The sequence below is a fragment of the Eulemur rufifrons genome, chromosome 8, assembly GCF_041146395.1.
Source record: "Eulemur rufifrons isolate Redbay chromosome 8, OSU_ERuf_1, whole genome shotgun sequence".
In the NCBI taxonomy this organism is placed as follows: domain Eukaryota; kingdom Metazoa; phylum Chordata; class Mammalia; order Primates; family Lemuridae; genus Eulemur; species Eulemur rufifrons.
The window spans coordinates 43,615,865-43,760,043 of NC_090990.1; the positions used below are offsets into that span (position 1 = coordinate 43,615,865).

At 41.3% G+C, this 144,179-nt stretch overlaps 2 protein-coding genes across 4 annotated transcripts; both read right to left on the bottom strand.

The window, feature by feature from the left end:
* Nucleotides 1-54,044: 54,044 nt before the first annotated feature.
* Nucleotides 54,045-105,969, bottom strand: OMA1 (OMA1 zinc metallopeptidase). 3 transcript variants are annotated; one of them, XM_069477996.1, is made up of 9 exons: nt 105,931-105,969; nt 97,240-97,752; nt 94,979-95,207; nt 92,654-92,827; nt 92,449-92,556; nt 89,785-89,913; nt 86,747-86,821; nt 67,609-67,758; nt 54,045-54,503 (listed from the first exon to the last, which is right to left on the bottom strand). In XM_069477996.1, the coding sequence occupies exons 2-9, from the start codon at nt 97,734-97,736 to the stop codon at nt 54,291-54,293; spliced, it is 1,575 nt and encodes a 524-aa protein (XP_069334097.1). In that variant the 5' UTR covers nt 97,737-97,752; nt 105,931-105,969; the 3' UTR covers nt 54,045-54,290. The 3 variants fall into 3 exon arrangements, with proteins under 3 accessions (XP_069334097.1, XP_069334098.1, XP_069334099.1); XM_069477997.1 differs by having other exon boundaries at nt 105,944-105,958; XM_069477998.1 differs by lacking the exon at nt 105,931-105,969 and adding an exon at nt 105,836-105,868.
* Nucleotides 105,970-130,970: 25,001 nt separating this feature from the next.
* On the bottom strand, nt 130,971-132,773 carry TACSTD2 (tumor associated calcium signal transducer 2). Its single transcript, XM_069478000.1, has one exon. The coding sequence runs from the start codon at nt 132,662-132,664 to the stop codon at nt 131,705-131,707; it is 960 nt and encodes a 319-aa protein (XP_069334101.1). The 5' UTR covers nt 132,665-132,773; the 3' UTR covers nt 130,971-131,704.
* Nucleotides 132,774-144,179: the final 11,406 nt, after the last annotated feature.

Genomic DNA, 144,179 nt, shown 5'->3' on the forward strand with positions numbered 1-144,179 from the left:
ACATATTCATTAGGAACAGGCACGAGCAACATGACATTAATACTGCTAATAATACCTAATTGGGCTTAATTACAATGTGATGCCTAATATATTGTGATGAATTTATTCTCAAAGTATTTACATATTTGTAGTTAAGTAATTAGCATTCTGCCCATAAATAACTCCTCAAAAGTCCACTCCAGCTCTGGAGCAGAGAGAGATTGAACACACCCTCCTACTTGGAATGGCCTGACACAAACGCTCTTAATTTGTGCGGAAATAGAGATGTCACGTTTTCCTTAGAGGCAAAATGAAGGGGTCCCACAGGGAAGACATTTGGGGGAAGATGGTAGGAGGCGAGAGATTTGTTCCTCTCCCCCTTGAGAGTCTGATGGAGAATAAGTGCTTTCCTGCTGGGGGTTCTGCTCTGCCTGTCAGACCACACAGAGAGTGCTGTGGTCTGTCCTGGGTGACATGCAGGAAGAGGGACATGCACAAACCAGGGGAGGGTGACCCAGTGCAGAGAGGACTCAGAGGTGCCCCTGAAAGCACTCAGTGTGCTTAATTTGCAGAAGAGAAGTGGCCGAGGTAAGAGAGCTGTCTTCCCAAATTTGAAGGGCTGTCGTGGGGCTGTAGGAGCAGACTGTGAAGTGGGCCATAGCATGGATTTTTCAAGTCAAGGAGACACATTTGAATCCCAGCGTGGCCACTTACTGTCCATGTGACCTTGTGCCAAATACACAGTGTCTCTAGGCCTCTGTTTTCTCTTTGGGTTGTATTAATTAGATTAAAAAAAAAAAAAAGGATATGATGTCTGAGATCCTCAGCCTACCGGCCTCAAGGAACAAGGGTTAAATAATCCAGGCACTAGAACCACTGCATTTCATGCCTATTCCCACCATTTAAAATCTAGTGATGTCGGGCAAGTTACTGAATCTCTGTGGACCTGAGAGTTCTCACTTATAATGTGAGGATTAATATCACACCTAACTTACAGAGTTGTCGTGAGAATTGAATGAAGAAATAATTCATGGAAAGTGCTTGGAGCAGCCGGCACACGGAGAGCACTTAACATTAGCTAGTATTATTATTGCTCTGGCCACCTCTTTTGTTCAAGGTCCAGCTGCAGAGGAAAATATCCTCCCTAGCTGGCTGAGGCAGAGATGGAATTTATTACAGTGATTAAATGGACAAAAGGGTTACTGAGTGCTGAAAACAAGTTCAAGGTTGGATTTTCAGGAAAAAAGTCCCAAAGCCATGCCATAGACCCCAATAGAGACACTACCTCCTCTACCATCTGGAAACCACCAGCTCCAAATCCTTCTTCATGGCCATAGTCAGGAAGCTACTGTGACCAGGAAACTGCCACTGTCAGGAGGCTACTATTAATACTACTGCTGCCGGCGGCTCAGCCACATCGTGCCTATTACGATTTGCACCAGCTGACTTGCTGCCCGACATCTTGCATCCCAACATGATGCTGGTTCGTGGACAGCGCAGCCTCTGCTAATGCTGCTACGGAAAACAAAAACAAAAACCAAAGCCAAGTCTCTTCAACCACGGTTTCCAGCAGAAGTAGTGGAAGCAAGGCTTCTCTCACTTCTAAATCTAACACGAGCAATTCTGAGTGGCCAAACTCCAAAGACAGCTAGAACCCCAACTGCAAGGGAACCTAGGAAAGGTAAGTTCTACCTTTTGAGATGCTGCAGTACAGAAAAACACACTAGAAGGGAGGGAGAGTGGTTGTTGAGTTCTAATTCACCTTCTCTGTCATGCCACCTCTGCCCTGGTCCCATGTGAGTAGATGCCTCCTAGGAAAGCATGCTGTCTATTCCTAGGTTTTTAGCACTGAGCCTTATCTGATTGTCCATATAAAGCCTAAAAACCTCTTTTGCTTCTTCAGTTTAAGGACCAGACGTGAATTTGGGCAAATAAACTGCCCCTTGGGCCGTTCCCTCGACTGCGTCCCAATCTTAAACCTCTAGATCCCATCATTTCCACAGCAGGAAGAACCTTGCAAAATCCAACAGCCCTATAAGAGAGAGCACTTCTCCCTCCGGCACAGAGCTGATCACCGAAGCAGAATGTCACTTCCTCCTTCCCTGATCCTGTGTGTGATCTGAGAGGGGACAAGCGGGAGGGAAGCGCCATCTGGAGCAGACTAAGGCTTGCCTCGCAGCCCCAGGTTCTTCTCTTCTCACCAGCTGCACCACCCAGATCCCCAGGTGCAGCATCACCAGGGCTCCCTGCACTCCAGCTCCTGGCTGGGTGAGGACAATGGCACTGGCAGAAGATCTCCAGCAAGAGGAGAGAGACGGGTGTATTTCTGCCTTACTTTCTCCAGATGTCAGCACTGAAGCTCCGGCAGTGTCTGCATCCCTCTGTAGCTCTAGCTCCTGCCAGGTGGCCCTTCATCCTGGGCTCTAGTGACGCCATCACTTTCCCTTTCACTGGACGGCCAGGGAAGCAATGGCTTCCCACCGTTGCTGACCTCCGAGGGCATCTCCTGTTGGCTTGTTTAATCCTGCCCACAGCTCTGTTCAATTCCATTACTGAATAACTCTCTTCAGTTAAACACTATTTCCTGCGGAACTGCTGACTAATTCCAGCCCCAAAGGAAGGATATCTAAGAGAATTTCCCCTTTTCTCAGGACTTATTTTGATTATATTCCCTTTACTCCTCCCACTGAACTCTCCAGTCCCTCCTGAAGGAGCTCTGCCGTGTTCTCAGGCCGTGTCAGAGGTCTTCTCTCTCAGCAGAGAGGCGAAGGAGCAGGGGAGAGGCCTTAGCTTCCCTTGGAAGTTAGAGGGCACAGGCAACAAATGGTTAGGAGAATAAAATAAGACAACATTTGCAGCATCCTTGCAGAGCACTGGCACACGGTAAGTGCCCAATGCATGATGGCTCCCCGCCCCGTTTTGTTCCTCTCTTGTCCCTCAGTCCAGAAATCAGACAGTGAGAGGCAGAATGGCCCAGTGACTGAACTCTGCAAGTAACCTCAGTCCATATCTAGTTCTAGTCTGTGATATTGGGCAAGTCACTTAAGACTTCTGTGCCTCAGTTTCCCCATCTGAAAACAATCGTGATGAATCATAATATCTACCTCATAAGATTATTGTAATTATTAAATGACTAAACGTGCTCAAAGTATTTACAACAGTGCTTGTCGTGTAGTAAGTGCTCAATAAATTTTGGCCATTTTAATTTGAACACATTGCATAAGACAGAAAATGACATTTTAAAGCCATATTCTGGGAAAATGAAGGATACTTATCAGGTTTGCACTCTAGGTGCAATTTTGTCTTTAATAGACAGACAGGGTCCACTCAGTCCAGGAATTGAATATAGAGCAGGAATTGATCATAGGCTTATTTAACCCAGAACTTTTAAAAGATGGTATAAGGATGAGTTGAGAAACAAATAAACCCCCATTCTGCAATGAAAATTGTAGACCTGTGTGTATAAAGGTATACAGTGGACACCAACATCTGTCTGCACACCGTCGTCCATAAGGAAATGGTAAAACATGACCTAGGATTAAACCTCACTCTGCCACTTGGTAGCCACTGACCCTAGGCAACTCACACAACTACCTAGAACCTCAGTTTTCTCGTTCTAAAAACAAAAAACTTTGAGGTATATTCCATCTATTCCTATTTTGTTAGGAGTTCTTATCACAAAATGCTATTGGATTTTGTCAAATGCTTTTCCCGCACCTATTGAAATGATCATATGGTCTTTGTTTTTGCTTCTGTTTATGTGGTGAGTCACATTTATAGATTTATATATGTTGAACCATCCTTGCATCCCTGGAATGAAGCTTACTTGGTTGTGGAGGATTATTATTTTTTTTTTTTTGAAATGCTGCTGAATTCAGTTTGCTAGAATTTTATTGAGAATTTTTGCATCTCAATATTCATAAGGGATATTGGTCTATTGTTTTCTTTTTTTGTTGTGTCCTTTCCTGGCTTTGATATCAAGGTGACACTCACTTCATAGAATGAGTTGGGGAGGACTCTTTCCTTCTCCATGTTATGAAATAATTTCTACAGTATGAGGATCAGTTCTTATTTGTAGGTCTGTTAAAACTGAGCTGTGAAATCATCTGGTCTGGGGCTATTTTTTGGTGGAAGGTTTTTAATTGCTGCTTCAATTTCATTGCTCATTATTGGTCTGTTCAGGAGTTCTATTTCTTCCTAATTGAGCCTTGGGAGGTTATGGGTTTCCAAAAATTTGTCCATTTCCTCAACATTTTCAAGTTTATGTGGATAGACATTTTTGTACTATTAAGCAGTAATTGGAGCTTTTAAGGCAAAGAGCTTGCCAAGGACAATAGTCTAGAATGAAAAGAGAAGGAGCCAGAGACAGAATTTGGAGAATCCCCAATATTTTATGGATAAGCAGAAAAGAAACCCAGGAAGAAGAGTGAGAAGGAGTTTTTAAAAATTGAAGAAGAATAAAGGGAGTGTGATCATTGAAATAAAGGGAAAGAGAATTTCTCAAAGGACTGGTCAACAGGGTCAAACATGGAAGAGATAGACACTGAAGAGAATCCATTAGATGTGATCAAGCAATTGGCGGGAGCAGAAGCCTTCTTGCCTCAAGTCTAAGGAGGAGTAGGAGGTGAGGAATAAGATGCAGGAGGTGAGAAGGGGTATAGAATAATAGTCATGGTGGTGGGATGTGGGGTTAGCACAGAACTTTAAAACAAAGAGGTCTGGAGTTTGCCTGCATGCTGATGGAAGGTAAGAAGGGGAGAGTCCGTATGGAGAGTGGGGAGGGTCTAAAGCACAGGGGTAGAGATTAAAGTTTGCAAAGCACATCCACACATCTTTTCTCTTTCCCTCGATATGCTTGTCAAGTAGGTCCTGGGGAGGTTATTATCATTTCATTTTGCAGTGATAAAACTGAGGCTTAGAGAGGTTAAGTGAAATACTCAAGGTCCCACAGTCAATGGTAGACCTCAGACTGAGAGAGGTCTTTGGATTTCATGTCCAGTGCTCTTTCTCCTACACCACATGTTTCCTACTGCTCAGGCGAGGGTTGGCCTCTGCCCTGGATTTAGACAGAGGATATTAGGAGGCAGGTAGAAGAGAACTAACCCAGGTAGAGCACATCTGCCATGTGCTAGACACCGTGCTGTGCCCTGAGAGCCATTCAGCACATGTTCATTAGGTACCTACTACATGCCAGGCATAGGAGCGCGGAATACAGCAGGAAACCAAACAGACAACCCCCTGCCCTTGTGGGGTTTACATTCTACCAGGGATACACAGAAAAACAAGACACCTTCTTATATTCCTACATTCAGCAAACTTACGCTGAGTGCATACTGTGTGCCAGACTCTCTTTAGTATCTACACATATGGCAGTGAACAAAATTCAAAATAAATATAAAATAAAAAATAAATGAGTGAAATCTATACTCTGTCACATGGTGATAAGTGCTATGGAGAAAAGTAAGGGAGGAATCAGGATTGCTGGAGTGGGAGGGTAACAATTTTAAAAAGGGTAGTTAGAAAAGGCCTCATTGATTTAAAAAAAAAAAAAAAAAGGTTTGAGCAAGACTCTGAAAGAGGTGAGGGAGTAGCCCTTGAGCATATTTGTGGGAAGCGGAAATAGCACGTGCAAAGGCCCTGAGGTGAGCACGTACCAGGAGTAGTCAAGGAACAGGAGGGAGGCCAGTCTTGGTGGGGTGGGGTGGAGTTGGGGGAGGTGGGGTAGGAAGGGTGGGGTGGTGCACAGTGGAGAAGATCTGGGTGAGATGGGAAGGGGTGGAGTGGAGTGAGGAGGGTTTGGGTGGTGGTGAGGTGGGGTACACAAGGCCGGGGTAGTGGGGTTGTGTGGATCTGGATAGGACATAGGGGCCATCTAGACACTGAAGACTTTGGCATTTGCTCCCAATGAGATGGGGAACCCTTGGCAGTGTTGATCTGAATAGTGGCATGACCTGACTTACATTTGAGCAGCACCACCGAGGCTGTTTATTGAGAATAGACTGTAGAGAGAAAGGGTGATATCAAGGAGAACAGTTAGGAGATTATGAATTTCATTCAGGGGAGAGGTACCGGAGGCTTGGACCAGCGTGGCAGCAGTGGAGCTGATAAAAATGGTCAAAATGATTTGATTGTGAATATATTCTGAAAATAGAGCCAGCAGTTTGAGCTGGATCCTAGGTGTAAAAGAAAAAGGAGAGCTAAGGATAACTCCAAGATTCTGGTCTGAGTAACTGAAAGATGAAGTTGCCATTGAATAAGATCAGGAAGTCTGCAGGGCAAGGAATTTGGAGACCCAGTGTTTGACCTGGTGAATGTTAAGCTTGAGATGCCTTATCTAAAGTTTTAGAGAAGGAGTGGGTTATGTGAGTATGGAGTTCAGGGGACAGGCCCGAAATAAAGATAAAAATATAAGGGTCATCAGCTCAACAGCAGGAAGAGGCTCCCACCAGCCAAAGATGGGACAGTTCATGCAAGAATACTAACTGCAGAGCTTTGACACACATAGAATATATCTAGAAATCCAAGCATTCATCACAGTGCTAAAAAAATATCATTGGTCCCTTTGAGGATGCCAAAGAACAAGCTCATTATTCAAAAGCTGGTAAATAAGAGAAAATAATTAAGCATTCTAACTGCCTTTCCTTTATGAATTGCACTTCCAGGTAATCACATGGTTGATGAAGGAAAATTTCTCTTTACAGAAGTATTCTAATAAATTAAGAAGGAATAATAGGCTCACACCTGTAATCCTAGCACTTTGGGAGGCCAAGGTGAGAGGATTACTTAAAGCCGGGAGTTCGAGACCAGCCTGAGCGAGAGTGAGACCCTGTCTGTAGAAAAAATAGAAAAATTAGCCAGACGTGGTGGCGCATGCCTGTAGTCCCAGCTACTCAGGAGGCTGAGGCAGGAGGATCGCTTGAGTTCAGGAGTTTGAGGTTGCAATGAGCTATGATGATGCCACTGCACTCTAGCCCGGGCACCAAAGCTAGACCCTGTCTCAAAAAAAAAAAAAAGGAATAATAGAATTAGATGATCGCCACATTTTGTAAACCCCTGATGAAATAAATATCTGCCCTAGGTAGAAGTCATCAATAGCATCACAAAGCCACTAGCTAGACCTGATGTGCCTCCTGTCAGACACCAGCTATAAAATATTCTTGCCAAAGATGTAACATGTAATCCATGAATATGTATAATTATTATGTATCAATGAAAAAAAAAAAAAAGAAATGGGAAACCAAAAAAAAAAAAAAAGAAGAAGAAGAAGTCTGAGTTGAAGCCAAGCTAGTAGTACTATATTTGGTCAAAGACAAAAGGCTGTAATAAAGCTTATAGAATTCAAAGAAAAAATATTCTTTCCAAAATGTGGAAACTGGCTCCAATCAAGCCACCAGATCTATTTAGTAGCTTATAGGAAATACAGGAGACAGAGGGACATATTTAAAGATACTAAGTGGATACAATCAGCAAAATCCAGAATGTAAGAAGCTTACAGCACTGGTTTCTTCAACAAATAAATTGTAATAAAATAAAGGAAGACAGACGTATCCATGCATTAAGAGACCAAAGAACTATGTCAACTAAATACTATATATGAACATCATTTGGATCCCAATTCAGACACACCACGGACCAGATATTTGATACTATTAAGAAGCTGTTGTCATTTTGGGGTGTGATAATGGTGTGTGACTATGTTTAAGGGAAAGAATCCTAATCTTTTAGAAATATATGTTAAAATATTTACAGTTCACAGTGTGGTGTCTGAGATTTGCTTCTAAATAGTCTATTGGAAAGAGAGGAAGGCAGATAGGACTAGAGGGCTGGAGCTTGTGCCTTTATTGTACCATTCTTTTTACTTTTGTGTGTGTTTGAAATTATCCATAATTTTTAAAAAGACATTTAATAAAACAGTTATCAGCATAATGAGTGATATGTTTGAAATTTTCTATTATAAACCAGACACAAAAGGAATGTATACAAGAAATTCAAGAACAGGCAAAACTCATCTACTGTAAAGGGGTCCTCTAGGGTGGAAGTGCTGTTGACCACAAGGGAACACAAAGGAACTTTCTGAAGTGATGGAAACATTTTATATCTTCATCTGGGTAAAGGTTGCATATGTTTTGTAATCATATAGTATAAAGAATTACAATATTTGCACATTTTACTGTATATAAAATTATATCTCCATTTGTTAAAAGAGAGGGAAAAAGAGTCCTCAGAAGGTGAATGGCATCTGAAGTTAGGAGACTGGATGTGATCATCAAGAGAGCAGGTGGGGACAGGAAAGAGGAGCGAGGACCATGTTTGGGGGCACTTCAACCTCCAGGATCCCAGGAGTTGAGGAGAAGCCAGCAAAGGACACGGAGAAGGACAATCAGTGTGGTGGAAGGACAGCTGACAGGGAGGTGTCCTGGAAGCCAGCTGAGGACTAGCTTGTACTATGTCAGAGGCTGCTGGTCAGCCAGGTCAGATGAGGACTGAGACATGCTCTTGAGTACACCCCTCCAGGAGCTCCCCGAACAGTGAGGGAGGCAGCCAAAGACAGAGCTTGTTGTGGAGGCAATTTGTAGATGCTAAGCACAGAGACAGCATGGAGGAGTGGAAAGGGCCTGGCAGTGCTAGATGGTTCAATCCTGGCATCTCCACTTAAGAACCTGTGGCCAGGGGCAAGCAACCCCACTCCCTGAGAATTGCTTTCTTTGGCTGTAAAGCAGGTATAGTAATGACATCTGTCTTAGTCTGTTCAGCTGGCTATAACAAAATGTTATAAATTAGATAGATTATAAACAATAGAAATTTATTTTGCACAGTCTGGGGTCTGGAAGTCCAAGATCAAGGTACCAGCATATAGTGAGGGTTCGTTTTCCACTTCATGGTCCCACGGGGGATCCCTGAGGTCTTTTCCCTGTCATCTCACATGGCAGATGGGAGTGTGGGGGGGTCTCTCTATGGCCTTTTATAAGAGAACTAATCCCGTTCACGAGGGCTCCACCCCATGACCTCACTCCCAAAGGCCCCACCTAATACTCTCACCATGGGGATTAGAATTTCAGGATACGGATTTGGGATGGGAACACAAAGCCAGTGCACGCCCAGCTTCAGACCGCAGCAATGTCCAGCTTGTAGGTGGTTGTGAGGACAAAATAAGGTAACCGATGTGAAAAGTCTAGCACAGTGCGTTGTTACTCAATAAGCCATCTGGACTGAGGGTACAAACTGCAAGTCTGAATGGACGATTTCAACCAGAGACGAGATGGCATTTGATTGGGTCTGGATGGAGGATGGGTTGCATTCAAAACTGGGTGAACTAGAGGCAAGAACTGAAATAAATAAAGTAGGAGATTAGGTCAGGTTAAAAAAAAAAAAAAAAAAAAGAAGAAGAAGAATGGAGAAAGCTAATTTTTAGGAACCCTCTGGCTCCAGAGGAAGAGTTTGAAGAAGCAGTCTGCCAGCTACACTCAGGCTGCAGCCGTGACCTTGCTGGGCCCTGAGAGTGACAAGAACGGAGCCCATAATTATTAACCTTGCCACTTGTTTCTGTAGTTTATTGTGACAAGACAATGCAATAAGGAGGGAGGTAATCAAAAAGCAATTTTGTAGCAGTAAGCTTAAAGTGACAAACCTCGCTTTTCCTAAATAAATCACCATTATTCCCATATGGCTCAGGACTGACAACTTGGGTTTCCTTAGTAACCAACTACTTAGCTACACCCGTGGCCCAGCGAGAGCTGCAGCTGGAGAGAGGAGCGAGTTGCCAAGTCTTTCCCCCCCTCGCACCTTACAGGTGCGCGCGGCCGCCATTAACATTCCTGGCTCTAAAGTTGCCCGCTTGCACTATTCTCTGGGGATCCTGAGATCTGTGACACATAGTAATTTGTCATTCTGCAGCATCATTAATTTGGTTTTTGAGAACCATTTGCTTTGCTAGTGAGCGGGTTTGGGAGCACCAGCATCCCTCAGCGTGGCTTTTGCGGTTTGCAAGGTAATGTTCATGAAGTGATTCCTAAAAAGGCACCCAAACTGGTTTCCTTGTGACTCACGGTCCTAAAAAAAGAAAGCCAAGAGCTAATGCTGGTGCTGAAAGGGAAGAAAAAGTAATGAAGACTAGGAAAGAATTGGCTCTTAGAGAGGAAAAGCTCTGTTTCAAAAATAATGTATTTTGGATTGCTATTTTTGAGTACCTAGATTTATGAAGGTTTCTGAATATACCCTGTGCCAGTGTTAGCTATCTATCTATCTATCTATCTGTTGTTCAGAAATTAGCTCCTTCCCTCCTCCCTTCCCTTCCTTCCTTTCTTCTTTGGACACATGTGCTGAGCACCTACCTGGCCTACGCCGCGGGCTCTGCACACAGAGGCACGACAGCCCGGCTGGGGAGACAGACCCGTGAACGGATGAGTTACAACTCCAGGCTGGGAGCTGCCAGGATGGTGTGACCATCCCGACCTGCAGGCTTTAGGGAAGGTTCCTGAAGGGGGTGACAGCCCTGAAGGATGAGTGGGATTTGAGATGTAGCACTATGGGCCAAGGGCCTGAGGACTGGTGTGAAGTTGAGCAGGGCTTGAGCATGGATTTCTCAGAGGCTCTGGATGAGTAGGTTTGGAACAGATGTGGAAGGGCCTGGACTCCACACACAGAACCACGTCATGCCAAGAGCACCCTGTCCAGGCTGCCCTTCCTCTTCCTTGGTTCCTCAGGCCCCTCCTGCCTCCGGGGCTCTGCCCGGGATGCCCTCCAGCCCCCATGCTCTGCACAGCTGCCTCCTTGGCACCCTGCAGCTCTTGCTGTGAACCTCCCTTTCTTGGGATGGGAGAAACCCTCTCCTAGACACTCCACCTAAAGTTCCTACTATTGTTCTTCATGGCCTCTAACAGAAACAAATTTTAATTTTACATTTTTTTGTTTACTTATTTATCTGTCTTCTCTCTTAGACTCTAAGTCCTCAAAATCAGAGAAAACGTTTTTTGACTCATGATGCATCCCAGCATCTGACACAATGCCTGCTCACACATGGCTGATTCTCCAAACACTGGTTGAATGAATGAGCACAAACACAGCTCAGAAGCTACCTCTTCCACCAGGGCTTCCCTCCAGGTCTGGAGCAGGGGTACCTTGGCTGTGTGTGTTTCTGGGGTGCCTGTGCTTACCTTGTCATAGCACTTATCTCCTTGTCTGCTCTCACGCCTCCCCCTGCCCTAACCAAGAGCTCCCCAAAGCCCAGGACCACCTGAGTCTCCCCATCCAGCAGTCGGCACAAATGTGTGCTGAACTGACACTTTGCTGCAGTAACAGGGGTGTTCTCCTGGAGGTGGGGGGGGGCACTTTCTGTGAGCTCTAAGCCCCCCTCCCCCATGCACAGGCAGAGGGCCTGTATGAACTGGACTTCCTCAGGGCGCCAGGGCTGGGTTCCTGCTCTGTGCCCCCTCCCCCAGCACCCTCCATGTGATGACATCATGGAAGGAGGGCCGGCCCCTCCTGCTGGCTGGCAGCTCTTCCTCAGCATCCTGTGTGCCTCCCAGGCGTTCCTCTTTGCAAGCTGACTCGTGCCCGGAGGCAAGTGCCTGTGCTCCTGCGTGTGGATAATGAGGTTGTAGGCTGTGTGAGAAAGCAGAGCTCGAGCAGCCAAGAGGGGCCCCCTACACCCCGCCTATTTCATTCTCACCCAGGCGCCAGCCAGACTGCAGGGCTTCTCTTACGAAGGTGGCAGGATTGCACATTTGGTGGGCATTTCACATGGGCAGTCTCAGCTGCTCCTCTTAACAAACAGCCCTATGAGTAAATAGGAGGGAGAGTAAGGTGGTCAGACATGTGGGAAAGGGGAAGGGTGGACAGGTTGTGATTCTAAATATGGTGGCCAGGGTAAGCCTCCCTAAGAAGGTGACATTTGAGAAGAGATTTCAGGAAGTGAGGGGTGTCTTAGTGCTGCTACAACTGAATACCACACACTGTGTAATTTATAATGAACAGAATTTTTTTTGACCCATGCTTCTGTCAGCTGGGAAATCCATGAGCATGGCACTGGCATCTGGCAAGGGCCTTAGGGCTACATCATCCTGTGGTGGAAAGTACAGGATGAGAGAACACATGCATGAGAGAGAGAGAGAGAGGTCTGAACTCATCCTCTTATCAGAAACCCATGCCCACAATAACTAACCCATTCTGGCAAGTACAGCATTGATGCCTTATTGAGGACACAGCTCTCATAACCTAAATGGTCTAACCTCTCAATGCTGTTGCATTGGGGATTAATTTTGCAACACGTGAACTTTAGAGGACACATTCAAACCAACCATAGCAAAGGGTGAACCACATGGACATGGAAGAACATTCTAGGCAGAAGAGAGAGTCAGTGTAAAAATCCCCCAGGTGGGAGCTTCCTGGAGTTTTTGAAGAACACAAGGAAGCCGATGAAGTCAAAATGGCATGCAGGCAAGCGTAGTAGGAGGTGATATCAGAGAGGAACATATGGGGGCACAGATCATGTAGACGCTGAAGGACTCTGGCTGACTGAGTGAAATGGGGTCCATGGTAGGGCTTTGAGAAGAGGAGTGATGTAGTCTGGTTTGAATTCCTAAAGGATCATTCTTGCTGCTATGTTGAAAACAGACCTTAGGTGGCAAAGAAAGGTAGAATTAGTGTGGGAAGCTATTGAACTAATTCAAGCAAGGATGATGGTTTGGAGTACAGTAATAGAGGTGGAGACGGTGAGAAGTTGTAGCATTCTGGATATAGACGGTAGAGCCAACAGGATTTCCTGAGGACTTGGGTGTATGATATGAGAGAAGGAGAAAAACCAGGGATTATTCCATGTCAGAACACCAGAGAGGCAGAAAGGATGGAGTTGCTGTCCACTGAGATGAAGGAGGCTGCACATGGAGCAGATTTAGGAGGAAGAACAGTCAAGGGTTCCTTTTTCACTTGTTGAATCTGGGATGTCTATGAGTCTCAGGTTTAGGAAAGAGATGGGAGTGGGAGATATAAATTTGGGATTTATCACCATAGAGATGGTATTTAATGCCATAAGAATGGATGAGGTCACCAATATAGTGAGTGTAGGTGGAGAAAAGAACTAAAGTCCAGCCTGGAACACTCTAACATTAGGAGGTTGCTTTGACACCCAAAAGCTATTAGTAACACTTGGAAAATTAAACGAAGTGCATTCTCTTCATGCTCCAGCTCACTCACTCCCTTCTCAGTCAAACTTCTTGAAAAAGAATCTACTTTCACAGTTTCCACGTTCTCCTCCAACCTGCCCCAGCAATCTAGCTTCAGCTCCAACCACTCTATGGAAACTTCTTCCTCCAAGGTCACCAAAAACTTCCAGTGAAGGAGCCTTAGTCAAATTTGACAGTGGCCCATAAGCACTCCTGCTATGTTCTCTACTCCAATTCCCAGAATATAGGAAGTAACAAATGACCACGAGGACTTGCATCTTTGAGAGCTAGACCCATGGATTGCCTCACGTGGGATGCCTGCTGGTTGACTTCAGGTTGGGTTTATCTAATGGGAGACTGGTAGGCAGGAGGAAAGAGAAGTCAGAGGATTTTTTTCTCTGCTTTCCCTTATTTTCTTTCCCCACATCTGGCAGTGGCCACATTCTTCCTCTTCGGGATTCTGTTCCTCACTGAGCTATGGTACAACTTTGTCTTCTCCTGCTTCTAACTTTTTGTCTCAGCCTCTATAACTGGTTCATCCTTCTCCCGTGTACTAAATGCTGATGTTCCATCCTCACCAATTTTCCCTTTTTTTTTTTTTTTCATGGTACATGCTCTGTATGGCCTTGTTTGATCCCATGGTCTTAGCTGATACTCACACATTATGCATTATTAAAAACCACGGCTAGAGCTCTTTCCCATACCTGAACAGTGAGGTGGTAACCCGTATTTCAGTATTCATCAGACACCTCCCGCAGACACCTCCAAGTCATCATGTCCCCCAGTGACCCAAGCTTCTGCCCCTACAAATCCCCAGGGCCTATTTCCTTGGTTTTGTCGTTCCCTGTTCCTAGACTTCCCTCCCACTTAGCCCCCTTCTCACCCACTTCTCTCCTCCCTGTCAGCCTCCTCCTAAGGGAGGCAGATGGTCCCATTTTCTGTCACTATTCCTGTGTTTCTGCTGCCTCCAGCCTTGTGTCTTGTCACTGGGTGGAGAGTCTGTGTTATTTATGCCTCAGGCCTAACTCAGTTAATCTGTTCCATAATTTATAAGACAGCTAACCTTAGCATGTCTGAGTTATTGAACAAATATCGGAGAGCATTTAGACTTGGTTGCCAATGAGCAGAGGACCTGCAATCTAGGCAGGGATCAGACTGCTGCTTCAGCTTCTCAAACTAGTCTCGGTCTTCCTCCCTGGAAGAGAAGCCACCCCAATGCCAGCCTGCTTAACTGAGGTCCTGACAACCTGCCCAACCCTCACCTGCCCAGTGGTGAAAAATATATAAACTTTAGAATCCAACTGCCCAAGACTTGAAGCCAGATCTTCATCTTGGCTGTGTGATCTCAAGAAAGTAAGTTCACTTCTCTGAATGTGTAGTATGAGACCAATATTATCTGCTCAGCTCCTTCATTGAGGAAATGCATGGATTATACAAAGAGCCAAGCATTTCACATGTATTATCTCATATAATTCTCACCAAATTATTAGCTAGCTTTCGGGAACACATCCACTGGAATTTTGGGGGAGAGTGAGGGGAGATATGGGAATATCCCTTATCCTATAGGATTCCGTACAGGTGTGAGGGAATGGGAACAACAGAGCAGCCAACTTCACCCAAGACTCCCATTTGGAACAACCAGAAGTTCTGCCACCATATTTTCAATCTGTTGAGTCTCTTAGCTCTTCAGTATCATTCTCCATCTCTCACTGTACACCACAGACATGAAGCTGGCTGCTTATTAATGGTCTCCCCTTGGCAAATGAATCACTACTGTCAGAAATAGAAAGACAAGCAGTTAATACCAACCCCTTCCTGGTAAAGGTCCAGAAGCTCAAAAAAGAAGACACACTAGGAAGAGGAAGAAGAAATGAAACTATTAAGGATTTTTTTATTCATCTGCTGAATGTCATCAAATGATATCATTGTAATACCTGACTCTAAAATCATTCCTTGGATGTAGAGTATTTAAAGGAAGAAATGCCATGTCAGGGATGATCCACAGCTTTGGGTGATGGTATCACTACCCACAAGCACCCTAGTCAGAGCACAGGGAGCCTTTGAACCCCTCTTCTTCCCCTTGACACCCAGTCACCTATTAATTCCTACCGACCTGCCACCTGAATAGTCCGTGCTGTTCCAACATCTCCGGCTACGTGTTCTCTCTCTGTCTCTGGGCTTCCAGCCCACTCTCCATGTAGCCTTCAGAGCTGTCTTTCTAAAACACAAATGAGACCAACTTTCTTCCATATTGAAAGCCTGTCTTCTCTCTATTGCCTCAGATAGTAGTTTTCAAACCTGAATATGTCTAGGAGTCACCTGGACAGCTGGTTAATAATAGATTCTTGGTACTCACCCCAGAGAGTTGGAATCTGCAGGTCTGGGGAGAAGCGTGGGAACCGGCAGTTTTTGACAAGTATCCTGTCCCTGCTGTACTATGGTCTAAAGACTACATTGTAGCAAATACTGCAAAGGAAGGGAGGGAGGAAGGGAGGGAAGAAGGAGGGAGGGAGGACGGGAGGCAAGGAGGGAGAAGGTGGGCTGAGGACTCAGTTCTAGTCCCTCAGGACAGCACAGAAGAGCCTCACCATCCTGCACCTGCCACACCACCTTCCAAGGTGCCATCTCTGACCATCCTGTAGCACACAGTGTCCCCTTAACAGCCCTTGTCTCCTGTACTCTGCTTTGTTTTTCTCTAGAGCACTATCACCACCTGACATTTTTTATTAACATGCTTATTTGCTGTCTTCCCCCATTACAGTGAAAGCTCTAATGTAAGCAGGGACTTACGGTTTGTTTGTTTTCATGTCCCTTATTACCTAGCATAGTGGCTGATGCAGACTAGGTAATATCTGTAAGTATTTGTGGGGGATACAGCATTGACAAAGACAGAAGTATGTGCCCAGCCCCTCCCTTGCACTCCCTTTAAGAAGTAGCACCACCCCTTCAGGTCAGGTGACTCTGGAGGCCCTATGAATGGCAGTGCTGAGCTGGACAAGCACATGACCAAGGCCCAGCCAATCACCGTAGCCCATCTCACTGTACTCTTCAACATTTCTCAAACTGTCTTTTCACCACCCATTTATCATCTTTGGCCAAGGATATTTCCTCTGCCTGGAAAGCCCTCTCCCACCTTCTCTACTCAGTTAACTCTGATGTATCCCACAAGGCTCACTTCAAGTATTGCCTCCTCCAGGAAGTCTTTCCTGACTGCCACTGGTTACTGCCCAGACCAGGACTGGGCTAGACGCTGCTTCTCTATCCTCCCAGCATCTTTATCTTAGTTTTATCATTCATTTCCCTTCAATAAGTGAACATTTATTATGGGAACAAGCTCAAACTTTTTATTGTAGATGGCGTAAGTAATCAAAAGAATTTAGTGACCTTAACTCTAGCCTTAGTCCACTCTTTACTCCTTTAAGTTTTATTCAATGTCTAGTGAAAACCAGCAATTACCTACTTGCCTACTAGATGGTAGACCACTGTCCCAAGCACTTCACACACTATTTATTTATGACAATCCAGTGAGGAAGGTAGGTGTTATCCCCATTTTACAAATAACACTGAGGCACAGAGAGACTAAATAATTTTCCCAGGATCACACAGCTAGTAAGTGACAGAGCAAGATTCAAATTCCAGCAATGCTGACTTCAGAACCTGGATTCTTAGGTAAACTGAGGCCAATCCACAGCGCAGGCACACGGAAGAGCTGGGGGTGATTATAATTATCACTCTCATTAGAAGATACTCACATTTCCAGCCTCATTGGCCCACTTTTTGTCTCCTACCTGATTTTTCTCATATTTCTTAACAGTTCTTGGAAGCTTCTGCCACTGCAGCATGAATTCACGGTGGAGAAGTGAAGTGATTACATTCATGCTTACCTCTAAGAAATAACCTGGAAGAGCCTTGTCTTCCTGAGAAGATTTTAGGGAGGGCTAGACACCTTGATGAAATTTTGGAACCCCCAAGGCTCCTGTCAATCACGTTTACAAATCTCTGCAGTGGGAATGGGAGGAGAAGAATATTTCCTGGGAAGATTTCCAAAATGCTTCCAGTTAAAATCTGAAGACCATGAGACAGACTTTCATGCTGGACTCAGCCCACCTCCCTGGCTTGTTCACTGCTGCTTGGGTTATATTCTTGTTTATTCAGCATTCTTCAGAAGCCTACTATGTGCTGGGCACCAGGCTAGACACTGAGCTTGCGGAGATGCCTAGGTCACAGCCTAAAGGAAAAGTGCAGCACACAGGAGGGCCGTATTCACACACTGGAACAAATGCTGTGGCAGGGGTCATGGGAGCACCAGAGGAGGGAACCTTGACCCAGACCAGGAGCACTGAGGAAAACCTTCTGGAAAAGGTAAAAATGAAAGGAACTTTGAAGGTGGATCTGTGTTTGGATCTTGATGTTATTCCTTATTATACTGCATGACTTTGGAAAAATTATTTAACCTCTCTGAACTTGGATGATCTTATGGGAGTAATCGTGTGTACAGCATGGACTTCATGAGATAAGTATTTATCAGACACATAGCTAATATTTGCTGAATTCTAAGAGTCAGGCATTGTTCTTTGCATTTTGGGCCCATTTAACCCTAACAACAATTCTTTGGTACAGAAACTTTCATTATCACCATTTTATAGATGAAAGAACTGAGATATCGTCTTACGTTAGATTAGGCAACCAGAGGCAGGTCCTGAGGCGAGAACCTGAGTGCAAATAGTTTATGGAGAGGTGCAAAGAGCACAGGTAACATCAGGAAAGGGGAAGGCAGCCAATAACTGTATTATTAAGCCAGCTACTATGGCGGGTAACTAGTGCTTAATCTTGCAGGGGAACTCTGGAAAATGGTGCAAAACACAAGCCTTGGAATTATCTCAGTCAAGCAGGGAGGGAGCTGGGACATTTATACCCCTCACCTATCAGTTTTTGGTTAAAAGATGCCCCCAGGAGACTCTGGGCCTGCAATGCATGATGACAAGGTGGCTTCTAGAGGTCCAAGAGCAGCCTTCCAACAAAGATGCCAGTGCTGGCCATAGACAGTTGGGCTGGATCAGATGCAAACACTAAGGAGATCTGAAGTAGGTGCCAAGCACTGACATTGTCTCCTACAGGTCCCAGAGTTTAAGGAACTTGCCCTCTGGTCACACAGCTATTAAGTGGCAGAACCGGGATTTGCACCCAGGCAGCCTGGCTCCAGAGCCCACTCTATTCATTCCACACTGTACTGTCTCTCCTACAGTGCTGGCCCCATAAAGTATAGCGCTTGTTGTGGATGTCATTGTCATCATGACTACTGTTTTCTGGTCCCACCTGTAGAGATTAAACCCAAGGGCAGGTAGTCAAGCCATTCATCCTACCTCGTGTGGTGCTGGAGAGAGTTGGGAATCAGGGCTTGTTAGTTCAAGTCCCAACCCTGCCCTGCCTGGCTAGACAGATCACTTTCCCTCTCTGGCCCTGATTTCTTCATTTATAAAAGAGGTGTCAGATGGGAGGGTCTCTAAGGAAGTTTCTCTGGCTGACATTCTTTGCTTCTCTCATGTGGTTTTTCCACTAAGGTGCAGGGCGCCCTCCTGGGAGGCCCGGGGCAGTGGGTGTCTCTGGCTTGACCGCCTCCGCCTCTTCAGATGGCCAGTTCCTGATTAACCAGGACTGGTGGTAATTTACGTACTTATGAAATCCTCCTAGTTGGGAACAAGAGGAAATTAAATTGCTCACTGGAGTCAGAACAGATGGTTGGCTCCATCTTCTTTCTGACTGGGACCCCCCCAGAGAGAGTAATTGAGGGCATCCTGTCACACGAAAAGGGATGGAGGGGGTGAGGGAGGCTGAAGGATGGTCGGGAGTCCTTCCTTTGGCACATAAGTCACTCTGATGTCTCCCCAATTCTCAGTGAAGGAGAAAATCAAATAAAACCCGGAAGGAACTAAAGCAGTTTGTAAATAGGGCACGCTGGGGTGCCTCTAACTTTTTTATTCTACTTTATTTATTTTGTTTTGGTGTGTATGTGTGAATCTCCAAAGCCAAGTTGGAGGTTTCCCAAGCATCTGGTCTAGGAAACTCAACTTGGCCAATCCCAAGGGAACCCCTGGACAGATCTGGAGGCTGCCTGGGCCCTGCTTATTCACACAAATGCTGGCCCCTCTCCAAAACCTCGAAAATGCTGGTTTTACCCAAGATTCCTTATTATTGCTCAACTAAGGGAAAGAGGGAGGAGAGATTGAAATCTCTACTTCAGGCAAATGGTTCACTCCCAACAAACCTATGAACAAATATCCACACACAAAACTCCACTGTGCCTCCCCAAATCGTCTTGCTTTTATTCCCTCCCTAGGCATCCCTTCAGGCCCCTTAGCCAAATGCCCCGCAGAATGTTAAAGCCTCCCTTTGATGTGTCAAATTCCAAAGAGACTTTTTTTGAGATGTCAAAGGATTACAATTTGGGGCATAAAAGAACAATAGAGTCAGAAAAGCTGGGTTTTAATCCTTGCTGTGCCACTGACAAGCTGTGTGTTCTTGGGCAAGTCACTCAGCTGCTCTGATCTCTCTTTCTCTTTTGATCTTTAAAAGGGAATTATGGACACCTTAGTTTGAGGATTCCAGGAGACAGCATGAGTCAGGCAGCCAGCAGAGGACCTGGCACACTATAGATACTTAATAAATGTTTGCTCTAAGAATCACAGAAGCTCAAATTTGGAAAAAAAAAAAAAAATCTTTGAAGTCACTTCTGGATTTACCAACCACTGGATTATATTCCCACAAGGCAGAATTTAGGTACGTCCAGCCCCTGCCTCTTCCTGTTCTCCCCTCAGTGACAATGGTGGGGAGGGCCTCACTTCCTCCCCTCGGCATACACACACACATGCATGCTTCTCCCTCACTCGCTGAGGCCCACAGATAACTTAAGGACCAGTCCACAACATCATTTGAGTTGGACAGTGCCAGCCTCTCACAGTACAGGAGCCTTTCTATAGTAGCCTTTCCCCAGTAGTTCATGTCACAAGAGTGTTAAAGTTTTGAACATAAGGGAAAATATCACCTATAATTATACCACCTGAATATCACATTATTTAATTAGCAAACAAACTTTTACATTATCATCTAGGCTTTTTTTCCACTTAAAATTCGGTAGCCCCTGGACTGGATCCTGGAATAGACAAAGGACATTAATGAAAAAAGTGGTGAAATTTGAGTAAAGTCTGGAGTTCAGCTAATAGTAATTTCTAAATTAATTTCTTAGTTTTGACAAATGTACCATGGTAATGTAAGACATTAACATTGGGAGAAGCTGTGCTGTTAGCACCCCACCCCTCACAGTAGTGGAGGTACAGGGAGTGTGCCAGCCAGCCGAAAGGACCTGGGAGAGGCTCCGCAGTATCCACCGAGAGGAAGATGGAGCGTTGCTCCCTGGGTCTTATGCGTTTCTGCCCTGAAGTGATGCACATCTCTTTCATTCATGTTTCAGTGGTCAAAACAAGTCACCTGGTCATGCCTGACATCAAAGGTTCTTGGCACAGAAGGAAGAAAACTACCAATACTGTTGAGTAGTGCTAATGTCAGATGAGCATTATTAATGGAAAATGGTTTGAAATGGGAGTTGATCTAAATATGAGTATTACTATACTCATAATATGATGTATCTTGTATATACATAAGTATATAATATGCAATACTACTTAATGCTATATATCTCAATAATAATTGTTGGTTGTGCTTTTATTAACCATTTTAACAAATACTCTTCTACCTCAGATATGTATCAGCTCTGCCACTTGCTAATTGTGTGATTTTCTGCTGACCAACTATCCCAGGTTTCCTGGGGCTAAGGAATTGGCCAGAATGTGAGACTTTCAGTCCTGGGCAAACCAGGACAGTTGGTCATCCTACCCTGGCCAGTCTTTTACCCTCTGTAAGCCCCATTTTTTCCATTTGTAAGACGGAAGGTAGTCAAATCCATTTTTTGTGGTGATTTAATGTATATATAAACACATACCATAATTCTTTGTGCATGGTAAATTCATTAAATTCTGGTGATATCATTATTATTCTTAAACTCCCAATAACTGGATGGAATAAGAATTAATATTCCTGCTTTACAGGTGAAGATATTGAAACCCCAGGAGGTAGTAAGACTCCCCGCGGTGTACAAGCCCGCTCTTTGGGGCTGCAGAGCCCAGGCACTGCCCTCCCGCCTCGCCCTGCCCAGGGACCTGCCAGCAGGAAGATGCTTTGGGGCTGAGACCTGGAGAAAGTGCCGACCTGCAGCATCCCGGTTTCTGTTCCGTGATTCACACCTCCCGAGGTGAGCTTGCGCATGCGCTTCTGTTCCTGCATCTGTGGAAAATGCCTCTTGCCGGAGGGTTTAGGAGCTGGATGTGCAGCTAGAGATGCTCTCCGGACAAGCTCTCCTGGAGGAATGGGGACTTTCCATCAGGCAGTAAGGAATTATGGTTCCGCCTAAGCAGCAGGGACTGGTCTCATAGAAGACAATCTTTCCACGGACGGTGTAGGCGGTGGGGAGGGGCAGGGTGGGGGCTGTGGCGTTCTGCGGCCGGGTCCCTAACAGGCCACGGACCAGTGGCAGTCCGGGCCCAGGGGTTGGGGACCGCAGCCCTAGAGGAATATTAATCCCTTGCACTTAGGAAGCGTGTTCCACCTGGCAAAAGTCTTCCATAGTAATCACTCCACTTATTCCCCCAAACCCATGAGAAGGCAAGAGACATCTTTGTCTCCGTTCCCCAGACGGGGAACCTCAGGCTCAGGGAGGGGAAAACAGATCTCCAGCCTAGCAGAGTTCTCTCTGCCGAAAGATCCTCAGATGGCACCTCAGAAATCACTTTCTTTTAGGGAGACCAACCAACCTGATTTGCCTGGGATGGTCTCGATTTTAGAACTGAAAATCACACATCACAGGACACCCTCAGTCCTGGACAAACCAGGACGACTTCTCCGACTGTCCTCAAAACCCCCTTCCTTACCCTATTACTGAAATTTATATGCATTTGTTCTTCTCTTTTGTAGTCCTGACCACAGTAATAATAAAGCAATCAGTTGAGAAATGTGTTATTTGATTTTGTCTTTTCCACTAGACTATAAGCCTCATGCAGGCATTAATCAAATCTGGATCCCTGGCTCCTAATCCCTTACATTATACAGAGTAGTCTTTCTAGACCTTTCTCTAATGAATGAAAGAATAAATGAATGAACTGCTCAGTAAATGTTTGCTGTATAAGAATACCTAGTAACCACCCTTGCTCAGATCAGCCCTTCCCAAAATATCTTCCTTCCAGGAATTAATATATTAGCTGCAAAAAATAAGGGTTTCCTTGGTTAAATAAGCACCAGAACACTGGGTTAAACAAAATCAATCAGGTTTCTTTATTTTGCAAGGACCTGCATGTTTACTGAGCAAAGTACAGTCGGAAGGGCTGGGATGCGGGAGAGGCAGGTAAGTACACACTGTTTTCCAAACATTTTAACCATGGACCCTTTTAGCAGAGTCTTTGGGGGGCTTACGTCTGCAAAACATCAGAGAAATGTTGGACTAGATAACTAAATGTGTATACTTGCTGCCAACTCCATTTCCAGTGTCCTCTGAGCCTGTAGTTATCATTATTGTCACTGATGTCATTGTTATTGTTCCGTCAACGGATATGAGAGAGCTGAGGCTAAGCTCTGCCTCTCGAAACTTGCCTTCCCCTCCAAGGCAAACTAATGCTTCACAGAAATAAATCACCATGGTTCACTGGCTTGTTTCCAGAATACTCCTGCTGGATGCCAAGTTGTTCTAGTTTGTTCTTCCCAAAGTCCCCATATCACCTTCCATTCATGAGCCCCAAGGTCTCTCCTGAGCAGTGGAAGACAACTCTTTGGACATCCCACAGGATGGTGTGGGCGGCAAACCTGCCCTCATTTCATTAGCTAGGAGCCGAGTGCTCAGCGGTGAGGTGGCCAGATTCCTACATGGTTCAGCCACTTCCCTGGTCATTATTCACAAGTAATGACTGATCGGTCACCTGGAGCCTGCAGAGGAAGAAAAATCAAAGAAGGGGTTTACTTAGCCGTCATGAATGCTAAAAGAATAGCAGCGAGGGGTGGACGGGAATAGCACCTGTTCCTGAGAGAATGAAATAGTGGTGCATTTCAAAGTAAATTTAAAGTTGTTTTGAAATACATCAGCCAATGATTGGGTACAAAGTCATTTGTCAAAATGAAAAAAAGGAGTTGATCAATTTTCAGTCTGGAAAAGGACATGAAGGTAAACTTTCCTGCTACGTGCCAGTTCTTTTCTACATATATTCCTGCATGAGTTCATTCTTTCATTTGACAAATATTGACTGAGAATATATTACATGTTGGGCACTATCCTAGCCACAAAAGACATGTGGTCAGTGAGAGAAATACCACCTGCCTTCAGGGAGCTTATAGATTAGTGAGGAGGAGTTTGGATTATCAGGTAAACAAACTCTGACAAGTGCTATGAAAGAAATGAGGGAAAGATACAGGATGCTAATGATACATGACAGGACAGTGTGACCTCAGATGAGCAATCAGGGAAGGCTTTCTTGAGGAGGTGACACTTGGGCTGAGATCTAAAGGATGAGCAGACATTCTCTCATTTGAACATTGTGAGATGGGCATTCTAATACCACATGTCAGGATGTTTGGGGCTGTGAGTCACATTAACTCAACCCAAAGTGACTTAAACGAAAGAAAATTGATCTTGTGCAATAAGAAGACTAGAGGAGGCACAGTTTCCAGCTTGGTTAAGTGGCTTAGCAATGCTATTCAGGACTAGGTTTCACCGTCTTTCTACCCTGCCATCCTCCTTGGGGTGTGGGCTTGTCCTTTTGGTCTGCCTCGTGCCGCCTCATGCAATGGCTGCCACATCTCCAGGTCGTGGTAACATTTTCTTCAGGGAACAACATTCTGGCGCAGAAAAGTAAGTGTTTCCTCCCCTGAGGCTCCTTTTCCTGTTGAAGAAATTCTTTCCCAAAGTCTACCAGCAGACATCCACCTCACGTGCCCCCAGCCAGAATTCATCCTGTGCCCATTCCTAAGCCAATCGCCAGCAAGACGGGAGGAATGACCACTATCCACTTAGATCAAGATTAAGCCATTGAGCACTTCAAACCCCTCCCAACACATTTGGGATTCCGTAATATCTGAACAAAAACAGGGTTTTGTTGTAAGCAAGGTAGAAGACAGGAATTTTGCCCACCATCAATTTTACAACTAGAAAACTGAGATCAGAGAGTTGTACAACTTGATCCCACAACTTTGAATTCGAGAACAGATGAATCTGACCCCAAATTCATGCTTTTCTTCTCCATCCTGAAGCCTACAATGAGGACTGGACCAGATCCAGGGGGGTGATCGATTCTGTACCCCAAGATGTGGGGCTGGCCCTGGTACCGAGTCTGCAGTTGAAGGAGGCCCGATTGTGGGAGGAGGCCAGAGGCTGGGAGCAGGGAGGTTCTAACTTACTTTCAAGAGGGAAATTTGAGGACAGGGAACATGAGCGGAAGCAATGACTGTAACTAAAGATCTCATTAATGTCTCAGAAATGAGAAAAAACTTCCAGCTACTGGAATTGAAGCTCTAGCAGCCAGGCTAAGTGACTGAGTAAAACCCTGGTATCCCTGCTCCATCTCAGCACTCAACTGCACACCTGCCTCGGCTGTGAGGACGAGAGGGCTAGAAGGAGTGAAAGCAGGGCAGATCATGAGAACAGTTCCAAGGTGAGCCATCCACATTTACAGAGTAGAGAAAGAAATAGAATCCATCAGAAGAAACAGGAAGGAATGGTTAGAAAGGTAAAAAAAAAAAAAGGAAAGAGTGAGAATGCAAAACAAGATTTTCATAGGAAAGGAATAGTCCAACCAAAGTCTGGCATAGAATATGAGTGGACTACACCTGGATGCATCCATGCAGGAACGAATGAATGGGTCAAATATAGACAAAGGCCTAGAGAGGTTGCAAGACCTGTATGTGTCAGGGGAATGAATCTGAGCCCCCAGGGCTTGGGATCCAGGAGAAAAGAGACTGATGAAAGGCTCTGGAAGGTGACTGGTAAATCTCAGGGCTTGGCTCCTCTTGGACCTGAACATTGGTGGGAGCCAGATTAACCCAACTCCTTTCCAGACACAGCTGCAGTGGCAGGCTCTGCTGCCTTCCTGCCCTTCACAGATGATGTGTGAATGCTCTGACAGACTGGCCAGGGTGCTTCGAGCAAAACCTACACTTTTGCAAATAATAGAATACCAGGCAGATGGACTCCCCCAGGATGGGTGAGAATAGGATAGGAGAGATCATCAAATATGAATTTCCTAAACTCCAGCATCATCTTGGAGGAGTCCTTGTGCTCCACTCTAGGATGTTTTCAATTACACCCCTGTCCTCATATCCTACAAATGCCCAGATCAAAGATAAGAGATACCATTTCTTCAAATATGCCCCCTTGATTTCCCAATCCAGTGGTTTGGGGCATACTGTTATTTCAAAGTGAAATGGCTGCTTACCCCAAATTGACTTGTCCCCCAAAGAAACAACTTCCTAAAGCACAGGTGCCTTCTTCTTATAGATCCCCTCATTTAAGGCAGTATTATAGCACTCATTCCACTTTATTTATATTTATCTGATAATTCATCTGTTTTCCTTCTAGCCCAAGAATTTTTTGAGATAGGAACCGTATTTCGTGTCTGTATCTGCAGAGACTAGCATAACACCTGATTTATAGTAAGTGCTCAAATCAGGTTTATCGATTGACATGTATATGATTTATGAGCAGGTAAACAATAATGAATAAAAGAATGAGGGATAAGTGAGTGAGTGCATGGGAACAAGGGAAGGAATTAGTGAATAAAAAATTAACAAGGGGTTTCTGGTTCCAGTCAAGATGGAATGAATATGCACTCTCCACTCTGTCTTGCCCCCACTAAAAGCATCTAAAAACCCTGGAAAGAAAGCATGGAGCAGCCATCTAAGGACTCTGAAAAGCAAATGGTAGATGATGAATTTGTGAAGGAAAAAATTTCAAGTAACAGCAAACTGGTGGTAAGTTTTCTGTTAGTTTTCCCTCCAGTGCCTCACAGCCTGAACTCAAAGGCAGCCTGAAATCTACAACCAAGAGCACCAGGTGAAAGTAGAAGAAGCTCTAAGAAAAGTCTTCTAATCCTGTTCCAAGGAGTGGCTTCCCACTCCAGGAGGTAGAGCTTCATTTCTCTTCTCCTGAGTGTGGGCTGGACTTAGTGACTCATTTCCAAAGAACGGAGTAGGGAAAGGAAGAAAAATAGTAGCTTACCAGCGGATAAATCTGACAGACAGTTCTGTAACTAAGTGATCAGGGTTAATGTCAGCAGTGGTAAGTCATGTTGATATCGCATATCCCCTGAAGTGACATAATGAGAAGGACACTTCATCCGTGCAGCCCCAGTCCACCGTGAGAAAGCATCAGACAAGCCCAAATTGAAGGAGATTTTACAAAACACCTGACCAGAACTCATCAAAATTGTCAGGGTTAGGAGAAACAAGGAAAGCCCAAGAAAGTGTTACAAATCAGAGGCAACCAAGGAGACATGATAACTAAATGTAATGCAAAATCCTGAATTCAATCCTAGAACAGGAAAAAAAAAAAAAAAGACATTAGTGGAGAAACTGGTGAATTCAAATAAAGTCTATAATTTAGTTAATAGTTTTTTACTAGTGTTAATGTCTTAGTTTTGACAGATGTACCATGATAATATGAGCTGTTAACATCAGAAGAAGCTGGGTACAGAGTATATGGGAATCTCTGAATATCTAAAATTATTTCAAAATAAAAAATATTTTTTAAAAGTAAAAGGGTAAAAAGATATATCATACAAATATTGATCATAAGAGAACTAGAGGGGCTGGATTAATATAAAAGTTGACATCAGGATAGAAAGAATTACCAGAGATAAAGAGATAGAGACAGTTAATGATAAATAGGGAAACAGAAAAAACTGAAAGAGAATATTTGCAATTCACATATCTAACAAAAGACTTGTATTCAGAATATACAAAATTTCAAATGTCACCAGTAAGAAGCAAGCATCCAGTTTCTAAAAGGGCAAAAAATTGATGAGACACTTCACCAAAGAAGTTATTCAAATGGCATATACGCACATAAAAAGATGTTCAACATTATCAGCTGTTAGGAAAACACAAAACCACAATGAGAGGGATAACTATACTGCTATTAGATTGGCTAAAAAAAAGGAAGACAAAGCCAAGTGTTCACAAGGATTTGGAGCAATTGGAACTTTCATCCATTGCTAGTGGAAATGCAAAATCTTACAGCCACTCTGCAAAAGAGTCTGGCAGTTTCATAGAAAGTTAAACCCGCATTTACTGCATGACTCAGCCAACCCATTCCTATGTATTTAATGCAGAAAAATAAAAACTTTCAGGTTCACACAAAAACCTGTACATAAACGGCATAGCTGATCTCTCATAATTGCCAAACATTGGAAACAATGTGGAGTGGATAAGCAAACTGCAGTTTATTCATACAATGCAATACTACTTAGCAATTAAAAACAGCAAAGACAGGGTGAATTTCAAAGGCATCATGCTGAGGGAAAGGAGACAGTCTCAAACCTTATGTAGTGTATGATTCCATTTATATGCCATTCTAGAACAGGCTAAACTACAGAGACAGAACAGTCAGTGGTTGTCAGGGGTTAGAGGTGGGGGAAGAACAGGGTTACAAAGCAAAGGGGCATAGGGAGTTTTAGGGGTGATGGACTGACTGTTCTGTGTTCTGATTTATAGTGGTGACATAGATGTACAATGTGCACCCAGAGAAAGAAAGTCAATTTGACTGCATGTAAACTTATGTAATAATTATAATCAACACCAGCAATAATGACAATGGTAAACGAATGAAATCCTATTGCAGGTCTTTGCTCACGCTCCTTTCAGTCTATCTGAATCTACAGCAAACTCAGCTAGTTCCTGGAATCCCACCTCTCAACACTGTCGCCTCTCCTTTTGTTGCTCGCTGTCTCTGGTGACTCAAGGCATGCTGCAAAGACTTTGAGAAATGAGCCTCTCTGGAGTCAGCCTCTCTCACGTGCTGGGGGACTCCATCCTCACCTCTGCACGTGCTCTGCTCACCGCCCTCAGGAGCTCCCAGGGGCTGCGGCATGTCCGTGTGCAGCTACCCCGGGCTTCTCTTTCCACCAGGGCTGGACTGTAGGGAGGAAACCCCCCACTGAGCTAGCCTGAGCAGAAGGCATTTGCCACAGGGGGTCTCGGAGATCTCACACACCTGTGGTGGGAAACTGAGGCGAGCCAGGCGTCTGTCACACAGGCCTGCCCCGCTCCCCAGCTCTCCCTCACACCTGCTTGCTTCGGCTTCCACATCGGCTTGTACACGGCCCCCAAATCCTCCAGCTCCTGCTCCACACTAGCGGCGGTCTCTTTTAAGTTTCCAGTTCCAAATCTTGGAGAGAGAAATCAAGTAGCTCAGCCCAACTTTTTAAATCTGCCCCCCAATGCTGGGCTTGGATTAGGTGTCCAGCTCTGGCCCAGTCAGCAATTGGGGGACGTCCAGGATCAAATGTTCTATGAGCCGCTCTGTCGAGGGCTGTGGCAGGGGCAGGCAGTGCAAAATGTGCCTTTGGAATTAAATCATATGTCAGGCTATAGATATACAACTCCCCCTCGGGCACAAAGTCAAGCCCACACCCCCAGCTGCAGGGGTGACTGCAGTTTGGGGGGTAGCCAATGACCATCCAGACTGGCCAGAGCAAGAGGAAGCTCCGGGTGGGCGAGGTCAGGAGGCCTGCAGGAGTCTCCAACCCAAACTCAGAGTTCACCTTGAGCAACACGGAGCAGCTTTGCAGACAGATGTGGGGGCCGGCTGGGGAGGGCGCAGGGGCGTGTCTGTGAAGGGCACCTCGGGGAGAAGCGAGAAAGTGGCATCCCAAGGCCACACCTCCTTGCTTTCCTCCTGCTTCCTGCCACCTGGGGACCCTCCCTCACTCAAGGCTTGATCGAGAGGCTGCTGCCTCGTCACCTCTGCTACAGGCCTCCCTGAGATTCCATCGGTTCCGCCTGCTCCCAGACAAAACAATTCTCTAGACCTAGTTTGTGAGAGTGAAGTGCTTTTCCCCTTGCTGAGGAAAGGAAATATGTGGTCACACACCCTTCCTACCTTCCAATGATGTATTTATTCTGTAAAACTCGAATCCCCCTTTGTCCTACCCCCCAAAGGCAGAGCTAGCCCGACCTGCCCTTGGCTGCCTCCGGGTCACTGCTCAGCAGTGGCTTGGTGCCTCCTGAACACATCTGTGTGTTTCCCTCTCCTGCTCCTTCCTAGAGCGGGAGCTCCCATGCGATAACGTGTCTTTTCTACCTGTTTCCCCACCACCCAGTCCGGTTCTGAAGAAGTGTGTACATTTGGGTTCCTCCAGAAGCCACTCTGAGGTGTGGCCTGAAGGGTAAGTCGTTCCATTGAGAAAGGACCCCAGAGTAGGGGACAGGAGCGTGGGGCGGAGGAAGGCAGCATGCCTTGGATGCATTAAAACCAGCTACCGCTGTGGGCGACTGGAGCTTAGCCCCACCGGGCAAATGCTGGGAATGTAGAATCCGCACTTTGGAGTGGCCCACCATGGCGGCGGGGAGCGGGAGTAAGTGCACGCCAGTGCCTATCAGTCATCGATCGGTCCAGGGCTATTTCTAGGGGGCCTTAATTCCCAGGGGGTTACAGGCCCACTACCCGAATGGGCAAAGTAGGTTTTAGCAGTCAGAGAAGGTCCTCAGCAAAGACACACAGGCGCTGGCCAGTGGAATTTGGCACAATGGAAAATGAAGTGGTCAGGAGTGGGCATGGGCGAGGCAGCACAGTGTTGCAAACGTCTACTGCATTGTGCTCAGCTGACTTCACTCAGAGCTCTTCGGGGATCACCAGTTTATTGTTTGCACCACTATAAAGGGGTATACAAAAGAAGGAATTCATGCGATTATATTTAATTCTTCATGATTTGCTGGCGGGACCTCAGGCTGGTTACCTAAGTGCACTGTTCCCTCCTAACTTCCCTTCCTTTAGAAAACAAAAAGCCACAGATTAACCACTCACTTGATATCTGTCGCCCACTGGACAGTTGATTCAGAAGCTGCAGTAGAGCAAGTGGGTGAGTGTCTCCTTCCTCCCCTCTCCAAGCCTCTAGCATCTCTCCCAAAGCTGTGAAAGTGTCCCCAGAAGGCTGGCCCTTCATGAGTCAGGCGCGCACAGAGCAGGGGCTCTGGAGTCAGCCCAGAGCAGGACCCTGGCTCTACCCTACTCACTGGATGACTGTGGGCAGGTTGAATCACTCTTCTGTGCCTCACTTGTATCATCTACAAAATGGACATATCCATCTCGCTTGGTTTTGTGGGGATAAAATTATATAACTTATGGAAAGTATTCAGCGCTGTGCTCATCAATTCTAATCCCTCAAATTTCTTTCCCTCCCCTAATGCAGAGTAATACCCTAAGATAGGGTCTAATTGGGGGGGGGAACAGCTGATTTCAAGCGAAGGCTGGGCTCTTTGGGATCCTCATTAAACATATGTGGGAACTGAAGCACAGACAGGTTAAGAAAATTATCCAAGGTCACACAGCTAGGAAATGGCTCAGCAGGGATTGGAACCCAGAGTGTGGCAGTGTCCATGCTCATAATCACTGTTTTACTGATTCGTCTGAGAGAGAGCTGTGTTGGGCTGAATACTGGAAGCAGGAAGTGCAGTAATGATGGTCCAAAGCCGAGCAGGTGTGGGTGGAGGTGGGATGGAAGCATGGAAGGCAGAGATAAGACAATGGAGGTGTCTGGGGGAGGGGGCAGGGGAAGGAGAAGGAAGGAAGAACCAATGGTATTTGCATTTCACAGACTGGGGCTGTTTTTGTCATGTGTAATTTAGGGCCAGAAAGCCAGGTTTGGGGGAATATGGTGACAAAAGTGATCTTTAAAATATCCATTGAGTCGTCAAACACTAAGCCCCTGCTATATATGACACCCCCACCCCATTAGGCCTTAAATGTGATTCAGAAGCAACTAAGGAGCTCATTGTTAAAATCCCAGCACTCAGACCTCACTGCAGACAATTAAGTCAATATCTCTGGGGGTGAGGCTGTGGGCACTGGTGTGTCTTAAAAGCACCCCAGGTGACCCTAATATGCCATCAGGGTGGAAACCAATGGAATTCATTGTCTCATTTAATCCTGGCAGCATCCCTATGAGGGTCTCTTGTTATTGTCTCAGAGAGGCTGAGTAACAGCTCAGAAGGAGCAGAGCCAGGGTTTAAACCTTAGTCTATGTAACTGCAAAGCCCATCCTGTCAGCCACTCTGCAAGCTTTGAGCTGAAAGGGGTCTGAAAGGTTGCAGGGTCCATCCCCTCCTGTTCTCCAGAGTAGAAAATTGAAATTCCAAGATGGGAAGTGAATCGTGGGAGGTCACCCACACCAGTAATGTCAGTGTCCAGACTCTGACCTACATCGCCCAGCCCCCTGCCCAGAATTCATTGCTCCTGGGCAGGCTGCATTCTGTTTTAGACTGGAATATCCATCCAGAGAAGAAGTAGTGAAGAAACCACTGGAGAGTCGGACAGTGCTCCTCACTCCCGAGGCTGGAAAGACAAGCGCTGTATTTCAGGGAGGTGGTGAGGAAGAGAGCCCCAGCCGACCACCTCACCCGCCACTTCCTCATGTCTGCACAACAGCTCCAGCTCAGTGACAGCCAACCCCTTATTAAGCGGCCTGTGCCATCCTGCCTCCTGCCCTTGCTGAACTTACACAGCTCATGTTGTAGGGATTAGGGGGAAAAAATCCCTCCACCCCGAGGCAGAGCAATAACAACATGGAAGCCGACGGGGAAACCAGTTCATCGTGTTGGCTTGAAAAATAACGAAGGTGACATTTAGGGGGCTGCTCTGGCCTCCCTGTCACCGAGCCTCATCATTAATTTAACCGTCTCTGTTACAGCCAAACTTTCTAGTCAGTCTGGGAGGGGTGGGAGGTGGGGGCTTCCTGTCCTCTGTGGCCCATTAAAGATGTAGGGGGCTTCTTTTCTTTCCGTCTGTCCCCCTAGTCACCTGAAATCTAGTCCCTGTCCAATTCCTGACACTCAAGTGACATTTCTGCAGGAGAGCATAATTGGCTGTTGTTGACGGGGGAGGGGGGAGGAAAGGCAAGAAGTCTCTGCTGCACATCAATGCCCTGCCCAGCTGAGAGATTCTACTTAGTGAAAGCTCAGTCATTCACACATTCATTCATTCATTCAGTGACTAATTGCAAGTGCCTCCTTTGCGTCAGGTGCTGTACTGAGTGCTGAATGTGCCATCATGAGCCAAACAGGCATGGCCCCTGCCTCTCTGGAGCTTAGAGTCCAGAGCTGCACTGCTCAATATGGTGGTCATGAGACTCATGTAGCTTCTTCAGTTTAAATTGATTTCAATTAAACACAATAAAAAATTCAGCTCCTCATTTCTACTAGCCACATTTCGAGTGCTCAATAGCCACACGTGGCTCGTGGCTACCATATTGGACAGACAGAAAACATTTCCATTGTCGCAGGAAGTTCTATTGGATGGTACCAATCTAGTGGGACAGGCAGACACTTTCTATATATTCTTGCCTCTGTCCCTCATAGAACGTTTTGAGGTGGGTGCTGCTTTCACCATTTTAGAGAGGAGGAAACAGTGATCAGTAGATTGGTTGTAGAGCTAGGGTTTGAACCCAGGTTCATCCTACTCCCAAATCTGTAAGGAAGTATAGTACCAACATCAAAGCTACAGATGGCGAAGTGCCTAAGAGCATATGGTTGGCTGTATGACATACTGAAGCTGAAATATTAATGTAGGCCAATTTTTTTAACCTCTCTGAGTCCTTTCTCATGAGTTTCACTCATTATATGGGGAAAATCATACCTTCACTTCATATTTTGGTAGAGACAAGTGGTACAATAATATACGTGTGCATCATGCCTAGAATGGAGAAAATGCTCCATATATGGTAGCTGTTGTTGTTGTTTTGGATGAGAAAGCTGAGCTCTAAATATGAGAAGTAACAGTAGCAGTTTAGGACCAGAAATAGGAGATGAACCCAAAATTATTTGTTTAGGAAACTCAAGAAGACAAAAATTAAAATCAGTGATGAACAAGGAGAGTGGGCTCAGGATTTTGAGCATTGTATTATCTACTGCTATGTAACAAAATAACCAAAAACTTAGTACCTTAAAACATCAAATGTTGATAATCTCACAGTTTCTGAGGGTCAGGAATCTGAGAGTAGTTAGGCTGGGCTCAGGGTCTCTCATGAGGTGGCAGAGAAGCTGTTGGCTGAGGCTGCACTATCTGAAGCCTTGACTGGGGCAAGAGAGGGAACTTTTAGAAGGACTTAGTGACAAGGCTGTCAGGAGGAGGACTTGGTTTATCTCAGGCTGTCAGCTGGTTGTCTCTGATCCTCAGTTTATGGGCCTACACGAGGCCACTGGAGAGTTCTTGCGACTTGGCAGCTGGCTTCTCCCAGGGCAAGTGACCCAAGGGAGAGAGAAAGAAAAGAGAGGGAACAAAGTGTGAGTGAAGAGAAAGGGATGGGAAGAGAGAGAGAGAGAGAGAGAGAGAGAGAAAATCCACAGTCTTTCTATAATCTCTTCTCAGAAGTGACATACAATCACTTCGGCTGTGTTGTATTTATTAGAAGCAAGTCCCAAAGTTCAGTCTACACTGGACTGAGAGAGGAATTAAGCTCCACATCTTGAAAGGAAGAGTATCAGAGAATTCGGACATATGTTAAATCTACCACAAACATGAACTAGGCTGTGTCCAGAGCTCCCTTTGAGCAGAGTGCATGGGTAAATCAACCAGAGTTGAAGGCGCAAAGTCTAGGCACGTATACACCACTTTACCATCCAGGAGTTGCGGGACAGACCAGGAGGGCAGCCAGAGGCCTGAACCTATCAGATGAAGAAGTCAACACTAGTGGGGCATATCTATGCAGAGAGGCGTCTACGTGGGACTGGGCAAGGCAGGTGGATGCACGGTCTGCATCATAACAGGAGGTGAACTCGGTGTGCACACAGCCCTTCTCCTCACTGGGATATTGTGGTTGGAGAGGGAGGCAGAAACACTTCTACTCAGAAACATTTCCAAAAGTGTATGGTTTTTATTTCTGGCCAGAACATCTGCCCTGAATTTCTGTCTCCCTCCCTTCACTTGACATCAGGTTGAATAGTGAGAAGGAGAAGGAAGGAATTAATAGTTATTGAACACTTACTATGTCATTTTATTTATTTCTCATAGCTATCCTGACAGGTGTCACAGATAATTAGAAACACGGTGCCCTCCCACACATGTGTGTAGCTGTCCGTGGTCCTGAAGCTCATGGTTCTCTGGCTGACTGGGCTGCAAAATGAGGCGGCCCCATCCAGCCAGTGTGCATAATGATTCGCGGGAGCTGTGGGGAAACATACGGGCCCTTCTACTTATATGTTTAAATATAAAGAATATTAAGGTTTACTAAGATGTAATTTTCAGATGGACATCTATGCTCAGTATTTGTCACCTACTCTCTCCGAGAAATCCTGAGGCAAGTGTCAGTGGCCCACAAGGCAGAAGGGCTGCCCACGAAATCCTCACTCTATGTTGGCTTTTAACATTTTGTAGCATGTTATAGTTGACTTATGCTCAGGTAAGTGGAGTTACAGATTATAGTATCAAAAATACAAGAGTTGAGAAGAGATGATGAAAATCTCCTATACCAGATAGAGGTTCACTGGTTATCCCAGGGCTGGATGCTTAAAAGAGTTGTCTGAAATAAAGATGAGAAAGGTAATTGTCTTTCAAAATGACACAGGTTCACAATTTCCTGACCTTTTCTGTGATGAAACTAGCTGTGGGTAGTCTCTTACAGATAAGACAATAATTAAATTCAACCTTTGGTATAAATTGAACTTTGGATTAGACCTTTGAATAACCATTTCAGGAAATGTTAAACCAAGGTCTTCAAAAATGTAGTATTTTAGTGTGAGCAAGGATTTTTGTCTCATTAATAAATCATTTTTAAATAACTGTTTATTTTTATCTCATGCTTTTAAAAAACCTCCATCTTAAAAATCTACATTTGTGTATGTTTTATATATAAAATGTTAGTACAGAATTAACCATGTAATGTGTTAATAAAGAAATAGGCATACATTAGGTACTGGACGCTCAAAATTTTCATTCTCGGTAGAGGCATCTGATCAACAAAGATTGAAGACCACTGTCTTAGAGCCCAGTCATATTTCCTAACCTGGCTGTGACTTGTGCTCATTCTCTCGAAGCAATTAAAGTAAGGAAAAGTCAGGGATGGCTGAGAAAGTAGAGAGCAAGGATGGAGACACTTCAGAGACGAAGGCTTTGGAGAGCCGGAGCTACTCAGGGATTGCCAAGGAGAAAGCAAAAGAGAAACTTGTTTTGAAGTTGTTTTCACATAGTCACAGTAACCAAGGGCAGAAACGCCAGCTAAACCACTAAAAGCTAAAAAAAAAAAAAAAAAAAAAAAGAGAGAGAGTCAGAAAGGTGCACCTCAAGGGATACAGAGCCAGCCACTGTTGAGATGAACAATGGTGGTCTCGCGGGTGCCCCAAAGAGCACCAATGAAGGGACTGAACTCGCTCTGTGGCTGAATTATTTCGAAAGGCTTCTGGATTTTCCTCTGTTTTTATTTTCTATCTTGATGAGAAATGTGCTGATTTTCACCCTGTCTCAGGACAAATAGAACTTTGACATATAGTTCACAATTTATGTAACTGATTTCATACACTTCTGCCAGCTGTATCATGCTCCTGACAATTACAAATATTTCTCTCCTCACTCCGAGGCATTGTGGGGCGTCCACAGTCGCGCTGCCATCCCTTGGCTGCTACAGTTCTGGGTGCTGTTTTTCCATCCGACACTGCAGGTAAACAAACTGAGGCTGAGGGGTAGTGTGATTTGCCCAAGGACATGTAAGGGGTGAATGGCAGAGCCAGGGTCTGGACCCAGGCCGATCTGAGGAGGTGCCTTGACTAGAGCCTCTCCTATACCCAAAGGTCTCCAGCCTGGGTCCCCTCAATCCCAAGGCATCTTAACCAGTAGTAGTTTTTTTAGAGGTTCATTGTACCCCCAAGCTGTTCTCAAAACTTCAAAAAGTCTCATTAAAATGGCACAATATAGATACTTTCTTAATGAATACAGTGTCGAATGAATAGTGTTTGTGCTGTATAAAATCTTTGGAGTCAATGATGTAAGAAAATCATATCTGTGGTCAGCAGTGGTCAGAATATGGGGAGCAATTGCTTTAGATTTTTATCTAGAAGAGAGATACTTTGTATCAAGTCCTTTAACTTCACATGGCCTACAATGTAGCCAGACTGCTTACTAAGTGTGTAACTTCAGGCTGTCAATTTGATCTTATGTGCTTCAGTTTCCTCATGTATAAAACAGGGATGAAGATAGAGACATGCCTCTTAGTGTTATTGTAAGGATTGAAAAAAATTGAAACAGGTACAGCATTTAAAACAGTGTTTGACATGTAATAAGAAGTCAATGACAGCTGTCGTTAGCCTCAGTTTCCTCATCTGTAAAATGGGGATAGTTCACATACTCTCTACTCCATAGGATGTTTGTGAGACTCAAATGAAATGATGTAAAAGTGTTTTATAAGCCGTAACATGTTCTGAAGATGAGCAAGTATGCTGTAATTTTCACTCATGTCTCACATATGAAACAAGTCTAAGAACAGAGTATTCCAGCCAAGAATTAAAAGCTTTGTTCCTTTGGAGTCAGAGTGTGTCCCTGTACAGATTGGCGTTGCTGAAGCAAAAAGAGAGAGATTTAATTACCTCAAGCCTTAGTGCCTTCCCCACTGAGAGCAGAGAGCTCCTGGTGAGAGGAGTGGCTGAGTGTAGAGGGGACAAGTTGTCAGATGGGCACCTAGGGACTCCTAGACATAAGCTCTGGCACCTTCCTAGGGCCAGACAACTTGACAAAGGAAAAGCTGGCCCCAAGGAGAAGGTGTGAATCTGTGTCTTTGAAAGGCCATGAGCTGTGATGCTGTGATGAAATCTGTTGAGTGTGGCACCCTGGGGAGAGGCTACGGCTGCCTTCCTGACCCTTGCACGGCTGTGTGTGTCTTCAGGTACAGGGGATACGGCGTTGGCATTCATTGGTACCCACATTCTAAGGGGTACGTGCACCCACATTCTGAGTCTCATGTGCATAAGATCATATGCACACTTGAGAATCTGTGTGTGGGTCTGGGCATATCCTGCATGCAAAACATGAATGGGTTTGCATGTGGGTGCTGTCTCTGTCCCCACGGGTACAATGCGTGTCTGCGTCTCTGCACCTGGCCCAGTGTACGTGGATCTGGCTGGCCATGTGGACCCACCTCTGTAAGTCATGGCTTCACAGATATACACGAGTCTGTACACACCCCTGCCATGTGTCGCAATAGTGCCTGGGAATCAGACAGAGCAGGCTGTGGGGCTGACTGCTGGGACCATCTGTGGAGCTGGGTCTCAGAGATTGTGGGTGAATGCCCCAAAGCTAGGAAGAGACAGGAAGGTTAGCATGGAGGAAGCTGGGCTCATAGCCCCAAGCAAACGGATCTGGCATCCAACCAGGGGGTCAAGGAAGATTGGATACTACATGACAGCCTGGGCTGTGAGGAGGGGAATTGGAGAAGAGGGGCGAGTACAGTGCAGAAATGCAGAAGCAGAGCATTCTGGCTAACAAAGCCACAGTTGCAAGCAGGCACAGGCAGGATAGATTTTTTTTTTTTTTTTTTTTTAAATCAGAGATGTCTCCTTAAAGGTGTCACACCAGCTGCACCATATGTCTGCGTATCAATGTGTGTATTGTCGTGCATACACGAGTGTCTGTATTTGTACAGGACTTTCCCACGGTTTGACATACGATGTGATTGCATCTCAAGGATTTTCACTACTAGACAGTACTTAGACAGCACCTACTGTGTGCACGAGTTGTTTGGGAGAGACTGGAATGAGGTGGAATCATGTCCCCTGTCCTGAAGGTGCTTATATTCTACATGCAGGCAGAAAACAGAAATAAGCAATGCAGAGAAAAAGTATAAGCAACATAAAAAAGGTGGGTAGGAATTCTGCTGCCTGGATTGGTGTTTAAGCCTAAACTCTGCCTTTTACAAGTTGTGTTGCCTTGGGAAAGTTATTTAACCTCTCTGAGCTCCTTTTCTTTCATTTGTAAGATGTAACACCAACATCACCAGGTTGCTGTGAGAATTAAAGGAAGTGATATGTGTGAAGTCATTAATAAAGTACAGGGCAGATATGACGGATGTGGGCTTAGCCAGGCAGGCTCCTTGGAGGAGGAGGCGGGAACTGCCCAGAGTGATGGGCAAGACTAACTCCAGCCCAGGGAAGGATGTCACCATCCTGAACTCCACCTGGGAGTTCACCCTTGTCCTCACATCTCAGCAGTATCCAAACACCGGGCACCCTCAAATCCTTAAAAGGCAGGGCAGGAGAGGACCTTAGAAACATGAGTCCAACCCTTTGTGTTGCCAAGGCAGAAACAGATTAGAGGTCTCATCTGAAGCCTTTCTAGAAGTTTGTGGAAAGAAGCTGGTGCAGCATAAGGCCTGTACTGGTGTTTTTGCACACATGCTAAGGCCGGCTTATCGGAAGAGCTGCTATAAGCCAACAGAACACCTTTTTCAAATCAGAAAAGGACCGGCCTCTGGACAGGTGCAGCCCATCAGGGCCCAGCATGGTGAGCTGTCAGCAAGGTTGTGTGAATGCAAACTAGAACACCATGTCTCTTTCGGGCAGGACAGCCCCCTGAGCACGCAGCTGGAGCTAGTCTGCAGCCCCTGTGACCCTAGAGAGTGGCCCTGTGCTCAAGCCTGGCTGGGGCAGGGGGGAGCCATCATGCAGGAACTGAAGAGACAACAGGGAATGGGACATTGTCCCCACCCCACAGGAACTCTCAGCTTATTGGAAGAAATGACAACAACAAAACATGCAACCAATCATGAAAGTTCCCTGGGAAAGACAGGCTGCAGGCTCAGAGGAGAACCCCAAACCAAGTCTGGGGGTCAAGGAAGCTTGGGAGCAAGGTGGGTAAAGGAGGGAGGACAGAGCGAGGTGCAGGCATATTGGGCACACGGCGGTGGTGGGGTGCAGTGCAGCCCTGTCAAACTCATGCATTTGAAATGATCCCTAAATCAGAATGGCTCTGTTAAAATATTAACAATAATTCCATGTATTGAGCATTTATCATGTGTTTTAATTAATTTACTCCTGTGATGACCTCATGAGACAGGAACCTTATCTACACCTCCACGGGAGGAAACTGGAAGGTTGAGTGACTTGCCTACAGCACCCAGTGGGTAGGTGGCAGAGCGGGGGCCGGGGTGAAGCTGTGCTCCTAACCACTGCCCTGTGCCGCCTCTGCACACATGGGCTTCCCTTGGCAGAACCCAGGAATACAGGACAAGCAGGAGCCCAGACTTTGGGAACAAACAAATCAAGAGGAAGGCTATGAGCACACCCTTCTCAGATGTCCAACTTCAGGTCAGGGAGTGGGCTGACCAGTGGTCCCAGCAATGGCTCTCTGAAACCCGGAACCAACTGTGCATCACGATCGCTATGGCCACTCTCAGGCTAGGAAGGGCTATTCCTGGAGATTTGGGATGCCTAGCAAGGCCCCCACATGGCCTTGCCCAAGCTTCCCGAGGATTCTGTAAGACGCTTCCAGCCAGCCTTCCCCCTCCCTGGCTCCTTCACGAGGAGTCAGACCCGCATCAGTGACTGGTGGCTTTTCCAACCCCCCCTGCTCACCCCGACCGCTGCCGCCAGCTTCCTCCTCATTTGTCTTCACAGGCATCTACTCTAACAGATTTCTTGCATGTTTAATGGTATCTAGGCTTCTGCTTTCCTGGAGGACCTGGACGAACACAGATGGGATTGGGGGGCCTGAGAAGAAGCAACACGGGAGCCCAGGGGGGTCCCTAGCCCTGAGGACTCCGAGCCTGGAAGCCAGTGAAAGGGACATGCGGGGAGGAGCATGCTCAGGTGGTTCTCACGGAGAGTCCTGCCGCTTTGCTCTCTTATCTTCAGGCCTCGGGGAGGCCGTTTTTCCCTGTAGGGACACTCTCCCTCCTGGCCACACACCCTCCTCTCTTCCCTTCTGCTGCTGTCACCTGGGTCTCCTCTGGAGGCCCCTGACATTCCGCACTGGGTGCTGCTCACAGCTTGGCGCCACCACAGCCCCCTCGACCTGCACCCGTCACAGAACTCGTCCCACCGCTCGCGTAACCCTGTTTGTGCCCCTGAATCCCGCTAGCCGGGGAGCCCTTGAGCGGGGTCTCAGCCTGAGCCATTCCTCACTGCACTCTAGTAGCCAGCGCAGTGGTGCCTGGAACATCGGCGGCAGGGAATACATGAAAGACTTGCCTGGTGGGACACAGACTGAGCCACCTGGATGCGGCGCCTCCTGGTGGACAATGGGGACCAGAGAGCCTCTGGTGCGAACCTGACTCCACTGAGGAGCGGGTGGGGGGCTCTGGCAGCTCTCAAATTTGCTGTAAATAGAGGCGATAATGCCCAACTCTCCAAGTTGTTGTGAAGATAAAAAAACAAACACCATGAAGCATATAACAAAGTGGCTGCCACAGTAACAGGAACTCAAACGTGCCGGGCCCTCTGAGCTGGCCCCCAGCCAGCCCACTGCAGGCCTGTCGCCCCTCTGTAGCGGTGCTCTAACAAAGGCAGGACTTCTGCCTTTCTGGCTATATCGAAAAATAGTCACTTACACTCTGCCGTCTGCGCTACCTGCCATCTCTCTTCCCAGTGCCTCGCTTTCTTGTCTCCTGATTATTAAAAACATAATAAACACATATTGCTCCCCTGCTAGTGTCATAGCCACTGGGGATTCAGAAATAAGGAGATGAGAGCCTTCTTTCGCAGAGCTCGTGGTCCAGTGAGGGTTGAGGAGAGAAAGAGAATAGAAACAAACATAAAAATAAGTAATTGCTACTCAGTGCAGTAAAAGCCACAACAGACTAAGACTCAACCACTGGCATGTAACAACATGTATCAGAAATTTTCCAAAACATACCCCATTTCAAATCATTTTATTACTTTTCACTGGAGACAATTTGTTGGGTATGATTTAATATGTTTTAATTTTTTTATTACAAAACACTTCAGGCATATGAAAAGCATAGGTACAATGAACAACTGTGTGCCCACCACGCAGCTTAAAATCCGCTTGTATTCCTCTTTCCTTCGCTCCCCAGCGGTAACCTCTCTCCTGCATATGGTGAGTATCATTCCCTAGAGTGTTTTATGCATGTACGATCCATGTATGAATCTACAAATGATGTATGACATTGTTTGACAAGTTTTAAAATTTTGTATAAATGTTACAGACTGTGTGCATTGCTCTGCAACTGTTTTGGTTTTGCTCAACATTGTGTTTTTGAGATGTATCCATGTCAATGCCTAATTCTTTCATTTTCACTGCTCTATAGTATTCTGTTGCATGATGGTATCATAGAATTGAGCTGTTTTCTGGACCACAGCCATGTGGGTTGGAGGAAATAGAATCACTACGTCTATCAGCATCCTCCAGGAAGCAGACACCAAGATGGGGTTAGCTGCGCAAGAGACGTATTGGAGAAACTCCCGTGCATGATGAAGGAGGGGAGCAGGAGGAAGCAGGGAGAACCTCCAGACCACAATGTGGGTCTGACACGTGCAGAGGGAGAGTGGGAAGGAAGCAGGAGGAAGTAGGAAGAGCTAACTGCGGTGCAGTTCTCAGAAAGTCTTAGCCAGGCCAACAGGGAGTCTCCAACGAATGGCCATCCATGAGAGGGTCTCTAGAGTTCTGTGTGTGCAGAAATGGCCCAGATCTAGTGCCCCTGCTATGTGCAGTTGCTGTGAATCTGAAGATGCAGCATTTGCTGGCCATTCTGACCCCCACCAGGCTCTCTTAAAGAGTGATCTGAGTGGTGGCCCGCCATGGCTGCCCCACTGTGTGTGGGCAGAGAGGAAGCAGAAAGTTACTCTGCCTGAGGGACATTCATTCATTCATCTGTCTTCTATCTTATGAAGAAGAAGAAAAAAAAAGATCACCACAGGACAGTGTCATTAAAGTGAGGTCCCAAGGAACAGTCTCAGACATCATTGCTGGGACTAGCAGTCACAACAAGCCACTTCCATCTATTTCCTGGTGTCTGTGTTGAACTCTGCTGCCAGAGAGCTACCATCAAAGCTCCAGGAGGCTCCATGGTAAGGTTTTGGAGTCACATAGACTTCATTCTTTCATAGACTTTCATTCTCATCTCAGCCACTTAGCCATTGCGTAACATTGTACAAGATTTTCACTGCTGTAGGTCTCACTTGTCATCTGCAAAATGAGGATAACAAGAACTATCTCATGGAGTTGTTATGGAGATTTAAAAAAAAAAATGATGTAAGCATAGTGTCTGGCACACACAGCAGGTGCTTCAAAAAACATTAGTTCCTTTCTCATCCAATTAGGTCATTGTTAGGGGTACAGAAATCTATTCTCGGATGCAATCATTTTTCCCAAACTGAGAAATGTTTAAAAACTTAGAATCTTAGTTCTACAAACTCCAGCTATCTATAGCAATCGGGGTAAATCAGAATGATCTCCACCAAACCTTCTTATTCACACCCATCACTCTTTCTAAAGCAGCATTTGTGATTAATCTCACTCTAGGGCTAAATTGGTCCCAAGCGTTTCTAAGGCACTTGATAAAGAAGCTCTCTGATTTATAGCAAACACCATTATTGAGCGGTGGCAGGGAGAGGCCATCGGGGATTTGTCTTGCTGGAAACTCTGTCCATTGGAGCCATTTCTTCTATTTTCCTGGATAAGAGCTCAATTTATTTCAAAATGGATGGATGTAGTCCTTTTTTTTTTTTTTTTTGGTTTGTTCCTTTGGTGGGGCAGTAGGAGGGAGAGAGGACTTGGACAGTTTTTAAAAATAAATAATAATACTTAATATTTTAAATTTGGGGAGCTCTTTTCAGCTTATACAGACATCAGGACTCAGCAGAAAGCTGGGCACATAGTAGATCTTCAGTAAACGTGGACGTGTACAATCATCACATTTAAACTTCACAGTGGCCCTGTGAAGTACACCGGGGCCGTTCTTTATGTTTGACAAATGGGGCTGCTGAGGTTCACAGCCAAGAAGTGGCAGAGCTGGGACTCTGATGTAGACCCAGACCCAACCCTCACCTTCCACCACCCCGTTGCCCTCCGTGGGCCAGGAGCAGACTCACCAAACCCATTGCTTGAGCTTGGATGCCTGAAGCCCTGTCTCATCGTCAGACTCGAAGCCTGGTTAGCCACGGTGGCGACTTCTTTTTCACTGATACTTCGGGCCCATTTGGTTTATTCCAGAACACGTTAATGGCACATTTGCTTCTCACGTCCTTACTCAGTCCGTCTGCCTCACTTCTACCACTGAGAGCCTGCCTCTCCTTTCCAATAATCTCATGATGGTCGTCTTGTCTTTGTCTTTGCTTGAACATTTCTGGTGCCTAAGAGCTCCTACTCAGTGAAGCTGCCCAGTGTTGAGAGCTCTTCTTCCTTGCTTGGGTCAAACTATTGCCCCTGGAATACAACCGCCCTGGACCTTACACTTCGCCCCAGGCAGAATAATGGCAGTGAGAAAGTTGGGCCTTCCCACTGACTAGCTGTTTGACAGAGGGAAAGTGATTTATTCTACGTCCGGCTTTTCTCATTTGTAAAATGGCACCGATAACATTTTTTCAGTAAAAATAATTTTGGGTGCCAGTAAGAGAATACCCAATTAACAGTGGCATGAATGATAAAGACATTTAATATCTTACTTCAAAAAAAGTTTCAGGGCAGGCTGTGCGCAGTGTGAGCTCAGCAGCTCAGTGATATTCGGGTTCTTGGTGTCTCCAGTGTCTCTGGGCCAACGTATCTTGACCCAACACCTGCAAAGCGGGAAAAGAAGACAAAGGTAAACACAAACAAGCAAACACACACACAAAAACAACCTTTTTCATGGTCTCTCTATCAGGAAGGACTTTGCTTTATTTCTCATTGCTCAGATCTGGCCACGTGCCTCTTCCCAGACCAGTCCCTGGCTCAGTGACTAGCAGTGCCATGATCGACTTAGACGCCCATGATTCATTCTCTTGGGCAGGGCACACAGCCACTCACACAAAGTGAAGATTTGGTGGAAAGGGGAAAAAAGAATGGCTGTTGACTGGGCAACAACATTATAGTGAGTAAAAAACTGGAAAACATATGCAAAGGTGTTTAACACAGTCCCTGACACATTTTGCTTTGTAAGTGTTAATTATCACTGTTGCCTACTCTAATATTATTAAATATTATAAACATTAGTAAAAAGTAACCAGGGCCCCTCTGACCATCTCTCCTCCCACCTGGAACTTCTGTTCATCCTTGATTACTACCCTGAGGATCATGCTCCTCAATGGGAAAGATAAAGACACCTTAGCAAGGCTGTCTTGCTGCCTAACCCTGCGAGATGTCACTCACATCATGGTCTGGGACAAGGGTACCCTCTGGAGGTGTGCAGTGTGTGCAACCTGTGTGACCATTAGCCTCAGTTCTGAATGGGAATAAAATAGCTCTTCTGTGTCATCTGTCTTCATCTATCATCTTCTCCAAGAGGGGGTCACCTCCTGTCTTTGGTATAGTTGGTCCTGACATAACTTTATTTTTAGTTTTAGTTTTAATTTTTGTCATTAGCACTTTTCATAAGTCTCACTTCAAAACTTAGCCTGAATCAACATCTTGTCAACATCTTGGATAAAAAGAGGGAGAGGGAGTTCCCTTGAGGAGAGAGAGTCGGTGACCAGTGTGGCCGTTGAGTTTGGCCATGGGAGCTCTACCTGTCCTTCCTGTGTCACTGGGGCTGGGGATGAGGAGAGATCCCGGGCCCTGCTGGGATGTTTGAAATAGTTCAGAGAGAGAGACCTCACCAGCAAAGGGCCAAGAATCCAGGGTAGGTAATGGCTGGTTATTACTTCCAGTTGTCTTGCGTAGAATACAAAAGACTTTGTTGAAAACCCCTTCTTATGTCTGTCTCTTGAAGTTCTCTGCCTTATAAAAGAATCTCTGAAATAAATGGAGACCTGGCAAGAAGTGAATCTCCTCTCAGGCATGGCCCCAACCTTTCCTTTGTAAATCACCTGTGGCAGTGGGCAGAGCATGAGCCACAGGTGAGAGGCAAGGAGGGGCAGCACGTCATGACCACTGGCCACGTGCCAGGCCCCCCACGTGCATCAGACTGGCGCCTCCCCGTGGGTGCTCTGTGGACAGGCAGTACTGAACGTTTGGTAGGAGAGGAAGTAGTCCCAGGAAGGCAAAGTAGTTTCCTAAGGTCTAGCTGATTCACAAGACATTCCCTCACATCACTGTGTTTTCATGCATTCCAGACCAACCGACCAGACAGAGCCAACCTACCCACACACTTACCACCTCCCATGGCATTCATTACATCTGGGCCCCAAGAGCTCGCAAGGCTGAGGTGGTCTCACCTGTGAGGTTTGGGTCAAATCACCCAGGCTCTCTGAGCTGCAATTTCCTCACTCATAAATGAAGTGGGACAATCCTATCCACCTTGCAGGATTGTTGCAAAAGTCAAACCAGCCACTGCATGTCAAGTGCTCTCAGCACTTGGTGTGTAAGAGGTCTTGATAATGAATGGTGGCCATTATTATCACCCCTGTTACTGCTCTTATTTCCGAGGACTTGATCTTACTGAGCCCCTATGACCACAACTCCAGAGCAGTCCGACCCAGGGCCCTCTGCAGAGTGAGTTTAAGTACCGCTGAGCAGCCCTCCCCAGACTGGTTTGTCCTCCCAGCCTGCATTTCCTTCACATTTCAACTCCGACAGATTTCTGTGTTCTGAACGAGGCTGTTGAGTGTTACTCTGCAATCTGTTCTGGCTGTTAGTAAACTTCTCCTGCTCCCGGAAGAGCTGTCACGTGCCTGTGAATATCACTTGATGCCTGGACTATGATTTCCAAGTCAGAACTCCCACTTCATGGTGGCTACTGGGGTCATTCTGGTTCCAGAGCCTATGAATAGCGGATAACAGGCCCGAACTGTGAGGCTGCTCTAGGGGCGGATCGTGTGGCCTGAAAAAGGAGTGATTGGCTATTGTACTTGGGCATGTTTATGGCTACTCTGGGCATCCCAGAGAATCATCTTCTGTGTCACCATCATTAGAAGAGGTGGCACCATGAAGGGACAAGAAGCAACGTGTGCACAATACTACAGTTTGCGGGACCCATTTATATCTGATAGTTGATTGTTACTTCCTCAAAACAACCCTCGGAGGTAAAGATTCTTAGAACTATCTGCTGTGTAACCACAGCCCTACCTCTCTGAACTTCAGTTTCATCGTCTGTCACGTGAGGTTGTTGTGGGATTTCATAATATAATAACATTGGATAGCTAATGTCCCTGCTTGGGTTCCCCAAAGCAGGCTCTAATACAGGCATGCGGGCAGGGTAGGCGGGCACCAGGGAGTTGTTTGGCACCATGAAGGGGTGGAGGAGGTGGGACAGGGAGGAGAGAAAGGCCCCTAAAGAACACACTAAAACATGTGGATTAAAGCTGTGGGCCCCTGGGTCAGTCCCACGGGGGACCCTCTGACACACCATGGAACACACCCCAGAATTGTTCCAAGAGGGTGGGGAAGCTGAGGCATTCACCCATGGACTCTGATCCCCTTTAATTGGGGAATGCAGCCAGGGGAGTCAGCCCCCCGCACGTCTGGCTTGCCCCTGCTTGTGGCTGAGAGAAACCCTGGGGTGCCAGAGAAACCTCCCAGAGAGAAGAAAGCAGCAGTGTGAGAAGAGCACCAGAAACCCTCCACCGCAGCTGCAGGTGAGCTCAGGTGGGCCAGGGGATGCAGGTGTGCCCCACCCCCCGTGACCCTGACACTAGCTCTCAGTGCGCCCCTCTTACATGCTGGGAAGTGTGCCGTGCCCATCCTCACACCGACCCCAGGAAGCATCAGCTGTTATTATCTTCACTTTCCAGAGGAAGGAAATAACATTCATTGAGCAGTCCCTTGGAGAACTGGGGATGAAGAAGATGAGAATGGCGGGAGAAGCCAGTGGCCTACGGTGAGCTTCCAGTACCTCGTGGCAGGTGCAGAAACAGGCTTTCTCCATCTCTACGACCCAGGAGTGAGGATAACTGAGGCTCTGAGAGGCAGAGTGACTTGTTCCATCCACAGCTGGTCAGGAAGGCAGGATGTGAACCCAGATCCTCTGGCCTTGAGTCCTCAGTGGTTTCCTAAGCCAGTTCCCTAAGAGGAGGAGTTAACTCATTGTGGTTAGTTCAAGTTAAAGCTGGTGGCCCGAATGACTTCGTGTAGCCATTATGGTCAAATAAGTCTGATTTCAGAGGAAGACAAGGTCTATGAAGAATAAAGCAGATAACAGCGTTAGCAAGTGATGGGAGGGTGTAGACCTGGCAGGATGTTTCTATACTGTGCCACGGAGTATTCATGGGTGGAGCTGAGGCTCACGGAAGCCTGAGTGCTGGGAAGAGGTGATGTAGAAATACACCTGGAGGCATGGCTGAGATGTTCCCTTCACTATGTCAGTAAATAAATTTCACCCCAAAACTATCTCAAACATTTGAATAACTCCCATTGCTTGTTTTCACTCATTCATTCATCCACCCATTCATCCAGTCTTTCAATCTTTTGACTTGAATTCACTGAGTGCTGACTATGTGCCAATGTACGGTGGGCCCTTGAATAACATGGATTTGAACTGTGAGGTTCCACTTATATGTGGATTTAGCAGTGGCGTCATCATAACTCACTGCAACTTCAAACTCCTGGGCTCAAGTGATCCTCCAGCCTCAGCCTCCTGAGTAGCTGGGACTACAGGTGCATGTCACCATGCCTGGCTAATTTTTCTATTTTTTTGTAGAGATGGGGTCTTGCTCTTGCTAAGGCTGGTCTTGAACTGCTGACCTCAAGTGATCCTCCCAGCTCAGCCTCCTAGTGTTAGGGTTACAGGCATAAGCCACTGTACCTGGCCTATTTGTGCATTTTCTTCTGCCTCTGCTACCCCTGAGAGAGCAAGACCAACCCCTCTTCCACCTCCCCCTCCTCAGCCTACTCAACATGAAGACAATGAGGATGAAGACCTTTATGATGATCCACGTCCACTGAATAAACAGGAAATATATTTTTACTTCCTTATGATTTTCTTAATAACATTTTCTTTTCTCTAGCCTACTTTACGTAAGAATGTGGTACCTAATATATACAACATACAAAATATATGTTAATCGACTGTTTATGTTCTCAGTAAGGCTTCCAGTCAACAGTTGGCTGTGAGTAGTTAAGTTTTGAGAGAGTCAAGGATTACAGGTGGATTTGTGACTGCGTGGGAGGGATCAGTGCCCCTAAATCCTGCGTTGTTCAAGGGTCAACTGTATGTTCTTGAGGCTGCGGGGCCTTTTTCGTGAATGCCTCCAGTTAGCTGACTGGCCCATTGCAAGGGGTGCTGGTGTTGAGAGATGAGATCATGGAAAGTTTCAGGAATTATGGACGAGGAGAAAAGCTCCGGGCACTAGAACAAAGCAAGGATCCCAAACAAATGTTTCCCACATTGCCCTGCCAAATGCTCTCATTTCTTGTGTGTGAGGGGAGGCATGTTAAAGACAGAGCAAGCCTTTGAGTCTTACAGACCTTGTTGAATTCCTGGACTATCTGTGTGACCTTGGTCAAGTTGTATGTTCCTGTGAGTCCCCATTTTCTTATCTGTAAATTAGGAGAATAGCACATGCTGTGCAGGGTTGCCGTGAGGATTAAAAGGGGAGAAAGGTTGTGGCATCTTGTTCTTAGTAGGGTTCAGCTAACAGTAGTTCCTGTTCTCCCAGCCGATCATCTGGAGATTGGACTGGCGAGTCCAGCAAAAGGCTGGCCTATTTCTCTAGATTTAAGCATCAAAATGTAAAAATTGATGGAAATCAGGACACCCTACAGACAAGAGCCATAATGGGATTAATAGAATTAGGTTAATTACACACACAAACTCATAAATCCAGGACAAAACATGCCACAAATAAAAGTTTCCCTTTTTCTCAGACTTGAGTAAAAACAGATCATCATCAATTCTGAATTGTAGCAGATCAGTCATCTTTTTGGAAATGACCTCTCTTAACAAATAATCTTATAGCCCAGACGAAGACAGTGTTAGAATGTAAGAATCAGCATGGGCATAGCATGCTGGATGTTCTACAAAGCATATACATGTTACCATATTTAAAACCCATAATAACCCTGGGAATTAGGCAGGGCAAATATTACTATCCCATTTGCTCAAATTAAAAATAAGATCAGTGACATTGCCCTTGATTCTCAAGACTACAATAATATCAGAGGGGAGTAATTATAGAAAAAAATTAAATTCAACTTGTTTTTTTCTGTGCAAAAACAATAGTTACTTGAAAAAATATATCATTAAATATAGAACAACAGAGTCCTTAAGTAGACCATCCATCATCTCTAACCTACAAAAATATGGTTATACTTTGATAATTGGTCAAAATTAATACATCTTCATTCTTTCTTTTATATTCCAAAGATTAAAAAAACACAAATCTGATTTTAGACCAATGCTGCCCAGGATGAGGTTCCAGGCCCTTCGTGGCCTGGGAAGATAGTACTGGGAACCTGCCAGCTATGCTTAATATTTCAAAGAGCCTAGCTAAAGATATTATATTTCCTCTTACACAATTAGGCCACCCAAACTAATTAAAACCACAAATTTCTTTTTCTTTTGGCTGGAATTTTGGTAATACCAGAGATCACATGAGGATCAGAGGCCCTGATTGGTCTTTGATGATATCATAGAAATTCTGAGCCCTGGAAACAAGACCACACGGTGACTTATGCTCTATGCCTAACGGTCTCAACTTCTGAACAGCCCATGCAGTGAGAGATCCTGGTCACGAGTCTAGACACACCAACCCTTCAAGACAGAGAACTCTGTGGTATAACACTCTTGCACACAGAGCCAGACAATGTAAAAGGAGTCCTTGGTGATTATCAGGCTGGGAGCCACTGGGCTAAGTTTTCTGTGGAATTCAGGGGGCAAGGTGTGGGAGGGTAGAATACTGATGGGGTTTTCTTCGCAGTAGTGAAGTGAAAGATATCTCTCAGCACAGATTAAAGAACTCTCTAGGCCCTAATAAAAACATGTTATGAGGTGATTAACAGGAATCTTATCCCTCATATGTATAAATATGCTTAAAATGGATGTTTTTTTACCACCTGCCATAGAGTATTAAAATGAGTGCTTTTAAGTAGAGCAAAAGAGGTACTGGTCTTGTGTTCACAAGTGAGGGGTGAAGGGAAGAGCACACTTTCCATCTTCACTTCCTTTGTGAGGTTGGCCGATGGAAGTGGCAAGTATGCGAAGAGCACAGATTTTGGAGCCAAAAGATGCAGGTTTGAATCAGTTCTGTCACTAAGGGGTGAGTAACGCTGGACACACATTGCTTAATACCTCTGAGCTTTGTTTTCCAGATGAAAAGTGGAGGTACTACCTCCCTCTCTAAAGAATGTAGCATTCCAGAAAGAACACTGGGTTATAAGCCAGTGAGTCCTTTAGTTTCAATCCCAGCTGGCCATTTACCTGAAGTGCATACTTAGATAACTTGCTTAATTCCTCCAAGCTTTAGTCTTCTCCCCTATGAGTAGATTATTATCTATCTATATTACCATCTGTCCTTTCAATCTCATAGGTTGGTTTTGAGGATGAAAGATAATTCAGGTAAAAAACAAAAAACCTTGTAAACGGTAAAGCAATATGCTAACACAAATTGATTATATCAATGTGAAACTCATGCTACATTATTTTTACTCAGATTAAGTATTGTTTCAGACCAAATCTTCAAGGAATTATCCTGTTTCTTTGCCTGCTGAAAGGATAAATCTAAGAGGTTTTAGTTCTGGTTCTCACCACTTACTGCATAGACCCTGTCCCACCATGCGGGAGCCATTCTGCTTGCACGGTGTTGACTGTACCCATCCTCAGCTCCAATGTTGGATCCTGATAGGTCCAAGCCAATCAGGGTAATGCTGCCTGTTGCCCTGGCAATTGCTTCAGGGGTGCAGTTAGAGTACTCAAGGCTTTGTTTCCACAGTTGTGAGGTGAGTCACTCTTCCCACCTGGATGTGAAAGCATGTAACCCCGGGAGCTGCTGGCAGCCATCTTGATACCATCAGGGAAGAGCTGAGAAACATTGCAAAGAAAAAGAGCCATCGCCCTGATGATATCGTGATCCTCTGGATTAAATTGTGCCCGAAGCCAGCGTACTTCTGAGCTTTCCTGTTAGATTAAGGCAATAAATTTTCTTGATTGAGTCTGAGTTGATTTTTCTGTTCTTAGAAGTAAGACAATCTTAAGAAATACACCACGTAACCTTGAGCAAGTTTCATTACCCCTCTAAACTTCAGTTTCCTGATCTATAATGAGGGATAGTATAACACCTGTCTCATTAACATATCGGGTTGCAGTGAGCTTCAACAGTGCTTGAAAAGTGCTCGGCACAGTGCATGGTACAAAGTAAGCACTCAATAAATGGTGACTATTTTTATTATGTTTGGAGCTCTAGATTTTGTGTTAAATGCTCTAAATACATCATTTCACTTCACTGATCAACCTATGAGGATTTATTGTCCCCATTTTACAAAGAAATGAGAGTTAGAGTTTACATGACTTGTCCAAGGTCCCACAGCTATAGACTGAGAGGCGGAGAATTCACAAAGTATGATTGTTTCTCCTTTTTTATCCTTTTACCAGATGATTGATGTTGAGTATACAGTGTCAATAATATAGTCATTGAATGCCTATAATGTGCCAAGAACTATTAAGTATTAAGCATAAAGCAGTAAATATACACACTCTCTAAATTTTAGAGGATACAATCTCACAACTATCTGAATTATAAGAGATCAGATTGAGTAGGTGCCTTGGATTTATTAGCATAATGCTCCTAACCACCAAGCTAACCAGCCAACATCTAAATCCTATAGGAATATGAAAAACACTGACAGTAACAAAAAACGTCTGCAACTGCAGAACACACAGAGGCTGTTTCCTCTGTATGTATAAAATGTTTATACATCTTACATTTCAACTGCTATTTAATTTCTCCTAAAACACTGAGCTGAAGTGTATATTTCTTTTACATTTGATTCTGTGGGTTAAAAAAAATCTTTTTCATATGCACTATAAAGATGTCATCTCCCTATTATCTTTGCTCTTTCTGACATGTCAACTTGTGTTCTAGGAAGTCTAAACAACACAATGAGATGTGACAATGAGAAGGAAGAAAAAATCTAATGGAGTGTTTTACTGTTTACTTCTAGATGACATTCTCCAAATTCTTTTATATATTAGGGGGATCACAAAACTCCAATCACCAGGAGTGTAAATGACTATATGGAAAACAATTAACATGAATTTTTTCCTTATTAGTGTTGTCTTACGTGCAGATCAAGAAATTTCTTACAAATAATCTATAGTAAGCCCTGAAAAACATAAATAGGCTCTGAACTTGGGTTAACATCTAGGTAAATATTTTGTCTAAGAAAATTGAATAGTATCAGGATACATCACAGATGAGATTTCACATGCTTTCACAGGCAAGGGGAGAAGCTCCACTTTCCTACTCTACTTTACTCAAGGCTTTTCATATAAATTTTGATAGAAGGGTCTGAGAGGAGAACCTGGAAAATCATTCTGTAGACAACATAAGTGGTCCCTGATTTTATGAGATTTTTGCCTGTATTGAAGCCCCACATGAGGAAGCTTACAAACAACTGAGAACAGAGATTGTTCCTTCTTTTTATCTGATAGCTTAGATATCTGAGAGTTGTGGGAAATGGACAGATTTGTAGTCAGACAGATCTAGCTTTGTTCTAAGTGAGAGACAATGAGTATATCATTTAACCTAAGTGTTCTCCTTGTAAAATGAGAATAATAAAGCCTACTTTATAGGGTTGTGGAATAAATGAGATAAATATAGGGCTCAGCTCATAGCAGCTACACAATAAAAAGTAGTCCCTTTCCCCTTTAAGAAAATATTTAATATATGTTTCAAAGAAAATGTTCCTTTTAGAAATGTAACCTAAGCATCACTAGACATCACTAGTTTGGGAGCACAAATAATATTAAATAATAACTCGTTTCCACATTTATATAATGCAGTAATTTCTGGCCACCACTGAGGATGTATCTTATGCTGCTTCTCTCTCTTCTTCCTCCTGTCCCTTTGTTGACGTCTGCTGTTCATGGAGATCGACGTGGGGAGTGCACCTTTCCTCTGCCTCTCCTGGTAGTACCTCCAATGAGAACAGAGGGGTCGTCTTCTCTGAGAACCCTAAAGATTCTCAAATTGTAATACCACTGAGAGGCCAAATTGACACAACTTTTTGTTAAGACTTCAGTACACCAAGAACATGTGTCCAATGGAAATGTCCCTCTCCCCACATTCTGTTTCCCACTTTGTCACCTGGACCACAAACAGTACTTCTTGTGCCTCCCTATGAACATGGCTTCTTCAGCTTCTGCTGGTGGCCTTTTTCCTCACCATCCACAGAGGAAGAGCAGGAAATTCTTTATCTCTAGCCCAAGGTCCCCTTCCCCACATAACTCTACTCCAATGCAAACAATTTTCAGAAAACAGAACCTTCAGACTGTCTATTTCCCAGTTCAACATAACCACCCAGACTGTGAAATCCAGTTTAGGCTCAGCTGGAACCACGAGGGGTCTGCCTTCCAAATCAAAAGCAAGTATGAAACAGAGTAAAACATGTAATATAAATTTATTCTGTGACATTTTCCTCATTGAAGATATTTTAAAATAGATTAAAATGCATCAATATTTCATGAAAAATAAATACCTAAAAGAATTTAGATAATATCTATAATGTACATGATTTGACCTTGAATAGCCATTTTTTCCATTTCAAACATCATTTTTTAAAAAGTGACATAAAAATGATAAGGATTACTATATTCTTCATATATCCTTTGTCTCATAAATTTTAAATCAACTGCCAGTTCTTTTTTCAACTATGTATGTTAATGGAATTTGCTCCTGTTTTTGAATAGAAGGAGTAGCCATTTTCTGTTTCTTAACAGTGGTATTTAGGTCTTCTTTCTCTGATTCTTCAAGAAAATGCTTCATGCTGAGTTTGAATAGTAATCGGGGGTCTGGTCCAGAAAGTGGTGGGCAATTACATATCTCTCTAATTTTGAGAGCCTATAAAGGATAAAATAAAAAATATATAATATATAAATGTATTAAGAATTGTTTCAGTAATTCTTAATATGCTCTATGTAAAACAAATGTAAGAATACATTCTACATTTTTAGAATAAAAGGTCTCTTGGTTATAACATATAAAAGAGAACCATAGATAAATTCATGGTAAATAGTTACTTTCATGATTTGGTCAAATAATGTTTTTAAAACAACAACAACAACAACAACAGAAATTGCATCAACTGCCCAAAAGCTCTATTGAGGTAAATAAGTCATAGAGATGTCCCTGTGGTTTCAGTCAAACTCTAGCAGACTCTGAGAACAACCATTCAGATTAAAAGAAATCTAAAGAAGACTCTACCAGAAATTTTTCCAAGAAAAGGAAAATAGTAGAATATAGACATCTGAACATACTGAAAAAAGATACACATAACTGGCACAGTCTGGGTGGAATTGATGCTAATACCCTAGAAAAGTAAACAAATCAAAATCACGACAATTTTTAATTCCAAGGAAAATAAGATGCTGCAGGGGAAGGAAAAGCAATCACAGTATACTCAGCTGTGACCAGTGTTTGCAGTTTAAAACACCAAATCTTGATCTAACCAAAATCACAATTCAATCATATTGAGAAGGGGAGAGCGTATACGTGTGTGCATGCACAGGGTGTGATAGTGGTGAGAGAGAGCTGAAATCTGTCCTCTACAATGGAAAGCAAGTACGAGCCTAAAATAAAGTTAGGAAGAAGCAATAAAAGCATGTTATTTAGATATGGGGGAAAAAACCAAAAGAACCATCCAACAGAGCTGGAAATAGTTACCCCTGAAATTGAGGGCAAGGTAGAAGGACAGCTGTTTTAAGTAACTAGTCTTAGAGATACTATTTAACTCTTTAAAGTGGCTACGTGGATAACTTTAAGAAATAAAAGCTAAAATAATTTTAAGGAAAAATAGTCAATATTTAAGGGGTTTTAAAAGAAAGATATTTAGGGGGGAAAACTAGTTTAGCTTTCTAGTACTTCTGACTTTTGTGACGTGTCTTAGGGAAGCAAATAAGGCAGGAAAGGGGGCAGTAAGTGTTTGGGGGACTGGTTAAGACTTTAGAAAGGCTGACCAGGCAAGGTCTCGCTGATAAGGTAATGGGGTGGGCAGAGACCTGAAGGACATGAGGGGAGAGACCAGGGGCAACCCAGGGAAAAGCACTCTGAGAGGGAGCCGTGAGTGCAAGGGAGGTGGGAGTGTGCCTGGGGAGGTCTGGAACAGTGAAGAGGCTGGCACAGCTGAGCAGAGGGAAGAGGGCAGGAGCAGATTATGTAGGGTCTCATGGGTTATGGTAAGGGTTTTAAGTTTTACTTTGAATAGGCCTGCCTCTAATATTTGTGGGGTCCATGGCAAGAATGAAAATGGAGGCCCACATACCATGTGTCTAAATAAATACCTAAAAGCTGTAAATTAAGCTAACAAACTAGTATATAAAATATGTTCTATTCTCCTACTTTGAGGAACATACATTCAAAATTGCTGGAAGTCCAGGTACAAAATTCCAGAACATGTAAGGTTGTGGGGAGCCTACTCTAGCTCCTACCACTAGCCTGCTGTCCGCCCCTTCTCCACCCACCCTTGGCTTATCTGGGACTGAGAGGGACCTAATGTGAATGTGTTCAAGGGAAGAGGTCCGTGTAGGCCCCGGAAGCAGGCTCAAACGTGTTTGGCAAGGAATTTCACCATCCCACATACCCAGCGTGTGGTGTGATAGGGGCACAGGTTCTTAGATGGGAACATTCCTTTAAGTCCCACGAGGGAGAGGGGCATGCAGCCAGAGGCAAGTGAGGACAGGAGCTTGGGTCTAGGGGCACTTCTGACTCTGATGAAGCTGTGCGTTGCCAAAGTAAGCTAAAGATGAAAAAGCTTTGTTTAATGTGAAATTCCCTGGGGGCAGGGGCCTTGTCTTTATTTTTCTTTTTATCTCACAATACAAAAGATTCAAGGTGTTCCTTACATCTATTGAGTGTTAAATAAATGTTCACTAAATTAAACAGAATTGAAGTAACAAGATAATGTTTCCTAACCATAGCAATGAAGTAAACAGAAAGTCAGACCCCCAGCTAAATGGTGAACTACTCTCCAAATTGGGATACCTTTGAGAGATGCTATTGAGATCTACACTGAGACATTAGGCATAAGCTAAGACTGTCTTGGCAAAATTGGGACACATAGTCACTCTTGCCCTAAGTCCTTTATAACTATGTTGATTTTCCTTTCCAAGTGAGAAGTTTATCGATCATGGCTGCTACATCACATGCCTAAGCCCTGCACTGGTATCAGTAGAGGGGGAAAGCATGGAGTTCAGCAGGCAACACATGGCATGGCTGAGTGGTGACTTTAGCAATGAGAAATGCAAAGCATCAAAGAGAAGAACAGGATGCCATCCCCTATAATCTTCGTATATTCAGTAAAAACTTCACTCTCCCTTAAATTCATTTTTCATTTTAGCAAACAAACTAAACTATATATTAATATTTTATCTCATTCCTGATAGTCAGATTCTGGAAAGAGTACTGCTGCTACTGAGTACTTCACTGACGTATTATTCAATGTGTTTCATTTGTTAAGGATCTTCCATCTTCAAAGAAAGAAAGTTAGTTTGGCTAGATATCATACCAAAGCATATTAGTTCCATTGTTTTCTGTTTGTTTTGTTTCTTTTCCCTTAAACTCCTACACTTCTTCAAAGTCTGAAAAGGAAGGTTCAAAGTCATTCTTATTCTTGAGTGTCTTTAAATTTTCTTTTTATCAAAGCAGCTTGTAAAAACCTTTCTTTACAATAAAGGATTAAACACTTCACAAATTTAAATATCTAAGCATTATCATTTCAGGGCTTCTCATGCACGGTACTCTGGGAATCTTCTAAAAACACATCTTGAGAAATGTTATCTAAACCAAAAAATGCGATATAGAAACAACAGCCAAAAAAATGAAGACATGTAAACAAATGAATGCATTGGTCTTTCCCACTGTTATAGGTAGCTTGGATTTCCTGGTGTCTTTTCAACATTCTTTCATTTTTTAGACATTTTTTTGGCTTTGGGTGTTTTAATCTGGTTATGTTCTATTCCTCTATCTTCTGCATCAATGAGTCATAGCTTGGGGGCATCAATTCTGCTCTTTACAGCCTCTACTGGAAGTTTTACAGCTTCTCTGCTGTATTCACAAGTTTAACAGTTTTATGAAATGGATGTATCTTACACATTCGTAAAGTCATTCTTTCAGCTTCTGCCACTTCCAATGCAGTTAAATCAGCCTTATCATGCCAGCTTCAGGTAGGCACTGCTTCTACAGTTCTCCACACCTTGGCTGTCCTCCCCAGTGGAGTAAAACTTTTAAGCTGGATCTGAGATTTGGTTTTGTTTTCCATTTTTCTAGCTTATCTAACTGGGGGACAGTGGGCATTTCAGAAACTTTATTTATTTATTTATTTTTTTGGTTATTGCTGGATTTAGTGTAGATGAGGGTCCTTGTGGTGTTATTAGTTAAGGACACTCAGAGATTCAATAAATCTTTTAAATAAAATTACCTTTATTTTTCCTTTCTCTTCAACTCCATTTTTCCGACTCTTGCACACTTATCATTCTGATTTTTTAAAAGTCTCTTTACCTACCTCTTAAATCTACTCTTGAATAGGACAAAAATGTGGCCGCAACATCTTTTATCCCATACAGTCAATTTGGCTGTTCTCAGTCCCTTCCTTCATTGTTCTATACAGATTCCTCCTGAAGACACACACTCAGGTCAGCCTTTGAGATACAGGAGGAAGACAGTTCCTCAATCAAAAAAACTTCTTGGGCTGTCTGAGAATTGGATATTCTCAGGGTGTTAAATTATCATCCCATAATCACTTGGCCATAAGGAGGAAAACCACCTTTAAAAGGAAGGATCAGGCTGGCACTATCCAAACCCACTGATGCGGGGCAACCGGATATCAAGAGACTCCTAATGCAAAGCACTATGAAGCATAATTGCATCACCTATCAAGTATTCTTGGCAAAATTTAACTTCTATTTACAGGTATATAGAGAAATAAGGTAGCGGTGATACCAGAAAGAAGTAATCAAGTAAATCTAGAATCTAGAATGTGGGATTAGATATATTCAACAAGTCAATGACAAGTTCAAAAACAAAACAAAAATGATTGAGGTAGCACCTGTTCTAAAGTCAAAAAGACATAAGGGACGTAAGAGCCAAATGCAATGTGTGCATCATGATGGATCCTAATTTGAACAAAATAACTATATTTTGCTATATCAACTATAATATAAAACTATGTTTTGAGCAGAGAAATCTGAATATAGACAGGATATTTAATTTTAATGAATTACTGTCAATAACCTTAAGCATGATAATGGTCTGATTATGGAAGAAAATGATACTACTTTCTGAAATGCGTACTGAAGTTGATGGAGTCCAGGACACTGCATTCCAAAATATGACTATAGAAGACCAGGATATGCCACCCCAAAGAAGCCTCTTTGGCATAAGGATTATTTGAGCTAATCAGCAGACATAGGAGAAGCTCTGAAAACAGTAGAAGTTACCCTTTTGTTAAAGAAATTTATATCCTATAAAGGAAATCTCTGGTTTGTAAGTATGACTCCCACTCTGCACCAGGAAGAGGATGACTCCAAATCACTAGAAACTCTTATCAATGAAGGCACATATTATATAAACCAAGATCTATGTGACAAACCTTACCCTTGTTTACTGTGCTTTTGCTGGCCCCTCACCATAATCTGGCCTTCCCTATACCCTTCTGTCTTTGTTTAAGTTGAAGAGGGTATTTAAATGCCTGAACTCAAAGCCACCTCTTGGAGAATTACTCATTCCATGGGTATCTCCCGTGTATACAGGAAGTACACATGTTACTATATTTCTGTTTCTTTCTTGTTAATTTTTCATTACAGGGGTTTGTACCAACTAATAACCATGAAAGGTAGAGAGAAAATTGTTTTTTCCTCCTCTATAAAATGATCAGGGGTCAAATGCCCTGATGTCCAGGGTTTTCATTAAAATACTTCCAGGAAAAAAAGAGAGAGAGAAGGGACAGATGGAGCAGGTATAAAAAAGGGTTATACTGTTGAATATGGGTGAGAGAAAATAGGGGATAAATTATTCAAGATAGAGAATAATTTTCTATATCTTTACATGTGTTTTTAAAAAATTTATAACAAAAAGTAAAAATAAATTTCTAGAAAAATTATTTTTCCTTTCTGTTCTTCATTCTCCGCTGTCATTTTGCATTTCTGTAACTTCACCCTTGATTCTATATTTATGTTGTCGGTTCTAAATGGCTCATGAGAGATTTAAATGTTTCTCCTGGAAAATGAAACCAGTTCCTTTACTACCACCTCTACTTCCAATTCTCTCCCTTAATTTCTAAATGCAAGCATATACTTTTCAAAAAGCCTAAGGAGTTTAGCATAAATGACCTCAATCAAAGACTCACTTAGCAACAGATATAATAGAAATTAATAATGGGTTACTACTTTGAGACAGAACAGAAATGTGACAATGATAATGCCTATGTAGTTACTTAAAAACAGAAAACTTAATGTTTATATATTGGTCTGATAGAATGATTTGATTTGGTATCTTTTCTTGAAAGGCAAATAGATAACAACAGAAAATAAAAACAGAGTTGTGAAAGACTTTGAAATAGGCAAAAAAGATCATTAGGTGTCCTATCAAGTGCACCCTTCTGGGGTATCTCTACCTTTCATGGTCTTCGAGCTATTTTACAACTCTGTAACTTGTAGAAAAGTAGTAATACTGAAAATGGTTTGTGGAATGCATTTGAGTATTGCCCTATGAATGGAGCAGTATTGTCCTATGAATGGAGCAGTTTTGCAGTTATTTGTAAAGTTGCTTCAGCATTTCCTATGCCTATATAACTATGGTGCTTGAATTCTCTTTTGAACTAGTTGTAACATATTACCATTTCCCTCACTAATTAATGAATTAAATAAAATCTCAGACATGGTCATTTTATACTTATATGATTCATGATTTCACCTTTAAAAAAAATTTATCCTTTAACTCATTTCATTTCCTTTCATAAACATTGCAATGGAAATTAGAGTCTAACTAGTTTTTGAAGCGGTCTAAAGTGAATAAGTATAAATAATGGAAGCAATTTAAAGTAAATAAACATAAAAATTAAAAATTAAGGCCATCCTGGCATAGGTCCATTGTCTTCTGGTATGATAAAATAATTAGGAAAGGCTTTCAAACATTTTATAATCAACCACTCTCAACATGAGAATGATGAAATCCTGTCATTCGAAACAATATGGATGAACCTGGAAGAAATTATAAGTGAAATGAGCCAGGCACAGAAAGAAAAATACCGCATGGTCTCACTTATCTGTGGAATCTAAAAGACTCCAACTCAGAAGTTGAGAGTAGAATGGTGGTTCCCAGAGGCTGAGGGTGGCAGTGGGGTGAAAACGGGGAGATGCTAGTCAAGTTAGTTAATTTAAAGTTAGACAGGAGGAATAAATTCTGGAGACGTTTTATATAGCATGGTGAAAATACAGTACAATTTTAACGTGCTGTACACTTGAAAACTGCTGAAAGAGATTTTAAATGTTCTCACCATAAAAAAATAAGCATGTGAGGTGATAGATATAATTGTCTTGACCATTCCACAATGTAAAAAACACCAAAACATCACATTGTACCCCATAAATACATAAAATTTAAAAAACAGTTAAAATAAATAAATGAAAAACAAATACACTTATGTAAAAAATAAAAGAACTAGCTATATTTATTCCCAGTAACAACTAAAGTATTTACTGGTACACATCAGCATTTTTTTAGGCACTACACATCAAGTAAAACAGTAATTAATTATTCATAAAAAAATAAGCAATAATAATTAAGTTTTTTAAAAAAAGAATGGAAAAAAATTAATGCCAGAAAGGCTAGCCTTCATGATTAGATTAAAAGCTTCCTTTGAAAGCAGAAGGCAAGACATTTCAAGGGAAAAAAAATTTCCTCTATTTTTTAACGTGTTTTTCTAAAAATATCATTACTTTTCTCCCCTCTCCCCCCAAAAGCAATTTTTTCTAATAGCCTATTCATTTCAGCCTCAAGTAGATACACATCACATGTACCATAATTTTTTTTTTAAGGTTTTAGACAATGTTACTGTCAGGCTTTCTGCCTTTATATGATTCAGAGGCCAATTCAATTACAGTAGCTGCTCTGATATTTGCCTTTTCCTCAACACTTGCCAGGTCTGACAAAATGAAATTCTGTAAGGTGAACAGTGTATGTTTGTGTACACTGGCCAACAACGACATTTCACTTCAATGTTAAACACTCTTATACTTTCTACTCATGAAATGTATAATATTAATGATTTATTCATTTACTTTGTCCAATTATAAATGCATAAGAATGATTTACACATGAGTTCAAACCCCCAGCTTCCTGAAAGTGTAAAGGATTCAAAGTAAAATGAGATTAAAATGAATGCATTTACAGCCTACCAATGAGTGATTCTGGTATCTAAAAACTGAATATAGTAAATTTGAACATTAAGATTTAAAAAACAGTTTAGGAATAAAGTTGGCATTGAAAGCTCTAAAAACATTAAAAAATAAATCCTATTCAAGTTATGATTATAACAACCAACGCTACATATTAAATAAGTAATTCTTTCAAATTAAATGTTTTTCTTATATATTCTATCATTCTCCATCCCCTTCATCCCACAAAGAGGGGTTGGCAACAAGAGAGTCGATGAGAAAAAGAGAGAATTTAAAAATTCGGTCTAAATGCTTTCAGTTTTAAAATAAATCTTTCATGTCAATTTCCCCTATTCACATCTATTCATGTTATAAGGATTCTTATACGAAAAATGTTAACTAAAGTATCTCTTTCAAAGATAAATTATAATACACTTAAATTTAAAGTCTGAACAATGTAACCATAATTTTATAACTGTCATACTATTAAACATCAACAGGTTGATACAACATCTGTTTCTCAATTTTTCACCCAAGTTGTTATGGTAACCAAAATATGTGGGATATGTGTTTCCTAAATTTAACTGATCATTTCAAATAAATAAAATAACATATCAGCTTATTAACTACCAATAATATTATTATTATAAACCTATATTTATCCTTTTTAAATGCTAGCGGATCACAAAATTATATTTAACTAGGCATTTATATATTTTATCTCAGAATTCACATTTTAAAAAGGCAAGAGTTGTTTTTTTTTTCTTCTTATTTGGGGGTGTTATTTTGCTTTTAAAATGAAATAATGAACTAGTCCATTTTCCAAATATTGTAAGCTAAAATACTCCAAAATTACACAATTGCACTGCTTTATAGGCACTGTCGCTCATGTCCTTTGCAAACATAAGTCAGATCCTATCACTCCTCCAGTCCTCTACTCAAAACCTTCCACTATCGTCCCATCTGTAACCAAAAGCCAAAGTCCTCACAGGCTACAAGGCCCACGCCCACCCCCTTCCCTTGCTTAGCCCACTCTAGCCATACTGATTTCCTCACTGTTCTCCAGCCTCAGAGCCTTGTACTCACTATTCCCTCTGTCCAGAAGGTTCTTCCCCCAGGCACCACAAGGCTCACTCCTTCACTTATTTCAAGTCTGTGATCAAGTGTCAGATCTCAGTGAAACCTCTGATCAACCCCATTTTAAACTGTTAGTCTAGCACCTCTCCCATCTCTGCTCACATATTACCTGTGTGCTATGGACCAAGCCGTGCGCCCCCAAAATTCGTATTTTGAAGCCCTACCTCCCACAGTGTGACTGTATTTGGAGCCTATAGAGGTAATTAAGGTTAAATGGTATCATAAGGGTGGGCCCTAATCCAACAGGATTAGCGTCCTTATAAGAAGAGATACCAGAGAGCGGCCTCACCCCCACCCACCCCCGTTTATTGTCTATCTCCCTTTACTGCACAGTAAGCTTCATAAGGACAGGGATTTGTATCTACTGATATTTGGCTGACATCACCGATAACACCTACAACCTGGTATATAACAGGAGATCAATAAATATTTGTTGAATGCATAAAGTATAAATTCAAAACATCTTAAATGTTGATATACTACAGTAAGAAATAATACATTTCACACTATTCAAGAAATTCAGTAATAAATAAAAATATACAATTTTCAGTACGTTAAATTAAAAAATCAAAATTACTAAACTGTGCTCACATCATAGAACCACAGAATCATAGTTTCTTGGTTCTCCTCCTATGAATCTGATTCAAAACAGGCTCTGTCTTCCTCACACCAATTAAATGTGAAAAACACCTAATACTGTTACTTTGATCTTTTTCTCTACTCACTTCCTAGGTGAACTCATACACTCTCATTGCTCATCTCTGGCCTGCATGTGTCTGTGCTGCGGTGCTGTACTCCCAGCCACCTTTGGGACGTGCATCACTTCAGCCGCACTGTCAGTGATGTCAAGGGCAGGAGGCTTAGGTAGAATATCACACTGTACTCACGTAAGCAGAAAAAAATCCCAAATAAAATATAATCTTAAAATGTAGTCTTTAGTAATATATAGATTCACATAATTCTACATACTGCCTGAGGAACTGCTTTCTTTCATTACAGAAATTATACCTGTAATAGGTAATTCCAATCTTTGAGTTATGACTGTGTATTCTAATTAACGATATCCTCTTGTACTACCAGTTTCACTTCAACCACTGAATTATTCCCAATATTGTAGTAGAGTTTTATTACTTTCAAATTGAATTTAATCACTTGGGGGGGGATATAAGAAATTATATGAGGTTTTCAAATTAAGTTTCTAAACTAGGATAGTTTATTTTTAGAAGAAACATGGCTCCCATTTTTTCTTTCATCATTGGCTCCCAAATAACATTTATTTCTCCAAACATTTTTCTTCATACTCATTAATCAATTCGTTATTAAAGACGTCTTTAAAGAAGTAAAAGTAAAAAGACTTCTTTTTACTTCTGTGAAGATCCTCATTAATTTGATGAGGAAATGACAACTCAGAATTTAGAAAAGGCTTCAGATGAAAAGTTGGCTAATGGAATTCATTATCCAATTTAAACAAACCACATATTTTTAGAATTTCACTGAGTAAAAATAGAAAGAAAATCCCAAGAGAAATATGGTTATTATGGCATTAGAGATAAGGCCTCCCGGGGTGAAATAAGGTCCCTGGGCAGCACTAAGGAGGCTTCCACATCAGTGATCCTCAGTACAAATCAGTGACTGATAAAATACATCATGTCCCAGGCCTATACTGGCCTTTTAAGATGAATGAGTACTACTCATTATATCAGGTAAACTTCACTGCTATTTCTTTCTCAAATATTTTTTATTAAAATTAAGAGTATAAATGAAATATAGTTAGGACAGGTGTTGATACAGACTGAATGTCTGTATTGCCCCCAAATTCGTATGTTGAAATCCTAACCCCTAATGTGATAGTATTAGGAGGTGGGGGCATTTGGGAGGTGACTAGGTCATGAGGGTAGAGTCTCCATGAATGGGAGTAATGCCCTTATAAAAGAGGCTACAGAGAACTGACTTGCCCCCGCCACCATGTGAGGTTACAAGGAGAAGACAGCCATCTATGAGCTGGGAACCAGGCCCTCACCAGTCACCAAACCTACCAGCACTTGGATCTAAGACTTCCCAGCCTTCAAAACTGTGAGAAATAAATTTCTGTTGTTTATAAGGCACCCAGTCTATGGTATGCTGTTAAAGCAGCCCAAAGGAACTAAGACAAGTGTTAAGAAGCCACAGCGGGGGCGGGCGAGGTAGCTCACGCCTGTAATCCTAGCACTCTGGGAGGCCGAGGCGGGAGGATTGCTTGAGCTCAGGAGTTCAAGACCAGCCTGAGAAAGAGTGAAACCCCGTCTCTATTATAAATATAAAGAAATTAGCCAAAACAACTAAAAATAGAAAAAATTAGCTGGGCACGGTGGTGCGTGCCTGTAGTACCAGCTACCCGGGAGGCTGAAGCAGGAGGATTGCTTGAGCCCAGGAGTTTGAGGTTGCTGTGAGCTAGGCTGCCGACACAGCACTCTAGCCCAGGCAACAGAGTGAGACTCCATCTCAAAAAAATTAAAAAAATATATATATAAAAAATAAATAAATAAATAAAATAAAAATAACAATTAAAAAAAAAAAAAAAAAGCAGCCACAGCTGGCTGCCCTCAATGCTCATGAAAGGCACAAAGTATGCACAATCTATCAACAAATCCTGCCATCACTCCTTTCAAAATATACCCAGAACTGGACCACTTCCTTCCCACTCTTGTACTACCAGATATCTTTGTTCAAGCCACCTTTATCTCTTACCAGGATTACCACAAGCCTCCCAAATAGTCTGTTGAATTCTACCCTTGCCCCACTACAGTCCACTCTCCAAACAACAACCCCAGTGGATCACAACAAACATGAGTCAGATTAAGTCACTCACCTGCTCAATACCCTCAGCCAGCTTCCCCTACCACTTGAAGTAAAAGTCAAGTCCTTAAAATGGCTTAGAAGTTCCTTCACAGTCTGGTCCCCTACAACTCATCTTGAACTGCTCTCCCCTTCCCTTACTCCATTCAGCCCAATGTCTTCCTTGCTAGTCCTTGAACACACCAAACACACTCACTTCAGGCCCTCTGCTTTAGCTGCTTCCTCAGCCTGAAAGGCTCTCCCTCCAGATACCCATAAGACTTGCTCCCTGCTCCCCTGCTTCCCTCCAGGTTCTATTCGGTGAGGCCTTCCTTGACAACAGAACATACCCCTTCTCTGCCGCCCATCCCTCTCTAATACATTTAACCTATTTTTCCCCAACATGCTTATCACTGCTTGACATACTATATATTTGTTTGTTATTTGTATTACCTTACTGGAATATTAGCCCCAAGAAAGCAGGGCCTGTTTTGTTACTTGCTCATTTTCTAGCAACAGAATACAAAATGGTAGATTACCAATAAATATCAATAAATAGTTTCTTATACCAAACTAGATACAGATTCTTCTTCCTTCAAACCACATACCACTATATTTCTACTTTTCTTATGATAAATCATATTCTTTGTATTAATAATCATTTTGTACTTAGCATCCTACAAATATCAAGAACAATGTCTTGTTTCTCTTTGTATCACCTGTATCTAATCATTATTTCTTTCTTTTAACAGGTACTCAGTATTTGTTGAGCTGAATTTGAAGTCATACTGAAAGACACTTTTATAACACACCTGGATCTGTCCTGTTATCATTTAGCAAATAACCCAGTACTAATTCTTAAATTGCTAAAGAATGTTCTGCTTTCACAACCAACCAGAAAATTTAATGCAAGTGAGACAGAAGAGAGCCTGGCTCAGAGATGCCTGACATCCATTTTGTACTGATATGGAAGCCACAGAAAACGTTTTTGAATGATGTTAATAAATAAAAAGATTTTCAGAGGCTTAGTGAAAACTACTTGGGAGAAAGCTGCCTCAGCTTGATCCATTAATGAACTCTACAAAAAAAAAAAAAAAAAAAGAGCCAGACAGCACGTGCTTCACTATATCATTATAAGGAAATAAATAACCAGAAATGAACTAACATGAAGAGATGTCTCCTAAGAAAATAAATTCTGGCATCACTACTGTAATTAATACCCATTTGACCCAAAACCTTTGTACAACTCTTAACTGGTATTTTTAACAAAAAGCTTAAATCACCAAGGAAAGACTGAATTATGATCAATATGTTAAAAATAAAAGCAATATGACTTACGTTTTAAACTTTCATCAGATCAGTTAAAATCAAAGGTCTGATACTAAAGGGGTTAAACCTTCACCATCCAGGAAAGTCAACTACACACAGCAATTTATTCTCCAGGACTTGTGGACAACCAGAATTTTATTTTTCAGTCAAAGTCTTTGAAAACTGATAATCCATAATTATAGTAATCAAAATAGTCAACAAGCTAGAATTCCCTTTTTCTAAGCAAAAGAAGTAACAGTATTAAAAATAAATGATACAGTAAAAATAATCTCCTGCCTTACATAGTGTTAGCTCACCTGAGGTATAAGTCTGTCCAAGTGCTCAGCTCGATTTCCATGAGAAGGATGTGTAGATAACCATTCTGGCAGCTTGGGATGACCATGGAGGCTATCTGCAAACTCCATCTGCTGCCAAAACACTGAACTGGCTCTTACATCCACACAAGCCTAAAACCAAAATTAATAAAACCACGCAATGAGCTTAGTTTTGAGACTTTTTAAAAAAATTTATCTTTATGCCACTACATTTTAAATATATATTCTATTATTTTAATAAAAGTAGATGTTCAATGCTTTAAAAAAAAAAAAAACCTCAAACAATGTGGTATTGCAGTATAGAAATAAGAGAATGCCCACCATCCCTTCTCACCCCTCCCCCATACATATTCACAACAATCCTGTTCCCCAGAGATAACCCACTATTTTCAGCATGATAGATATTAAGAATATATATTAAGGGTAAAATCTTTCACACAAATTAAAAATTTCTGTTTTTGTAAAAAGGTTTTAAAATATAATCTGTAATTAAACTAAAGAAATTTTACCTTTAATCTATAAAGGTAAAATAGAATAGAATAGAAGAGAATATTCTTTTGCACTAGAATAATTGCAAAAACTTCAGATAAATATGCAGAAAGAAAAGGAAGTATGCAGTTATATTTTTAATGTGTACATCAATTTATCTACTTTTCCTCAACGTATATGGGGAAGAATATGTTTAACTCATTGAAAACACCTTAGAAAAGTACAGTATTAGTATTTTTCAAAAAGGATATATACAGATCTGCACACATGTGCACACAATTCCATCCTATACTCATATGCATATCCACACATACGCACCTGTATATGCATAGAACACATCTGGAAGACTTAACAGTAGCTGCTCTAAGAATGTAAGTGGGGTATTTGATGGTAATGGTGGAGAAGGAGCAGTACTTTTACTTCTGAATTAGGTTGTTAAGTGTGAAATGTCTGAATTCTTTAAGTACTAAGTTTGACGGTTGATATCTCTGACATTTCACTTCAACACTTCTTGTTTTATGTTTATTGTAAAGTTGCATGCTGAGTCTTTCAAATAAACATTTTGGCTTGTGATTAGCTCTCAAAAATTTTTTTAGAGCAATTTTTGTGAAACCATGGGTAAGTCAAAAACTTGTGCTATTTTCAAATATGAGTTCCATCATGGAACCAATGCAGCGCAGACAGCGCAAAATATCAACGAAATGTTTGGGAAGGTTGTGGCTAATGAACACACAGTCATCCATGGTTTGAGAAGTTCTGTTCTATTGATTTTAATCTTGAAAATGAGCCACCTGGGCGACCTGAGACCAAAGTGGATAATGATGAGTTGAAAGCTGTAGTGGAAGCGAATCCATCTCAACCTACACGTGAATTAGCAGGTTTGATGTTACTATTCCAACAAAATTAGACCATTTGAAACAAATTGGCAAGATAAAGAAGCTGGATAGATGGATTCCGCATGAATTAAATGAGCATCAGAAGAGAAATCGTTTTGAAGTTTGCCTTTCTTTGCTGTCATGACATAAAGGCGAACCATTTCTACACCATACTGTAACAACATGTGAAGAAAAATGTATTCTTTTTGATGATCACAAGCATTCGGCACAATGGCTGGCTAAAGATGAAGTGCTGAAACATAGTCCAAAACCAAATATTCATCAGAAAAAGCTAATGGTGTCTGTTTGGTGGTCCAGAGCTGGTGTTATCCACTACAGCTTCAGGAAACCTGGTCAATCGATTACAGCGGATGTCTACTGCAACCAACTGGACAAAATGATGAGGATGCTTATGATTAAGGAGCCCAGACTGGTCAATAGAGACAGGCCAATCCTCTTGAAAGAAACGCTTGACCACATGTCGCGCAAACAACCCTACTCAAACTACAGAAGCTGGACTTGGAAATTCTCTGTCATCTACTGTATTCACCAGACCTTGCACCAACTGACTACCACTTCTTCCAGGCTTTGGACTATTTCTTGCAAGGAAAAATATTCAATTCTCAACAAGCTGTACAAAATGCCTTTTACGATTTCTTCACCACTCGCTCTCCAGACTTCTTCGCTGCTGGCCTAAACAAGCTACTGTTATGATGGAAAAACTGTGTTGACAGTTTAGGTGCATACTTTGGTTAATGTACTGCTTCTTGTTTGTGATATAATAAACTACACTTTTGATTTGAAATCAGGCATTTCATATTAATGACCTAAAATATATTATTTTTATAAAAAATTATTTTTAAATTCCCCATAAGGTGACTTTATAAGTCTGTTCAATTTCTTAACTTACTGTTTCTATTAAGAAGTAACTGGAAAATAAGTGATTATATTTCCCACTGATTTTATTTTTGATTAAAACTAAAAAAAAAATTATACCATTGAATAAAATGTGCTCTCAAAAAGGTCTAAAATAGTACAGTCGTGACACCCAAAAAGGTAAATGTAAAACACTGCATGCTGATACAGCTAGTCAACATCCATGCTATTAATACATCATTTCTTAACAAACACCACTAAAATATTTTTAAATGTTGGGAAAATAAAAGGAAAAAATAATTGGAAATTCAAGTAAGGCTGGGCATGGTGGCTCATGCCTATAATCCTAGCACTCTAGGAGGCTGAGGCTCGCAGAGCACTTGAGGCCAGGAGTTTGTGACCAGCCTGAGCAACACAGTGAGACCTCGTCTCTACAAAAAAATAAAAATAAAATTATTAGCCAGGCATGGTGTGCATACCTGTAGTCTTAGCTATTCAAGAGGCTGAGGCAGGGGGATTGCTTGATCCTAGGAGTTTGAGGTTGCAGTGAGCTATGATGATGCCACTGCACTCTAGCCTAGGCAACAGAGCGAGACCCTGTCTCAACAAACAAACTAAAACATACACACACACAAAAAAGAAATTCAAGTAAAATGTATTCAATATTTAAAGAAATAAAATTCTTTAAGATCTTTAAGTATTCTGAGCTAAAATGAATACAAGGTACTTTACCCTATTGCACAGATATGGATATACATGTATATATGTATATAAACAGGAATATATAAGATAAATATATATAACAGATAAAAATATATGATCTGTTTATACATATAGATATGTATCTATAAATGTACAAGATGTGTGTACTTATGTATAAAATGTGTAATATGTATATCCACACAAATTATTTGATGCTGAATTCTAACACCTATAGGAATACGTCACTCAATAGCAGATAATCACATTCACAACACAAATACAAGCTGAGATTATCAAGTAAGATATTTTTCTAAAATAATTCATAAAAACATAAAATGACTTGAAGATAAACATTTCAATAGACTTTTATAAATTCGCAAATTATCTAACTATATGAGATTTTTCTGCCACACAAAAAGCATACTTATCTAATTTTTTGTAGCCTAAAAGTGTTAATCAAAAGACAAGTAAAATATTTCCCTGTTCAATCTCTAAGTAACACGTTGAAAGGAATCTTTAATGCAATATTTGATGTGCAGAAATAGAAGAAATTAATTACCCCAACAGATTAGAAACTATTCCAAACTTAAAAGTATTAACAAGGGACTAATATTAAGATAAGGATGTCAGAGTTAGTCTATAATGTCCAAACCCAGTTTAAAGACCTATTAAAACCAGATAATTCTGTTTCTAAAATAAGTATTTTATTTATATTTTTCTAATTTATGAAAAATAAGTGACAGGGTGACATCAACAAGATGGCAGAATAGGAAAGCCCCAGATCCTCCTCCCCATGAACACGCTGATTCAACAACAACATATAAATTCCCTTTGTGAGAAATCTTGAAATTAGATGAGGGCTTCTGTACCTTGGGCAAGTACATAACCAGCCACACTGAAGCTGATACGACTACTGGAGACACCCTCTTACCAAATCTGTATCCCTAGATCGGTACCATTATGATTGGAAGGAAACCTGCAGCTCCCAGGGAATTATGTACCAAAGGAACAAGATAAATCTTCAGAAACAAATCCTAATGAAAAGGAAATGTATGATTTATCTAACAAGAGAATTCAAAACAACCATCAGAAAGATGCTCAATGAGGTCAGAAGAACAACGCATGAACAAACTGAGAATTTCAACAAAGAGACAGAAAATGTAGAACAGTACCAAACAGAAATCCTGGAGCACACTCCTGAATAGCCAGTGGGTCAAAGAAGAAACCAAAAGGAAAATTAGAAAATATCTTGAGATAAATATAAATAAAAACACAACCTAACAAAACCTATGGCATACAGTAAAAATAGTTCTAAGAGAATAATTCATAATAATAATGCCCGTATTTAAAAAAAAATCTTAAATAAACAACCTAACTTTATACCTCAAAGAATTAGATAGAAGAAGAACAAACTAAGCCCAAAGTTAACAGAAGGAAGAAAATAATATAAAGCAAAAAATAAAGGAAATAGACAATAGAATAGAAAAAATCAATAAAAGAGCTTTTTTTGTAAAGATAAACAAAATTGACAAAACTTTAGCTAGAGTAACAGAAGAAAAAAGACTCAAGCAAAATCAGAAATGAGATAGGAGACATTAGAACTTATACCACAGAAATACAAAGGATCATAAGACTACTCTGAATAATTATATGCCAACAAATTGGATAACCTAGAAGAAACAGATAAACTCCAAGAAATAAACGACCTATCAAGACTGAATTATGAAGAAACAGAAAATATTAACAGTCCTGTAACTAAAAAATAGATTGAATCAATAATCAAAACCTCCCAGCAATGAAAAGCCCAGGACTAGATAGCTTCATTGGTAACTTCTACCAAGAACATTTAAAAAATTAATGCCACTCACTTTCAAACTCTTCCAAAAAACTGAAGAGGAGAGAATACTTCTAAACTCATTTTATGAGGCCAGCATTACTCTGATACCTAAGCCCAAAGACAGTACAAGAAAAGAAATTTATAGGACAATATCCCTGATAAATACAGATGCAAAAATCCTCAACAAAATACTACCAAACCGAACTCAACAGCATATTAAAAGGATCATATACCATGACCAAGTGGGATTTATCCCTGGAAATCAAGGATCAACATACAAAAGTCAATTAATGTGATACACCACATCAATAAGATAAAGGACAAAAATCACATGATATCTCAACAGATTCAGAAAAAGCATTTGACAAAATTCAATACCCTTTCATGATAAAAACTTTCAACAAGTAGGAATAGAAGGAAATTACCTCAATATAATAAAAGCCATATATGAAATGCCCACAGCCAGCATCACACTCAATGGTGAAAAACTGAAAGGTTTTCCTTTTCGACCAGGAACAAGGCAAGAATGCCCAATCTTGCCACTTCTATTCAAGATAGTATTGGAAGTCCTAGCCACTGTGATTAATTAAAAAAAAAAAAAAAAAAAAGGAAAGAAAGGAAAGGAAAAGGGAAAGGGAAAGGGAAGGGAAGAAAGGAAGGAAGGAAGGAAGGAAGGAAGGAAGGAAGGAAGGAAGGAAGGGCATCCAAATCAGAAAGGAAAAAGTAAAATGATTTCTCTTTGCAGGTGACATGACCGTATATTTGGAAAACCCAAAAGATGCTACAAAAAAACTGCTAGAACTAATAAATGAATTCAATAAAATCAGGATACAAAAATCAACATATAAAAATTAGTTATGTTCTATACACTGACAACAAACTAAAAAGGAAATTAAGAAAACAATTTCATTTACAAAAGCATCAAAAATAAAAAATATATTTAATAAACTTAGCTAAGGGAGGTGAAAGACTTGTACAACGAAAACTATAAAAATTGATGAAAGAAATTAAAGATGACTCAAGTAAACAGAAATACACTTTGTGTTCATGGATTGAAAAACTTAATATTGTTAATATGCCCATACTAATCAAAGCACTCTACAGATTCAGTGCAATACCTATCAAAATCCTATTAGTATCTTTTTTTACAGAAATAGAAAAACCAATCCTAAAATTCATATGAAACCACAAATGATCCTGAATAGCCAAAGCAGTCTTTAGAAAGAACAATGCTGGAGACATCATACTTCTGATTTCAAAATGTATTACAAAGCTACAGTAATTAAAATAGTATGGTACTAGCATAAAGGCAGCCACTAAACCAATGGAACAGAATAGAAAGCCCAAAAATAAAGCCACTCTTATACAGAGGTGCCAAGGATACACAATGGGGAAAAAGCAGTCTTTCCAACAAATGGTGCTGGGAAAACCGAATTTCCACATGCAAAGAAATGAAAATGGACCCTTATCTTACACCATATACAAAAATCAACTCAAAATACATTAAAGACTTAAACTCAAGACCTGAAACTATAAAACTCCTAGAAGAAAACTTAGGGGAAAAGCTTCATGACATTGGTCTTGGCAATGACTTCTTGGCTATGACACCAAAAGCATAAGTAACAAAATTAAAAAAAATAGACAAGTGGGACTATATCAAACTAAAAGCCTTCTGCCCAGCAAAGGAAACAATTAAGAGAATTAAAAAACAACCTATGGAATAGGAAAAAATATCTGCATATCACATATCTGATAAGAGGTTAATATCCAAAATATATAAGAAATTTCTACAATAGCACAAAAACAAAAAATCCAATTAAAAATGGGCAAAGGACTTGAACAGACACTTCTTCAAAAAAGACATATAAATAGACAACAGATATTTGAAAAAGTGTTCAACATCACAAATCATCAGGGAAGTGTAAGTCAAAACCACAATGAAATATCACCTCACACCAGTTAAGATGGCTACTATAAAAAAATAAACAAAAGATAAGCACTGGCTAGGATGTGAAGAAACTGGAATCCCTGCTAACGTTGGTAGGAATGTAAAATGGTATAACTTCTATGGAAAACAGTATGGAGGTTACTCAAAATATTAAAAATAGAACTACCATATGATTCAGCAATCCCACTTCTGGGAATTTATACAAAGTTGAAATCCAGATCTCAAAGAAAGATCTGCACTCCCACATTCATTGCAGCATTATTCACAATAGCCAAGATGTAGAAATAACCTAAATGTTCATCAATGAATCAATGAAGAAAATGTGGTATAAACATACAACAAAATATTATTCAGCCTTAGGAAGAAAAGGAAATCCTGCATTATGCAACAACATGGATGAACCCTGAGGACATTAGGCAAAGTGACAGAATCAGTCGCAGAAGGACAAATACTGCATGATTACATGGATATGTGGTATGGATCTCAAGTAGTTAAACTCATAGAAGTAGAGAAGAGTGTTTGCCAGGGTCTTGGATTAGGAGGAAATGGGGAGTTGTTATTCAATGGATATAAAGTCTCAGTTATGCAAAATGAATAAGTTCTGGAGATCTGCTGTACAATACTGTGCTTATATTTAAAAATATGGCATTGTACACTTAAAAATGTAGGTCTCATGTTAAATGTTCTTACTTCCCTCCAAAAGAGAAAAAAGACAAAGTAACAATTATAGACCAAAATAAAAACTTTTTTAAAATAAATATTCAGCTCATCACAAGCCTAACTCATTTGCCTCAATAAAAATTATGGCAAACTATGGAACTTGTGTTTATGAAGCATCAGGAAGTACACATGGAAGGAAAAGATGAGACTCTGAACAACCTTTCCTTCTTAAAACAGAATAATGACCACAGCTGACACATAAGAAAATATGTGTCAGTGAAATACACTGGTCCCAGAACACTTTTTGAGGCAGTAAACTGAGATAATGGAAACACAGGTTTTAGAATCAGAAATATTTGGGTTTGAAATACCAGTAACTCGTTTTCTTTCACAATCACTCATGTGAGTGAGTGCACATGCACTGTTCTCAGTGTATTACAAACATCAATCAATTCACTATATCAACTCATTTAATCTTCATAACAACTTCATGAGGTAATTACTATTATTACTCTCATTTTACAGATCAGAGAAGGAAACCAAGGCCCACAGTGATTAAGTCACTTGACAAAGGTCATATAGCTACAATAGTAAGTGACAGAGCCATAATCTGAACCTAAGTAGTCTGGTGCCAGAGTTTGTGCTCCTGGAACAATAATTCAGTCTCCAAGAGTCTCAGCTTCATCTGTAAAATTGAAATTAAAACAGTGAATCATCAGGATAAAATGTGGTAATTCTTGCAAAGCAGCCAGTCTGGAACCCAGAACACAATGGACACAATTTCAACTCTTTCTTTTCACTGATGAGCAACCAGAGGCCTCTGGTAATTGCAGGATGCTACCTATGGTCATAAGCAATGATGTCATGAATTTACAAATAAAGAAGGTTCTAGTATAATCCAGACAGTAATATGAATATGTATGAATATGCTCTAAGGGATATATTGACAAAAAATTTGCTACTATTCAAATAGAACCTCAGTGGGATATTATTAATAATAAAGAATCAGCAGTATAAGAACTGTTTTTATAATTTTAACATCTCCCAATGCCACAACAATACTAGAGAAACATATAAATAGATCTAGACCAAGTAGAAGCCTACCTGTAGCCCTACCTGTACCCAAAATTTTCATTAGAAATACAAAGATGAAAAGTGTCTCTGAACTTTTCTGTTTGTTTGTTTTTTTTTGTTTTTTTTGTTTTTTTTATTTTTTTTTTTTTTGAGACAGAGTCTCACTCTGTTGCCCGGGCTAGAGTAAGTGCCGTGGCGTCAGCCTAGCTCACAGCAACCTCAAACTCCTGGGCTCAAGCAATCCTCCTGCCTCAGCCTCCCGAGTAGCTGGGACTACAGGCATGCACCACCATGCCCGGCTAATTTTTTGTATATATATATTTTAGTTGTCCATATAATTTCTTTCTATTTTTAGTAGAGACGGGGTCTCACCCTTGCTCAGGCTAGTCTCGAACTCCTGACCTCAAGCGATCCACCCACCTCTGCCTCCCAGAGTGCTAGGATTACAGGCGTGAGCCACCGCGCCCGGCCTGAACTTTTCTGTTTGTATTCACTAGACCCTCCAACAAACTGTCAGCCATCACGCCCGCCAAGAGATAAATCCTGACATTGAATGAATCTGAATTTTCTAGAATGTCACTGATATCCTACACTTGTCCCAGTCTTTCTGGCATACCATCCTGTATTCCACATAGATATATGTTAGGTAAAATAATCATCTGAGATAATACTACAAAGGACTGGTAGCTGGACTCCTAGAGCTGGAAAAATACACTAAGGCTATTATAGGATGAGATTTAAAGGGAACAAAACAGATACAAAAATGATCGTTATTTTAGGGGCATTACCTCAGAAAACCAAAACTGTTTCCAGTAAGTTAAAATAATATAGGAAGTTCCATTTCAGAAATGAATGTACCTCTACCTTGGGAGGGAAAAATTTTACTATCTGTGAGGCCTCTGCCAAGTTACTTAACTTCTCTATCCCTCAGTTTTACCTATACCTAACAGGGTTGTTACGAAAATTAAAAGAATTAACACATTTAACACATTCAGAATAGTGCCCAAGATATGAAACAGTTTTTTGTTTTTTGTTTTTTTTTAGAGACAAGGCCTCACTCTGTCTCCCAGGCTGGAACTCTTGGGTTCCAGAGACCCTCCTGCCTCAGCCTCCCAAGTAGCTGGACTACAGGTGTGTACCACCACACCTGGTTAAAAAAATTTTTTTTTTTTTTTTGGTAGAGATGGGGTCTCACTATGTTGTCCAGGATGAAAAAAATGTTATTTATTATTACGACCATTGTCAATATCACCATCAGTGTTATCCACACTGCCATCATCACTGTCATCATCACCTACCAGGAAACTACTTCATTTCAGTCTCACACACTTTCATGGACTCATCATTTTCCAATACTGCTGATGGCACCACTTGTTAAGGTTCATTTTATTTTGTAACCCACTTCTCTAAACAATATTTTTTCTAGTCAATAATTTAACTGTTTTCCAAATGAATGCAACATAGTCTCAAGATAGTTTCAGCTAAGCCATTCTCAGTATTTGCCAATCCTTGTCACTAAAAGAGAAAACTTGATTTATCAAAAATACTTTGTGTCCCAACACAGAGGAGAAATGAGAGACTTACATTAGGCATAATATACGTATGCATTGTGAAAGTTACTTTATAACATACCTCTTAAAAGAGAGATTCTCATTTATCATTTTTCTCTTTCTTAAATGAATCATTAAGCAAAGAACCTAAGACAGTAACCCAAATAAAACACAAAGACAGTCAGTTTTCTCTCATGAAGGCTCAGAATACTAACCTGGAAAATAAGAACCAAGGGTCTTCCTACTAACTAGGTATAGGTTATTAGACAAATCACTTGACCTCTTTGGACTCTAGTTTCCTTATCTGTAAAATGAGAAGGTGGATATTAAATTAGCTCTAATTTTCCTTACTGCTCCAAAAGTCGATGATTCTATAATGAACTATTTGACATAAACTTTAGAATTTTAAATTTTCTCTTATTTCTGTGATAAAGGTAGATTTTGCTTATTACCTAATTCCCTCACTAGATGGTGCTATTGGCATAGTTATCTCATATTATTTAATACTTGAAGAAACCAGCAGCTAGTGTTTCCCAAAAGGGGCACTCACAGGCTTTGGGGGCTGATGATTCCTCCCTGTGAGGGCTCTCCAAGCCACTACAGGATATTTATCATCCCTAGTCCTTATCTGCTGAACACCAATAATCCACTCCCACCTCCCCAATCACTGTGACAATCAAAAACAATAGGAGGCTGCCCCCAGTTTAGAACCACTAAAAGAAAATAGGTTTTCTTTTTTCAAATTTAAGAAACAGATACTCAAGAATAAAAACAGATCGTTTAGTTATTTGTGAAATCAAGAAAACAAAAGTCACTTCTATAAATGACTAAAGTGTCAAAATCTCTTTACAGTGACAAATAAATATGCATAACCAACAAAATCCAATATGTAACAGGACATCTTTTTGTCAGCTGATAACTGGACAGCTAGTTATTCTATGTTTCATTCATACCTCTGTTCTACTGGTTATTACTAATTCTATATTAATCACTCTGATAATTTACATAATGATAAATGCCTTCAAAATGAAAAGTTAAAACTCCCATAAAAATATAAATATACAAAATAAACTCACTCCTAGCCGATTGTGGAGCAGAAAAAGAGAGAACCCTAGGGAAGGTGAGCTGCCTATTCTGAAAGTAACTTCATTTTAGTGACTTTTCCATATTCTGTTTGGCTCTTGGTCTTGACAGCACATGACCAACAGACCCATCTCTCTGGAACAGTTTCCACTAGCCAAGCTCACAAGATTGACATAAAATCAGAATGTCAACTTCTTAATTTACAGAGATGATGACAGCTGCTTAAACCAGCAATAGTGCAGGCATCTGTGTCCCTGGGTCAGCACCTTCTCTCCCTTTTAGGCATGCTACAGAGGAAACAAGGCTATAATCTGAAAGTTGGAAGGAGAGAATGAGGAAAAGGAGGATTATGTTATGTGACTGGAATATTAAATGGCAAGAACACAAGTGTGATGGATCAGGGACCAAAAAAAGGATACAGTCACAAATAAGAATCAAGTCTAATGTGCCCAAAATAACACTTTGAGGGAGGTACTGTCGTTATTCCTGTTTTTCAGGCTAGAAAACAGACTTGAAGAGATTAAGTATTTGCCTATGGCCATGGGGAGGAGAAAAGAGCTCAATCATAGGTCTGTCATGACTGTGGAGTCTAAGTCCTAACACCTCTGCTAGATAAGGTAGAAAATGCTTAAAATTGCTCACAAAGAAGTCCCTGTCTACCTTTCAGTTTTATCTCTTGTCAGTGATGCTCTTGAACTCTGTCTACATTTTAGCCCCACAGTGAATTTTCAATTCCTGGAATAGGCGATCGTTCCTTTTGCCTCTGAACGTGCTATTTGCCATGCCCAACACTCCTCCCTCCCATCAACATCTTCACCAGGATAATTGCTCTTTATCTTTCAGATCTCCATTTTAAATATTTCTTTCTCAGCCTAATTCCTAGACAGTTTTCCTGATCCCTACACAAAGTTACTTACATTTCTGCTATATTTTCCCATGGAATAAATGTCTCCTGTATATCCCTATCATAATACTTCAAACTTTGTTAAATGTACTTATTGAATATCTCTGTTACTTCAATTCTGACCTCCATAAAGGTATTACATAACCTTACAACCTGACAATTAATTATGTTCAATTAATAAATGAAAATCAACATAATAGACCAGAGAAGAGCTAGCACCTGGGTCTGCAAGATCTGTCTTCTGATATGTATTAACACAGATTTTAAAAGTATCAATCTGAAGTGATGGATTGGTCAGCCCAGAAAATGAAAAGTCTGGAGACAAATGTTGGCCAATGTCCACTTAAGTCTTATCTTGAGAAAGTGCATACCCTGGCTTACTGGACCTGCTTCTTATTTGTGGCAGGGTGGGGAATGGAATGGAGGAGAGTATGATTGCAATCAATGAAAGCTATAATGAGGCAGAAATTTTACAGCAGAAATTCAAGTAAAAGATGCCAGTAGGAGAGATGGAAACATATTGAGATATATTTTACAGATCATTTGAATTGACAGGACTTGGTAAAAAATTAGATGTCAATGATAAAGAGGGAAGAACTAAGGAAGACTCTAGGTTTTTTTCCAAACAAAACTGAAGATGGTAGTGTATATATTGGGAAAAGGAAAACTAGAGAAGAAATACGTATGAGCAGAAATCAAGGATTTAATATTGAGCATATTGGTTTCGAAATAATGAACTTGTGAAATAGAGAAGAAGAAATAAATGATTATAAGACTTGCGCTCAAAGGACTTTAATTGTATTAACTCTATGAGATAGGTCCAACTATTATTCCTATCCTACAGATGAGGAAAGTTGAGGCACATAAAGGACAAATAACTTGCCCCAAGATCACATAATTAATATTCTCTGTGGCAAAGAAGATTCTCAAACTTAGGGAGTCTAACACCAGAGCTCATGCATTATCAGTACACTGCATTGCTTCTGGGGCAACTGACTGACTCTCCCACACTGTAGAGACCCCAGAAAGGTTTAGTATTTAATATCCAAGAAAGAGGACTGAGGTAGAAGGTTCATGATAGAGAATTACTAAAAGACTCCACAGTGAATAGGAAAGCCCCACCTCCTTCTCCCCTTGCAATCCCCAAACAAACCAGTTTTATAGGATTCATCTACAGAGACACTTGAATGGCCACAGAGACAAAGACTATCTATACTTCACAGCAAGGTTCCCCAAAGAGTGAACTAGCTCACTGTCCTATAATTTTATAGTAAAACTCACTATCCCAGCCTATGTAGGCAGAGCTTCTGATGAATTTCTTAGTATCTTCTTATAAAATATGGACAATCATGAATCACAAATTTGGGGACTTATACTTCCAGGCATAATAGAGTAACTGCTACTGGATTTGTCCTCCCACCATCAATAACTCTAAAGCTGGACAAAATATACGAGGCAATTGTTTTCAGGTAATGGACAATAGGTAGAACAAGACAGTGATCCCTGAGAAAAGAGAAATACTTAAGTTGATCTTGAGATCTGCCTCTGCTCTCTGCCTGGAGCAGTTTCCTGACCACAACACAGGGAGGCAGAACCTAAGCAGAACATGGCAAGTCTAGCTAAGCTAAGAAGTTAGGAGATAGGAGTTAGGGGCTGCAAAGGTGGCTGGAATTTGTGGAGTAAGGTAATAGAAAAAAACATGGCCTCAGAAATCAGTATTGAGATTTTCTCAAGGTTCCTTAAACTGGACTTCATCAAAATTAAAAATGTTTGCTCTGGGGGGAAAAAAAAAATCTGCTAAGAGAAAGAAAAGACAAGCCACAGATGGGGAAGAACAATTTTCAAATCATATATCCAACAAATGACTGTATCCAATATATGTAAAGAAAACTCTGAAGTCTGCAGTAAGAAAACCAGTCTAATCAGAATATGGCAAGAGACTTCAACAGACAGTTAACCAAGGAGGAAAACAGGTAGCAAATAAGCACATAAAATCATCAGTCAGATTATAAAAGACTAAATCTTCCATAACCAGAAATCAATAGGTAATACCTTTACCTAATGAATCAAGAAATTACAAAATAAACGTATTATGTGGAAATATAGAAGTAAATAGCTAAACGCTTCAAAGTGATTATCTCTGGGGTGCAAGGCTGGGCAGAGGGGACTATTATTTTCCATCATGAGTTTATAATCCTATATGACTTTCTATGCTATAACAAAATGTATGGCTACTCACACAAAATGTTAATATATATTTTTAAAAGGGGAGTATAGTTAATAGTATCAAATGCTACTAAGAAGTAGAATAAGATAAAGATAGAAAAGTAAGTATGGAATATGACAACATGCACTCTATCCAAGGCAACAGAATGAGACTCTGTCATTCATTCATATATATATATCCATATATACATAAATATCACTAATCTTACACAAACTCTTCCAGAGAAGAGAAAATGAAGAACATTTCCCAAATCATGGATTATGAGGCCAGCATAACTTTAGTACCAAAACCTGACAGGACATTACAAGATAAGAAAATTCTAGGCCAGTATCTCCTACAAACATATATCTAAACATCCTAATCTGAACATTAAACCAGTTCTAGCTTACTATTAAAGGATAACATAAATGACAAAAAGTGGGTTTAATTCCAAAAATGAAAATGTGACAACTTAAAAAAAAAAAGTAATTTGCCACATTAACAGATTAAAGGAGAAAATTCATATAATGATCTTGATAAATGCAGAAAATGCATTCGATAAAATTTAATATTCATAATTTGAAAAAATCTTAGGATATCAGAAATAAAAGTAAAACTTTAAATATGATAAAAAGTATCTATTACATAAAAAAAGCTTACAATGAACATCATAATTAATGATGAAATACTGAATGCCTTCTCTCCCCTAAGATCAGGAAGAAACAACATTGCCGACCATCAACCTTGGGCTGAAGTTTCTGGCTATTGCAATAAGGCAAAAAAAGAAAGAAGAGTTGACCCTTGAACAACACGGGGGATAAGGATGCCGACCTCCCTATGCATCAAAAATCATATAACTTTTGACTTCCCCAAAACTTAACTACTAATAGCCTACTATCGAGACCTTACCAATAACATTCAATTAACACATATTTTATGTTTCATGTATTATATACTGTGTTCTTAAAGTAAGCTAGAGAAGAGAAAATCATAAGCAAGAAAAATTATATATACTATTCATGAAGTGGATCATAAAGGTCTTCTTCCTTGTCACCTTCACACTGAGTAGGTTAAGGAAGAGAAGGAAGAGGAGGGTTTGGTACTGCTGTCTCAGGTGACAGAAGTGAAAGAGGTGGCAGGAGAGCTAGGCACACTCTGTGTAACTTTATGGAAATAAATTTCTGTCATTTAAAGTCAAAAGCAGTCTTAAATAACCTGAACTCTTCTGCCAGATTGTTTAATGTCAATTTGTTTTCTGACACTGCCTCTTCAACATCTCCTTCCTCATCCGTCATCTGGCACTGGCGCGAAAGCACTCATCTCTATCAAGTCATCGTTAATTCCTCTGATGTGGTGTCCATTAGCTCTTGAATTTTGCAAAGATCCATATCTTGAAAGCCTTCACCCCCCACTTTTATGCTATATCCAGTCTGTTTCATGATTTCCTTTACTGGCTCTGTAATAAATCCTGGGAAGTCCTGCACAACATCTGGACAGTTTTCTTCAGCAAGAATGTATTATTTGGGGCTTGATGGCTTTCACAGCTTTTTCTCTAACAACGATGGCATGTTCAATGGTGTAATGCTTCCAGACTTTTTATCAAATTCTCTTCCATAGTGTTCACAATCCTTTCCATAGAGTTCTGTGTGTAGTGAACCTTAAAGATTCTTATGCCCCCCTGATCTAGAGGCTTAATCAGAGACATTGTGTTTGAGGAAAAGTAGATCACTTTAATGCCTTCAGTATTGAATTCATGGGTTTCTGGGTGGCCAGGGGCATTGTCCGATGTCAAAAGAACTACAAAAGGCAGTCCCTTATTGGCAAGGTACTTTCCGACTTCAAGAACAAAGCACTGATGGAACCAATCCTGAAAAAGTGTTCTTATTGTCCGGGCCTTCTTGCTGTACAACCAAGAGCTGTTTATTTTTTCCCTTCAAGGCTCAGGAGCTAGCAGTTTTATAGATAAAAGAAGTCCTAATTATAAACCCAACTGCATTTGTGCAAAATGGTAGAGTTAGCCTACCCCTTTCTGCCTTAAATCCTGATGCTTGCTCCACTTCCTTAATAATAAATATACTTTGTAGCATTTTCTTCCATAATAGGGCACTTTGTTCTGCACTAACAACCTGTTTAAGCAGGTAACCTTTTTCCTCAATGATTTTCTTAATGGTTTCTAGGAACTCATCTGCTAACAGATGCTGCTTCTCCTGTTTTGACATTTTTAAAGCCAAACCTCTTTCTAAAATTATCAAACCATCCATTGCTGCCGTTAAATGCTCCAGTTTTAGATTTTTTACTTTCCTTTTGCTTTAAGTTGTCATATAATGACTTCACTTTTTCTCAAATCATATTACAGTCTATAGATACACCTTTCTTACAGCAATTGCAGCTGCACCTACATAAAACCTACATTTTCAATATAAGAAAAAAAGGCATTTCACAAAAAGTGCAAGGTTTTCGAGCCTGCTGGTACAGCTGCAGCTACGGCTTCATGAATTTTCTTTTCTTTGTTTCAGTGATCCTTACACTGGACTCAATTTTCTTGAAATGGTGGGCAACCACAGCTGTAGACCTCAATCTATGGTACATATCAAGCAATTCAACCTTTTCTTGTAATGTCATGAACTTTTCTCTGTTTCTTGGGAGCACTTTCAGGATCACTACTGGCACTCTGTACGGGTCCCATGGTTTTAGTTAAGGTTTACAGCATTGCACTAAACACAATGAAAAATACTCAAGAACCACAAGAGATCACTTTTTACTGGAACATATAATTTACTAGAGAAATGAACTGCTCAAGCAGAGATGATTAGTGTCACACAAATGTTGTCCATGCAGACACTCAAAACACTTGACCTCACCCCAACAGCAACAGGAGGTGGCCTGAAATTATTACAGTAATAATAATAAATTTGCTGTTTTTATAATAGATTTGTGTATATTTTATGGTAGTTAATAAAACAGATGAGTACCTACATATATTTTATGCATTCATGACATCTTTTTCTTAATTTTTTAATATTTCTAGGCTACGTGGTTGATCTGCAAATTGTTTCAAATATCAAAAAAAATTTCCAATATATTTATTGAAAAAAAATCTATGTATAAGTAGACTGACACAATTCAAGCCATGTTGTTCAAGGGTCAACTGTGACACTATCATATCAAAAAACATGAAACAAACAAACAAAAAAATGAAACATTTAGCAATAAATCTAACAAAAGATGTATACAGTATACATTTTTATATATAATTTCTATATATAAAAAACTTTAAAAAATTAATATCTAAATAAATGGACAAATATATCATATTCATGGATAGGAAGAATCAATATTGTACATACTAGTCAACTGTTTCCAAACTGATAATATAAATGCAATGCAATTCCAATCAAAATTCAAGACATGTTTTTGTATGAGTCTATAATTTAATAAGCTGATTATTAAATTTATGTGAAAATGCAAAGGTCCAAGAATAGCCAAGTCAATTTTGCTGAACAATAACATTGGAGAACAGAAGCTATCAGACAAGAACACTTACTACACAGCTACAGTGATAATTGGTGGAAAGACAAACAACAGGCCAATGGAACAGAATAGTGAGTCCAGAAACAGACCTCATAAATACCTTTATAACAAAGACACACTGAAGTACAGTGAAGAAAAGACGATTTTTTTCAATAAATGGTACTGAGTCAGTTAACCATCTATATGGAAAAAAATTACATTGACCTCTTCCTCATATTTTAAAAAAATAATAAAACAATAGTTTCTTGGAAATAAAGCAGGAATAATTTATTGAGATAGACAAAGATTTATTAAACAGAACGCACTCAATATAAAGGGAAAATGTGGCATGCTATATACATTAAAATTAGGAATTTCTTGATACAGCCAATCTGTGGGCCCTTATTTGGGGGCCTTTTAATGTATGCAGTCTGATGATTCACTTAACCATACTTACTTAACATTCAAAGAACTGTTTTGCTTTTATGATTGAGTAATATCTTGATTTATAAAGTTAAATCCATAAAACTTATGAGAGATTCAAATAAGTGATTTTTAATAATTTTCGTAACTATCAGAAACTCAACAAATGATCAAATAAAATCTGAATTTAATACATGAAATGGCACTGTTTTTACTCATTTTTAAATGATAATTATCACAAGTGATTAAAAATAGCTGCCTGGTACCCTGTTAAGTAGACAGGAACAAAGTCAACATAAATAAAAGTAAAGGTCTAGAGCGGTTCTCTGTGGCGAGCAAAAAAAAAAAAAAAGAAAGGAAAAAAAGTCATCTGCTAAACAAAAATAACCTAAATGCCTATTCTCTTACTACTTATTTAAATGGTGAAAACCGAGTTTGCTTAGCCAGGTTCATAGCTACAATAGGATTTACCTTTTTCCAAATGGGAGAAAATAGCTACACATCTTATTTACTCAAAAAAGCCTCCTTAGGAGTAAAATAAAGATAACATTAGCTTCCAGAAGGCACAAATTTAAAGAGGCTGGGATGGCAGGGAGATGACACATTACATAAACATACATTTTTTTAAATTTTGATTGATATATTTCGTGTCTGTAATCAAAAATTTATACATGCAAAAAATTCTTTCCAGTAAAAGATTAGGACTTTTTAAATATAACCTGATAATTACTACAATCTGATGTATTCTGTCTATACTGCCTCATATACAGAAGGGAGTTAAATGAGTATCTTTAAATATGCATTCTTTCAAGGTCGATAATCTTCAAATTTCTACATATTAATAGAAACTGTACAAAGGGTAAATATAGTCCAACTCTCACTCTGTGCTCATGGCAAACATCATTAAGACAACAAACACATACACATATTTATCTTTTACTATGTGAAGGACACTGTGTATTCTCAACTACTAAACATTTTACCTTTGCAGCAAGTTGTAGTCCGATTTTGTCAGCTTCAGCCTCCAGTGTTCTACTGTATGGTCTATCAAACATATACTAAGAAGAAATAGGATAGAAAAGCTCCATTAAGGCAACTTACTCATGACAAAAAGAATTAATTTTGTGGAATATCTAGGATAAAATTTTTTATACTCTAACATTTAGAAAACATCATGGTGTAAAACATAAATACAGCCTTTATTTCCTCCCTTAGATATGAATACTTTCAAAAATAGAAAAAATAGAAAAAGTCATGCCTATAAATTTCCAGACAGACTGTGGTATAATAAGTAGTACACTTCTATTTTTCCTATTATAATCTCCACCTGCTGAGCAGAGGGTTTCCTAAGAAAGCTTATTGATGCAGGCTTTTAACATGGTCAAGTAATATTGTGATTTTGCAGTTTTAAAAGAAAATTGAGAAAACATATGTATATATAGCCAGTGACACTACTAGAGGATTTACTTAAGAAAATTCACCACATAGCAGAATGTTCTTTCTTTGATAAATTATCTTAATTTCCTTCTCCTTTTCTAAGTATTGATTAGTTGGGAAAATGAAATTTTCTTCCAACTTCAATAAAATAATACAAATAGATATCATAACTTTAATTTTCCTAATTACTTGTATTTACGTGACCGCTTTCCAGTTAAATTCTAATTTTCAGTAAGTACTAAAACTTTGTAGGAGATGGATCGATAGGCAGGACTTTTCAGAAAAGAGCTATTAACTGGGGAAGCGATCTTTCAAAGGTGACTACATGTCTGTGACAGCTAGAAATAATATAATTAATCTGATCCACAATACGTGACCATTAAATATGACTTTCATCCTTCTCAATCACATCTGTTTTAGGCTGATGAACAGCACCATATAGTGTCTTCACTCTCCAGGAGCAGTCTGCATGGGCCCCATCAAGTCCACTAACAGTATACTGATTTAAAATTTTGACTTTAAAAAGAAAGAAACTTAAGTTTAAGTCCAAATGCTAACACTTATTAATTAACTCTAGGCTAATTGTTTAACCTCTCTGCCAGTAACATCATATGTAAAATGGAATTTGTAACAGTACCAACCTCTTAGAGTTGCAGAGAGGAATAAATGAACAAATCGTAATGATAATTCATGTTTATTGAGTCCTTACTTCATGCCACGTACTGTGCTAAATGCTTTAAATGAGTGGTCCTCAACCTGGTATGATGTTGTCTCCCAGGTACATTTATAAATGTTTGAAGATATTTTTGATTGTCACAACTCGAGGGACAGAGAGCTACTAACATCTAGTGGGTAGAGGCCAGATATACTACTAAGCTACTAAACATTCTACCATGCACAGGATAGCTCCCCCCAACAAAGAATTATCCATCCAAAATGTCAATAGTGCTGGTATTAAGAAATCCTGCCTTAAATGTATCGTTCAGTCCTCACAACAAAGGAATGAATAGCAGATGTTAGCAATTCCATTCCCTAATGACTTTACTATCTGAATTCCTCTCTGCTCTCCAATCACAGTAAGCAAGGCTTTATTTATGGAAAGAAAAACATCTTGTCACCAAAATTATTAAGGGGCCTTGATTTAGGGAAAAAGAATGCAAACAGAAGTTATTCTTATTTTATTTTCAACTTAATTATTAAACTGAAGAATTACACTGAAATGGCAGGATTTATAGAGTATTTCAAGGGAGAAACAGTTATCTTTCTTATGACCAAATCCTGATTCCATTACAGAAAACGCAATCTAAAGATAGATGGGGAAAACAACTATATTAACTCCTTTGACTTCCCAGGTCAGTGACAAACAAAATTCAAAAGATGAGGTCCCATTACCTAAGCAATAATCATGCCTTCTTTTTCTCTTTGAGAACCTTTACTTCAACATAAATGAAGCCAAATGATAACACTGATGAACAGACTTACTTATCCAATCTCAAAAGCAATTTGTCTCAAAGGATTCTGCACATTAGATTTAAACAGCACCCAGATGGCACTCTGATGGGTGCTCCACAAATCATTAAATAAACAAATAACAGATTGTTCCTAAACAACCAAACCTCCCAGGACAGGAAGAAATATCTGAAGAAAGATGTAAAATAAAATAATTAATCATGGTTAACAAACCATTTATGAAGATTCTAAGACCTGCTTTCAATAGTGCAGTGTTTTGAACAAAATGAGGGACTCAATATAATTTTTGAGATTATTACACATAACCACTAAAAAAAAAAGTTAAACACCTAAAAAGACTACCCTTTCGATATTTTCAAAGCAATGTTAGTTTAACCTGGTAGTGAGAAGGAAAGGAGGGCAGTGAAGCAGCTTCAGCCAATTCTACATGCATTAAAGTTTAGGGGTTTCAATAGCTCCCTATCAAAATACAAATACAGTTGGTCCTCTGAATCTGCATCTGTGGATTCAACTGAGGATGTAAAATATTCAGAAAAGTAAAAAATAAGAATACAACAAATTTGTTAAAAATACAGCATAACAACTATTTATATAGCATTTACATTGTATTAGGTATTATAAGTAATCTAGAGATGATTAAAAATATATGAGATGATGTGCGTAGATTATAAGCAAATACTATGCCATTTTTTATCTGGGACTTTGGCATACTCAGATTTCGGTATCCATGGGAGATCCTGGAACCAATCCCCCACTGATACTGAGGAATGACTGTATTTGGAGAAAGGGGGAATCATTAAGTTAGTATACCACAGTCAGAACAGATCAGTGACTAGGTTTTCTCTCTGTAGGACCAATAACTATACTAAAAAAATATTAGCTGAAAGTTGCCAAGCCCTTCTAACCCACCCATATTCATCATCTGAGAGATGTAGTATTCCTTAAATGTTCATGTATATGAATATCCTCTAAAAATGAGAAAACAGAAGACACTAAAAATTAGTACCCATAATTCATGCTAAATGTGAAAATATCTCTGGTATTTGTTGTTTTACGATATTAAAATATTCTCACCAAAGGCTATTACAAATTTAAGTTATTGTGTCAGACTTACCTCCTGCAATTTAGACTGTATCCACTGGCCCAAAATTGCCAAACTATCTCGAGGACAAATGGCCCAAATCATCGTGAGAAAAATCATACCTAGGAAATCCAATAAATGAACCAAGCTAGCCTTTTCTGCCTGAGAATAATCAAAATAATGAAAATTACATTTAATAAATTGAAACAGCTTACATTTTCTAGTTCATTATGTGTAATCACATTAAATAATCACATTTCATGTTTTTAACTGACCTTCACCAACTGAGATGGAAAGTTTTTTTCTTCATTGAGTTTACTGTTTCCCGGTCTGTTTTTCCCGTCCTGTTTTATATCCTTCTATATCCATTCGTTCATTTAGCTAGCATTTACTGAGCCACTTACTATATTAGTCAGATGTTATTAACCTACAGTTTCTTATATTAACAAGCATAACTATCTTTTAAGATAGGTACAATTATCTCTATTTTACAGATAATGAAACTGAGACAGAGCTTAAAAGAGTTGTTCAAATTCACACAGCTATTAGTAAAAGGCCCAGGAGTTAAACCTGGGCAATTTCAAATATATATTCACTACATCTTTTTAAAAATCAAGTAAGTGTATTTACTTTACTTATATACCTGAATAAAGATTAAACACCACCTAACATATGAAGCAGTTAAAATAAGGAAGAATTCAAAAAAAGACTGGATGTTTCTTTTTGAAAAGTCTTATAGTTTTCAAGACCTAATATATAAAACATGATTCATTTATACAAATTTGCAATTTTATAAGTCTAGTATTTCTCACCAGGGAATCAGGTTCTGTGAATTTCTGTATTTACTTACAGCAATAACCAAAAAATGTTTTACATAAAATAGTTTTCAGTAGTAATATCTAAATATAAGTTTAATGTACTGGATTGTTCACTGTTTGCCATTAAAGTTGATTAATAAATGTTAACATAATGCTGATACTGATAATATAGCAGTCATGACTTAAAGGTATGAAACATGACTGAAAACTAAAAATAATGACCTAGAATATGTCCCTTAATAATATATTCTACCCTCACAAAACATACTTTGCTTCATTATAAGAACTATGTATTGTGAAAAACAATTACGGAATTATTTTAACATGAAAGAATGAAACTCAAAATGATAAAGCCATTATAGAAGAGAAAGTCTTGCTTATAAATTATTAAAGATTATAATTGCTACTACACAGTCTTAGAAAACTAGAAATAAAAAAAAAATTTTATGTATTGGTGGAATAAAGAAAACAACATAAAAGACTAGATCAAATCAAAATTGAGACTCCCAAAAGAGAAAATATTGTGTTGATAATATTTAAGACCTCTGCCAAAGAAATATTAATAGCTATTTTATATTTTCAAGGCTATTTGCTTTTTACATCTTTTCTAATTATTGTTCTTGCACTGATGGAGATGACAATACACTGAACATCAGGCACTGAACTAGACGCCAGAATAACAAATGTACCCAATAGTAACACCTTTTAAATGTCAAAATGGCCAAGACTGGTTTTACAGTTATGAAGCCATTACTTGAAAGATATTAAAGTGCATATGATGACACTATTTTAACTGCTTAGATCATTCTTGCATATATTTAAGAAAAATATTTTTTAAATTTTCTTATAACTCAGAAGAAATAAAGGAGAAAATCACTACCTGTGCTTCAGAAAAGCACAACTTTGGCTCACCTCATCCCAGTAATACTCTAAGAAATAGATAAAATTTTAGATGACTTTTAGAAGGATCAGAAACATCATTTCTATTTGAAGTTAATAGTACTTGTATTTCTGATTTAGCATTTCACAGTCTTTTCACTATTTATTGGAAGCACAACGGCATTTACCTTTATATTTTCAATTAAAGAAAATATACTTCTAATTATTTAGACAAAAAGTCATTTATACTTTTAATAAATAACAAAAAAATGAGTAAAACAAATATATTATTTTCCTGGACTCATACCAAGTTGAATAGACATGTAATCGCAGGAGCATAATTCAACTAGAATTCTATGATCTGTAAGAAAAGTACCGCTAACAACCAGGTAACTGTGGTAAAGGAGGAAACACTGGACTTGCATACAGACGATCTGGGCTAAAGTCCCAATTCTGCCACTTTTTAGTTATTCAGTCTCTTTCTAATCCTCATATACAAAATAGAAATAATACATACCTCATGAGGTATTAAAATTATAAATGAGAAGGCACATATTAAAAAACTCGGTAAACTGTAAAATGGCAAAGTATCATTATTACTCTGCATTAATTATATATAGCATATTATTCTAGACATTTTCAAAGATGCTCCAAGCTATCCTCTGAGAATGAATAAAAAAGAAAGAAAACTGATTTATGTACTTACATAGTAATTTCACTTTCTTACAATTAATTTTATGTTAATAATTATGGAAAGCTTAAAATCTAATTTGAAATAATTAGAGGTTGAGAATAATTACTTTTTGGAAAAGAGACAGGTGATAAAAATAGTATTTAAAAGAAACACCAATTATTCAGTACAAAATATTAAAGACTAAAAAATTCTCAAAATAGCCAATCACATTTTTTAGGCAACAGAATAAGGCAATTACTAAAAACCAAAATTCCATCCTTAGAAAAAGAAGAAAGAAAACACTGAACCTTCGTTCTAGGTACTTACAGCATGCCCAAGTACTGCGTGTGCTATTTCATGGCCCAGAAGGAAGGAAAGCTGATGAATATCATTTACACTATTTAAAAGCCCAGTGAAAATAAACACTTGTCCATTCTGCAGCATAAAGAAAATGACGGAAGCAATTAGAACACCATAAAAAATAAGGACATTAAATTTGACAATAAAAATGTGTTTGAGAACATTTACTTACTGGAAGCACAAAGGCATTTATATCCGGGGAATCAACCACATGAATAACCCAATTGATCTCAGAGATCCCTGGAATATCTTTATTGCATTCAATTAGATGATAAACCACTTCTTTAACAGTCAGATATCGGGCATCTTTCTCAGTTAGCATATCATTTTTAAATTCTTCCATCCACTGAAAGATTAAAAAGTATTCTTTATTTTTAGTGCTACAAATATTTTAGTCGTACAAAACGTTTACATTGCTTCACGGAGAGTTATATGGCTACCTATTGTTGAACACCTTTAAGTTTTAATTACATAAAAATCTGCATATGAAACACTCAAATTTGAATTATTCATGCAAAGACAATCCAGTTTTTCACAAAGAAACAAATTCTAATACTAAGATTTTTTTTAGGTACTGAATGGATTGAAATCAAATTTCATTCATTTCTATTAGCCTATAAACAAATAAAATAAATATTATTTCTACTTTTCTAAATATTTTAGAAAACAAAATGCCACTAAGGAACATAAAGATTTCATATAAGAAAGTTAACTACCAAAGAAAAATACTTTCATAACCCACTGAATAGAAAAACATCTTATACTTAATGAAAAGGTTAAGCTTTTACCAAAAAAAGACAACATTTCGTTAATTTTAAAGTGTTTTACTCACATAGATTGAAAGGAAATTACAGAAATCTCAGAACTAATGAGCAACTATCTCTCCATCATGCCGATTAAAACTAGCCACTATGTGAAGACACTTTTTCTGAAGCTATGTTCATTGAAAGATCTTTCAAGTGTACTGAGAAAAGTAAGGATGTTCTGGAAATATTACTTTAATATCCATAAAATGTATAATTTCTTTCACATAATCAACAAATTGGCAACTTCTTCCTTGAGATGCATTTAAAAGACATGATTTTGTAGAATGAGTTTAAAAGTTTTTGTGTCAAGTAGTATTGTTAAAAAGCATAATTCACCAACATAAACTGCCTAAACAAATAAAAAAAACCCACTACTTATTAATCCTTCTGAAGTAGATGACAGTATATGTAATTATAGCACTTTATAATATTCCTATGAGCACATGTGTTTAAATTTTCCTATCATGCAGGTATTATTACACTTGTAGCTTAAATAAGAAAAAAAGGAAAGTATATCTAGGTCTACATATACACATATGCAGACACATAAAAATAATTTTTAAAAATTTTCTTAGCAATATGAATTGGCAGAAGATGCACTAATTTAATATTAGGTTGGTCTCAAACTTTCCTTACACTTGCCTCTGACTAAATTCTAAGCAACTTCTCAAATCTTACTACAAGAAATTGGTCTTAACTTCGGAACAATTTTCATAGTGAAAAACCATTGTTATTTCTTTTTTTCATGGTAACTTCCCATTGACTAACTCAGAAGCCCATTTGGAAAAAAAAGATATAAAGATCTAACCATGCCAAGTGAGGCTATGACACATCAATTCAACAAATATTAATTGAGCCACAGAGCACATACCATGTATGTATGCACTGGAGACAGAATGATAATCTCTGTCCTTAAGGAAGAACTCAGTAGGTTACAAATGTTTAACTACCTGAGTTAGTATACTTTCCAAGGAGTTAAGAGTTCTGAATTCCAACTTTATTTTGGATCCAAAATATATAATAAATTGCAAAAATTGATGTTTGGAAAAAAACTATCATATTGTATATTTGACTTTCAAGGTATAAAAATTTTGACTATAGATCTATTTATTCAAGCACTACTTTACACATTGTGTTAGTCCTTAAGATAAAATGATAAAACAGACAAGATTCCTGCTCCATGAAGCTTAGTCTAACAAGGGAGACACACCAGTAAAAGATAATTATGCAAATAATTATTAACATGCTACTACCATGTAAGTGCTTTAAGGAAAAGTATAGTCTGCAAAAAGAAAACAAAACCTGCAGACCTAACGCCAGTATAGCCAAGCACTGGGAACAATTACAAATGAGCCGGTTTATAATTCAGTCTGTATGAAGGACACCCCCTAGGGCCTGATCTAGTCACCCTGCCTAACCCAGTCTGGATAATTAAGGCAGGCTTTCCTGAGAAAGCGACATTTAAGCTGACAGGTGCTGAGCAGGAGTTAGCTAGGTGAATGGGAGAAGAAACAATATAGGTAGTAGGAATGCTAAGTGTGAAAGGTCTAAGGCCTTCTGGAAAAGAAAAAAATGCTAATTTCATATCAAAGACTAAAATTTAAAAGCAGTGCATCTTTCACATCTAAGAAACTTTCCTGCTTTGAGTGTTATATTAAGCAATCTAATTAAAAACAATTCTTACTACTTACTGCTTCATATTCCAGTTCTGATAATAGTCTGAAATGCTCTTTCCCCAACAACAGTAGCTTGCTTCTTCCTGTGATTGGACTCACTTCCAGGTGAGTAAAATAAAACACTAGGAATACTAATCCAAAACTACTCAAACCAAGGAATAACTTCCATTTATTCTTCCTTATACTTTCTTTAAATAGTTCCTTCTTGTTAGGAGGAAGTGCCTGCCACCATTTCCTTATGCCCCTAGAGCAAAAAGAAAAATTCAAAATTCTGATAATCTTATCAGCATATATCACTAAAGCTCAAATGCATACACTAGAATTTCATGTCCTCAAACATTTGAAATTTTATGATATAGTTCTCTATATAGATGGCTTTTTCAATTTATGAAATTCTTAGCTAAATGATGAAAAAGTAACCAACTCTATAGAGCTACGGTTAAAAATTCTAACGCTGATTTCAATTTTCTTCTTCAGCTATTTTACGTATAAATACTAAATGAGGAGCTATTTTACTACGACTACCACTAGTTAACATTTACTGGCTATGTTACACATGCAAAATACTCTTCTAATCATTGTATATATGCCATCTCATTTAATCTTCATAGTAACACAGTTACAGAAGAGAAAAGTGAGATATAGAGAAGTTAAGCAACTTCCGCAAGGTTACAGAGGTAATAAGAGAAAAACCAGGCAATGAAGGCAGTGACATTCCAGAGTCTGACTACTGAACCACTTAATAGGGATAAACGACCTAAATAAATATCTAAGGGGTTACAGTTCAATAAATCTATACCTTTAACCACTATTCTTTCCACTGCTCCTCAGACTTCCGGCACAATCTGCCAGCGTTTCAGCAAGGTGCGAGGAAAACTACCTCAGCATTGATTTTGGAAATAAACAATGCTCAGTAGCAGAAACTCCACTATCCTCTTTAGAACATGAGAAAGGAGAGGTAATAAGAAGATCATAAGCATGTAAATAAGAAAATGGGAAATTTTATAGAAAACATGTGAGGAGGTCCACTTTCTCCCAGGCAACAATATTCTCTACCTGTGTTCAGAAACATTTTGGCAACAAGCAATGTTTCCAATATTAGGACAAAAATGTTCCCTTATGAGTTCAAACCACAACAAAAATTTAACATACATAAATCATTGCCTTGACAAGAATTTATTTTACAAAATAACTTCTTAAAAAGTTATGTTAATTTTGTTAAGTCACACACCTGAAATGCCTTTAGAAAAAGTGTTTCAACCTGAAGGGACATAAACCAAACTAGGAAATATACTTTTTTCCTTTTTAAAACTTTATGACATTATTTATTTAAAATACATGCAAGACATATTCGAAAAGGAAATTTTAGGTGACTCACAGTAACAAAAACAAAAAGGTTAAAAGTAAATAACTTAAAAGGATGAAAATGCATCAGAAATCAGAAAGAGCTATTATCCCAAGAACCTGGGGTGAGTTGTTCCTTTTAACTGAGAGCCAATCTAGCTGTATCTTTTCTGGGTGGCAACACCAAATTATGAAGAACACAGTAAATTACACAGCAGAAGCTCTCAATTTTTGATCAAAAGCAAATTGCATTAGTTAGCATGGAAGTACGAAGAAGGCTAGAAGGGACTTCATAGGTTATCAAACTCAAAGTTTTACGAGGAGACAATGATTGGCTTTCTTCAATCTTCATCAAACAGATAGTAGGAAAAAAGGGTTAAAGTACTATTTAGCTGTGAAAATACCAATTATTATTAAAGGACCACTGAGAGAATATAAAGATTTGTTGGAAATAAAATAGAAATATTAACGGTTTAAGAGTTAACTAGGAGGGAGCCCATTCTCATATAAGCAAAGTTCCTCAGTTTCATGATTTGCTGCCTCGAATCCCACAAACTAGAAAGGCATGTTTGCAAATACTGTTCTCATCCCTGAGTTATAACTTCTGATTCTTCTTATACTAATAAATCTTTTTTAAAATGTCCATAAAATATGTAAGAAAAACTTTTAAAAGATCACACATTTCTATACCATAAATTAATCTGCAGTAAATTATTTCAAGATTACTAAATCATACATAACAAACTTGGGTAAGACCTACTGGAACTTAATTTTGAGCTAAATAGGCAGTGGAAGGGGATTTAAAAAGGTTTCTTTAAAAGTGTAATTTTACAAACACAAAAGTTTAATTTTTAAAAGTTAATACAAGTTAACATACAAAATGTTAATGCAAAAAGTTAATACAAAAGTTTAGTTTTTAAAAAGTACTTTACCTGCCTACAATGATTGCAAGTAGCTTCTGCACTGGTTTAAGAATAATCAACAAGAAAGGAACTGGAGCAGCTTGAAACCGTGGAGAAGTGTGGAAACACCTGATAACTCTTATGGGAGAACAGCTTGGGCGATGCAGAAGAGCAGGAACTACTGTAACTTCTTTTATCAGCAGCTGTCTTGAAAAAGAGTCATTCCATGCAGTATATTTGCTGGCAGTCATCCAGATTTCCTTACTTTTGCTACTTGGGAGGCATGCTATTCTTTTGTTTTTAAAAGTCCTATAAAAAGTAAAGTTTCCAGGCAGAAAAGTCAACCTATTACACTGACTTACTCCCAGTCTCTGATACTTATTTACTGTATGGTTAATTTGTACTTGATGACAGTCTGGAGAGGTTACCAGTAATGTGTTACATTTTCTCCAATTGGCTAATGAATTAAATCGGAAGAAAACACAGTTTCTAGCAGCAGACTGCAATCCATAGATAAAGCTCATCATTCTTTCACTTGATTATCTGGAACACAAGAAATAAATTATAAATAGCTGTGCAAAATATTAATTTACCAAACTGGAAAAATAATACTTATTCAATGGGTGTGTCAGTTCTTCCTTTACCATATCTCAGACTCATTCACCCTAGGCTTCGTTCTACTCACCCCCCTACAGCAATGCCTTGCAGCAATGCAAACCAGAGGAGCATATATAACATTACTTTTACTACACAATGTGCACTTGAATTTTTTTATTTCATTTTTTGGTAGGGAGGAGTCTATTTTTATTTTAATGACAAATTATTTGGAGAGTAAGAAATGGATTATTTAAAAACAACTACAATATCATCAGTTTGCAGTAACTAGGGAGAAGAAGTGTGTAATGGAATGGTAAAATCTAACTTATAAAATGCACTGGACATTAGGCAATGATGGACAGTGATCCCTGAGAGATGGGAAACAAGATGAAACAACTGCCCCAGCTTATTGCCTGGAGAGTGTTTCCAGCCCCAGTACAGACAGGGTAAACCTAGGTGAAGCCTAATGGTACCTCTAAGCTTGAAGAGGTGAAGCTGGGAGTTCAAGGAGATCAAGGTAGCAAGAGCTCACAGGGCAGAGTACAAGAGACGATAGAGCTGTACAAAAAAAGAACTCCAGACATCTGCAGAGAATAGCCCTCTCATATTGAACTGAGTCCTATCAGGACATACGTGTAAGAAAACCCCCTGGAGCATGGAAAAAACACCTGAAAGATTACAGGAAACAACATACAGAGCTCGCACAGGGCAGGGTACAGTCCCTACTCACACCCATCAAAGTGGAAAACTCATGGGCTTTAAATAGAGTACTCAGAGGGTTTTGTCTCAGTATTAGAGAAAAATTAGTCCTAGACCGAAAGCTGCTCTAGCCCAACCTAACAAAGATTAAAAGCAACAGCAACACTCAAAGAGATTAAAATGCTTCTAAGCATCCCAGAAAAAAAGCTCAAGAACAGTTATTAGAATACAAAAATATCCAGCACTGAACAAGGTATTATTTACAATTAAAAATTACCATGTGATAATTATGTGATCTATAATTAGAAGAAATTATCAATTGGAAACTAACTCCTAAATAAATGAATGACAGCATTAGTAGACAAAGATATTAGTTATTGTAACTATATTCCATATGTTCAAGAAGCTAAAGGAAAATATGAGCATATTATGTAGACATGGAATATATTTCTTAAAATGAACTACACTGAACTTCTAGACAAGAAAACTATAATGCCCAAGTTAAAAAATATACTAGATGAAACTAATAGCAAATCAGACATTGTAGAAATAAAGTTCTGTGACCTTGAAGACATAATCAATAGAAACTATCTAAAATGAAATGAGAGAAACTGAAAAATAAAAATGCACAGAGCATCACTGAGGTATGGAATAACTTCAAGTGGCCTAATATCCACCTAACTGGAGTCCCCAAAAAGGGAGGAGAGGTAGACAGAAAAAAATACTTGAAATAATGGCCCTAAATTTCCCAAACTTGATGAAAACTATAAACCTACAAATTCAAGAAGTTTAATGAACCCTACACTAAAGAAACACAAACAACTGCAAGGCACATCATAACTTCTTAAAACCAATGAAAGAGAAAACCTTAAATTTGACATTTTAGATGAACTATATAAATTCCCTGAAAAACACAAACTACCACAGCTCAGCAACAAGAAATAATCTGAAGAGCCCTATAACTAGTTTTTAACCAAATCTGCAATTTAAAAATCTTCCTACAAATGGCTTCCTACAAAAGCCCAAATGGCTTCACTGAGGAATTCTACCAAACATTTAAAAAATAATTAAAACAGACACGCCTGGAGCTCTGACTTGGGGGGAAAGGCGGTACAGGAGCAACGTATGTAACCTGCAATTCTGTATCCCCCATAACAAGATGAAATAAAAAAATAATAATAATAATTAATATTAATTCTGTACAAATCCTTCTAAGAAATTGAAAAGGTAAGAATAATTTGCAATTCATTCCATAAGACCAGCATGACCCTGATACTAAAGCCAGAAAATTACATTATAAGACTATAAATATCCCTCATGAACCTAAATATGAAAATTCTTAAAATTTTAGAAAATCTAGCTCAATATACAAAAAGGATAATACTTCATGACCAAGTGAGGTTCACCCCATGAATGCAAGGTTGGTTAAGCATTCATAAATCAATGTAATTCACCCTATTAACAGACTAAAAAAGAAAAACCACATGATCATCTTAATAGACACAGAAAAAGCATTTCATAAAATCCAATACCCAGCCCTGATAAAAACTCTCGGTAAACTAGGAATAGAAAGGAACTTCCTCAACCTCATAAGACATCCACACAAAAGCTACAGCCAACAGGATATTTATTGGTGAAAGACTATACTTTCCTCCTAAGATCAGGTACAAGGCAAGGCTGTCCACTCTCATCACTTCTACTCTATTCAACATTGTGCTGGAGGTCCTGGTTGGGGGCAAGGGGAGGAGGAGAGGGAGGAAAGAAAGAAATGACATCCAGATTAGAAATAAACAAGTAAAACTGTATTTCTAGATAACATGATCATCTATATAGAAAACCCAATGGAAGCAACAAAAAAACTACTAGAATTAAATTTAGTAAGGTGGCAAGATACAAGATTGATATACAAAAACAATTGTATTTCTATACACTAGCAAGTGACAGAAGCCAGACCTGCCGCTGCCAAAAAGTACATACTCTGATTCTAGCTCTATAATATAAACTGCAGAAAATGCAAAATACGAGGTATACCCACAGTGACAGAGATCAGTAACCACTTGAGGATGGGTAGATATAAAGGGACAGGAGGAGGGACCACAAAAAGTTGGGTGTAATGAATATATTCACTAACTTGATTGTGTTCTATCTTGATAGTAAAATCTAACTTACAAAATGCATTGGACATTAGGCAATAAAGGACAGTGATCCTGAGAGATGGGAAACAAACAAAATATGAGCCTTTTAGCAATACAAATATCTGCTGGTTTCACAGATGTACACATATGTCAAAACTTATACGCTACAGTTTAAAAATGTCTTCTATTGTATATTAATTATAAATTATTTTTTAAAAGCTACTATGAACAGCTGGGTCCAGTGGTGTATGCTGGTAGTCCCAGCTATCCTAGAGGGTGAGGCAGGAGGATCACTTGAGCCCACGCATTTGAGGCCAACCTAGTGGGCAACAAAGCTAGACCTGAGACCCCAGTCTTTAAAAAAAAAAAAAAAAACAGATGTAACAACCAAATGCAATGTGTAAACTTTGGGTCCTAGTTTGGAAGAAAAAAAAGTCAGCTTTAGAAGACAACTGGGACTGTTGGGGGAATCTGAATATGGATTTGCTTTTAGGTTATGTAATTACTTATTTTCCTGGGTAATGATATTGTGGTTATGATGGTGAATATTTTATTCCTGAGATACTTGCTGAAGTATCCATTCATAATGAATAAAACTTATTTTCAAATTGTGTAGCAAATGTACACACACACACACACACACACACACACAGAGGACATAAAGTCAATACAGTAAAATAGTAACAATGATTGTACCTAAGGGATGGTATATATGTGTTCCTTAAATTTTTTCTCAATTTTTCTGAATGTTTCAAAATCTTCATAATAAAAGTTGGGGGAAAAATAGGTAAAACTATAGGCTAATACAATAATATCTAAAAAGATGCTTCAGAACTACCAGTTTTAGTAAATACTATTGTCTATATATCAAACTATTTGAAAATTACTCAAATTTATTTTTTATGTAGTTTATACATTCTGCCTTTGCACTATTAATGTATGTGAATAAAGGGCATGCTAAATAAAAATTAATTCCAAGTTAACACTTTTTGAATTACTACCAATTTTAAATCAGTAGCGTCTAGGCTGATATATAATAGTTTGACATTATTAACAAGATAATTTCTAGTTTTTTCTTTTTTGAAACAAGCTGAAAAGTGGTAAAATAATTTAAGCCTGGAAGTCTTTTCAAAATTAGTATTTGAGTAACTAGTAAGATGCTTCATTAACTAGCTGGTAAGGGAGTTACAGATGCAGCATAAAATACAGTCCTGCACTCAAGGGGGTTATAATCTAATTGAGACAAAAATGAACCTAAGTAAGACTATTAAGGGTTAATAAAATATGGTTCCTTAGTAAGTGCTATATACTATATGAATAAAAAAAAGATATCCATAAGTAGCAGAATAGTTCAGGAAGGCAACAATTATTTTTTTATGCCATTTAAGCAGATGCAGAAAAAAAAATTGAAATGTTTTAAATAGGAAAGTGTACTTAAGGTTTCAATATATAAAGTCACCTACGAGGAGCCAAACTGCAAAAACAGCACAAACTCATTTTCTTTCCTTTACATCAACTCTGATGATTTACTGTAGCAGATAAGCTTCAGGCACTTACCCATCACATCCCCTTTTTAGTAAGTGCATCCTACAGCCTCAACTTACAGGATGGGCCTAGAAAGCCATGTTTGTCCCTAGCAGCCCCTGCCACTAGCCACAGAGCTAAGATTGGGTATCTGACAAGGAAAAGGTTTTAGGTAAGACAGTATCTGGCACAGGAATATAAGGGCATGTAATATAAATGGAGGTTATAGCCGGTGCTAAGGCAAAATAAAGCAATATGCAAGTAAGAATTGCAAATCAAAAGCTTTGCAAAAGACGTGGATGTACAGAAAAGACAGCGGAAAACAGGTGTGGGAAGAAGATAAGTGAGAGACCATGGAGGGGAGAGGGAGAGAGACTGAGACTTTGCTGGTTCCCAAGAGACTATTGTGCTTCCAACATTTAATAGAGCTTTATGAGTGTTTACATTATCCCTAAAATAATTCCCTCTCTTCAATGAGTTTCTGTACCTTGCAAATAAATGATCTCTAAGATGTTTACATGGTATAAAACAGTTACACATTTGTTTATATACAAATTGGTAACATTTTAATATTACACACATTATTTACTGGAACTAGCTGAGAGTTCCTTCTATACTTTGTAAAGCTAAATTTTACCAATTTTCAACATTGGAATCAGTTCCAGAAAATATTGGATTATGACTTTAGCATCCAAAAGATCTCAGCCCACATTAAATCAGCCATGTCAATTCCACTGCCTTAATATCTCATTCTAGCCCTTCCTGGGTTCTGTGGTCTTAGGGTGTTGATTACTATACATACCCTAATCTCTCTGCCTTACTTCACCACCAACCTCTCCCTCTCTAGTTCATCCCCCAAACCAGAGCTAAAGCAATATTTCTAAAAAATGCAACCAGACAACAGAATCCTATTCCCACAATTTTTTTTTTAAAGACAGGGTCTCACTATGTTGCCCAGGATGGAGTGCAGAGGCTATTCACAGGCTCAACCCCACTACTGCTCAGCACAGGAGTTTTGACCTGCTCCACTTCTAACCGGGGCTGGTTAACCCCTCCTTAGGCAACCTTGGGGTCCCCTGCTCCCAGGAGGTCACCATATTGACGTTGAACTTAAGTGCGGACTCCCTTGGCATTGTGCACTACAGCCCAGAATTCCTGGGCTCATGTGATCCTCCTGCCTCAGCCACCCAAGTAGCTGGGACAACATGCATGAGCCACTGTACATGGCCCCACAATTTACATAAAGTCCTACCCTGCTAAATCCCATGTAGTCATTTAAAATACAATGTGTCATGATAAAGGGATATACAAATTTGAAAAATAATTAACAATAAATGCTACTTGCAAACACGGTATAGCAGGGGTGACAAATATCTAAAGCAGCAATGCACAACTGAACTTTCTGCAATGATGGAAATGTTCTGTTTCTGTGCTGTCCAATAAGGTAGGCCCTACATGTGGCTACTGAGCACCTGAAATTTGGCTGGTGCATCTCAAGAATAGAATTTTTAATTAATGGCCATGCGTGATTAGTGACTACTATATTGGACAGCACAGGCTTATGGAGTCCAGGAAGGTGAATATCAGCAAAGTCATATTGATGCAAATGCAGATTCATGCCCATCAAAAGGAGGTGTAACAAGTATAATGGAATTTGAACTTAGTGTGGCCAAATGTTTAAACACTTTCAAGGAAAATCAGAAATTCACATTTTATGTGAAATTTACCAATTTTAAAATGTTGGCAACCAATAACAAAAATTTTTTTTAACCACCTTGACCAAACATTCACAGATTTTTTTATTTTTGACCTCTGAATGGTATGCTATTCATTCACTCATTCAGTAAATACTTAATGAGAGCCTTCCACATGCTAGACACCACTTTGGGTGCCAGGGATAGTGCAGGGAACAAAACAGACAGAGAACCCTTCCCAACCTGCAAAAACAGCAATGATAAAATATGCTAGTCTATACAAAAACAAATCTTAAGAAAGGTACACCAAACTATATATAATTACTTTGGGTGGTAGGATAGTGATTATGAGGGATTATTAGTATTTTCATTTTATATTCTGAGCAGTTTAAATTTTTACAGGATGTATTAGTTTTGTAAACCCCCAGACAGCTATTTTTGTGATATCCACTGTTTTCTATTGGCTTTGATAAAGTCCTTCATATGGTAGACAAAACCCTATCGCTACTTCTCCAGGCACTTTCTCCAACCTTCCTTTATCCTAAGTTCCAGACCTCCTGATTTACTTACACCCCTCAAAAAAGAAAGCGCTCATCTCTATGCCTATCCACATCTATTCACACTGCTTTGCTCTGCTCAGATGACAAGCAAACTCCTGCTCATCTCTCATGACTTGTGTGAAAATTTTAAAAAAGAATTCTACTGACACAGAAGAGATATGCAAAAGTCCCAAACACTACGCATATATAATTAAAAACATTATGATTTATATCACTGACAACCAAGTGTCATTTAGAACAGAAAGAGTGTCTGATATTTTGTATTCCCTGGTTTATCCTTAAGAAAGGGTAAAGAATGAGGGAAGAAATCTATTTACGCATTTTCAAGAAGCCAATCACTAGATTACATAGCACACAAGAAAAAAATCAGGGCTGACACATTCTCTTCAAAGAGCTGTGGCAGGTCAACAAACATAGTTGGCAGACTTCTAGGATTACAAAATTAATGATGTGAGAAAATTAAACACTTTGGATTGTTAGCCTCTAAGAACATTTCAGATCCTTAATTCTTTAAGTACCATCGCAGAATGAGCAAGTGCAGCACTCACTGGCACTCACAGCTGAAGCCTGGAAGACAGTTTTAACAACTCTCGCTGAAAATGACTATTTCTTCTCCAGTTTCTATGGAAACAGCTGTCAGATTGGCAAAAATAGGACATGTACTTTAAAACAATCATTCAAGCAAAGTACACACATGATGGAAGGCTTTAAAAAAGAACTGGAAGGCAGCAGACTTGGTTCTTAAGCTCCCAAATGTCAGACTACACCCCTTCACCCTGGCTGTGAAGGACGGATAGCACCTAAATCCTTTCAGTGATGGTTGCATGGCCTCGATCAACCCCTGAATTCCAAATGAGGGATTTTCATCTCCCTGGACTAAAATTTCTTGTTGAGGACTGCATGGCACAATAAAACTGTTGCTCCATTTTACACAACGGGCGACACTTAAATAGTATAAACAGTGAGTTTTGCAGACAAGTTCATGAAGAAATTATCAAAACTCTCTGCACTGTTTAGGCAGGATATTTTCTGTTTTGTATCGCCGACTTTAGGCAGGAAAACTTTTTCTTTTCAAGAGTGAGGAGGTAAAAGAGATTGACTCTCAGAAGCCTTAAACCGCTAGAAGCGTTTTTTTTAGGAGGGTGTCAGAGTGAGGTCCAAGACACTGCGTTCCCGAAAAACACTACTCTTCAAACGGCACAGCTTAAGGGAAGGAAAGGCTGAGGCAGAGGGAGAGGGAAAGTGTCTCGCCGGAAAATACAGCCACGGCGCCCACGGCTGGTTTCCCGCATTTCCCCGGCGAGGGGGAGAAGGAAGATTTCCTCTTCCTCCCTCCCCACGCCCGCCTCCCGCGCCCTGCACGCCGGCTATGCGCCTCCCCACCCCCGCCCGGTCCTCAAGGGTCCCCGCTCCTCACCCCAGCGCCCCCCGGAGTTCGGCCCCCACCAACTCCCGCACTGCACCCCCTCCCCTCGGCCTGGCCCAACTCGGAAAACGAGGGCAAAGCGTCACCGTAAGGACAGACTCTAGCAGGGGCGAGAGCGATCACTCCTCAGACCACACCTATGCGCACGCGCGCACCCTCTCAGAAGCCCCGCCCCCTCACTTCCTGCCCTCTGTCCGGGCCCCAGCGCCTTTTGCTCCGCCCACACCGGGCAGTCAATACACCCGCCCAGAGTCGTCCTCCCGGTGGGCCCCGGGGCCTGAGTGGACTGCGGCGCTGTATCTCCCCCGTGTGGCCGGAGGAGGGATATGGCCCTGAGATGGGCTGCTTGTCGGGGAACAACTTAACTTATTATGCCTGTCCTTGGTACTTGACTTGGCTGAGTTGGGTCTCCTAGTAAAGAATGATCAGGCGAGGCTGTGCCCGCTGTAGCTGGTAGGGCAGTACTGGCCAAAGGAAAGCGACTTGAGGGCTGCCAAAACACTAAGACCTCTTGGTTCTGAAGCTGCGCTCATATAAATAGTCCATGGGAGTGTGGGAACACTCTGCCTTTGCATGACTTGTGGAGTGACACATTTTAAGAAAAATGAAGCATAACCTGACATGTCTGGAAGTTAGTTGAAAACAGCTGGCTCCAAAATGACGTGCATCATATGCTTCATTCATTCCACCAAAAAATATTTACTGAGCACCAACTGTTCTAGGTGCCAGGGATATAGCTGTGAACAAGACAAAGACCTTATGTCCATAGAGCTTCTATCACAGCGAGGAAAGATAGGCAATAAACAAGTGTACAAATAAATAAGCAAGATATAAAACAGTGATGAGTAGCATGGTTCCATATTAGTTTGTCATATTTATACTCTGTGCTCGATGAAAAACATCTCAAAGAACATAAACACTAATAAACAATTCTAGGTATCTCTTTTGGAGGATCTCTTTCTAAATGATTTTTTTTTCCTTCATCTTGTTCATGTGTATTTTATAATTTGCCTTTTCCTTTGAAGGGGATATCCTGGAAGACTCCTCACCACTGGACTCCTAAAAACTAAAGTAGCAGTTCTTCATCAGGTTTATCTCCCAAACTCTGCAATGCATGTGTCTTACCAAGGTTTCCAGCATGCTGGCTACCGCTTGCTCATCCTGCCTGATTAGCATGATGTCACTGGTGTAATAGATGGGTATGATGTTCTGTGGAATTTCCTGGTGGTCCAGATCCTTTTAGAGTGGGCAGAGCCATGTTGACAGAGCCACTGCAATGACTGTGATCAGTCTACTATTTGGTTAAGTCATCTTCCTTGCTCCATCTGGTTTCTGAAGGAACAAAACTGGCAAGTTAAATGGAGATGTGACAGGGATGACCACTCCTGTATCCTTTAGGTCTTTTATGATGGCATTAATCTCTATTATCATCCCCCTCTCCCCTCAGATTAAATATTTGTTTGATTTATCATCTCAACATGGGGAAAGGGGCAGCTTCAGGGCTTCTACTTGGCCTTCCCCCCCCCCACCATGATAACTCAAAATCAAGGGTCTAATGTGAAGGTTGCTCCAGGTACCCAATGTATATTCAGGGACTACATGGACCCACTGCAAGCTGGATGTTATCCAGGTCTCTGTTTATTACCTGATCCCCATAAGCCCCTATGCTTACAGGGGAGCCATGATAATGCTTTGGATTTCTGAGTAACACCTGTGAAATGTCTGGGTATTCCTCTTTCCCCAAACATATAGCCAGCCAAGAAAATGGCCTGTCTCACCAGCGCGTTGCTAGTGCCTGTCTCACCAGCATGTTGTCCATGGCCTTAGTATGTGGTATTGTCCTCTGGGCCTCCAGCTGAACATACCCCTCTGTCTAGTCTTCTGGATCCACATAATAAGTTCGTTCTGGCAAGCCCACTTCCCTCAGCTCCTTCTGTCCTTCCTCTACCCTCTGCAAGGGCAATTTAAACATTCCCACTTCGCTCTGCATGAACCATAACTCTCTCTCAGCTTCTAAGAGTCACCTAGCAGTGAGTTTTCTCCGTCTTCTAGGGTCTTGCCAGGGTCTCAATTCCCAACAGAGTGCCCCCAAGACAATGAATTTTTATTTAGCCAGGCTTATGTTTCTGCCCACTTTGATTAAGCACCCTCAAAAATCCATTCCAGGGGTCGTCTCCTGGCTCCTGCTGGTACACGCTAATTAATTCTTGCAGCTCCTTCATTATGCAATCTCTTTCCTCCCTTAACAGGCCCAACACATCCCTGGCTGGGTGATGCTGTGATTTAACCTGAGTTATCACCCTGGCAGGTATCTAAGAGGAGATGGAGCAGCTCCTGAGTGGGCACCTGTTGCCTCATAATAGAGGCCTCAGCACTGCCTTCTCACACGGGGGAGTACGAGGGAGGGTCAGCCACCTCTGCAAAGCTCTGAGGGTGTGCAGAGCCAGCATCCTCAGGCATTCCAGCCAGATGTCCTGTTCCATGCTTCAAGGTCCCAGGTTTTCCCAACCAGGGTCCAGACCTGCCTTGACTAAGTATGGAAACATCTCTGGGGTTCTGTGATTCGTATTATCAAACCTTGGTTTGCAACTTTAGGGGAGAGGAGAAACTTGCCCTGTCCCTCGAAAGTTCACTGAAAGATCAACTCACAATTAAGGCAGATTAATGAGAAAGAGAGGTTTATTTGCCACGTTCACGGGAAGAATCACAGAGTGATTACTCACTATTCCAGTGGGATCCAGATATTCTTATACATACCTTTTAGAGGAGAGGGGGAAGATGAGGAGTACAGGTAATTCTATTTGGGGGCAATAAACAGTTGCTAGGGAGGATGATAGATACTTGGGAGAATGAATGGATGGGGCAAATAGATTGACTTGTAAATTAACCTGAGAGACAGATATTGAGTTTAATGCGATTTGGGCCAGGTCTGGTTGCATTCTTCATAGGGGTTTTCTTTTTTCTTTTCTTTTTTTTTTTCCTTGCAATATATTGAGAGAACAGAGAGAGGAAAGGAAGTCAATTGTTCTTTTGATCTTTTGATCATCCAGTCTGGTTTATGGTTTATGCAGATAGAGGGAAAGCCCCCTCCAATGCTTTTAGCCCCTTCCAATGCTGTTTGATCTCAAATGGCCTTTAATTCAAAATATTCTTTATACCAAGGAGTCATATTTTGGGGGTGAAATTTCCTGAGCTCCTTCACTCCTGTGCTGTTCTACTCCTCTGCTGCAAAAGATACGAGCCTGTCTGTTACTTACCTATTGAGGAGACCCTCTGACTCACATTTAGCCCTAACTGTTTACTAATGGCCCTCAGTTTCTCATTATCACATGCAGGACAATAACCACCCAACTCCACTGTTCTTCAGACATTGCTCCCTCCATATCTTTCAATGCCTTAGTCACCTAAAATGGCATTGCCCTGTATTTTCCCAGGTCACACTCACTGAAATATCCCACAACTGGGCCACTATGTTGTGCCAGAGACCACCCACACCTCATACTCCACTCAGGATGGAGTTCTCTTTGAAGCTGGACAGTTCATGAACGACTCTCAAAGCTCACTTACCACCTTTTTCTCAGACCACCCTACTTCTAGTCCACCTGTCTCAGTTCAGCTCCTCTAAGAAGCAGATGCCAAGGTGGGATTAGACGTGCAGGATATTTACTGGGTGGAAGATCCTGGGAAGGCTAATGGGGAGGGAGCAGGATTGGACATGAACAGCCCTCAGACCACGGTGCACGTCTGACATTGGTTAAAGGAGAACAGGAAGGAAAGAGGATCGGGTAAGAAGAGTCTCAGCTTGTAGCACAGTTCTTGGAAGGTTTTGGAAACAGAGTCCTTGAGCCAAAATTGCCTGTTAGAGGAGTCCCGTATTTCACAGAAGTAGGTATCCACTAGTGTTCATACCATGCTCAGTTACAGGCCAAGAGCAGCCTGGGCAGAGCGTGAGCTTGTTACAAATATGGTGGGAGACCCAGAAAGTCAGGTGCAGGGGTTGGCCACCAGCTACACTCCCTGCAGCAGAGCTGAGCAGCACATTTCTTAGGCTGTAGCCTCTGAGGATTTGGAGTTTGAATAAGTCTTCTGTTCTGGCTGTGCATCTTCTTGGTGCTGCCCTTTAAAAAATTATTTAAGCAACATGCTCTGGACTAAATGTTTTTGTGCCCCCCAAATTCATGTGTTGAACCCCAATCCCCAACTGAGGAGGTTTCTCCCCACTAACCCTGCACACACAGATTTATCTCAGAGTCTGTTTCCAGGGAACCCAACCTAAGACAATTCAGTCTTCTCCAGTGGAAAACTGTATTAAATGCTTTGACACAGAAAGACGTGGATTCACAACTGCTCTGGAAAGTGCTGGAAACTGAATACTGTGTTAAAGGAGAGAGTAATTCTGAAGAATTATGAGGCATGGCTTGTCTCATAACAGGTTTAGACAGACGCTTAACAGACAACAATCAGATCTCTGATGATCTGGATTCAGGCTGGGAACCAGGTGAAACGGCCAACGGATTTGACGAGGGTCACATACCTGGGAGGCTGCAATGTATGTGTGGCACCTTGACTGAAGTGGTCTTTCATTTTTCTTGAATATGTGCCAGGCACGACTGTTCAACACGGATGAAATGACTGGCTGTGAATTTGAAATCACCCCAACATGAGGCTTTCAGCATCTTTGGCATCATTTACATGTTCTACTCCAACAAAAATTAGCTCAGCATTTTCTTCTTCTCCGTGTTTGACTTCCTTTTCTTTCTTCTGTCATCCCAGTCCTTCTTCCCACATAACACAAATAGATCTGCCATTTTAAAATTATTCTTTTGCTTGAAGAGAATGGTCACGCCAAGTTCTAGTGTGTTATTTTTACAAATTGCCACCTGCATTGATAGTGTGCTGCCTTCCTGACTGGTCTCCCCGGCCTCCAGCCTCAGTCATCCTGTCTAAACAAAAGCCACCAGGAGCCAGTTCCGGAAGGTGGGTGCAGGATAATTCAATACAGCTCAGGAGCTGCAGGTGGGGCCAAAGGGGAAGGCCACAACGAGGACATGTCCTTGCTCACTCCCCAGATCTTAGTTCTTCAGAGATTCCAGCTGAGCACTTTTCTAAATGTCAGTAGAAGCTATTTCTTTATTGCACAAATAAAATGTTAATACCACAGAAAATCAAAATGGAAAAAACAAAATTACCCTTAATCCCACTGCCCCAAAATAACCACTATTGACCTTTTGAAGAATTACCTGGGGCTTATAAATAGATGAATACCATGATGTCATGATTGGTGTTTTATTTCAGGACTTGTTGGAGTTGAGGTTACTTTTCAAGTTACCCACTTGAAAAACAAGATTAAAATTACTTTGAATATTTAAAACATTGATAGGATAAAATTTCCTCATTGTTGTTTTAATGTGTATTTCTTTGATTCCTAGTGAGATAAACTCTATTTCATGCTTATATGCTGCTTAGAATTCTTCTTTAGTAAATTGCCCTTGATGTCTCAACCCATTTTTCTGTAAAATATTAATTATATTTTATTGACTTGTAAAAATATTTTATATATTTAAGAATCATCTGTTATTTATGTAGCCAACATTTTCCCTCCTTGACGTTCTTCTTTCAACTTTGTTGATCCATTTATACAAATATACCTAATTGTTAAAATTTTGATAAAGATAATTCTATCCACCTTGTCATTGTGGTTTCTGCCTTTGAGATCATTTCTACAGTCTGTCAATCCCAAGATTATATTATTTACCAATATTTTCTTCTAGTACTTCAATGACTTTGTTCTTTCTTAAATCTTTTAAAATTTTTAATCCAGCAGGAATTTATTTCAGCATAAGGTAGGAGAGAAAATATAACCTAAAATATTTTCGAAATGATTAGGGCAGAGGAGCTTTTACAAAAGATGCATGCGTGTTTCCTCCCCTTGGCTAGGCCCACCAAGTTAACTGAAGTCCTGACAATTCACTGAATGATTCGTCCTTTCCTGACTGACTTGATTGAAGCATCACTGTCGTTCTATGCCAAATTCATTTCATTTTCAAATATTGTCTGGCTCTTCTTACATATTTGACCTTCAAGATCAACTTTTGAACAATTTTTTCAGTCCACCTCCCCCCCCAAAAAAAATGTACTGGGATTTTGATTTTGTTATTGTTGTCTTTAATCTTAGATTAATTTGAGGAAAATGTATGTCTTTGCAGTGTTGACATCAATCCAGGAAACCAGCATGCATCTCCATCTATCCAGGTCTTCTTTTATATCTCCCATAAAGTTTTACAGTTTTCTCATGTGGGTCAAAGCTGTATATTTTTTAAAGGAACTATAAACTTTTACTTCTTTGGATTATAGAATCTCAGAGCTGGAAAGGACTTAAAAATCACCTCGCCACCCCCACCCCATCTGTTGCTGAGTCCTCTTCTTAAACAACCAGAGATATGTGGTATATTTTTGGTGTTTTTCTTAAAAAACATAATGATATCATACTATACATATTTTCTGTAACTTCCAGTTTATCACTTGAACAACATGCCAACTTAACAACAGATCAACTTAATCCATTTTAAGCACTGCATGGTCTATGCAAAGGATATTACATAGTTTACTTTATTATTCCCCTGCTGATGGACATTTAAGCCATTTCTAATGTGTTGTTGTTATGAATAACTCAGTTCACAACCTCGAGCTCTAATTAAAGTCAAGGTCCCCAAAATTCTGGAGCACACAAATACTGCCCAGTTCCCCTCCTCAAATACCACCACGAGGTGGCGCAATACCTGTTCAAAGAAAGGCATTTCTTTGCCTTTCCACGGAGTCCTCAGTTCTGCTCAACAAACATCTATTGCATGTGAATTATTAATATTCAGTAAGCACTGGGCTTTTTTTCTAATCAATAAGCTTTAACTTTTGGAGAAGTTTTAGGGTCACAGCAAAATTGAGCAGAAAGTAGAGAAAAAGTAGCCCCCGTTCCCACACGCACACGGTCTCTCCCATTTGTTAAAATTGAACCCACGTTATCACCCCAAACCCATAGTTTACATTAAGGGCATTTTTAATGCACTAATTTCAACACAATAAACAAATACATTAATTCACCAATACTTATAGTGGGCACACTATGTGCTAGGCACTCTATAGAACCTGCGGCTTCAGGGAACATAAACAATCTTCTACTCCTCAACTCCAACAAGTCCCAAAATAAAACACCATTCGTTACATCATGGTATTCATTTATTTATTTATTTATTTTATTTATTTATTGAGACACAGTCTTGCTCTGTTGCCTGGACTAGAGTGCCATGGTGTCAGCCTAGCTCACAGCAACCTCAAACTCCTGGGCTCAAGCGATCCTTCTGCCTCAGCCTCCTGAGTAGCTGGGACAACAGGCATGTGCCACCATGCCCAGCTAATTTTTTCTATATATTTTTAGCTTTCCAGATCATTTCTTTCTATTTTTAGTAGAGACGGGGTCTCGCTCTTTCTCAGGCTGGTCTCAAACTCCTAACCTCGAGCAATCCTCCCGCCTCGGCCTCCCAGAGTGCTAGGATTACAGGCATGAGCCACTGCGCCTGGCCTATTTATTTATAAACCCCAGGTAATTCTTCATCCATCAGACCACTAGAGCAGGCAGCTGATTCCCAAATAATTTGGACTACCTCGGAAATGTGAGGTTTCCATGCTTCTATTTCCATGTGCGAGAACACTTTGTGTGGGATGCTGTTGTAATAGGAAGTCCCCCCAGTAGGAGGCCCTAAGACAAGGATTCAAACGTGAGTGATTTATTTGAGAGATGATCCTAGGAAACACCAGCTGGAGGTTAGAGAAGTGAGACAGGGAAGGAAAGGAAGCCACAAAGGATATGTTAACAAACTAACTACAAATGGGGCAAAGGGAGTATAGTCCCTCTGAGGAATACTAGGAGAATGTGTACAGTAGGCCTTAGAGTTTTTCCAACTGAGGGATGAGGGAGCTGGGCTACTTATCCACCACTCCTGCCAGTAGTTGGTGGAGGGCTGTCCTGGGAGTGATTAATTCTATGGTACTTCCAGCCTCCTGAATGTGCAGGTAAAGTGGACTCCTATGGCTAGAGAAAGGCTCAAGCAAAGAGCTTCAGGTTCTGGCAGTTGTAAATTGGAGCAGTATGCACAGAAATATGGGCCAGGCACCAACATGCAGGGACATGTGAGTAGACTCCAGAGGCATCTGCTATGCCTTTTTTACCATCCCCTGGTTAATTCACTCAGGGAAAAATCACCCACTTTGGAAAGTCTTGCATGTATCTGCACCAGCCCTGGGGAACTACCCGACTTCTGTACACCTGGGGAACTTTATGCTTATGTCACCCCTACTAAGAGATTGTGAGTGATGATACTAAGACTCAGGTTGGCCTGACTCCAAATCCCAGGCTAAAACCACTGAACCAATCAATGTAAGTGAGCCCCTTGGTTTGTAGATGCATCACTTTAGTATCTGCCTCCATTTTCACATTGCTTCGTTCTGTATGTTTCTAGGTGTCCTCTCCTCTTCTTATAGGCCCACCCTAAATCCAAGATGATTTCTCCTCTGGATGGTTAGCTTGATTAACATCTGCAGAGACTCTATTTCCAAGTAAGTTCACCATTCTGAGGTTCCAGGAGAACCTAAATTTGGGAAGAACACTATTCAACTCACTTCCTGGACCAAACAGACCAATCAGACCAAAAAATAATGACCATATTTGATTATTTAGAGAGATAAAAATTCCACTGTGTGACTCTTAAATTAGGAGAATGTGAGACTGGGGTATTAGTGTGCATCTTTCCTTGATGAGGAGAAAGCTGGCCTGGAAAATGAAGCCAAGCAAGAGTAGAATGAAGACATTAAGAAATAGACAATTTGAATAGGCCTATATCTATTAAAGAGATTGAATCAGTAATTGATAACTTTCCATAACAGAAAGCCCCAAGCCCAGATGAATTTACTGGTGAATTCTACCAAACATTTAAGGAATAAATTGTACTAATTCTCTACAATCTCTTCCAGAAGATAGAAGCCAAGGGAGTATCTCCTAACTCATTCTATGAGGCCAGCATTACCCTAATACCAAAACCAGACAAAGACATTATAAGAAGAGAAAACTATAGACCAGTATCTCTCATGAACACAAATGCAAAAATCCTCAACAAAATATCAGCAAATTGAATCCAGTAATGTATAAAAATAATTGTACACCACAACCAAGTGGGATTTATTCTAGGTATGCCTGGTTCACACTTGAAAATCAATTAATATAATCCATCACATCAACAGGCAGAAGAACAAGAACAAGTCATATGATTATATTAACAGATACAGAAAAAACATTTGACAAAATCCAATACCCATTCATGATAAGGAAAGAAAACTCAGTAAACTAGAAATTGAGGGGGACTTCGTCAACTTGATAAAGAATATCTACAGAAAAACCTACTGCTAACATTATACTTAATGGTGAAAAACTAGAAGCTTTCCCACTAAGATCAGGAACAGGGGCAAGGATGTCCCCTCTCACTGCTGCTTTTCAACATTCTACTGAAATGGAAGTCCAAGCAATGCAATAAAACAAGAAGAGGAAATTAAACGCATACAGATTGGGAAGGAAGAAATAAAATTGTCTTTGTTTGCAGATGATCATCTATATAGAAAATCCAAAATAATTGGCAAAAAATAAAACTAACCTCCTGGAACTAATAAGCAATTATAGCAAAGTTGCAGGATATGAGATTAATATGCAAAAAATCAACTACTTTCCTATATGCCTGCAATGAGCAAGTGAAATTTGAAATTAAGAACACAATACCATTCACATTAGCACTCAAGAAAATGAAATACTTATGTATAAATCTGTTTTACAAAGTACAAGACCTATATGAGAAAATTCTAATGAAAGAAATCAAAGAAAAATTAAATAAATTAAGACATATTCCATATCCATGGCTAAGAAGACTCAATACTCAATGCTGTCAAAATGAAAGTTCAGGCCGGGCGCGGTGGCTCGCGCCTGTAATCCTAGCACTCTGGGAGGCCGAGGCGGGTGGATCGCTCAAGGTCAGGAGTTCGAGACCAGCCTGAGCGAGACCCCGTCTCTACTAAAAATAGAAAGACATTATATGGACAACTAAAAATCTATATAGAAAAAAAAAAAATTAGCCGGGCATGGTGGCGCATGCCTGTAGTCCCAGCTGCTTGGGAGGCTGAGGCAGTAGGATCGCTTGAGCCGAGGAGTCTGAGGTTGCTGTGAGCTAAGCTGACGCCAAGGCACTCACTCTAGCCTGGGCAACAAAGTGAGACTCTGTCTCAACAAAAAAAAAAAAAAAAAAAAAGAAAGTTCTTCCCAGCTTGACCTATAGACTCAATGCAATTAAAATCAAAATTCCAGAAAGTTATTTTGTAGATATTGACAGACTGATTCTAAAGTTTATATGGAAAGGCAAAAGAGCCAGAGTAGCCAAAACAATATTAAAGGTGAACAAAGTTACAGAACTAATATTACCTGACTTCGAGACTTACTATAAAACACAGTAATAAAACACAGTAAAACAGTGGGATATTGATGAAAGAACAAACAAATAGACAACAGAATAGGGAAGTCCAGAAATAAACCTACATAAAAATAGTCAACTGATCTTTGACAAAGGAACAAAGGCAAACAATGGACAAAAGATAGTCTTTTCAACAAACCGTGCTGGAACTACTGTACATCCACATGCAAAAAAAAAAAAAAGGAAGTAGACACAGATCTTACACCCTTCACAAAAATTAACTCAAAATGGATTACAGTTGTAAATGTAAAATGCAAAGCTATAAAATTCCTAGAAGATAACATAGGAGAAAATCTAGATGACCTTGGGTTTGGCAATGACATTTTTTTTATCATGCAGCCCCCTAAGCCAGAATAGGTTCAGAGAGACTTCCAGCAATTACTTTTTAAATGCAATACAAAAGTTATGATTCACATAAGAAAGAATTGATAAGATGAACTTCATTAAAAGTAAAAATTTCTGCTCTGAGAAAGACACTGTCAAGAGAGTGAAAAGACAAGTCACATACAGGGAGAAAATATTTGCAAAAGACACATCTAATAAAGTAGTGTCATCCAAAATATATGAAGAACTCTTAAAAATCAACAATAAAAAAATTAAAAATGGACCAAAGACCTTAACAGACACCTCAACAAAGGAGAAATACAGATGAAAAATAAGCATATAAAAAGATGCCCCACATAATATGTCACCAGGGAAATGCAAATTAAAGCAATGATATACCACTACACACCTATTAGAATGGCCAAAATATGGCACATTGACAACATCAAATGTTGGCAAGGATGTGAAGCAAGAGGAACTCTCATTGCTGGTGGAAATGTAAAAGGATACAGCAACTTTGGAAGACAGTTTGGCAGCTTCTTACAAAACTAAACATATTCTTAGCATTTGACCCAGCAATTGCACTTCTTGATATTTACCCAAAGGAATTAAAAACTTACATCTACACAAAAACCTGCATAAAGATGTTTATAGCAGCTTTATTCATAATTGCCAACACTTGGAAGCAATAATGATGTCCTTCAGTAGGTGAATAGATATATATGCTGTGGTACATCAAGACGATGGAATATTATGCTGCACTAAAAGGAAATGAGCTATTAAGCCATGAAAAGACACGGAAGGCCAGGCACAGTGGCACACACCTGTAGTCCCAGCTACTCACAAGGCTGAGACAGAAGGATCACTTGAGCCCGGGAGTCAGAGTTCAGGGCAACAGAGTGAGACCCTATCTCTAAATAAAAATATAAATTAATTCAATTTTTAAAACAGAAAAGACATGGGAGAAACTTAAATGCATATTATTAAGTTAAAAAAGCCAATATGAAAAGGCTACATACTTTATAATTCCACCTACATGACATTCTGGAAAAGGCAAAACTATGAAGATAATAAAAAGATCAGTGGTTGTCAGACGTTAGGGGTTGCCAGGGTTACCAGAAGTTAGGGATGAACAGGGAGAGCACAGAGGATTATTAGGGTACTAAAACCACTCTGTGTGATATTGCAATGGTGGATACATGTCATTATACATTTCTCCAAACTCATAAAATGCACAACACCAGGATTGAGCCCTAATGAACTATGTATTGTACATCTGCAGTCTCCAACCCCCAGGCATGGACCAGTACCGGTACAGATCTGTGGCCTGTTAGGAAGTGGGCCACACAGCAGGAGGTGAATAGGCAAATGAGTGAAGCTTCATCTGTATTTACAGCTGCTCCCCGTCACTGGTATCACTGCCTGAGCTCAGTCTCCTGTCTGATCAGTGGTGGCATTAGTTGTAGGTAAACAAGCTCAGGGCTCCCACTGATTCTGCATTATGGTGAGTTGTATAATTATTTCAATATATTATAAAGCAATAATAATAAAGTACACCATAAATGTAATGTGCTTGAATCATCCCCAAACCATCCTCCACCCCCAACCCCAGTCCGTGGAAAAATTTCTTCTATGAAACTGGTCCCTAGTGCCAAAAAGGTTGGGGACTGCTGCTGTAGATGATAATAGTGTGTCAATTTAGTTTTACCAATTGTAAGAAATGTACCACTCTGGTGGGGGATGCTGATAGTCGGTAGGCTGTGCCTGTACGGGGGCAGGGGATAGATGGGTAATCTCTGTACCTCTTGCTATAAACTTAAAACTGTTCCAAAAACATCTGTTCAGATGGTTAATTTTATGTGTCCATTTGACTGGGCTAAGGGATGTCCAGATAGTTGGTAAAACACTATTTCTGAGTGTGTCTCTGAGGGTGTTTCTGGAAGAGATCAGCATTTGAATTGGTTGACAGGGTAAAGAAATCACCCTCACCAATGTGAGTAGCCATACAGCCATCTGTCAAGGGCCCCAACAGAACAAGAAGGTGAAAGAAGGGCCAGTTTGCTCTCTGTGCTTGAGCTGGGACTTCCACCTTCTCCTGCCCTCCGATGTTGGCACTCCTGGTTCTGGGGCCTTCAGACTTGGACTGGACTTAGCCCCTGGCTCCCCTGGTTTTCAGGCCTCAGGCTTGGATGGCAACTACGCCGCTGGCTTTCCTGGGCCTCCAACTTGAGATGGCAGATCACAGGACTTCTTAGCCTTTATAATCGCGTGAGCCAACCCCTCATAATAACAGCTCTTTCTGTGTGTCTACCTGTACCCTATTGGTCTGTTTCTCTGTAGAACCCTAACTACCACATCTATCTAAAAGGAAAAAAAGAGATATTCAGAGAGAAACAGAGGCCTGACAACATTTGAGCCCTTGGATTCAGCCATGACTGAAGCTAACACCTCCCCTTCACTTTCTAGTTATATGAATCAACATATTTTCTTTTTGCTTAAACTAGTTTGAGTTAACAACTCTCACAGCTAAAATGGCCCTTACTAATACACTCAATTAGCACATATCTAGTTTCCTCCTCAATCCATTTTTTTCCTCTTCCTCTTCCCCTCCTCTCCCCTCCTCCTCCCCTTTCTCTCCCTCCTCCCCCAATTCCTCCTCTCTCCCTCCTCCTCCTCCCTCTTCTCTCCCTTCTCTACCTTCTTCTTTCTCTTTCTTTTCTTTTCCCTCTCCTTCTCCTTCCCCTTCTCCCTCTCCTTCTCCTTCCCCTTCTCCTTCTCCTTCTTCCTCTTCCTCCTACACGACAGGCTTCTATCTAGCCTCAAATCTCAGTTTAAACATAACTTTCTCAAGCAGATCTTCCCTAAACTGATCCCTACTTCCACCCTAGGTTCATCAGTTCCCCTTGCTGAATGTTCTCATGGGCCCTGTATTCCTTTATAACACTTGCCCCACGTTAATGTAATTACCTATTTTATTTATTCCCTGTGTTGAAACACCATCACCATGCTGAACTGTAAGATTTTGGCCAGAAAAAAAATTGTGTTCATTGCTGTGTTCCCATTTCTAGCATAGCGGTGGAAGGAAGTGGGTAGCCAATGTGTATTCATTCATAGCTTTAAATCTTCATTGATCTTCAAAATTATGCTAAAATAAATTATGACCAAGTGTAAGTGTTATTGTGTGGCTATTAGATAATTTTCATATGTTCTGATTAATTTTTAGCATAAAATCTAGTAATTGCTTTTACTTAGGGAGTTCTAAAGGAAATTATAATAATTTTTAAGACTCCCCAGGCTGATCAAAGGGAATAATTTGAAGAAGATAATTATACTCATGGAGGATAGAGATTATTGCTTTAATAGTATTTAGCAGTCTGATTAGACGAAAGAAAGGGAGAACCCAATTTTCCAGTTCTTTGAACATTTTCTGAAGATCTGGATTAAAGTCTAAATAATACATCATCTTGAATCACCCTTCTTTTAGATAACTTTTGTTGTTTTCCTGATTATTAAAGCAAATTTCAATCATTCTGGAAAATACATAAGAGCATAGTTGGAAACAACAGACAGCCCTGCTGCTACCGTTGATGAATCTTTGCCTTTTCTGTCCGTATGTCTCTGTAACCAGATGTCAGCCCAGATCCCCAGCTCTTACCCTCAGAGAAACCTCAGCCTTTTCTGGCCTCTCCTTCCCAGGGTCCCTCCTACAGGATTCCTGATTTCACTTCCCAGGGTATTCCCTTTTTATTCCACAGACACACAGAGATTCCTTTTCCTAAATGTCCACACAAACAACACTACCCCTACAGCATGCTTGCATAACCACCTTAAACTGAAAATCTGGGGGTAGCAGCAAGGAGGAATTTATATCGCAGCAAGGAGCAATTTATATCACAGTTCCGTATTCATCATTCATCTACTCAGCAGATGCTTATAACTTTTAAAGTAAATGAGATAGGCCTGGTGTCGTGGCTCACACCTGTAATCTTCGCACTCTGGAAGGCTTAGGTGGGAGCATTGGTTGAGGCCAGGAATTCAAGACCAGCCTCTGAGCAAGAGCAAGACACCATCAGGACAAAAAATTAGAAAACTCAGCGGGGCACAGTAGTACACGCCTGCAGACCCAGCTGCTCAGGAAGCTGAAGCAGGAGGATCTCTTGAGCCCAGGAATTTGAGGTTGCAATGAGCTATGATGATGCCACCGCATTCTAGCCAGGGTGACAAAGAGAGACCCTGTCTCAATAATAATAATAATAATAATAAGTGGGATATTAAAATTCCCTTTTCTTAGTCACACACTAGGAATCTGAACTGAGTTGAATAGCATCCCTCCAAAATTCATGTTCACCTGAAACCTGTAAAGGTGACCGTATTTGGAAGTAGGATCTTTGCAGATGTAATCAAATTAAGAGCGGGTCATCCTGGATTAGGGTGAGCCCTAACCCAGTGACCAGTGTCCTTAAACAAAGATGGAAATTTGGACACAGAGACACACACAGAGGGAAGGCAGCCATGTGAAAGAAGCAGAGATCCGAGTTATGCTGCCACAGGTCAAGGAACTTCAAGGACCGCTGGCCACCCCCAAAAGCTAAAAGATGCAAGGAAGGATTTTCCCCTAGAGCCTTCAGAGAAAACATGACCCTGCTGACAGCTTGATTTCAGATTTCTAGCCTCCAAAACTATAAGAAGTTAATTTCTGTTATTTTAAGCCACTGAGTGTGTGGTAATTTGTTATGGCAGCCCCAGGAAGATAACACAGGCTCCAGTCTCCTGCCAACTGATTTTTCCTCTCCTCTGCTCCCCACCCAGTCTCCATCCAATTCCAAAAAATTTACTCCTACATCTTTTTTTGTTTTTCTTTTTTTCTTTTTAAGAGATGCGGTCTTGCTGTGTTGCCCAGACTGGAGTGCCAGCCGTGGCTATGCACAGGCATGATCCCACTACCAATCAGCACGGGAGTTTTGACCTGCTCCATTTCTGACCTGGGCCGGTTCATCCCACCTTAGGCAAACTAATGGTCCCCTGGGATGTCACCGTACTGATGCCAAATTTAGCGCTGACACCCTCAGCGTAGCACACTGCAGCCCAGAACTCCTGGGCTTAAGCAATCCTCCCACGACAGCCTCCAGAGGGGCTGGGACTGCAGGTGCACGTCCACGTCACTGCACCACAGCTCTCCCACGTCTTTATGCAAAACATTTCCGGTTCTGTAGCTCCTCACCCAAGCAAAGGGCCTCCCTGCCTACCAAAGGCTTCCACAAAGAAGAGGCACCACCAAAAGGTTTCCCTTTCCTCTGCCCTCTCAGGCTCTTCAGAGGGTGAAGAGTGAAGTAAAACCAAGTGACGTAAAACAATTGATTTCTCCATTGATAAAAATGATAACATTCCCCTTGAAGAGTAGAAAAAGAAAGAAGAAAAATAAAAGAAAAATGAAAGCAGTTATGATCAGTTTGGATTTAAAACAACACATTTTGCATTTAAAATAACAAATTTGTTCCCAGTGTTTAAAAATGAAGTCATTATGTAATTTTGTTACATTTTCCCCCCTCACTAACTGAACAGTGTATGATAAGCATTTCCCCATGTAGAAAGGTCTTCAACGGTTATGCCATAATTTATACAGATACACAATCCCTTATCCACAAATCCAAAAAGCCCTGAAAACCAAAAGTTGTTTTAGAAGTTTGGCACAAACTCATTTGGTGACCTATGGCTATTTATGGTCTGTCATATCACTTAGTGTGACTATGAATAAATTTCATGACAGAAATCTGAATGTATTGATTAAAGGATGTTGTCACAGACCCTGTTGAGTGGATTAAATAACGTATGCACCAAATTATCCTTTTAAAATCCAAAAATTTCTGAATTCTGGAACACATAGGGTCTCAAGGAGTTACAGACCTATATAACCACCCCTGCAGTTGAATGTTTAGATTATTCTTAACCTTTCTCCTACGGTAAAACGAACTGTATGGAACATGGCGTGTATGCGAATCTTGTCTGCTTCACTGTTCATTTCCTTAAGATAAATTCCCTGACATGGAATTGGAAAGCCAGAAAAAATAAACACATCTAAGGGTCATGGTGGATATTGTGAGGTCAACTTGTTTTCCAGAAAGGTTATACCAGTTAACACTCGCCCCCCCCACTAGCACTGAGTAATAGCAGTTTTATTAATTACACAGAGGAAAATTTTATCCCATGGTGCTTTTAACTCATTTAATTACCAGTAGTATTAGATATATTTTTAAGAAGAGGTTTATTACTACTTCTAGTTCCTCTCCTGGAATTGTCTATTCATGACTTTTGTGCATTTTATACTGAAGTCGGGGTCACCTCCTGAGGGTATTCTGTGTATATGGTGTACAAAGGCCAAGGGAGTGTGGGGGCCAAAGTCAAGCCTGATTCTGATCACCTACCTGTGTACCCTCCCCTGAGGAGGAAATGTATTTGTCTTCTTACTAAGGTACCGCCCTACCTGTGCACTTACCAAGCCCTTACACTGCAAGACTGAAACTAGTTAATGGGGTGTCATTTTCTAATTTGTCTGCCCAAAGGGAGGCACCCTTTCTAATTTGCGCAAAGTTACCTAGCTGAGGCCTTAACTAGATAATTGTTTTTCTAATTAATTTGAGTCTAAGTTCTTTATATAATAAAGCTATTAACTTTTTGCATATTATATTGTGCTGTGTTTTCCCTGCTTATTGCATCGCATTTGTTCCGTCATAAATGATCTAAACGTGCTCCATATTGCTTTTTCTTAAGAAACCTTTGTGGAGCTCTAAGTAGTTTTCTTTTTCTTCCTTTTGCTTTGAGTGGTGACATATGGGTAGAAACATATATCTACTTCTTGAACAGTGAATCTCAGGTGTCAAAGAGACATATTTGGCCCTGTTGAAACTCCCAGGCCAGACCTACCCCTTCTGGGATCTACACCCAAATTATCTATCCATCCATTCAATCAGCATTAATTATTGAGGGCTTACTATGCTCCAGGCACTGTGCTAGACATTGGGAATACAAAGGTGAATAAAAAGAAACCATTTCTCCATTTATAGAGTTTGAAATGAACACTGTGTATTCAAGTTTCACATAACCATAACAATAGCTAACATTTATGAATGCTCATTGTGTTTGAGGCACTAGTCTAAGTGTCTTACATGCACTAAGGTTACTTCTCTCACCAACCCTATGAGGAGGTAGGGATATAATTGTTCCCATTTTACAAACAAGGAAATTGAGGCATGGGGAGGTTAAGTAACTTGATCCAAGATTACACACTGGCAAATAGCTTGGCTACTTGCAAAGTTATACCTAGCAAGTCTTGGTCACTTCCATGTCCCATGTCACTTTCACAGATTAGTCACTTGAACTGTCTATTCCAACCCTCTTCTTTTTCCCAGAGGGCTGCCCCAAACAGCAGGCAACTGGTGGACAATAACCACAAAGGCACTCACTTGGGTCTATTGTGAAGCAGTTCTCCTGGTCTGGGGATTTGCTTACACCAGTGCTTCCCTCCCAGATCTGCTCAACGGCCCCTCACTTCTGACCTGGCCCTTTATCTCCTGGCACCAGTCTGGGCTTGTCGTTTAGTCTCCATCCTGGTTTTGACCCTTCTTGGTTTCCTTTGCCAGCTCATTCTTGTCTTACTGGCCTTAAAGGGCTACAGTCTTTTGAGGCACGGTGCTAGTACCTTTCCCTAGGCAGTCCCATCCCCACCCATGGCTTCTAAGTACTACCTATATACCAGTGCCTCCTAAATTCCCATCTCCAGCCCATAAAACACCAGGCTTCTATATCCAACTCCTGAATGGAAGCCTGAACTCAACATGTCCAAAACCATACTCATCATTTCTCTCCCACCAAGCATGTTCTCATTGCTGTGTTCTCTGACCCTTGCCCAAAGAAAGGTGCCACCAACTGGTCATGAAAGTCAGAAGTCTGAGAACCATTCTTGACACTTCCCTCTTCCTCACTACCCCAATACAGAATCCATCCCCATAGCCCATTGATTTTATATCCTAAATATCCCTCCAATCCCTCCCTTCTCCCTATTCCCATCACTATCCCCTATAAATCCCCCCGTCCAAGCTACCTTTATCTCTCACCTGATGTACTCCCACTGCTGGTCTTCTACTCTTTCATTGCCTCTGTTCTTGCTCGTTTTCAGTCTACTCTGCAGACCCCAGCCAGAGAGCACTTTTAAGAACACAAATCTAAGTATGTCACCCCTTGCTTTTTTTTTTTTTTTTCTAAGATTTCCCTATGCTCTTGACAGCAGAGGGGAGAGGCTGTGTCAGCAAGGAGGTGGGGGGCCTATTTCTTGGTACAAGGGTACTTACCAGGCTGGGTGTGGTGGCTCATGCCTGTAATCCTAGCACTCTGGGAGGCCGAGACAGACGTATCATTTGAGCTCAGGAGTTCGAGACCAGCCTGAGCAAGAACAAGACCCCCGGCTCTACTAAAAAAATAGAAAGAAATTAGCTGGACAACTAAAAATACATAGAAAAATTAGCCGGGCATGGTGGCGCATGCCTGTAGTCCCAGCTACTCAGGAGGCTGAGGCAGTAGGATCGCTTGAGCCCAGGAGTTTGAGGTTGCTGTGAGCTAGTCTGATGCCATGGCACTGAAGCCTGGGCAACAGAATGAGACTCTGTCTCAAAAAAAAAAAAAAAGGGTACTTACCAGCTCATTTGCCAAATACTGCACTTCAGGGTCCAGGTAGGTAAGGAGACTTTTTCTAACTTCTCTGCAAAGGGGCATGCCTGTTGTCATTTGCACAAAGATCAAAATGTTTAACAGGTTTAGAAGGCCTATTAGTCTATCCCCAGCCCACTTCTGCAGCCTCAGGTAGCACCAGACTTCTCCTTGCTATCCATATTCCAGCCATGCTGGTCTACTCTCAGGTCTTCAAATAAGCCACACTCCCTCCTGCTTCAGGACCTTTGCACATGCTGTTCTCCCTTACCGAAATACTTCATGCATAAATATTAATAGCATCCATTCATACCTTGCATCTCAGATCAAGCATCACATCCCTTAAGGATGTGACTCCCACAACTAAGTCAGAACATCCATATTTGCTCTTTTTCTTTAGAGCACTTATCTTATTTGTAAACTGTGCCCCTACGTATGTGATTATGTAGTTAATGAATGTCTCTTCCCTAGCCTTTAAGTTCATTAAAGGCAGAGACTCTCATAGTCAGGATTCGTGTTTGTTAGCAACAGAAACTTAAGAATAGAAGGAATTTATTGGAAGATTTGGGATAAGTTCACAGAATCAACAGAAAATGACCAGGAACGAAGGCTGGCTGGGCAGCAGGGACTGTGGCCAAGGTTAAGACACGGGGCGATCCAACTGGGACGCTCCACTGCTGCTGCTGACACGAAACACTCGGCACCTGTGGAACAGCTGTATTCTTGGCAAAGCCGCTGCTGCTGTAATTTCTCTACTGGCCTGATTTATGGCTTTATGTCCTCTAGATTAATGTCCCAGGCAGGAGAATTCAATTGGCTGAGCCATGTCACATGCCCATATCCCACCTGCCAGGGAACAGGAGCATCTGGCCTCCCACCAAGATTCACATAATGGGGGTGTTTCTGCCATTGAGAAGCTCGTGGGGATGCCAGGTAAGGAAAAAAAAAATTAAACCAGAGAAACTCTATCTGCTCAATTCATCATATATCCCCCAAACTAGTATGCTATCTGGCATAAAATTAGACGAAAAAGTATTTGAAGGAATGAATGAATGATCAATGCTTGGCATCATTAAAGACACAGGCTGTCCAACTGTGACTGCTTCAGGGCAACCACGCCCAGTCACGGGGGCCCTGCACACCAGCTCCAGCCCGCACTGGCCATGCTGGCTGCTCAAACTCAACTCAGTCCCGCTGAGGAGAGAGAAGGAGATAGGAGCTCTATAAGCTAGAGTGAGTGGATAGTATTAGACCCACGTCATGATGCAAAGGTGAGCTTGAGGGAGGTGAACTGCCACATTCAAGGTCGCGCAGTTGGAATGCAAGGACCAGGGCTTGAAGCCTCACCTGCTGACCTTGTTTGGTACCTTTTCCCACCTTCTGTCTCAACAGCATATGATAACGTGCTTCACATCAGAATATTTAGGTGGAGAACATGTCCTCCAACAGTGTCAGATAATAAGGGAGTTGAGCACACTGGGACCACTAAGGAGACTCCCTCACATCCACCGTGGGAGCTGTGAGGGTACAGGCTCCTTACAGGTTACACGTGATCTAGTCCAGGTCCCTTTCCTTCCGAGGAGACAAGATGCCCTGGTATGTTGAGCTGCCTGCTGCTAAACTGCTGGTTAATGTGTTCAGACCATCACTCTGGGTCCCTTCTCTTTTCCTTCTTACCCAGCTTGGTTTGGCCTCCTTGTACAGCATGGACCTGAGCATTTCCACTGAAATTGAAGACATGGGGCTTGCTGTGGTGCCAGGGGACAAAACTCTCCTGTTTTCAGTGTAATTTCCAGAAAGTGAATAGGCCTGGCCCTCCTATTCCTCCCCATACTCCAACAATTCCTTCCTTGAGCTCACCATAAAAGGCAACAATAAAACCTCTAGTGATATTTAGCAATGACAGAGAATGGTTCTAGGAGGGAAATTACAACTGGAAGATGTCTACCAGGACTTGTCCTTTTTTTGTTTGTTTTGTTTTGTTTTGGAGACAGGTTCTCACTCTGTCACCTGGGCTATAGCTGTGAGTCATGACACCCAGCCTAGGACTTGCTATTAATTGTAAAAGAAATCTATTTAGTTCCCAAATGGTTCTTTGTTTTATATAAATAGGCAGCTTCCAAGGTTGCTCTAGTCCCCCTGAAAGCAGAAGTCTAGAGATAGAGATATTGCCTTTACAAAGTGGAATAGAAGTTCTGTTCACATTACATTGGGAAGAGCTCAAGCCATACTAGTGGTTTTTTCCCCCCGGGTCTTGAGGTACTTTGCTATAGTTTTTATTTACTAAATACATGCTCAATCAGGAGACCACCCAGGGAGGCAAGTGGAACAAACGTCAGACAGGGTAGAGTCAGGGTACAGGAGCTCTACGGGGGCTCTGCCACTTTCTGATTTGAGTAAATCCATTCTCCTCTCTGGGCTTCAGTTTCCTCATCTGTAGAATGGGCATGTTGGGCTAAATGATTCTCTAAGCTCCTTTCAGCTCTGACATTCTGTGATTCTGCTTGGAAAATGATGAAGCAAAAAATATGTAAGCACCAGGGGAAATGGGTGATCTTAAAAATTGCTCCAGTTGGCCAAGTCCAGTGGCTCATGCCTGTAATCCTAGCACTCTGGGAGGCCGAGGCGGGTGGATCGCTCAAGGTCAGGAGTTCGAGACCAGCCTGAGCAAGAGCGAGACTCCGTCTCTACTAAAAATAGAAAGAAATTATATGGACAACTAAAATATATATAGAAAAAATTAGCCGGGCATGGTGGCGCGTGCCTGTAGTCCCAGCTACTCGGGAGGCTGAGGCAGTAGGATCGCTTGAGCCCTTTGAGGTTGCTGTGAGCTAGGCTGACGCCATGGTACTCACTCTAGCCCGGGCAACAAAGTGAGACTCTGTCTCAAAAAAAAAAAAAAATTGCTCCAGTTGGCCAAGCCCAGTGGCTCATGCCTGTAATCCTAACACTCTGGGAGGCCAAGGTGGGAGGATCGCTTGAGCTCAGGAGTTTGAGACCAGCCTGAGCATGAGTGACACCCCATCTGTACTAAAAACAGAAAAAATTAGCCAGGCATTAGGGTACACACCTGTAGCCCCAGCTACTTGCAAGGTAAGGCAGGAGGATTGCTTGAGCCCAGGAGTCTGAGGTTGCTGTGAGCTAGGCTGGCTGTATTCTACCCAGGGTGACAGAGTGAGACTCTGTCTAAAAAAAAAAAAAGAAAGAAAGAAAGAAAGAAAGAAGAAAGGAAATTGAGTTCCCCTCCTCTTCCCTCCCCTTCCCGCTTTAAAATTAAAAAAAAAAATAAAAAAATAAAAGGCTCCAATTAAGGAACTAGAAGGAATGGAGAAAGCCCCGGTGACCTACACAAGGAAATCAGTCAAGCCTCCTAAGGAGGCACAGAAGACCGGCTGTGACTTGCTGGGTAAGCCACACCCACTCCTCACATTCCTTCCAAGGGCAGCCCCAGCCTGAACTCATAGCCATAACCATATGTTTTGGGGGCAAGGAGGGAGGGAAATCCTAGAGGTGGATGCTAATCCCTGAAGAGAGCTGCTTCTGAAGTCCTATAGTCAGCGGAGGCAAGCTGAGTTTCAAAACAGAAGCACAGGGGGAGTCTTCTTTGGAGGAAGTGAGTAAAAAAGGTGTCTTACCCTGCTAGGTACCTGGGCTAGGAAGCCAAAGACAAAGGTTTTAAGCCCTGGCTTTGGCACATGGAGAACATGTGTTCATGAGTTCATTCAACCTCTTCAAACCTCAGCATTTGGGCGTGTGACATGGATAAAATCTAGAGAAGAGAAAATTTAAAATATACTGAACTCTCCACTAAGTGCTCAGATTGTTCTGGGCACATATCATTGACTTCACTTAATCCTGGCAATGGTGACAGAGGGATTTGTAGTTTCATTTAACACATGAGGAAATAGAGGAATTAAGTGACTTCCTGACCCTATAATACAGCAAGATTTGAATTCAGGTTTTTCAAGATCTGGGTTATTTCCAGTAAATCAATGTCTCAAAGATTATATGTGTGAAAGTGCTTTACAAACTGTAAGTGCTATAAAGTGCAAGAAGTTGTAGTCCTTAATTAATGCAGAAATTTACCATTGTCCAGAAGTGACATTTTGACGGAGGAAAGGATTTTTTTTCAGGAAGCCTCCTTTGTTCAGCTACACACTCGATCTTTAATCTATTTATTTTCTAGGCAGTCAAGTGAGTTTTTAAAAGTGCCTCTTAAAACAATGCAGCTTTCTAGTTCCAGCTGTGCCACGCAAACATTAATCTTGAGAAGTCACTTGCTATTTTCATTAGTGAAAGGAGAGGTTAGGTCAGAGGTGATCGCCAAGGTCTCTTCCCTCTCACTTCAGTGACTCAGAGAAGTGGTAAGCACCCCGGGGGAGCCTCACTATCATTGCTAAGGAGCCTACTATAACCTCAAATACTTTGGCCATCCTTCCCACTGTGGGGGAACCCACCCACATCCACCCTCTTCTTTTGGTAAGTCCCATTGCATGCCTTTGAGCCTCAAATAAAGTTTGGGGCCTGGAGCAGTCCCTCCCCAGCTAGAGTGCCTGCAGTCTTTGAGATCTCTGGCCATCCTAACGTATCCTCTCCACCAGTGCAAACCAGCCACAGCCCCAAGTTGTGAAGACAGGGGCTGAGAGCTGCCTCCTCCCAGTTCTTACTGGTGTTTCAGTCTTGAGGGGTCAGTTTACATTGCAGTCAGGATGGAAGGAGGGGCATGTGATAGATTCCAGGGGAAGAAACTGAAGTCTTGGATCTAGCTTATTTGTTGTTGGATACTTGATATACCAACCACTCCCTCCTTTGTACACATCTATTGTTGCATCAATTTCCTAGTAATTGCAGTAACTTATTCACCTGTGGGCCACCCCACAGCTACACACATAAAGAAATGTGAATAAGTGAGAAGAAAAAGATAAATAAGGAGACAAGTGGCTAATTTTTACAGCTAATAGGAAATACAGGTCTTTCAAGCACATTAATTGTAAAAATCTTAGGAAACCAAGCTATGCATATACAACCACGGCATAGAACCCACTACAGACTGACTGTAATTATATGGGAAAGCTATTTAATCTCAGAGCCACAACACTTGGAGATTAAGTAATTTGCCCAAGGGCTAAATGGGAACAGTACCACCTATTTCGGAGTAGCAACAGGATTCAAAGGAGATACAGTTTGTGAAACAAATTAAGAGTTTCTCTCTTCGCTGGTGAGAAGCTGGTGAGAAGCCTCGTTTAGAGGTGACCAAAGGCTGGCACCCTTTTCCACAAAAGCTGTTAGTTTCAGCCTCCTCCCTCAAACTCATTCTCCCGCAGTTGGGAAGAGGTTTCCAAATAATCTTATTTGAATAGCATCTGCACTGGCCAGTTAGGATATCTCAGGACACACCAGAGTGGCAACATGAAATGTCCACTTCTGCAAAAACAGTGTTAGAATTTGAAATAAAAAATACAAGTCATGGGAAATTAGACAGAGGAGACCAAGGTGATAAATATCTGGAGGGAGTTTTCACAAACGCCATCTTTTGGTTGTGCCTTTCACATATTTTATTAAATTCATGTTTTAAAAAAAAAATCACAGCAGCATTATCAAAGACAACATATGTACATACATTTTACAAAAGAAAACATGACTAATATCAGCTGTAGGAAAGGCAAGCTGAAGAACAGACATTGAGTTTCTGGGGTAGCGTCTGTGCTCGAAGGGAGACATCTAAAATGTGTTCAGGAGGCTGAAACAGGCTTCCTTCCTGGTGACAAGCGTGTGTGGTCGGTAATACAAATGATGGTAATGAGGATACTACATAGGCCCAATTAACAAACTCCTCAACTGTAAGGCCATGATATAAGCGGAGCTCGTCAAATAACTTAAACCCAAGACAGCAAAAGTGCTGTTTCCCATCTAAACCCATTTAGGCCTTCAAAATCTATTCCGTCGCTTTCAAACGATGCTGGGTTTTCATACAGACACTTGCTTCTTACACATAACGCTGCGCCATCCTTTCCTTAACTCTCCCAATCAAGTTTCTTACTGGACCGAAAAGGAAGGAATTTTAGAAATGCTTTCTTCAAGACAGAAGTCAGAAAGAGAGGCACTCTGAGGCCAGGATCTATTAAATTTGGTATGTGCGCGAAGGGGAAGGGGAAGGCAGGAATTTGGGAGGAGAAATGGCTCCTCTGGGCCAAGAGTTAGGAAGCCTGACTCTCTTTGGTCTGGGACGATGCTGGAATCCGGTACCCCATCCCGCTCCCTACCCCGCCGGTACCTACAAGCTCGGTTCCTTTCTCAACTCCCCCAGTTCCTTGATCTCCACCTTCTTGTACTTCCCCGACTTCCTCCGGTTGGAGATCACCAGGACGACCACGCCGGCGACGAGGGCCACCACGACCACCACGATGACGGCGATGAGGCCGGCGGTGAGGCGCTTCATGGAGAACCGCGGGGGCTTCTCGTCCAGGTAGTAGATGAGCGTCCGCTCCACCTGGAGGGGCTCGCCGCGCACGCGCAAGTCCAGGCCGCCGTGACCCTGGAACAGCGACTCGCCCTTGACGTCCCTCTCGAAGTAGTAGGCGGCGTCGGCGATGTCCACGTCGCCGGGGGCCTTCTGCGACGCGTTCTGCCGCAGCTCGATCTGGATGGTGGGCTGCTCGTAGTGCACGGCCGCCACGAACTTGGGGTGCAGCCGGTAGCGCTCCCGGAAGAGCCGCCGCAGCTCGGCGTCCAGGTCCGAGTGGTTGAAGGCGCGGGCGGCCGGGCGGTGGCGCAGGTCGATGAGGATGTGGTGGGTGCGCACCAGTTCGTCGCAGAGCAGGCTCAGGTCGCCCTTGTCGGTGCGGCGCACGCCCACCGAGTTCACGCACCAGCACACCGACGTCTGGTTGCACTGGCGCGCCTTGAAGCGGCCCTCGTGGTCGCAGTCGGGGTCGTAGAGGCCGTCGTTGTCCACGAGCGCGTGCTCGCTCGGCCGCACCAGTCCGCGGCCGCTCTTGGGGGCGTTCATGCGCGCCTTGAGCAGCAGGCACTTGGAGGTCAGCGTGGAGCAGTCCACCGCGACGCCCGAGCCGAGCGCGCGGCACTGGCAGCGGCCGCCGGGGCCGTCGGGGCTGCACACGGTCATCTTGTTGGTGGGGCACGTGCAGTTGTACTGGGCGGCCGCGTGGCTGGTCACCGCGGCCAGCACCAGCAGCAGCAGCGGCGGCGGCGCGAGGCCCGGGCCCCGGGCCATGGTGGCGCGAAGGTAGCGCTGACCGGACGCGGTGGACCGACGCGGCGCGGGGCTCTGCAGGGCTCGGCGGGGCTCGGGCTCCGGCGTCTGGGGCAGTCTGCGGGCGTCTGCCGCCCGGCCGCTCCCTCCAGCTCTTATACTCCGCTCGACCTGCCCGGCTGGTTCGGCCGCCGACTTACCCGCTGGTATTTGGGTGACACATCCCGCCCCCCTGCCGTCCCACGGAAGGCCCGGCCAGCCCTGCGCCGCCCGCGATAGGATCAGGGCAGGGGAAGCTGCTCCCGCCTCCTCCGGACCGAAAGCCCGGGAGAGGAAAACCGATACTCACCTGCGGGCTGCGCGGGACCCGCCCCCAGCCCGCCCGGCTCCACCCGGGGAGGGACCCGCCCTCGGCACGGCCTTTCGCCCAGGACCTGGGGCTTCCCAGCAGCTCTCGGCGCAGGGAGCCCAAGGAGATTCATTGAGAGGTGTGGCCCGCGACAGTCGCGCTCTCCCTACTCCCAACCCCTTCCTTTTCGTTCTCCCTTTCCCACCCCCTCTCCCTCCCTCTTTCCCCGGTTCTCATAACAGGACACATTGATACTGTTTACAGTTCACAAACAGTATCTCATCCTCACGCCAGTCCTGACAGGTACGGGCTGTCGGACCCATTTTACAGGTGATGCTGAAGAGGCTGAGACCTGAAGTCACCCAGCCATCAGTCCTCAGACTCCTGCCAGGGGTCTTCGGTCCCCTGTCTGGCTGTTGTGAGACCTTCAATAAATGTTTGTGGAAATCAAGTGGCGCAGAATCCGAAGGGGAGTTGGGGCGTAGTTCTGTGACTCACCGTATCGCCGCTAAAATCCAGGTGTCCTGGCGTCCAGTGCACTAAAAGTTCGGTTAAACACTGATTTTCTCTCCACACACACACACACACACACACACAGGCACACACACAAAGAATATTTATGTGTGCACTAGGTATAGGGAAACAAAAAAGAAAAAATTCTTAAGGAGCCAGCAAGATTATAAGGCGTTTTTTGTGCAATTTGATTCTAAAAGAGCAAATCATTGCTTTTTGTTTTCTGTATCCCACACAAGTAGCTGAGCCACTGCAAATAATGAAAGAACCGAGCCTGTGAGAAATTGCTTGTCTGCCCCTGCGTGGCTGCTTTCACAGGACAGAGGGGTTGCAATCTCTTTGAATCATTGAGAAAGTCCAGAGTTTCAAAGCCGTGGTAAAATTAACAATAATTAGCAAGCTATAATTATTCCCAGGTCCTCCCTCAAAGCACATTTTATATATTCAGCATTTAATGTGCACCACCAGGGGTGCAAGGGTGTTGTTAGCAGATAAAAGCCAGCTAGGCCTCTGTCCCATTAATTTCCAAGCAATTCCCGTGGCAGGTAGATGGAAATATATTATTCTGCCTTTACAGATAGAGGAAGTAGAGACATGTGAGGGACAATCTCTTACAAACTCCAGAGTCGTGAGGATACGTCTCTGCGCTCTAGCCCCACTGTCTCTGGCCAGGTCTTCCTTGGACAAACAGCCTCGTCAGGATCCAGTTTCTTTTCCCTTCTTCAACACCAGTCCACCCTGCCTTCAAGTGGGCTTTCTAAATCACAAACCTGTGCCCTTTATCTCCCCGTTAAGAACCTTTCCAATCTGGAGTGAGGGGGTGCTCTTGGCTCTCAGAATAAAATTTATACTTCTTAAATAAGTATCTAAGATCATTCCTATGTGACCTTTTAGGCAAGCTACTTAACTTCTCTGTGTCTTAGTTTCCTCATCTGTAAAATGGGAATAATAAAGGTACCAATCTTACAAGGGTGTGAGAATTAATGTAGATAAATGGCTTTGAAGAATATCCCTTCTAACAGTATCTGTACACAGTAAGCAACAGATAGGTGTTAACTGCTGTCATCATTGTCATCATCATCATCATCACCATCTTGCCCCTGCCAACTTTTTCAGACTTCCTCATGTTTTCAAACCTTTGCAAAATCATCTACCTGGAATCCTTTCTTTATCTATTTAGTGCATAATTGTGTTTTTCTACTCAGTTCTTGGGTCCTCTCCAGGAAGCCTTCCCTGGTAAGGTCTTCCCATCTGCACTCAGGGATATGCCTCCTCTCTGTGCTTTCCTTATCCCATACATACTAAGATAACAATATTAACGTTTCTGGGCTTTTGTCCTCCCATCTGTAAAATGGGTATAATAGAGTCTATTTCATGGGTTATGAAAGAATCAAATAGAAATATATGAGATAGTAGATGCTAAAGCTTTGTAAACTCTGAGACACTGTAAAACTGTTAGATTGCATTTTTATACTTAAAACATCTCTCCTGTCTTCTCATTTTTCCAGCTATTGACTAGTAGCCACAATCCTCTCTAATTGGCAGAGTCCCCTGCTTGTCATTCCACTGGGTCCCAGGCTGGCAGGAGGAAAGCTGACAAAAGAGGGTTCTCAGGACTGAGGAATGTGTGTTATGGTGCCATGGGCTACTTAGCTAGGACAGACCCAAATGGTTGTGCATTACTGGGGCTAGTGCTCTGAAGTCTCCAAATCTGCCTCTTCCAATTACGTTAAGTACTGGGAGGATGGGAGTAGAAGGTGCCCGGCATCAGTACTTTCCGTGGAAGATGGAGTTACCCAAAGACGACCTCTCATTCCTCTCACCCTCACTTCCTGAAATTCTGTGATTCTGCCAGGCTTTTCCCAGTAGTCACACAAACACCACAATGAGTTCATTAAGTAAACACAGTCTCAGCTCTGATTCTCTTTTTCCCCTCATCCATTTCCTGCCTAATTCTACAAAATATCTATCACATATCAGCTTATCTTTTTGTATGTTTTTCAATTTTAATTTAAAAATATTTAATAAAAATATTCCATCAACTCAGGCTTGCCAAGTGTTTGTAAGGGACAGGAACCACATCTGAATGCTGTAGCCCCAGCAGTAGCATATATTAGGCAGTAAGCAATGTTTGTTGGATTAATCGACATTGAGAATGTTATAGCATCAATATACTGTCCCAGGAGTCATCATGTTTCAGCACTTGTTTCCTGGTCTAAATCTCACCACCTACCCTAGCCATGAATCTCTATCCCTACCCTAAGCCACCCTCCAGACACCCAAATTCAAGAAACTCTGGGTAAGGATGCCCTGAGTGTGACTTTTGCTTTTATGTATGATTCTAAACTTTTATCAGCCTGTGCCTGTAAGGAGAAGGGATATGATCTGATGAGCCCAAGAGCAGCTTGGAATTCTGTAGCAAGCATGTAGCATAGTTTAAAGAAAATAGATTTGGGGTCCAGTGAGAGTTAGGCTCAAATTCTGGCTTCACACCACTCACTTCTGTGTGGTTTCCAGCAAGTTATTTCCCCACTCTGACCCTCAGTTTCCTAATTATAAAACAAGGGTAATAATGCCTTCATTGCCCCATGTCTGTGAATAGGATGATTTCTCACCTTGTTATTAAGAACACGTGTTTCCCCCATTGAACTTTATGCTTCAGCTATTTTTGTGCTCTGTTTTATAAACTCTTGATTATCTGATTCTCTTTGGTGTAAGACCGATACCAACATGTGAGTTTTATGTAATATTAAAGGGTATGATATATAAAAACAAAACACAAAAAAACAAAACTGTGTTTGATTACTTTAAAAAAAAAAAAAAAACAACACTTACCACCCAGAATTATTTTAATGATTCAAGATAAAGAATTTAAAATACCCAACACAGTGTTTGGCAAGTAGTAAGTAAAATAATCTTAGCTATTATTATCCGCCGTCTTAGGAATGTGAGCATGCTTTGAGATCATTAAAGGGTTCTGCACAAGGCCTGTAATTATGGGGACTACTGAAGATCAAGTCCAAGGAGCTGGGTGCTAGGTAGGAGAACTGCCTGAGAGCTCCCATCATCCTCTGACCTTCTGGATGCAAGAATATGTGGAATAGCTAGATGCAGATAGTGCTTTAGTATATTTGCTTCCATTATCTGCTGGAATCCTACAGTACCCCTGGGGGCTAGGCAGGGAAGATATTATTATCCCTATTTTACAGATGTGGAAACAGAGGTCTTAGGAGAGGGAAGGAGGGACTTGCCCATGGTCACGTGCTTATATCTGAGGCCAGACCTAGAATCCAGGTGCCCTGACCACAAATGTATACAGAAATTAACAAAGATGAAACTAACAAAGGGATGAAAAAGGTTACAGTCTCATCTCATGTTTCTTTTACTTGTATAAATATTTTTAGAAAGTTCTGGTTTCATGAAAAATGATCAAATAGCTAATTGTGTCAGGCACAACTGTGAACCTACACCTGAAAACCCTAGGACTTAGGTCATTAACCGCCACTGCCTCGTACTTTGGAGTAGAAGTCGTCCCTGTTGTCTCTACTTGGCTACAAAGAAACAGCCTGCGTATGAGTTGTGCACTGCCAAGTATTAGCCATGGACCTGGGCAGGTTCTTCCCTTCGGTTTCCTTTTGTCCAAAATAAGGATTATACCTCTTAAAGATGCTGCGAGGATACAGTGGCATAGTGTCTATGAGGCTGCCCAACGCCCACCCGGGAGGGGTGTTCACTCTTCCTGCTGGCCTGACCACCATCAGCATCGTCCTCTGTAAGGAACACCTTTTAAGACAGTGGGCAGTTGCGGTTTCCCTTCCTCCTCAGAGGGAGCCTGGAGTCCTAGGGGAAGCAGGTGACTTTTCAGCCAGCATACGGAAAATGCAGAGGGAGAAGCCAGCCATGGTGATAGCGCGGGTTAGAGGAAGGAGGCCCCAAGAAACAGGACATAGAAAGAAGGAAGTCAGCTCAGGGGCTGGGGAGCACGTGTGGGAAGAATGGAATAGGAAAGGGGTGCACAACTGTGTCTTCAATGTTTCATTTCTTTAAAAATGTGACTCAAGTATAACAAAATATAAGGACTCCAACGAGCCAGGAGATGGGCACTCTCTGTATTTTCTTGTTTGCTTAAAATATTCATAATAAAAAAAAATTTCAAGTCGGGTCAATCTCTCAAAGTAAGTTTTTGAGTAAGTTTTTGGGAGTAAACTTTCTGTTTTTGCTTCTTGTCTTTTTCTCCATTTCCATATTTTCTGTTATTAATGGAAACTGCCATTTATTGATCACCACATTATAAATTCCCTATAATTCCACCAGCAACTCTATAAAGTAATTATTCTTTTCCCCATTCCCCTGATCAGTAAGCTGAGGCTTAAGGTTACACAGAAACCAGGCCAGGAGGGATTTGCACCCAAGTCTGGTGACAGGAACATTTCTCCATGACATAATGTAGTCTCCTGCTGAAGGGTCATGAAAGCAAAAGAGAGTAGGTCCAGGACGTGAGGACGGTACAGTAGGTGTGGGCTGCGTCCTGGCTGCCTAGGGAGTGTTGGATCTTTTCACTTTTCTGAGAAGACAACATTTCTCTGTTCTTGCTCATTTGGGTGGGGCCTTACTCAGGTTTTTTAGGAGAGGTCAGCTGTGACGTCCATGGTTCTGCTGGGTTTTTGTACTTCAACCAGATTTGAAAAGTGATGCCAATTTCACCTTGAAAGTGTGTGTCATGGTTTCGTTTAGGTACCTTCTGTCCATGATGCCCTCGTCACAAATTGCAAACCAGGAACGTCTCCCTTCTCATTCCCATCTACTCCTCTTTCTCAGGTTAGCTGGCTTCCTTTCCAAGGGTTTACACTGGGGGTGAAACCAGTAAAACACCCCAAACCTTTGTGCGTATTTCATTAGTTAATCTCACCGGGCCCGGCAGTTTCCGGAGAGATCTGGCAACAAATGAAGAGGGATTGGGAAATCTTGCCCCTACATTCCTGAGGCAGCCACGTTGCTGGAACCCCACACTGATGAGTCATGGTGTTTCCTTTCCCAGAGCTGGCCAGGTGGCGTGTGATGCCCTGCTAAGGGGGAGTGGAGGTGCCGGCTGTTTCTAACCACTTCCATCTGTTCTGGAAGTAAGGGCAGGTGTCGGGGGTCTCAAATGTGCTGCTGCCTCCCCAACTTAGCGTGCCTTTCTGGGCAGTCCTGATCCAAGTGATGCACCTTAGAAGGGATCTTGGAGGGTGTGTATTCTAGTCTCCCACCCAAACAGAGGACTCTCAGAATCCTAAACAGATACTTGCACACTACCTGTGGCGATGAAACATCCTCCCCTCCCCACAAGACAGTCCATTCCAGTCCCAAGCAGCTTTACTAGAAAGTACATCATAATATTTAGGGAAATTCTGTGCCTCTGTAATTCTACAAACTGATCTAAATTTCTGCTCTTGGAGCAAGAAAGACTAAGTGATTTCTCCCTCTCACTGGTTGGTTCCTCAGGAATCTGAAGCCAGCTCCTCTGTCCTCCAGTCTTTCCCCTCTCCTACTCTCTCCCAGCTTCTTCCATGCCTTTCTCTGGGTGAAGCAGCCTATCCCATCCTCCTCCTCCCGTCCCAGCCTCACCCTAGGTTGTGGTAGGCATTGTCTCTACCAGTGGCCCAATCGGGCAAGTAAAGTCACATGACTAGGCAGTCTCGGGAGATTCCAGCAGAGAGTTCTGGGGAAGCCAGTGGAGCAGGCTTTACTCCAGTTATCTTGCCTCTCTACTCCCCTGCCTAGGAACAAAGGAGCAACCCAAACTGCCCCTGACCTATCTATTTATGTTCTCTGTACCACCACACCTGGCTAATTTTTAAAAATTTTTTGTAGAGATGGGGTCTCGCTATGTTGCCCAGGCTGGTCTTAAACCCCTGGCCTCAAACGATCCTCCCACCTTAGCCTCCCAAAGTTCTGGGATTACAGGTGTGAGCCAGTGCACCCAACTCTGCAATTTATTGAGAGCCTATGATGGGCCAGTGGGTCAACACGTGTTACCTGTATCCTTACAACATCTAAAGGAGGTAGGTTTTGTTATTCTCACTTTATAAATAAGGAAACTCAGACAAAAGGATGCTTGTCCAAGAATATACAGATATTAAGTGGCACAGCTGGAATTCACATTCATTTTTGTTCGGTTCTGAGACTATGTGCTCTTTCTGTGATACCATGTGAATTTCCTGGTCCCAACTGTTTAAAACTCCAGTGACCTGGTACAGAAGTTCACTAGCGCACAAGTTCAAACCACATTCCAACCTCTCTTTCTTCTGCTGAATCAGAATATCAAAAATAGCCTCTCAAGTGAATCCAAGTAACGATAAGGCTATGATTTTATCCGGCCACTTACAGGTTCGCTGTCTGACATCTTGGTTGAGCCTCACCCTTTTGGGGAAACAGACAAGGTATTAAGGGCGCTGTGCAGATGAATAAACACAGCCTAGTGTGGGTGAGTTTCTTGTCCAAAGCAAGACAGCAGGACAGAACCTTGCGGTCTCCCCGGCAGGAGATGCTTTCCCCAGCTCTGTGCTGCCCCTCCCACAGGCACAAATACTGCGGGGTCTCCCCGGCCCGGGGTTTGCCCTTCCGCTCCTCCCTGCCCCGGTTGCTGTCCCTCTTGGGACATCCCGGCTGCATCGGTACAGACTGAGTGTGCCAAGGGCTTGCCTCCACTCCTACTCTCAGCGGTTATGAGTCATGAGACTCACACCAGGCAGGGATGGAAGTACAGGCTGAGAGCAGTGGGCGAGAGCAGTTCAGAAGTCTGGGAAGAATGAGGCAAGGGAGGAAGAGGGGACTTCATTGTTCTCTAACTCTGGGATGTGTGGGCCCCAGAGAACGGGGGCCCTGTTGTTCCTCTGGCCTTAGCAGGATGCAAGAAAGTCCCTGTTGTTCCTCTGGCCTTAGTGGGATGCAAGACACTGGGCTCGTTTCTTTGAATTCATGTGAGAAATCCTGGCTCTGTCAGCTGAACTTCAGCTACACTCTTCCAAACCATGACTGATGGAAAATGAAGTCCGCCCTCCAAAGCTGCTCCAAGATCATGGGAGGCTGACAAGTGGAAGACACTAGAAACCAACAGAAGTAAATTACTCAGCAGTCCAAACCTCCTTTCCCCAGCCGCACTACTAAATAAATTTTCATACATCCATTCAACCACCTACTCAGCCAGCCAGCCAGCCAGCCAGGCAGGCATCCTCCCATGAGTGCCTGCCGGTGCCAGGCCTGTCCTGGGCCGAGGGAGCACAAAGGCAAATAACACCTAACCCCTGACTCTGAGGACCTCACAGTCCACACAGCAGCCACCACCTGCTGGGGGCTTCCTACCTGTTTGTTGAATGAATAACACAGAAGTATATGAATAATTACAATAAAGAGCTGTAAACCATACTTCCTGTCCTCCCCACTAATGCAGATGATTTACCTAGAGTGGCAGAAGACATTGGTAGAAAAACCTAACTAGTCCTTAAGCTTGTCTGGTTTTTCTCATTTCTTTTCAGTGATGAGTGGGTAGAGTTTTGGAGGTGGGGGGAACACAACCCAATAGATAACATTGGCATTTATTAATAAAAAGACAACTGAAATAAATAGCATATGAGCAGAAAAGACAAAGAGATAACATGTGAGGGGAAAAAACGCAAATAAATAACATCGAAGAGAGTCAAAACTGGAGATGACCTTCCAAGAAAGCTAGTCCAGTAGTCCTAATCTGTTTTGAGTCACAGAATCCATTTCTAAGGAAAGTGAAAGATTCTCTCCTCAAATAAACGCAACTGTGCACAAACATACTATATTTTTTTACAGTTTCACATGGGAGTATCACAGACTCCCTAAAGTTTATTCATTTCAAGGACCCTTCCACCCTCAACTTAGAATCGCTGATGGAGTTTATCACCTTCACCTCATTTAACAGGGACAGCGATATGACTTGCTCAAGCTCACATAGCCAGTTACTGAAAACATCAGGCAGTTTGGTCTTAAGGAACTCAGAAACCAGCTACCTGAGTTCCAATCCTGCTTTCACCATTTTCTAGCTGTTAATATTTGACATCGATAAATCACTTAACTTCCTCATGCCTCTATTTGCTCATCTGTCAGATGGGGATAATAATAGTAACCTACTCCATAGGGTTATCGTGAGGATGAGGAGTTAATCCATGTTAAAAACTTAGAGCAAGGATTAGTAAACTGTTTTGTTAAAGGCTAGATACATAGTTTATGCTTTGTGGACTAAGAAGCACAATTTAAGATGATTATGGAGGTACCTATATAATTATTTAACAATGTAAAAAAAAAAACATTCTTTGCTCATGGACCGTACAAAAACAGGATTTGGCCAATGGTTTGTACTTTACTAACCCTTAGTTTAGAGCAGCACTTGGCACACAGTAAGCACTCAATACATGCTAGCTTCTGTTATCCAAACCAGCGCTCTTTCCACTACTGTGAACTGCCTGTGCTCCATGTAGCATAAATAACAACAGGAAACAAGGTGTTGGCCGGCCAGCTTAGCTACTCTTAAAAAATGAGCCAAGGTTCCCAAGATGTACAGAGCCTCCCTGCCCCTCCCTGTGTCAGGGCTTCCTGTCCACGGCCAGCTTGCGTAGGCCAAGCAGCCAAAGCTCTAATTATTTTCAGGGAGGCCTCCAGTTAGGTGCCAAGTCAAGGCAGGTGGGAGGAGCTGGGATGGTTTCTGGGCAGAGGTAGAGGAGAGAGGGGCCCACCCCCAGCTGCCAGTGTTCCAGGCTCTGGAGCACTATGCCGTCTTCCAGCTGTGGGGTGCTGGGAACGTCCTGCCTCCCGCACCTGTAGGAGGGATGTTCTTCCAGGTCAGCCACCTTCTGCCCACACCTACCCTACTCTAGAGCAGCCCCACCTAGGGCAGCTCCAGACACAAACTCAGCTACAGTTTGTGAGTTAGAAGGGACCACACCATCTATTCCCAACGGCCACATTTACCGATAGGAAAACTGAGGCCTGCGGTGGGGAAGTGACTTGCCTGAGATCACATAGCAAGCATAGCCACCCTGGGATTAGAAACCCGGGCTCCCACCTTCCAAGCCAGTGCTGTTTCCCTGCCTGGGTTGTCCTTGGTACATAATGAAAATACCAGAGAAGTTGTCTGTTCTAGTTTCTTATGCTCATCAGGGTGCAGCTGGATTCAATCCTGATACGGCCCTTTGCAGACTGTATTCACTTGTTTATCAACATTTCCTGAGCTCCTTCTGTGTGCCAGGCTCTGTGCTGGGTACAAAAGATGAAAAAAGAGCCAACACCTGCTTTCAATGAGCTCAAATTACTGCTTGGTGTGGTTATTGTTTCTCATTGGTTGGTTCGTGCATTTGTTCATTCATTCAACACTACTGAGCACACACTTGTGTCAGGCTCTGCACTGGATGCTGGGAATACAGCATTAGTAAAGTCTCTGCCTTTATGGAAGTCATGATCTAGTGGAGGAGATACACAGTAAGCAAACACATGGACACAGTACTTTGCAGGTAGGTGCTTGACAACAGGTTCTGCAGAAAAAAAAAGAGAATACCCTAACTAGTAGCCTTTGATGATTTTCTTGGTGTAAATACTCTTCCCATGGCCAATTTCAAGTTACCAACACAGCATCTCAGAGCGCTGACTTGGGAGAGATGTGCACAATTGGCTGTCACAGCCCAGCACTGCGTAGACACTGTGCCAGATGACAGGTGCTTTGAAGGCAAAGAAGCAGGTTAAGGAGAGAGAGGGAGGGAGGTGTGCTATTTTAGATTGGCTGGTCAGGCAGGCACTTCTGCGGAGGCGAGATTTGCACAGAAACATGAATGAAGTGAGGAGACCAGGCATTTAGTGAATATTCAGTAAATGCACATTCCAGGCAGAGGGAACAGCACATGCAAAGGCCCTGAGTCAGAACCACGCTTGGCCCACGCAAGGAATGGTGAGAAGGCCAGTCTGCAGTGAGCACGGGATTTATGGGAGCACATGGAAGGGGACTTGAATCTAACACCCACATGGGGCAGCAATGAGGGCAAGAGTTGGGACAGGCTACTAGAGAAGATGATGTTTGAAGGGAATCTTAAAATACGAGGGCTGTCATCTGACTGCAGCTGCGTGGGACCCCAAGGAAGAGCCACCCAGCTGAACCGAGCAAGTCAACACAGATCCGTGAGCAGTAGTGTTGTTGTAAGCCATTAAGATTTGGGATGGTTTATTAAGCAACAATGGATAACCAGGACACATGATATTATCCCAATTTTAGATGGGGAACTGAGTCTTGGACAATCAGAAGTTGACCAAAGTCACATGGCTGATAAGTGGTAGAGCCAGAGCTAAAATCCAGGTGTGCTGACCTTGAGAACTGCTGTTTGGACTCTCTTCTGCTCTATCATTACCATCCCCTCCCATGCCCTGGGCCCAGGAAGGTCAGGGAAGGTTGGAGCCAGCTATCTGAGTCTTTTTGCCAGCCCAAAGGGGAGGTCCTTTCATGGCATTTGTAGGAGCCCAGTTCTCTAAAGGCGGAGGGTGGTGGAGGGTAAGAGAAATGTGTTTCCAGGATCCTGATGCCCAGGGGGGCCCCCTCATGGCATGTTCCCATGTTCTCCCTTTCTCCATTCAAGCCCTGCTCTCCACCATCTGTCCCCTTGGGAATGAAGAAACTCACGTGTA

Coding starts and splice junctions, on each gene's coding strand:
- OMA1 (XM_069477996.1), bottom strand. CDS start 97,736: ATGATGAGCTTTATCTATGGATTGCAGTCTGCTGCTAGAAACTGTGTT. Junction 89,914..92,448: donor ACGCAGTACTTGGGCATGCT/GTAAGTACCTAG, acceptor GATTATTCTCAG/GCAGAAAAGGCTAGCTTGGT. Junction 54,504..67,608: donor TGGACAGACTTATACCTCAG/GTGAGCTAACAC, acceptor TATCCTTTATAG/GCTCTCAAAATTAGAGAGAT.
- TACSTD2 (XM_069478000.1), bottom strand. CDS start 132,664: ATGGCCCGGGGCCCGGGCCTCGCGCCGCCGCCGCTGCTGCTGCTGGTG.